Source organism: Meriones unguiculatus, assembly GCF_030254825.1.
Source record: "Meriones unguiculatus strain TT.TT164.6M chromosome 13 unlocalized genomic scaffold, Bangor_MerUng_6.1 Chr13_unordered_Scaffold_34, whole genome shotgun sequence".
NCBI lineage: Eukaryota > Metazoa > Chordata > Mammalia > Rodentia > Muridae > Meriones > Meriones unguiculatus.
The window spans coordinates 12577507-12707572 of NW_026843646.1; the positions used below are offsets into that span (position 1 = coordinate 12577507).

A 130066-nucleotide genomic window follows, 5' to 3' on the forward strand; every position below is an offset into this window, starting at 1 on the left:
TCCTTGGTTAGGGTTACTCCAAGGTACCTTATGTCATTTGTGGCTATTTTGAAGGGTGTTGTTTCCTTAATTTCTTTCTCAGCCCTTTTGTCCTTTGTATATAGGAGGGCTACTAATTTTTTTGAGTTAATTTTGTATCCTGCCACTTTGCTGAAGGTGTTTATCAGCTGTAGGAGTTCCCTGGTAGAGTTTTTGGGGTCACTCACGTATACTATCATATCATCTGCAAATAGTGATAATTTGACTTCTTCCTTTCCAATTTGTATCCCCTTGATCTCCTTCAACTGTCTTATTGCTCTAGCAAGGACTTCCAGCACTATGTTGAAGAGATATGGAGAGAGTGGGCAGCCTTGTCTTGTCCCTGATTTCAGGGGGATTGCTTTAAGTTTCTCTCCGTTCAGTTTGATGTTGGCTATAGGCTTGCAGTATATCGCCTTTACTATGTTTAGATATGTGCCTTGTATCCCTGATCTCTCCAATACTTTGAACATGAATGGATGTTGGATTTTGTCGAAGGCTTTTTCAGCATCTAGGAAGATTATCATGTGGTTTTTTTTCTTTCAGTTTGTTAATATGGTGGATCACATTGATGGATTTCCGTATATTGAACCACCCCTGCATACCTGGGATGAAGCCTACTTGGTCATAGTGGATAATATCTTTGATGTTTTCTTGGATTCAGTTTGCAAGTATTTTATTAAGTATTTTTGCATCAATGTTTATAAGGGAGATTGGCCGGAAATTCTCTTTCTTTGTTGAGTCTTTGTGAGGTTTAGGTACCAAGGTGACTGTGGCTTCATAGAATGAATTTGGTAATATTCCTTCTGTTTCTATTTTGTGGAATAGTTTGAAGAGAATTGGTGTTAGCTCTTCTTTGAAGGTCTGGTAGAATTCTGCGCTGAAGCCATCTGGTCCTGGGCTTTTTTTGGATGGGAGACTTTTGATGACCGCTTCTATTTCTTTGGGGGATATAGGTCTATTTAGTTGATTTACCTGGTCCTGGTTCAGCTTTGGTAAGTCAAATCGATCAAGAAAATTGTCCATTTCATTTAGATTTTCAAATTTTGTGGCATATAGACTTTTGAAGTAAGTCCTAATGATTGTTTGGATTTCCTCAGTGTCTGTAGTTATATCCCCCTTTTCATTTCTGATTTTGTTGATTTGGGTTGTGTCTCTCTGCCTTTTAGTTAGCCTGGCTAAGGGTTTGTCGATCTTGTTGATTTTCTCAAAGAACCAGCTCTTGGTTTCATTGATTCTTTGAATTGTTTTATTTGTTTCCAATTGATTGATTTCAGCCCTGAGTTTGATTATTTCCAGCCGTCTACTCCTTCTTGGTGTGTCTGCTTCTTCTTTTTCTAGGGTTTTTAAGTGAGCCATTAGGGTGCTTGAATGAGCTGTCTCAAATTTCTTCTTGAAGGCACTTAGTGCTATGAACTTTCCTCTTAGCACTGCTTTCATTGTATCCCTCAAGTTCAGGTATGTTGTGTCTTCATTTTCATTGATTTCTAGAAAGACTTTAATTTCTTTCTTTATTTCTTCCCTGACCCAGCTGTCATTTAGTAACAAGTTGTTCAGTTTCCATGTGTGTGTAGGCTCTTTGTTATTTCTGTTATTGTTGAGGTCCAGCTTCATTCCATGGTGATCAGACAAGATACATGGGATTATTTCAATCTTCTTGTATCTGTTGAGGCTTGCTTTGTGACCCACTATGTGGTCTATTTTGGAGAAGGTTCCATGAGGTGCTGAGAAGAAGGTAAATTCTTTTGTGTTTGGGTGTAAAGTTCTGTAAATGTCTGTTAGGTCCATTTGATTCATGACCTCTGTCAGAGACATTGTTTCTTTGTTTAATTTCTGTTTAGTTGACCTGTCCTTTGTTGAGAGTGGGGTGTTGAAGTCTCCCACTATTAATGTGTGTGGATCTATATGTGCTTTAAATTTTATCAATGTTTCTTTCACAAATGTGGGTGCCCTTGTATTTGGGGCATAGATGTTCAGGATTGTGATGTCTTCCTGGTGGAATTTTCCCTTGATGAGTATGAAGTGTCCTTCTCCATCTCTTTTGATTAATTTTGGTTGAAAGTCTATTTTATCAGATATTAGAATGGCTACTCCTGCTTGCTTCTTGGGTCCGTTTGCTTGGAAAGTCGTCTTCCAACCCTTTACCCTCAGGTAATGTCTATCTTTGTGTCTTAAGTGTGTTTCTTTTATGCAACAGATTGCTGGGTTTTGTTTATGTATCCATTCTGTTAATCTGTGTCTTTTTATTGGAGAGTTGAGTCCATTGATGTTGAGAGAGATTAATGACCAGTGGCTGTTAGATCTCTTGATTTTGATGTTGGCTGTGGTCATCAGGTTGTGTGCTTGGTTGCTTTTTGTTTTACTGAAGTGAGGTTATTTATTTCCTGTGTTTTCTTGAATGTAGCTAGCTTTCTTGGGTTGTATTTTCCCTTCCAGTGTCTTCTGTAATGCTGGATTTGTTTGTAGATATTGTTGAAATTTGTTTTTGTCATTGAATATCTTGTTTTCTCCATTTATGAGGACTGAGAGTTTTGCTGGGTATAGTAGCCTGGGCTGACATCTGTGTTCTCTTAGGGTCTGCATGATATCAGTCCAGGCCCTTCTGGCTTTCATAGTCTCTGTTGAAAAGTCAGGTGTGATTCTAATGGGTTTGCCATTATATGTTACTTGGCCTTTTTCCCTTGCAGCTTTTAGTATTTTTTCTTTGTTCTGTATACTTATGGTTTTGATTATTATGTGGCGGGAGGATTTTCTTTTCTGGTCAAATTTGTTGGGTGTTCTGTAGGCCTCATGTATTCTAATTGGCCTCTCCTTTAGCTTGGGGAAATTTTCTTCAATGATTTTGTTGAAAATATTTTCTGGGCCTTGGAGAAGTGAGTCTTCTTTTTCCTCTATACCTATTATTCTTAGGTTTTGTCTTTTCATATTGTCTTGCATTTCTTGGACGGTCTGTGTCAGGAATTTTTCGGATTTAACATTTTCTTTGACAGATACATCGATTTCTTCCATTGTATCTTCTACACCTGAGATTCTTTCTTCCATCTCTTGTAGTCTGTTGGTTATGCTTACCTCTGTAGTTCCTGTTTTCTTCCCTAGATTCTTCCTTTCCTTATTTCTTCCATTTGTGTTTTCTTTAATTTTTCCAATTCTATCTTCAGGTCTTGAGTTGTTTTGTTTACTTCCTTCACCTGTCTGATTGTACTTTCCTGTTTTTCTTTTAGTTCCTTCAACTCTGTTTCTATCATTTCATTCAGTGTTTTAAGCATTTCCTTTCTAAAGGCCATAAACTGTTTGGCTGCAGCTTCCTCTATTTCTTTATGGATGGCAATATTCTGTTTGAGTTTATCTTCCTCTATGTCTTTACGAATCTTATTTGTTTCCTCTGTTATCATTTTCATGAGCATACTTGTTAGGTCATCTTCTTGGATTTCAGTTATGGTGGGGTGTCCAGGGCTACTTGCCCCTGGGTAACTGGGTTCTGGAGATGCCATATTGCTCTGTCTTTTGTTGCTTGAGCTTTTATGCTGGCTTCTACCCATTGTGTTATCTTAGGTGTTTGGGGTTATTTTCTGGTGGTTCCTGGGGATCCTGTGGTGGAGAGAATCCCCTTTGCAGAAAGCTGGGTTTTCCTGAAGGATGTCTTCTCAGCTTTTTGGGTATAGTCCCTGGATGGCTGGTGCTTTTTCAGGAGTTGCTCACCTCAGGGATATAGACCTGAGTGGTAACTGTGGTCTTTGTTAGTCAAGAGGGTTCTCCTCTTACCCAGGGAAGTCCTGAGGGCAGCTGCCCTGTTTCTGGGTTTCTTGTTGCAAATTTAATGATCAGCTGCTGTGACCCAGTTGGACATCAGGCGCGCCTCAACTGTTTGTGCTTATGTCTGGAGCACAGCTGAATGCTGGCGCCTCGGCCCCACTAGACTGCTAGACTTTTTCTAGGGAAGGATTGGGTGATTTAGATCAGTACAGTTTCCTTCCTTCCCCGTGGATTCTCTGGAGACACGGACTCCTAGTGTCTTTTTTTGCGCTGGTGCACACTGCTCAGTGTCCGCCAGCTGGCTGGCCGCAGAAATTGCCTGTGCCTGGAGCACAGCTGTGTGATGGCGGCTCAGTCTCTGCCAGCTGTCTGGTGTGCAAAAACTGCCTGTGTCTGCCTTTGCGGCTTTTGGGAACCTGAGTGGCTCCCTAAGCTGGGTAATTTTTCGGGGACCTTTTCAGGTTGGGGGTGAGCTGAGTGCTCTGAGATCAGACCCGCCGTTTCTATCTCCGGCAGCGAATCAGGCGCGCAGGCAGGCAGGGCTCTGTGCCGGAACCTGGGTTCCCGGCTCTGGCTCCGGGCTGGCTCTTGGGGTGCCCGTGGAACCCGCCCGCCCGAGTCTTTTCCAGGGGATGTCTGGGTGACCTAAGGCTGGTCTCAATCGTTTCCTGTACCCTGGGGTTATCTCTCGACTGAAAATTCCAGTCTCTGATAGTGTGGTGCCCAGGGTTCAGTCTGGGACTGTGACCAGAGACACTGGCTTGTGGCTTTGGGATGGGGCTGGCGCTGGCGGCCAGCAGCCAAGCGTCTGGCGGAACCGGGATCTCTTCCGCGGTTTAGCCAGGTGAGTTAAAAGCTGATTGAATCCCCCACCATGGGGTATCCTCTCACCTGGGAAACACAATGACTGTGTTTTATGGCTGAGAGTTCTGATTGCTGGTCACTGTGCTGATCCTGCTGTGCTGCTGCTCAGAATGAGAGTCCTCCCGGCTCTGCCATCTTGCCCCTCGAGCGCTAACTTGTTCTTAACAGGAAAAATTTTCCAAAGAAAGAACATAAACACAAAGCACTACTTTGTAAACTAAATCACATGTGTGGTGCTCGCTCAATTAGGAATAAAGGAAAACTGAAAAGTGATATATCGCACTGTACAGCACAGGAACAAGTTTCCATCGAAAGAACAGAAACTCAAAACACAACTTTGTAAACTAATTCACATACGTGTCGCCTGTTCTATTATTATAACAGGTGAACTGCAAAGTGATATTACCCTAACCCTAACCCTAACCCTAAACCTACTCTAACCCTAACCCTAACCCTAACCCTAACCCTAACCCTAACCCTAACCCTAACCCTAACCCTAACTTGTTCCTAACAGGAAAAAGTTTCCAACGAAAGAACATAAACATAAAGCACTACTTTGTAAACTAAATCACATGTGTGTTGCTCGCTCAATTAGGAATAAAGGAAAACTGAAAAGTGATATATCGCACTGTACAGCACAGGAACAAGTTTCCAACGAAAGAACAGAAAAGCAAAGCACTACTTTGTAAACTAATTCACATACGTGTCGCCTGTTCAATTATTATAACAGGAAAACTGAAAAGTGATATAACCCTAACCCTAACTCTACCCTAACCCTAACCCTAACCCAAAACCCTAACCCTAACCCTAACCCTAACCCTACCCTAACCATAACCAAACACTAACCCTTACCCTAACCCTAAATTGTTCCTACCCAGAACAAGTTTCCCACAAAAGAACAGAAACGCAAAGCACAACTTTGTAAACTAATGAACATACGTGTCGCCTTTTTAAATATTATAACAGGAAAACTGAAAAGTGATATAATCCTAACCCTAACCCTAACCCTAACCCTACCCTAACCCTAACCCTAACCCTAACCCTAACCCTAACTTGATCCTAACAGGAAAAAGTTTCCAATGAAAGAACATAAACGCAAAGCACTACATTGTACACTAAATCACATGTGTGTCCCTCGCTCAATTAGGAATACAGGAAAACTGAAATGTGATATATCGCACTGTACTGCACAGGAACAAGTTTTGAACGAAAGAACAGAAAAGCAAAGCACTACTTTGAAAATTAATTCACATACATGTCGCCTGTTCAATTATTATAACAGGAAAACTGAAAAGTGATATAACCCTAACCCTAACCCTAACACTAACCCTACCCTAATCTTAACCGTAACCCTAACCCTAACCCTAACCCTAACTTGTTCCTAACAGGAACAAGTGTCCAACGAAAGAACATAAACGCAAAGCACTACTTTGTAAACGGAATCACATGTGTGTTGCTCGCTCAATTAGGAATACAGGAAAACTGAAAAGTGTTATCTCCCACTGTAGGTCACAGAAACAAGTTTTCATTGAAAGAACAGAAACGCGGTAGCCAAGATGGCGACTAGTACACACATTTTCTGAGTGGTGGGATACCTGATCTTCTGATTTGGAGAATGGAAGGACCCCCAACCCAGGAAAACCACAGCGAGACTTTCTGAACACCAGGGAACATCGCAGGAGGTGAAAACTTTGGCCTCTGGTCACCCGGAGACTTGCTTGGGGAAGAAGAGAAACAATCCTTTGTTCTTGCGGCACTCCCTTCCCCCAGACCTCCTTCCTCCTCGGCAGAGTGGCACAGCAGACTCATCTTTCTCAGCGCAGACCTAACTGCCTGGGTATACAGCCGCTGAGACGGAGCCCCAAGCACTTTAGCGGCAGACAAAAGCCAACAGTACGTGCCCTGGAGTCCCAGATTCGTGCAGCGGCTGCACCATCCTCCCAGGGCGCGAATCTGCTAGACACCATACTAGCTCTGCAGGATTGCCATCACTGACGGTACGGCCCGCCCAATCCCACAGTGACAGAGAATACACTATATACTCACCAAAACCAGGCAGAAACGTCATACAACCTGGACACACCAGGCACTGGGCCTCCCAAGCTTGGAGAGCACAACGAAGAGATCCCAGAACTTCCCAGAAAGCATTGGGACTAGCAACCCAGTCTCGAGTTACAGCGGGACGTGGAGGCTGAGCAGCACTGAACTGGTGGGGCACCACAGCCCTCCAGTTTAAGACTAACCAGGGCCAAACCAGAGAACAGAGAGCCTGGTTACCCCATCCCTGCTGAAATGACCACCCTGAAATCTCCAGCTGCAGCAAGACATCAGAACCTGGCAGTGACAGCAGCACAGAACTGGCGGAACACATCAAAGAAGCAGGGCCAAACCAGAGAGCAGAGAGCCCAGGATACCACGATCTCTGCCAAGAGACCTGCCTGTAAGACCACCCTTGAGAATCTGCAGTTCCCCAGATCCTGGGTCCTTCTAAATCAGAAGCCAGGCATCGAACCCCCCCTCCCACCCACATACCCACTTTGGGAAACAGAGGGGCACTAGGGACATTGAAGTTCCTGCCCTGTGGGCCTGACTGAGGAGTTAAGACAATTAATGCCAGAAATTGCACTGCGATCATCATTAGTGCCTGCAACATATACAGTGCAGAGCCCCTCCCACACACTCAAGGGTTCAACATTAGCCATCACTCAGTCCCTCGAGAAACTCATCCACCCACACTTACGCACACAGACACACACACGCGTGCGCACACACGCTTGCATTTGCCCCGTTTGCGCCTGCGTACTTTCCTCCCACAGGTACAGCTAGTCCTCAGCACACGCTGAGAGTGCTCAGCTTCCTGAAGAACTCTCCAGACACCAGAGAGAGACAGCACCAGTCTGATCTTCAGAATCCAAAAACAAACAGGGAAGGTTTCAGATAAGCCAATGGCCAGGGGTAGGCGAAAGAACACTTCCAACATAAATCAGGACATCATGACTTCACCAGCAAACCCCAAAATCGATGGATACTCCAATTCAGCAGAAGCACAGGAAAATGATTTTAAAGCCATGCTTGCCCAATTATTTGAGGCTCATAAGGAGGAAATGAACAAGTCTTTCAAAGAGATGACCAATCAATTGGAGGCAAAGAAAGAAGAAATAGACAATATCCTTAAAGAAACACAGGCAAACATAGCCAAACAAATAGATACACAAGTAGAGGAAAAATTAGTGGCATATAAGAAGGAAATGAAAAAAGAAATAGAGGCCATCGTAGAGAGTCAGGAATCCAAATTCAAACACATGAAAGAAATGGTGCAAGGCATAAAAACAGAATTAGAATCAATAAAGAAAACACAAAATGAGAAAACCCTTGAGCTGGAGAACTTGGAGAAAAGATCAGGAACCACAAAAGTAAGCATCACCAACAGAATACAAGAGATGGAAGAGAGAATCTCTGGAGCTGAAGACACACTTGCAGAAATGGATACTTCTCTCAAAGAAAAAGTAAAATCAGAAAAGTTCCAATCACAAAATATCCAAGAAATCAAGGATGCTATGAAAAGACAAAATCTAAGAATAATAGGAATTCACGAAAAAGAAGACTCCAGACTCCAAGGACCAGAAAATATTTTCAAGAAAATCATAGAAGAAAATTTTCCCAACTTAAAGAAAGAGATGTCCATAAATATACAAGAGGCCTACAGAACTCCAAATAGACTAGACCAGAAAAGAAACACACCACGTCACATCATAGTCAAAACACTAAATCTAGAGAACAAAGAAAAGATATTAAAAGCAGCAAGGGAAAAAGGTCAAGTAACATATGAAAGTAGACCTATCAGAATCACACCGGACTTCTCATCAGAAACTATGAAAGCCAGAAGGGCCTGGGCAAGTATCATGGAGACTCTAAGAGATCACAAATGTCAACCCAGACTATTATACCCTACAAAGCTTTCAATCAACATAGATGGAGAAAACAAAATATTCCATGACAAAACTAAATTTACACAATATCTACACAGCAAACCATCCCTACAGAAGATACTAGAAGGAAAACTCCAATCCAATGAAAACAAATTCACCCAAGAAAACAGGGCATACAGATTATGTCCCAACAAAAATGAAAAGAAAACAAGCAATGAAACAGGGTTAGATCATCGACTCCATTACAAAAGGAACTAACATGCATTGGTCACTATTATCTATCAATATCAATGGACTCAACTCACCAATAAAAAGACACAGGCTAACAGAATGGTTAAGGAAACAGGATCCAACATTCTGTTGCATCCAAGAAACACACCTATGCAACAAAGACAAACACTACCTCAGAGTAAAGGGCTGGAAAACTGTTTTTCAAGCAAATGGTTCCAGAAAACAAGCTGGAGTAGCCATCCTAATATCTACTAAAATAGACTTTCAACCCAAGTTAATCAAAAAAGATAAGGAGGGCCACTATATTCTCATCAAAGGAAAAATCCACCAAGAGGACATCACAATCTTGAATATCTATGCCCCAAATACAAGAGCACCGACATTCATAAATGAAACATTATTAAAGCTTAAATCATACATTGATCCTAATACCTTAATAGTGGGAGACTTCAACACTCCACTCTCACCAAGGGACAGATCAACTAGACAGACACCAAATAGGGAAATAAAAGCACTCACAGAATCCCTAAATCAAATGGACCTAATAGACGTCTACAGATCGTTTCACCCAAACTCAAAAGAGTACACCTTCTTTTCAGCACCGCATGGAACCTTTTCCAAAATAGACCATATAGTGGGTCACAAAGCAAGCCTCAACAGATACAAAAGGATCGAAATAATCCCTTGTATACTATCTGACCACCAAGGACTAAAGCTAGACATCAACAACAACAGAAACAACAAAAAGCCGACATGCACATGGAAACTGAACAACTTACTACTCAATGACAGCTGGATTAAGGAAGAAATAAAGAAAGAAATTAAAGACTTCCTAGAATTCAATAAAAAGGAAGGCACAACATACCCAAATTTATGGGACACATTGAAAGCAGTGCTCAGAGGAAAATTTATAGCACTAAGTGCCTGCAAGAAGAAATTCGTAACATCACATACAAAAAATTTAATGGCCCAACTGAAAACCCTGGAAAAAAAAGAAGCAGATACACCCAAGAGGAGCAGACGGCTGGAAATAATCAAACTAAGGGCTGAAATCAATCAACTAGAAACAAATAAAACTATCCAAAGAATCAATGAAACAAAAAGCTGGTTCTTTGAGAAAATCAACAAGATAGACAAACCCTTAGCCAAACTAACTAAAAAGCAGAGAGAAACTATCCAGATCAGCAAAATCAGAAATGAAAAGGGGGACATAACCACAGACATTGAGGAAATCCAAACAATTATTAGGTCATACTACAAAAGCCTATATGCCACAAAATTTGAGAATCTAAATGAAATGGATAATTTTCTTGATAGATTCCATCTACCAAAACTAAGTCAAGATCAGGTAGAAAGACTGAATAGCCCTATATCTCCCAAGGAAATCGAAGCAGTCATTAAGAGTCTCCCCTCCAAAGAAAGCCCTGGACCAGATGCCTTCAGCGCAGAATTCTACAAGACTTTCAAAGAAGTGCTAACTCCAATTCTCCTCAAGCTATTCCACAAAATAGAAACAGAAGGAACAGTACCAAACTCATTCTATGAAGCCACAGTCACCTTAATACCTAAACCACACAAAGACCCAACAAAAAAAGAGAACTTCAGGCCTATCTCTCTTATGAACATTGACGCAAAAATACTCAATAAAATACTTGCAAACCGAATCCAAGAACACATCAAAGATATCATCCACCATGATCAAGTAGGCTTCATCCCAGGCATGCAAGGGTGGTTCAACATACGGAAATCCATCAATGTAATCCACTACATAAACAAACTGAAGGAGAAAAACCACATGATCATCTCCTTAGATGCCGAAAAAGCATTTGACAAAGTCCAACACCCATTCATGTTTAAAGTCTTGGAGAGATCAGGGATACAAGCACATACCTAAACATAGTAAAGGCAATATATAGCAAGCCTATAGCTAACATCAAACTCAATGGAGAGAAACTTAAATCAATCCCACTGAAATCAGGGACAAGACAAGGCTGTCCATTGTCCCCATATCTCTTCAACATAGTACTTGAAGTCCTACCCAGAGCAATAAGACAACTAAAGGAGATCAAGGGGATACAAATCAGAAAGGAAGAGGTCAAAGTGTCACTATTTGCAGATGATATGATAGTATACATGAGCGACCCCAAAAATTCAACCAGAGAACTCCTTCAGCTGATAAACACCTTTAGCAAAGTGGCAGGATACAAAATCAACTCAAAAAATCAAAAGCCCTCCTATATACCAAAGACAAAAAGGCTGAGAAAGAAATTAGGGAAACAACACCCTTCACAATAGCCACTAATAACATAAAGTACCTTGGTGTGACTCTAACCAAGCAAGTGAAAGACCTGTTTGAGAAAAACTTCAAGTCTCTGAAGAAAGAAATCGAAGAAGATATCAGAAGATGGAAAGATCTCCCGTGCTCATGGATTGGTAGGATTAACATTGTGAAAATGGCCATACTGCCAAAAGCAATCTACAGATTCAATGCAATTCCCATCAAAATACCAATTCAATTCTTTACAGACCTCGAAAAAAAGATTCTCAGCTTCATATGGAGAAACAAAAAACCCAGAATCTCCAAAACGATCCTGTACAACAACAGATCATCTGGAGGTATCTCCATTCCTGATCTCAAGCTGTACTACAGGGCAACAGTAATAAAAACTGCATGGTATTGGCATAGAAACAGAAAGGAGGATCAATGGAACCACATAGAAGACCCAGAAATAAATCCACACACCTATGAATACTCGATATTTGACAAAGAAGCCAAATCCATTCAATGGAAAAAAGACAGCATCTTCAACAAATGGTGCTGGACCAACTAGATGTCTACATGCAGAAAAATGAAAATAGATCCATATTTATCACCCTGCACAAAACTAAAGTCAAAGTGGATCAAGGACCTCAACATAAAACCAGATACCCTCAGTCAATTGGAAAAAAAAGTGGGGAACAGCCTAGAACTCATTGGCACAGGAGACAACTTCCTGAACAGAACACCAACAGCACAGGCTCTAAGAGCAACAATCAATAAATGGGACCTCATGAAACTGAAAAGTTTCTGTAAAGCAAAGGATACCGTCATCAAAACAAAACGACTGCCTACAGATTGGGAAAGAATCTTCACTAACCCTTTATCTGACAGAGGACTAATATCCAGTATATACAAAGAACTAAAGAAGCTGAAAAGCAGCAATCCAAGTAATCCAATTAAAAAATGGGGAACAGAGCTAAACAGAGAATTCTCCACAGAGGAATATCGAATGGCAGAAAAACACTTAAAGAAATGCTCATCCTCATTAGCCATCAGGGAAATGCAAATCAAAATGACCCTGAGATATCACCTTACACCCATCAGAATGGCCAAGATGAAAAACTCAAGCGATAACACATGCTGGAGAGGTTGTGGAGAAAGGGGAACCCTCCTCCACTGCTGGTGGGAATGTAAACTTGTACAACCACTCTGGAAAGCTATCTGGCGCTTTCTAAGACAAATAGGAATAGTGCTTCCTCCAGACCCAGCTATACCACTGCTAGGTATATACCCAAAGTTTGTTCAAGTACACAAAAAGGACACTTGCTCAACCATGTTTATAGCAGCTCTATTTGTAACAGCCAGAACCTGGAAACAACCCAGATGTCCATCAACGGTGGAATGAGTACAGAAATTGTGGTATTTTTATACAATGGAATACTACTCAGCAATCAAAAATCATGAAATTTGCAGGCAAATGGTAGGATCTAGAAAAGATCATTCTGAGTGAAATATCCCAGAAGGAGAAAGACAAACATGGGATATACTCACATATATAGACCTATAAGATATGATAAACATAATGAAATCTATACACCTAAAAAAGATAATCAATTGAGCGGACATGGGATAAGATGATCAATCCTCGTTTAGAAAGACAGATGGGATGTGCATTGAACGTATGACAGGAGTCTACTGAGCGCATCTGAAAGACTCTAACTAGCAGTGTTTTCAAAGCAAAGACTCATGACCAAACTTTTGGCAGAGTACAGGGAATCATAAGAAAGAAGGGGAGTTAGTCTGATGGGGAAAGGATAGGAGCTCCACAAGGACCAAATATATCTGGGCACAGGGTCTTTTCTGAGACTGACATTCAACCAAGGACCATGTACGGATATAACCTAGAACCTCCGCTCAGATGTAGCCTGTGGTAGCTCAGTAACCAATTGGTTTCCCAAAGTGAGGGGAACAGGGAATATTTCTAACAGGAACTCAATGACTGGCTCTTTGGTCTCCCCACCCCCAAAGGGAGGAGCAGTCCTGTTAGGCCACAGAGGAGGGCTTTGCAGCCAGTCCTGAAGATACCTGATAAAACAGGATCAGGGGAGGAGGTCCCCCCTATCAGTGGACTTGGAAAGGGGCACGGTGGAGATGAGGGAGGGAGGGAGGGACTGGAAGGGAATGAGGGATCGGGACACGGCTGGGATACAGAGTTAATAAAATGTAACTGATAAAAAAAATTAAAAAAAATAAAAAAATTAAAAAAAGAAATATAACTTGCAAGAAATGAGTAAAGAAAGCGAATATGTGGGCATACTCATCATTTTCCACAGCACCAGTGCCTTTGGTTTTCTTAGATGGGCTAGCTTGACCTTCTCACTCAGCCTTCTCATGCTAGCAAGTTCTAAAAATATTTTCTTGTTGAAGAAAACATTTCAGCATTCCCTGCCAAAGTACCCTATTCCTGCCTTCCTTTGTAAGTAACTTCCCACAGTCCCCAAATGCCCAGTTTCCTTTCCTCCTTCACCATACATTCCCTCAGCACCTCATAAAGCAGTTGCCATTGAAGTATGTGCTTCAATATCTGCTGATGATTTATGTTTGAAATTGCAGTTAAAAATGCGGCTGTTGGTATCAGACAGAACTGAATTCAAATCATAGTTAATTAGTTATCAGAATTTTTGACTTCCATAAACAGTTTGGCTTCTCCCTATGAGAAAACATGCTGATTGCTACCTCAGGAATTATTCCAAAAACAGACCTCATCATTGGCACAAGGCCTGTCCAGCATGAACATGTATGTTCTTAACTAGACCACAGTTATCATTCCAGGAGTCTTTGGGTCTGACTGCCAAGAGATGAGAGTGGTTTTATCAGAAAGAAACAATATCTTTGAGTCCACTCTAGGTACAAGGATAGACCTCTTGGAGTGAGTCTAAGTGTTCCTGGTTAGAGAAGTCCTCCGCCATTGTATAGCCTTGTGTCTGTTCATCAAGAAAAAAAGTTTGTTTTTTTTTTGTTTTTTGTTTTTTGTTTTTTTTGGTGGGGAAGAATAGACCATTACATGGACCTCATAAATAAAGACTAATGTATATATATTTTTTTCTTTTTACTTTTTCCCAAACAGGGTTTTTCTGTGTATCGTTGGCTGTCCTGGACTCTTTGTAGACCAGGCTGGGCTTGATCGCCTAGAGATCCACCTGCTTCTGTCTCCCTGAGTGCTGGGATTATAGGCGTGCACCACCAACTAATGTGCTTTCTAAGATCATGGTGGTGAAAACCAGAAGTACCCAAAAGATCCATTCCATTTTACAACAGAGTCAAGACTTCTCAAATGTAGGAACCCCACCAGCCCCACATGAGAGTTGGCAGAAATGTAGTATTGGCTTCACTCCATGCTCATGACTGAGAATATCTGGCACTGGCCTATGTCTCACCAAAGCCCTATGCTGGCCTCCAACATTTGAAAATGTGCTTCTCAGATAGTCTTTAAACCCCGAGAATCCATGAATTACCATACTGCTCTGGGGCATCCTGACACACCCTGGATGATGTCTGTGGCTGTGTATTTCCATACTACTTGGCCTGACTTGGAAGTTCAGGACATGATAACCTCAGACTGGAGATGTGGCTTTATGGCTGGCACCATGGCATCAATGGGATCAGTTTCATTAGAATTACTCCTCCCCGTGATTCCACTTATTTCAACATGACTTACTAGCTGAGCATTTAGTGATTGTCCTTTTGAGTGTAAATTATCATAATTAATAAGAACTGCCTTCATCCTATTTTTCTGTTTTTGTTGGGTAAGAAACAGAGAAAAGAACATTCAAGACTTCTTTGAAAAATCAGGCAGATTTAGAATAATTATCTTGTTTGTTTATGTTTATGTATTTAGTTGTGTTCTATTTTCTATATTGCAAGAGCTATAAGACTAGGGGCCTACTGAGGACATTTCCTGGCACAGAATGAGCATTTTGGTTGCCATATTTATTGGTTGAGTGCCATATTAGAAGACTCTGGTGTGTTTCTATATGACAAGTGGTATGAAATTCTTTTTCTTTTTTTCAGCCCTTTTTGGGGGAAATTAAAACTGGAAAAATGAAGCCTTGTGATGTAGGACTCCACAGTGTCCATCTAAGCACCTTTCTTGTCTTAACTTCTAGATGTGACATTTCTTCTTCACAGCTGATCTTACCTGCTCTTCACTCAAACAGCTATAAGATTATCTTGCAAGGGATTAGTGAAGAATCATGGAATTCAAATTTAAATTTGGCTTTCTTCTCTCTCTCATAGAGGAAGCCTGCAGAAAGCACAGGTGTGCATTCATGATCGTCCCAAACATAAAGCCTTTTTAGAAACTGTAAGGGGTAATGTTCTTTTCTTTTGATTTTCCCCCTCATTTACCTTTGAGTATTTATTTTAAAATCATGACTACCCTAAGAGAAAAGTGGATCAAGAATAAAATTAGAAAAGCCAAAATAAATGAATGAACTTACAAAAATAAAAATAATAAGAAGAAATGCAAATAGCCAGAGAACAAGAATGACTATTCAACGCCTTTAGCAATCAAGGAATTTCAGATTAAAATAACGTTTTGAATATTAGTTTGGAAAAAAGACAATCTGAGAAGAAAAGACATAATTGCCCTAAGTGTAAATTGTTCCTCCCTGGACCAGTGTGGCAATATTAATCAGCCTTAAAATTATAGCTGGGTCTAGTGGCTCAGATCCCTAACCTCAGCACTTGAGAGGTAGCAGCAGGCAATCTCTGTGAGTTCCAGGCTAGCCAGGAATACACAGTGAGACCTTGTTTCAACAGAACAAAACAAAGTAAGAAACAAAAAAACTTATTTCTGGAAATATGCTTTTTTAAAATGTCTTTTGTTTTAATGCTAGCTGTTGAACCCAACTTCTCCTAGCCCTTGCTCTACCAGCAAGCTATACTTCTGCCCCTGAGAATTTACTTTAATAAAATATAATTAAATTTAAATGAAATTTAGCTGTACAAAGAAGTGAAACACTGGGGTAGGGCAGCAGACTGTCAGCTGTCAGCTGAGTGACCAATAAGAATAAAGCCATGACACATGGTCTGATACAATCGTATAATTTTACAGAAGGTTTTACATATGGAAGACACCAGAGATGAGCCAAGCAAAACAATATAGCAATGAAAAAGATGTTTATTAATCACGGTATAAAAATATCTACATGTTTGGAGAAAAGGAGCTAGATGAGAGATAAGAGCACATAGATAAAGTTTAAAGGCAGTTAATTGTGGGTTAGTAGACTGTGGTTGTCCTTAAATTTTTTTATTTATTCATGGTCTCTGACTTTCCTATGTTGAATATACATACTTTTATGCTAAAAGTTTATGTGCTTTGTTTAAAATATAAAGGTTTGGAGTTGGATATGACAGCTCAAACCTGTAATCTCAGCATTCAGGACAAGTTTAACCAGCTTGGGTTATACTTGTGGAACTGTGTCTCAAGGCACAGAGAAACAAAACAATGCCAAAAAAGAAAAGAAACATTATCTTGCTTTGAGGTTTCTCTAGGCAAGACCACTGGAGTGAGTGAAAAGGAAATAAGTTAGCACTCTCCACAAGAAGAGTCTAGGCTGGCTAGGTGCATATGGGCAGATATTTGCATGTAGGGTAGATGAAATGAAGACACAGCATTCAGCAAACTGCTTTGAACTCCTCAGGGATCATAGAAAGCAGAGGTGATCCGAGAAAGAGGGGGAAATAGAATTCAGCCTGAGGCTAGACCAGCCAGCCTATCCCAGGGAGTCTGGAGAGCATGAGGTGGGTTTTCCTGCACCATTCTGCTCCCAGCAATAAGGAATCTTCCTGCAGTGCTGAGGTACCAGTTTCATCATTGGAGATAAGCAAATTGGGCTTTTCTGTGTAGCCCAACATGCCCATAACAGTACACAGCACCCATGCTGATCTCTATTGACTCCATGGGGAGTCTAATGGGATGACAGGGAATAGCTACATACCATAAGGAAATAGATACCTACTCTGTAAGGGAATCACTACATACTGTATGAGGGAATAGACGCATACTATAAGGGAATAGATAACATATTGTGTAAGGAGTGACCATAGGACAGAGCCCAAAGTGGTCAGGTGATGACAGCCGAGTGAGATTAATGCAATGCTCTGGAGTACTAAGATAAGTTTTAGAAATGTCCTTCTTTGGCATGGGGGTGCCTCAGTGTAGTGTGTGCTTAGTGTGTGTTTGATCTCTATCACCATCACTGCTCATGGAAAGCCTTCACTCTACTGCAGTTCCTTTAGTGACATCGCCTGACTGGCAGAATATTTTGCTTCTAAAAATTGTCCCTGTGTGTGTATGGGGGAGGCGGGGGATGGCTGTCAAAAAAGTGGGAAGTAGGAAGGTGAACAGAAAAAAAGACCTAATAATCAAATCAGATAAAGACATGGTTCACATAGATTTACTCTTAATAAAAAGACGTGAGTAAATTTTTTTTCAGCCGTAGAATTCTGTAAGCAGAAATATGTAGCTTGTCACATTGCAAAATAGGCAAATTCAAAACTTTACCATTAACAAATAATGTGTCATCGAGGGACTCTTACTTTAGTGTACAATCATGTGTGCGTGCATGGGTGCATATGTATGTGTGTGGCGTGTGAGTGTTTTGAGCCAGGGTCTCATGTACTGGCCAAGGCTGGTCTCTGTTACAAGGATGACCCGGAACTCTAGATCCTCTTGTCTTTACCTCCCAAGTGCAGGGATTAGAGGCCTGTGCCTCTCCTCTTGGCTACCACCCTGCTAAGCCCTTTTTCTCTTTCACTGTCATAGCTGACTACAAGGAGAGCTTCAACACCATTGGAAACATTGAAGAGATCGCGTACAATGCTGTTTCCTTCACCTGGGATGTGAATGAAGAGGCAAAGGTTAGTGAAACCTACCATGACTCTTAATGAATGAAGACTCTTGTTCAAAACCCTGTGTAGTGTTTTCCTAGAAACTTGAGTCAAAAAGAAGAAAATGAGCGTGGTCCCTTTCTTATTTTATTTATTTATTTAGTTATTTGTTTATCTATCATCTCTGTATCTATCTATGTATCTGTATGCATGTATGTATCTGTCTGTCTATTTTGGTTTTTAAAGACTGAGTTTCTTTGTGTAACAGCCTTGGTTCTCCTGGAACTCTCTTTGTAGACCAGGCCAGCCTTGAATTCACAAAGATTCAACTGCCTCTTCCTCCCAAGCACTGGGGCGCTGCTATATTCCCTTTTAGAGGATTCATGCCTTTCTCCTTTTGTTGTGGGGTGTGAGCTTCTGCTCTGAAAAAATGTGATGAGCCGCCATGTTGCCCCTCCTCAGTTCTTCAGGCCACATGTTCCAGTCTAGAACTTGCATCTAACACTTGGAGTCTTGTAAGCCCCCCAGCTTCTCTATGCCACCACCAGGAAGCTTGTATCTTCACAGTGAGCGACATACAGCTTCAGTAGGTGAAGGAGCAGAGCTCCAGAAGTAGGGCTTCCAATCACCTTCACCACGATGACTTTGAAACACTTCTTTGTTGGCTGACCCTCTTCTGTTTCTTTGGGTGTAAGTGTAGCTGAGACGTGCAGGGGTAAGTAATGTCTCTGACAAACAGGCATCAAGGACAGATGCCTGCCCTACCTTGGTTTGGATAAGGAAGTGTTTCCACAGATAGCCCTGTTTGCTCACAGGTCTGTTTTGAAGGCCCCAAAGCTCATTCTGGGTCTCAGTGTCTTATTCTTCAGCCTCATTTTGCACTTAAAGGATGTTTCAGATAAAACCTAAGCTTGTTTTCTGCTTCAGTTGTGTACCTGTGTACCGGCTGGAGAGTGTTAGAAGACTTTGTCTTTCATCTCAGGAGGAGGTCAATGTAAACAAGGCTGTCAATGCTTCATTGTCCTCAGCGGGAAGGCTGGGTGAGAGAGGAAACTGGCTGGGAGTTTGCAAGCAGGCTTTCCAGAAGAAAATGAATTGCTCAGTGTCTCATTCCACTCATGTATAAAACAATGTAGGTGAAACTGGCTTTAGGCCCAAGAAAGCTGACCCAAATGGGCATTCAGTGACAAGTCAGCAGTGCAGCCTGGAGAATGTTCCAGAGAAGGGAACAGGCCCTACTACAAGATGCTTCACACAGAACTTCAGGCAAAATGTGTCTCTAGCATGCCTGCACACAGCATGTGCTCTTGGTTGCCTGAGACCTCTCCAACTCTCTCCTCACTCCTGAGACTGTCACAGCTTACTGAGGTTGTCTGCGCCATTCCACAGCTCCTGCCGCCTATCTTTCTTTAGCCTGTGCTGGCCCCTGCTCTTTCTGTTTCTCTTTGAGGCTAGACTATTGCACAAAGGGGGTTTGTGTTAGGGCACAGTACTGGGATGTGCTGGAATCTCTGGCAGTCAAAACAAATGTCTCTACAGGCATCTTACTAGGCTTTGGGGGATATCGATCCAGCAAGGGATCCAGTAACCAATCAGCAGTGTGACCAGGGGGAGGCCATATCCACTTCATGGTTACTGAGAAGAAAAATGGGATTTTGCCACAGAAGATGTCCTAGAGTGTTAAAGCTAGCTCTAAACATGCACCACAGTCCTCTCTGTATTTTCAGTATTACAGTCTGCTATAATGGATGGTAGAGACAAGTGAGTTAAGGGCTGTTTCATTAGGGACCTTTGAAAGAGAAGTGGACATCCCAAGAGACAGGTTCCATGGAAGCTGATGGAATAGTTGATTTGGGGCTACACTAGCTGATCTTGCAGCCAGTTCATTCTACACCACTCACTTGCCATATACAAGTGCTCACTTTATGTATGCATGGATGGATACATGTATGTCTGTGTGCATGAGTGTGCACATGTGTGCCTGTCTGTATGTGAGTTTGCACATATGTGCACAGGTATACTTCTAGGCACACATACTGGTTTTCTGTACACATTGGCAAATGGTCTTGGGCAATATTTTATGATACTTCCTGCAGCAGTGTTTGTTTTATTTCCTTAATACCTATTTTTAGTGAATGTCTTTTGTTTTAAGTGATAAGTAAGCTTTTTAATGTTACAAATGGTTATTACTGATTTTATAGTAAGTAGACTGCAAAAGAAACACTAGGATAGCAGTTGTGGGAAAGACTGTCAGCTAAACAGGGAGGATTGGTGATATCATACAGAAAATGTTTTCTTTTCGGGGGTTGCTGTTACGTTTATACCCAACAGATATCTGCAGGCTTCAGGAGGGGGTCTCAGCAGCTCAGTCTATATCACAGGATGTTTGGGATTTTTTTTTTGGTGGCCAGAAAACACAGACCAATGGTCCACAAAGCACATGTGTTAATATTGTGCATTTATGAATTATTCTAAATTTTAACATTTTCACCCATGTTTAAAAATAAAGAGTTTTTAGTTTGTTTGTAGCATTTTTTTTGGAGATAGGGTCTCCCTGTGCTGCCTTCTGGGGTGTGGGATTATAGGCCTAAACTATAATACCAGGCTTCATCATTATCATCATCATCACTATTGTTGTTGTTATCACTATTGTTGTTGTTGTTATTATTATTATTATTATTATTATTATTATTATTAGATGCAGGTTTTTTAATTATTTTGATAATTAAGAATTCTAGAGGCACTGGGCCTAAGTTTTCAAGGTTGTAAGTGGCTTTCATGATCAGTGACATTATCCTAGTGCTACTCTGTTCTGGAACTTTCTCTGCCCAGCCCTGGGTATACATTTGAATTTTTATGCACTATGGCATCCACCCGAGGTTCAGGTCTTTGCTAGCTTCCACTGTTGGGAGGTAGCAACACAATGAGATTTAAAATGTTTCTCATGTGTATGTGCCAAGTACTTTACCCACTGGGCCTTCTCCTTAGCCCCTCTTCTAATGTTGTGTTTATTGTTTGTGTGTGCGCACACTCCTGTGTGGTCCTTAAAATTGACCCCAGAACTTCCCATGTGCTAGGCAAGTGCTCTGCTTCTGAGGACCTTACGCAGCCCTGCCTCTTAGCCCTGCATCTGTCTTTCCTCTGGAGCAAGCAGGAGAAAGGAGAGGACACCAACACTGAGTCATTTAGCTTCCTTTAGTAATGGGAACAACATTTGGCCAGGAATGTGCTCAAGTTCTGTGGTGGTCCCAGGCTCTGGCCATGATCCCAAGCTGGCTGCCTGCTTCAGGCCTAGTGGCTGCAAGGTTCCACCTCTCAGAGCCGGTTTTTCTGGTTGTGCCACAGTGGCTTTCTGGTAGGTGACTCAAGCAGGCTAAACAGTCTTGGACAGGACCTGTTCCCTTCGGGGTCTGTGCAGTCTGGAGGACCATGCACTGTGCATTGTCTCAGGTTCTTGGTGTGTAGATGGTGGAGTTCTGAGTGTCCCCACTGTCCCCACAGGTGGGCATGGGTCCTGGCCAGTGCAGCAGAAGGCACCTGCAGTGAGGTACAGCTGTGGCCTAGACCTGGCACCAGAGTTTCCAGCATTTGTGTTTATTTTTTCTGGGGACAGGGGTGGTTTTTAAGCCAAGCTGTGTGGCCCAGACTGGCTCAGAACTCACAGCAATCCTCTTGTCTCAGCCTTCCAAATGCTGGTATTACAGGCATTGCCGGCTTCCAGCATCTCATGTCCCCTTCCTCAGTTTTATTTGCCGAGCTGTGGAATGGTGGGGAGTCAGGGTAAACACTCCACAGATGCCTGAGGTCCCACCCAGAGGGTTATGATGGGACAGCTTCTGAGCCTTACTTTCTCACATGACTCTCACCTGCAGGGCATTCCGATTTTAAGTTTTAAGTCAAACACTGGTACTAGAAAGCAGGTTTGCCAAGCACAAATCTCCAAGATGGTGATTTTTCACACAAGACTGTTGAGTCATTCAAGAGTAGTGAGCTTGGAGTACTGGTTCAGAGCATCTCTGCGACGGTGACATCACCCACACGGTGCAGCCCTAACTGCAGCTCTTTCTCAGGTTTCCAGGGAGAGTTCAAATGCCCCCTGCCTCTTCAGTGTTGCTCTCTCTTCCATACTGATTCCAAGGTTAACCTAGTCCCTGAGTGCTAGGATGTCTGTCATGGAGACCATACAGGAGACCAGCGTGAGCGTTAGAGTGCTGCAGAATTCCTTGCACTCTTTGCCTTGTTACCATATTAGGAGACCAGCACACTACACCCTTTGTTTTGTGTTTGCGCCTTCCTACTCTAGCAAATGCTAGGATGAGGGAGGTCACCCCTTCCCCAGTCTTTAAAAAAAAATCCCTCTGCAGCCAATATTTTGGAAGAATCTTAATTCAGTAAAAATATTTCTCAATAGGGATCGAGCATAGCAAAAGTCCTCCCTCTTGATTAGTTTCTTTAGGTGTACAGATTTTAGTAGGTTTATCCTATATTATATGTCTATATGAGTGCAATCCCTATCCAGAAAAGCAAAGAGGATGAACATCAGAAGAAGGAGAAAAAGAGACCTCTGAAAGGCTCTGCCCTGTACACTATCAAAGCAGATACTGAGACTTATTGCCAACCTTTGGGCAGAGTGCAGGGAATCTTATGAAGGAAGTGGGAGACAGTAAGATCTGGAGAGGACAGGAGCTCCACAAGGAGAGCAACATAACCAAAAAATCTGAGCACAGAGGTCTTTCCTGAGATATACTCCAACCAAGGACCATGCATGGAGATAACCTAAGACCCCTACACAGATAATACCCCATGGCAGTTCAGTGTCCAAGTGGGGTTCCATAGTAATAGGAACAGGGACTGTCTCTGACATGAACTGATTGGCCTGCTCTTTGATCATCTCCTCCTGAGTGGGGAGCAGCCTTACCAGGCCACAGAAGAAGACAATGCAGTCACTCCTGATGAGACCTAATAGAATAGGATCAGAAGGAAGGAAAAGAAGACCTCCCCTAAGAGTGGACTTGGGGAGGGGCATGCATGCAGAGGGGGGAGGAAGGGAGGGATTGGGACGGGAGGAGGGAGGGAACCACAGGAAGGATACAAAATAAATAAAGTGTAATTAATAAAGAATTAAAAAATATTTCTCCTTCACCACCACTAAAGACGAGTCTATTACATCTTTCTTTAGAAAAATTTTTGTTTACTGTCTATTATTATTATTAATGTGTCTCTCTGTGTGAGCCTGGGTGCACAGGAGTGAGGACATGCATGTAGAGCTTAGAGGACACTTTCCCAGAGTTGTATCTCTCTTTGTACCTTGTTCTGAGTCAGGGTCTCTTGTCTCTGTCACCCTCCACAGTCCAGGCAGGAGGACATAAACTTCCTGTCTCTGCATCCCATCTCTCAGGAGGACTGTGGGATTACAGACACACCAGCATCCCTAACTCCCTATCTAGGTTGTGGGAACAGGTCTCAGATTGCCAAGCTTGTGTGGCAAGTACTTTTGCCCACTAAGACATCTTGTTGGCCTTTCTTTTGACAAGTTTTAAAGAAAAACCTGCCAGGCTGTGGTGGTACATGCCTTTAATCCCAGTACTGGGGAGGTAGAGGCAGACTGATGTATTTATGAGTTTGAGGACATCCTGGTTTACAGAGCTAGTTCCAGGAGAGCCAGGGCTAAATGGTGAAACCCCATCTTGAAACAAACAAACAAAAGCAACCTAAAATAATTCAGTAATATTAAGCTGGCATAGTAGGGTATTCTTTGCTGCCTTTGGATTTAGCGTCTCTGCCTGTCAGGGTAGAACAAGGCTTCCTGTTTGATGCTGTCTGTCCTGTTTGCCTGAATACCTTCCACTAGCTGCACTTAAGGACTTGATGTGTCCCACTCATCCCTTTATTATTAGATTACCAGTGAATGTTCTTCCAGTCTCAGGAAGAGAGTTTCAGAAACACGTCTGTATCAACAGATGTTTAGGATGCAACTGGATGTACAGGGCTAAGAGATGTCATGGAGGACATTTCTTTGCATCTCAACTTCCAATTTGCATCCCAGTCCTGCAAGATTAGGTAGATGGAAGGGTGGATGCTACCCTCAGGCTCCTGTCCTACCCATCTTCATGGAAGCAAATCATCCATTACAATGAGACCAAAAAAAAGTGCTATAATTTTCCTTTTCCAATAATTGCAGAGTGCAACTTACATGGGCCCAGGAGGGAAGATGGACATCAGGTTCACCTCCTCAGCAAAGCGGATTAAATGACTCTTCCTGCTTGGCCACAGGCCCCATGTTTAACATCCTCAGCCCCACAGCAGCCGGCCCCCAGAAAAGCTGGTGTGCTGTTTTAACACTTCAGAGCCCAGAGCTTTCCTTATCCTTATGCCCTGGAGCATTACTTGTTTGTATCATAAAAACCATTGTTAATCCCATCACTCAGGAGGCAGAGGCCAGGTGGATCTCTGTGGTTTGAGTCCAGCCTGGTCCACATAGTGAGTTTCAGGATAGCCAGGACTACACAGAGAAACCCTGTCTTGAAAAACCAAAAAGAACTACCACCACCAACAATAACAAAAGCCCAAACCATTGACCAGAATGGACGTAGCTACTACTTCAGATATTTTGCTCTCTTCAGCTGAGTGCTTGTATGTGTGTAGACTAACTTGACATCAACAATCTCTGCTGAATGTGTGTGTACGTGCCCACTCACACATGCGTGCTCTGAATAGCCTAACACTAGTGGGTCTTTCTACTCTGTACATACTAAAGAGCAGCATTTCCCAAGACTGCAGTTCTGAGGTATTTAACTGGGTTCTTTCTACCTTTACACATTTATTCTCTATCTACTCACCTCTCTAGTTCTTTCTCTGGTATCCTGAAATTTATTTTCACATTTATGGGCTTGTGTTTTTCTTTTATACTTTTTTCCTGTCATGAATAGTAGAGACTTTTTGTTCTTTTCCTTTTGTTCAAAACCATGCAAGAGGCCCAGCATCTAACACACAAACAAAACTAAGATGGAGATTATTTTCAGAGAAGATGAAGGTATGTGCAACTTAAGCAATCAAATAAGCAAACACACTGCAAGTTGTTCTGACCTTCACACACACCCCACAGGAGAGAGAGGAGGAGGAGGAATGGAGAGAGAGAGGATTTAGAATAAAAAGTTGTCTGTAAGCTTGTACCTGTAGAAACCCATCAGGTGATTGTGGCCATGGCGTGCTGACATTTCCCCTGAGCCCTGCTTCCTTATTAGTCTACTTCTAATTAATGTTAAGTATCTGAGTTTGCTCTAATATTTAAAAGATGTCATCTAAAGCTGAGGCTGTTTTTTGAGGAGTGGTTGTTGAGATGGCTGGCTGATGACAACTGAAGATAAGAGGTCTCCATCCATCTGTAAATCTGTCTCTGAGGAAGACAAAAGCCAATGGGAAGCAGTGCCTAGCAGCACCTGTACTATAGGGCAAGTAGGCAGAGTCAGTGTGTAGAGATCTGAGGACCTGTGTCCTGTAGAGCAACTTCCCTTGTCTCTCCTCCTGTGTGTTGGTTTCTTCCTTCAGGTGCTCCTCTCTCAAGGTGCAGCTAGTGGTGAGCAAGCCCCACCCAGTCCCTGCATGTGAGCCAGGAGTGGACAGTACAGTCCCTCTGAGTTTAAGAGACAGCTTGTTAACAGAGCAGGTCTGTGATGGCAGTGACATTTCACTACAAGAAAGCAGTGAAATGGGGAGAACAGAATTTTTTAATCTTGTACAACTTTATAGTTACTTTAGGTGAGTGAGATTATGCTAATTAAAAGCTATCCTTAAACTCAGTACCTATCATGTCTCAGGTTTGCTATTTCTTTTCTTCCTCCTCCTCTTTCATTTTTTCATTTTAATTTTTATTTGGGTGTGTGTGTGTTTGTATGCATTTCCCGTAGAGGCCAAAAGAGGCTGTCAGATTCCCCTTGAACTGGAGTTATAGGCAGTTGTAAACTTCCAAATGAAAGACTCCCAGGAGCCTATCTAGACGGGGAGACCCCGCTTCCCAAGGAACAGCGAGACCAGCCTTCGGATGCAAGCCGCAAGAGGTTTATTTTGATACACGGGTACCCGGGGTGACCAAGCCTATCGGAGGACTTGCGCGCCTCTCGGTTGGGGTGACGGGTTTTTATAGGGCTCGGGAGCAGGAGGCGCGGTTACAGAAGCGAGAAGCATAGTTACAGGGGTCTGATTGGGTGGTTTGAACAAAGCCGTAGTTAAGTCACGTACCCAGAACAGGGAAGGCGGGAAGGCAGATTGTGAGCCGAGTCACGTACCCACCCGGAACCGGGAAGGTGGGAAAGAATGCAGCGAGGTAGCTCTTCCCTCAGGGAACTTACTGCTATACCGCACCTACTCTACATAGTGTTAACAATCGCTGCTTATCTTTTGGTCTCTCATTTCCCCCTTTCCTACGATCATTTGAAGACCCAATCTTGGGTCTTCCAGATATGACCCCTTGTATCTTATAGATTATTTTTTATAATGGGATCTGGGGTCCCTTCAGGGTGGATATAGGGGTAGTAAGCCAAGGAGAACTATTACAGGATCTCTCTAGGCTTTTAGCCCAGTTGCTGCAATATTAGTGTCCATTTCAGCTAAGCAGATGTCCAAGACAATAGCTAATGCCAGGGAGCCCCTTTTGACTTAGCATTTCAGCCTGCTAGGGGGAATTTGGGCGTAGATCCGTCTTCTGGAGCTTCTTCGAGCTGACCGTTGGACCGTAGGCATCAGGGGCTAGGAAGGCTGAAATGCCAGTCAAAGGCTGGGCAATGGGGAAGTCCCAAGCATCTGGTTCATTGATCCACCCGAAGAGGCAGGGAGCAATCATGTCAGTTTCCAGGAAGTCCAGATCTCAGCTTGCAGTCCACAGCTGATCCCGGACAGAGTTAAACAGGTGAAGATCTGCTGAGACAAATTCAGACTGGAGAGAGAAGTTAAAATTTGTCTATTAAATGGGAAAGATCAGGGAAAATCTCATCTGCGATCCTTTTGAGCTATGCCAGATCCAGGTCACATCCTGAAACTCACATGAAATTTTAGTACACAAAAGGAAATATACATAATTTTAAATACTCAGAAAAGTAACATCTCAGCAAATCAAACATTTTGAGAGTAACAGGTAAAACTGCATCCCACTGAATGAGTATCAGTTAGCTGTTTGTTTTATAACCTTTATACACAACCTAAGTGTGTCCACAGTAACATTTTTTTTTTGTGGGCATAGCTGTTTGTAATTAGTCACGAATGAAGCTTGGCCATTCTTATACACTCAGCATATACTTTTAGTTTTCACTTTTACTTTTATGTTTACACTGGAAAGTTAGGCAGAAATACATTACTGGCTTTTAGTGCTAAACCCTGGATGCTTGGACTTTCCTTAACAAAGCAACTAGAAGGAATAGGTTTAGGATATTTCTGTGTCAAAATCTACCCCAGAAATGGCAGATATTAAGAATACCATACTAAAAGCTATGACTTTTGGGTCAGATACACACATTAAACAGATGTTTTTAAAATAACAAGAAGCACCTTTAGTCTATCTTCAGAAGCCAACAAAGGAAATTAAAATCTTAACCTGGTGACTGAATAATAAGCAGTTATTGCTCCATCAACTTATCAGAACTCTATTGATCAATGTCAACACTCTGAACTTTTAAAATTTTATAACATAAGCACAACAGTAGCAAAGGGGGGAGAAATTTAAAATATTTCCCATTTTTAATCTGCTTTAATTATATCTTAAAAAAACTACTTAGACTCTCCAATCTTTTGAATTTATCAACCCTGAAACATTTTTTTAAACTAAATAATAACACTCTAGATTTTTACAACCTAAACTCCTATATTCTCAGACTCTATATAAGCTCCACTTATTTATCATAAGACATGAGTCCTGTGAGCAAGGCAAACCTGTCTTTTTTTCTAAATAAGGTATCTAGTACTCTGTGGTTCTAGCTAATGAGTTGATCAATGAGCTAACAGTCGATCTAATTGTCTTTTCTCTAGCTGCAAAGCTACCGTAAGCTTAGCATAGCCGTCAAGGTGTTCAGAGACCTGAGAAGGATAAATTATAAGCTAAATAAATACCAATCCACGTGCCAATCAAAATGACAGGGATGACTAGTTAGCCCATTACCTAGGCAGTGTCCCTGGCTCCTGTGTTTCAGCATCCTGAACAGACGCAGTTCTGCCAGGCACATAAGATGAGAGACTGTTTCTGTGGAGAAAGAAACGAGAGAATGGCCTCACCTCGCCCTTAGCAATGTGAAACATTGACTCCAGGTGTCCACAGTTTTGGCTGGGCCCTAACAGTAGGCCAGTTGAGGCAGTATTGCCCAGTGGTTAGCATACCACAATCCAGAGTAGCATTCATCTGTCGTTGTGCCCAAATCTTCTCAGAGACCTTGGGGGACCTACTGCCAGGATTGTGGGACTTCCTGTCACAATAAGCTTACACATGTTAAAATGCCTAATTCAGATTTCTGACAAGCTTGAGGGCCAGCATATCCGAGTTACTCTGTTTTTATCATCTGCTCTAAACTGTGTCCTATAAAACAGAATGCTATGATCTCAAATTCTAGCATATTTTCGAGATGCATGTCCTAGAAGTATATATTTTAAGACAAATAGACAAGAGACTAGGTAAGGCTCAACTGCAGTATTTAGCATGACTTTAAATCTGTTCTTTCTGAACTAAAATCAAAGCAAACCTTTTAATCGGATACAGTTTATAGAGAGGCTAGCTAATCTTGATGCTCCTACCACTTGCATTAAAATTGAACATTAAAAAGCTTTGCATTTAGCACTAATGACTAAACATATCTCCGGACCAGCATGGCGGCTGGCCACGTGTAACCGAACTGAGCTGGAATCCTTAAACAAACATGGCAGCCAAACTACAGCTTTACGAGCTCTCCATTGCTGAACCATCATGGCGGCTGGCCATGTGCTAGCATTAGCACAGGCTGTGACTGACAATACCAAACATGGCCATTAGGTGCTGATGATACAGCAAACACTTCGGAGCTTCCATAATCCCCCACAACCAAAAGTTCCCAGTAATCGAACAAGCTTTAGAACCAACTACATAACAGAACAATTTTAAACTGTAATTATTTTAGCCATACCAAACCTATCAGCTAAAATTTTTTCCTTAAAAGAGCATAAAAAAAACATTTTGTAATGAGGAATCACCAGCCTTTTAAATGAAGTATAACATTTTAAAATACAGTTTTTCTTTAAATCATATTAACTCTCTGGCTTTTTATAACACATCCACTAACCTTCTGCAACATGCTATATACATTTAGATTTCTAGCTTTTCTTTTCTGGCTTAACCAGACATGCTTACTTTTTTGCTCTCTTTCTTGCTTTTTAGACAACATAAAAACTCTCACTAAAATCCTTTCCATTCTGACATGATCCTGCCGAAGCCCAGAGTCTACGTACGATTTGCTTTTTATAGGCAAAGCAAAAGCAAGTTACATTACTATAAAGAGGAGTTCTGAAACTGCCAATTTTTTTTTTAAATAACTTTCCTGCATCTGATAACATAAAGGTAACAACCAAACTCTAAGGAACTTAGAACAAGCTTTAAGGAACTTGGTGAAAATTCCCCTTTTCTTTGTCTCAAGATAAAGAACAGGGTGTAAACATGTTTTTTTTATAAACAAAGCAGCTTATCAAACAAACAGCTCTCCATAAGATACATTTCAAAAACTGCAATTTTCTCAGTCATAGTCATACCCAAATGTCTGATAAACTTTAAACAATTTTTTAAAACCCGTTTTTGCAATATTAAAACAAAGTGCCCCTTTTGTAGAAGTCACAAGGCATAAACATAATCTTTAAAATTAAAACCAGATTTTAAAACCAGAATTTACCAGTGCAAGCAATTTAATTTTTAAAACCAATACCAATTTAAAATAAGCTATCCTTTTAACCTAGAAGGAAATGAGAATTATTTGACCAAGGTTTTTCTTTTTTTTTTTTTATCCATACCAAGATGGTGGTTACATTATAAAATCACATGGTGAAGTCAAGATGGCGGCGAGACACTGAGACACTTTAGACCACGTGGCAGCCTATACAATATGCGCTTATGGATCTAATAAGGCGCATAGGCACACATTTTAAACAAATTTCGTGAGGCCTTTCAGAACAGAAAACAAAAGGTAGACAGACAAACAACACTCACTACACTTATGACAAAAATCAGGCAGACAGAAGACAACACAAACTGCGCGGTACGAGATCGGTGCCAAAGCGAACACAAAAATTCAGATGGAGACCTTGTCGGAGGTCCGGTTCCTCCGTCTCCCAGATGAAGCACGTAGCCTTCTCTCAGGGGCGTCGCCCCAAAGAGTCCCACTCGGCTCGTGTTTCCAGACAGGAGGGAACCCAAGAAGGGTTACCTTTCAGACGGGGAAGCAAATGATTCCCCTACCAGGCACTCCTGAGACGTCTCCCAGGAGGCACGGAAAAGAAGTCCAAGCCCATCGGCTCCTTCTAGTTTCCGTCTGATACAGATGACCTGGCCAAGTCCAGACCACAGGGGGACTCGAACCCCCTGGAAATGAACTCACACAAAGACAGACCGTTCTGTGAGACACAAGACTCACAGAACAAGAAGCCGGCAGGTCTTACCTCCTGACGCTGGGTCGGTGGTCCCTGGGCGGGGGTCTCAGATCTCGGTGGGACCTCCAAATGAAAGACTCCCAGGAGCCTATCTAGACGGGGAGACCCCGCTTCCCAAGGAACAGCGAGACCAGCCTTCGGATGCAAGCCGCAAGAGGTTTATTTTGATACACGGGTACCCGGGGTGACCAAGCCTATCGGAGGACTTGCGCGCCTCTCGGTTGGGGTGACGGGTTTTTATAGGGCTCGGGAGCAGGAGGCGCGGTTACAGAAGCGAGAAGCATAGTTACAGGGGTCTGATTGGGTGGTTTGAACAAAGCCGTAGTTAAGTCACGTACCCAGAACAGGGAAGGCGGGAAGGCAGATTGTGAGTCGAGTCACGTACCCGGAACAGGGAAGGCGGGAAGGCAGATTGTGAGCCGAGTCACGTACCCACCCGGAACCGGGAAGGTGGGAAAGAATGCAGCGAGGTAGCTCTTCCCTCAGGGAACTTACTGCTATACCGCGCCTACTCTACATAGTGTTAACAATCGCTGCTTATCTTTTGGTCTCTCACAAACATGGGTGCTAGGAACCAAGTTTGGATCCTCTGGAAGAGCACTGAATGCACTTAATTGCTGAATCATTTTTCCAGCCTCATCTAGCTGTCTCTTTTCCAGTATTTCTTTTTTCATCTGAGATGTCTAACAGGTGCTGTTGTTGAGTCAAGCTTTCATGTAGCAGAGGCTGGCTGTGATCTCTTGATAATCCTGCCACCATTGCCCAGTGCTGGAATTACAGGCTTGTGCAATCACACCCTGCTTTATTGGTGCTCTGTGCCAAGTACAGGGCTCTTAGAAAGCTAAACTTCTGAGTCTGGAGATGACTTAGTGGTTAAGAGCACTAGTCTTGTAGAGGACCCAAGTTCTATTTCCAGCACTCACATGGTGGCTCACAACCATCTGTGACTCCAGCTTTGAAGGGTCTGATGCTTCTAAACTCATAGAGCCTGGGCCATGCAAATGGTATACATACATACATACATACATACACACACACACCACATACACACACCACGCACACACACGCAAAACACTTCTGTTCATAGAATAAAATGCATAAATCTGAAAAGTAATTTACAAAAATCTAAATTTGGTAGTCATGGTGTACCTTCCTAGGGCATGCTTCTAAATGGACTCTCCCTTGAACTCTTCCTTGAACTCCTGGACACCAGAGGAGGGGACAAGATGTGCAAATATTGGTTTTCAGAATGCACAGAGAGAGAGAATGGACTGCCTAAAGGATGCCATAGTTCCGGGTGAGCAAGGTTCATAACTTTGCTGGTTCCCTACCCCACAGCATCAACAGGAAGTTGATGCCTTTTCTTAGGGAGCTTCTATGGCAGTTAAAAGATAAAGCCGTTTGTGCAGAAGTTACCATTCACTTAGACTAAGTTAGTATTTTGCTTAACTTAGGCCGATTTTAAGCAGGTTATCTGATAGAGAATATTATAGGGCATCCCATGGTCTCAAAAGTAAAGAGAGCACTGGGAGAGGCTCCTGGGAGAGGTCTCAGAAGGATTGAGTTACACACAGCCGAGCAGGGCAAATGGCGTTTTTATGGGTTTGCTGGGGCGTGGTGTGGGCGGAGGGAGCTTTAAAAGGGAAAGACAAACATTTGCTGGAATCTGTGGTATTGAACTTAAACAAAGCCTTGCCTTTGTTCCTCTTTTATAAGGTAAGGGCTGACAGGAAAACTGGAGCTAATGCTTGTGAACAAGGAGTAATCTTTGGATGGCATCTCACCGAAGATATCAGTTGATCTTTTGTTAGTGTGGAGCAGCCATGGTCTCTGCCCTGCATTCTACTTACAGCTCTGAACTTCACAGCTATAAACTATTGTGTTGTGCAGAGAATTGGATTACACACTTGGATTTCATGACATAATGGTGTGTGCCTGTGTGCACAATGACTAATATTTATTCAGCAATTACTATATATCAGGCACCCTGCTAGGCCTTTATACGTATTATCCAATTATTCGTGATTCTAACCAGGTGACAGCTTTCATCTGAGGAGTGAGTTGAAGTTAGTAGCTTACCTCAGTAACACAGCAAATTCACAACAGAGCCAAGCAAGTCTAGGCTGAGCACAGTCCTTCCATAGTGCTGGTCTATGTTGGGAGGACTGTGAAGGGACATCTCCACTCTCATGGCCAGGGAGACAAGGGTGTATTTGAGGCAGCAGATGAGATACCAGTTTTGAGAGATGGGATTCCTGGCCAGGCACAGGTCCTGCTCTCAGAGAAGCTAAGACAGGCCTGGAACTAAGGTGAACTTCCAAGACTCTTGCCTCCACCTCCCAGCACTGGTATCACAGGCAGGAACCACTGAGGCATGGCTTTTTCTTCTCCACTTTCAGCTGGAGAAAACAACTTAAGCAGCAAATTTATGTTCCTGTGTACAGTTGTATACAAAAACCACACAGACATTCACACTGGCATTGGTTATAAACTAAAAGCTGGAAACAGCCTAATTGGGGGGGGGGGATTTCTCATGCTATATGTAAGCATTTTTAAAGAGACACAGCTATCAGATTTCATCATTATGTGGGAAAAGTGAGAATTGGGAATATGTGTTCTCTTCTGCCCTTTGAGAATAGGACAGAACTCACATTTGCATAGTACACTGAGGTACTTGACTGGGGAGCAAGGGCGGGAGAGTGTTTGCAGTTTTGCTTTTGGTGCCTTTTGAGTTTTGTATTGGATTGGAGCATTACAAAGTTTTTAGATCTGGGGATGTGGCTAAGTTGCTAGGTTGCTCACCTGGTATGTGCAAAGCCCAGGTTTTGATCACCAGCCACACACATACCAGGGATATATGAGGCCCTATCCAGAGAGGGTGTGATAGAGAGAAAGAGAGGACAAGAAAGCAAAACCACCAAAAAGTTGACTGAATTTACACTTAAATTCCCACAACAGGGAGCTTGTCAATGTGTGAAGCAGTCACTGTTAGGCAGTGTCCAAGGCCCTCCTCATCCTAGTATGCTGCTGTGTAAGATCCAATGGGGTGGCAGAGCTGAACAGTGAAAATTGGAGATGAATGGAGTCTCTGGCCTAGACATCCCTCCTGCTAAGTTCTGTGGAGAAGTAGACTTAATGATTTTTTTTTGAGACAGGGTTTCTCTGTGTTGTTCTGGCTGTCTTGGAATTCACTATTTAGACTGGGATGTCCTTGAACTAAAAATCCCACCTTCCTCTGCGTCCCAGTGCTGGGATTAAAGGCATGCACCACCAGTCAGCCGATTTGATATTTTAAAAATAAATTTACCTTGATTTAATGTTTGTTTAATCATTGAGGCTTATAAACTGGAGTCATCTGAGGTTGGCTTTACAAACTCCCTGAGGAAAAATCTGGCCAGGATAGGGTAGTGTCCCCCTGAAAGAGCAGGGTTGGGGGCCCCTGTGGTGCAGTAGAGCTACCTGAGCAGTGCACAGGGGTGGCCTGCTTGACTGCTCTGGCTCTGAGGAAGAACAGTTACAAAGATGAGCATCATGGAGGTTGGCTGTGGGCTGTGTGGTGGGTGGCGAGGTTGGGGAAGCTCCTTACTTTTGCTTGCATGGCTCCTTTCCGGTTGAAAAGTATGGCCTCATTTAAATACCATAGCACCAAAGTGGGGATTATTAGAGCTTCTCAAAAGACAGGGTCTGCAAGAAGGAGGGCTGGCTGAAGGAGCTTCCTTCTGCTCCTTCCTTCCTTCCTTCCTTCCTTCCCTCCCTCTCCCCTTCTCTTTCTTTCTTTTTTCATTCTTTCGTTCTCTCTCTCTCTGTTTTTGTTCAAGACTTTCACCCTGCTCTCAGCTGTAGAGAAAGCTGGCATCTTCTAACCCCCTCACTGCAGGTGACACCACTTACCACTTGCTTTGGAGGCTGTAGCCGAAGCCTCTGGCTCCCTGGGGAGCCCTGTGCCCTTTCACTACCAGCCTGCCTGGCCCAGGTTTGTCTTACATTTTTAATGTTTCACCTACTCTGGAAGGGTGTGAACCCTGCCACTCCGGAGCCCCACTGCTTTTCTCAGGTCTCACTGGGCCTCTTACTGGGTACTGTGGCCCACACCTACTTGTCCCACTTGACCCATGACACACGGGCCCCAGGGCAGCTTCGGCGCTGATTCCAGGGATCTCCGCATCCTGCAGCCTTTGTTCTCACCCCTGATTCCTACAGGGAGCCTTCCCAGTTAAGCTCTTTACTTCTTTGCAAGTTCTCATAGCAAGTATGGTTTGTATTGTTCAACTAATTATGCTTGTTCCACAACACTGACTAGAACTGGGCATGAGCAGTGCTCTTGTCCCGGGAGCAGGGCCTGCTGTTAGAGAGCCTCTGTGCTTCTCATCTGTAGCCCTTCCAAGGGTGTGAGCATGTGTGGATAGGGAGGTGGTTTGCTGGACGGACAGACAGACAATCATGCTGAGTATGTTGTTGGTCTTATCGTAGCTATACTGCTACCTCAGTCACTAGGTAGGTAAATGGGCACGCAGACGCGCTGTCAGGTAGCTTCAGAGGGTATATCCGGTCAGCAGTGACCCACTGTGTGGTCTTGACAACTTCAGCTACTCTGTCAGTCTCAGCTTCTAGGTACTATTATGAAAGCACGATTGTGCATAAAGGAAAAATGCATATTTGGAAAAAAAATTATGTATCTTAACTCATTGAGTAAATACTTGATGAGGAACCTAAGCCTGGCAGAATGAAGCTGACCTGAGACAGAGAAATGGCCTTTTGGGCTTTTGCCCTCATGGAACAGGTAACTAAACACATTAAATTCAAATACTTCTTCAGTGTATGAAGAAAACAGAAAAGAGAAATGCAGTCAAGTATGCCTCTGGATGGGAAGGAGAGAAAAGTAACTCTGGCTTGTGTGTCTGAAGAGTTAGTATTGAACTGAAGTCTCAAAGGGGGCGGGGTAGTCGTCCAGTCGTCCAGTGTGGATCTGCAGAGACAGCAGACCAAAGTGCCCTGAAATGGACCAGATTTGACGTGCTCTGAAAACAACAACAGAAAACACACTGGTGGTGGAAAAACAGAAAAACCATGGCAGGGTAGAATGTGAGAGCAACTCAAATGTTCATCTGTGTATTCAGACGCACTTGTAGCATGTGTAAAAAATAAAATACATTGTAAGAATGAAAGATAAAACAAACAAAAAAAAAGAAATACAGTAATCATATCTACAAGTGCTGTATAATCGGAGGCTTCAGGAAATCCTGAACAAAACAGCAAAGGGGCCTGAGAGCAGGTGTGGGGGCTGGTATTGCCTTGCTATCCTCACCTCTGAGCACACTGCCAGCACAGGAGGATGCTTGTCACTGCTGGGTGAGTCACAGCGTGAAGTGAGCGATAGCTCACATTTTATTATGTTCTTGCTTGGCTAGAGTTTACTCTTACTTTTTTGCCTGTTTCATTTGTCATTCCATCTGCACTCATGTGGAAGAAAAATGACAAAATGTAAGGAAACTATCTAAAGGTCTTTAATAAGAACCAAGAACTAATCCCAGCACCTGGGAGGCAGAGGCAGAGGCAGAGGAAGAGGCAGGAGGATCTCTGAGTTCAGGACAGAGAACTATCTATCTAGTGTGTTCCAGGACAGCTAGAGCCACATAGTGAGATCCTGCCTAAGGAAGGAGAAGGGGAGAGAAGAAGGAGGAGGGGTGGGAGAAGGAGAGAGGGAGAAAGGGAAAGAAGGAGGGGGAGGAGAGGGAGGAAGAAGAAAAAAGAGGAGAGAAATTGGCACCAACACACTTACTTATTTATATAATATTCATGAAGGGAGAATGGGTTCTAGTGTTAAACTTATTTCTGGGTGCACACCCTACCTGTGGTTATTGCAATAAACCTGTGTGATTCTTTAGATGAGTTCTTTAGGATCCTGAGTATTAGGAAATACATTAATATATAAATAGCCTTTAGCCAGAAAGATAGTACAAGTACAAAATTCAATTTGTATGAAGTCAAATAAATCCATGACACTGAATCATGGTTGTGAGGATTTAGTTTTAAATCTTAAATTGCTTTCTAAATTAAATCAATTAAAGATAGGGTTGACTGTTTCTATTGGAAAGCCCAAGAAACAGTGGAAATTAATAATGAGATCATGGGATCAATGGAACCGAACAGAGGACCCAGAAATAAACCCACACACTTATGGACACCTGATCTTTGACAAAGACGCCAAAACCATACAATGGAAAAAAGATAGCATCTTCAACAAATGGTGCTGGTCTAACTGGATGTCTACATGTAGAAAAATGAAAATAGATCCATACTTGTCACCCTGCACAAAACTGAAGTCCAAGTGGATCAAAGACCTCAACATAAAACCAGACACATTAAATGAGCTTGAAAAAAAAGTGGGAAATACCCTAGAACTCATTGGTACAGGGGAAAACTTCCTGAACAGAACACCAACAGCACAGGCTCTAAGAGCAACAACCAATAAATGGGACCTCATGAAACTGAAAATCTTCTGTAAAGCAAAGGACACCGTCATCAAAACAAAGCGACCACCTACAGATTGGGAAAGAATCTTCACCAACCCTTTATCTGACAGAGGACTCATATCCAGTATATATAAAGAACTAAAGAAGCTGAAAAGCAGCAAACCAAGTAATCCACTTAAAAAATGGGGAACAGAGCTAAACAGAGAATTCTCTGTAGAGGAATACCGAATGGCAGAGAAGCACTTAAAGAAATGCTCAACCTCATTAGCCATTAGGGAAATGCAAATCAAAACAACCCTGAGATTTCACCTTACACCCATGAGATTGGCCAAGATCAAAAACTCAAGTGACAACACATGCTGGAGAGGTTGTGGAGAAAGGGGAACCCTTCTCCACTGCTGGTGGGAATGTAAACTTGTACAACCACTCTGGAAATCAATCTGGCGCTTTCTCAGACAACTAGGAATAGCGCTTCCTCAAGATCCAGCCATACCACTACTGGGCATATATCCAAAAGAGGCTCAAGTACACAAAAAGGACACTTGCTCAACCATGTTTGTAGCAGCTTTATTTGTAATAGCCAGAAGCTGGAAACAACCCAGATGCCCCTCAACTGAAGAATGGATGCAGAAATTGTGGTACATCTACACAATAGAATATTACTCAGCAATGAAAAATAAGGAAATTATGAAATTTGCAGGTAAATGGTGGGATCTGGAAAGGATCATCCTGAGTGAGTTGTCTCAGAAGCAAAAAGACACACATGGTATATACTCACTCATATAGACATACAACATAGGACAAACCCACTAAAACCTGTGCATCTAAAGAAACTAAGCAAGAGAGAGGACCCTAACTAAAACGTCCAAACCCCATCCAGAAAGGCAAAGAGGATGGACATCAGAAGAAGAAGAAAACAGGAAACAACTTAGGAACCTACCAAAGAGGGCCTCTGAAAACCTCTGCCCTTCGGACTATCAAAGCAGATGCTGAGCCTGATGGGCAACTGTTGAGCAGAGTGAACGGAATTTTATGTAAGAACTGGGAAATAGTAAGAGCTGGAGAGGACAGGGTCTCCACAAGGAGAGCAACAGAACAAGAAAATTTGAACACAGGGAACTTCCCAGAGACTCATACTCCAACCAAGGACTATTCATGGAGATAACCTAGAACCCCTGCACAGATGTAGCCCAGGGCAGTTCAGAGTCCAATTGGGTTACATAGTAATGTGAAGAGGGACTGCCTCTGACATAATCTGATTGGCCTGCTCTTTGATCACCTCCCTCTGGGGGGGGAGCAGCCTTACCAGGCCACAGTAGAGGACAATACAGCCACTTTTGATGTGAACTGACAGACTAAGATCAGAAAGGAGAGGAGAACCTCCCCTATTAGTGGACTTGGGGAGTGGCATGCAAGCAGAGGGAGGAGGGAGGGTGGGATTGAAATGGGAGGAGGGAGGGGCTTATGGGGGGATGCAGAATGAATAAAGTGTAATTGATGAAAAATTTAAGAAAAAAGGGAAAAAATAATTTAAGAACCTTAAATGACTTTCAAAATTGGAGGAAAACATGGAGTTAGTCAATTGGCATGGAGTACATCTCGCCCCTGGGGGCAATGGTCTCCTGAACCTACTCAGACCTCAGACACCACCACTGCTAGTTCTAGAACTGACACAGGATGTTCCAACGAGGGGTTAAGGCTTCTCATAATATTTCCTATAAGCCCACACCTGTTTGTCTATATCCCCCATTTTTATTCATTATTAGCCAGATAGAGCCAAGTAATTGTGGTAATCATACTTGCTTTTTTGCCCAATGCTGGAATGCTAGGAAAGTTAGGTATGCCCTGGTTACTCACATGCCTCACTGGGTGCCTATGCCCATTGATGCCCCTCACGCTATGACTCTCTTCAGACAGAAAAGGGATCTTGGAACTACAGCCACCATTGTTACTACCATCTCATTGACGGCTGTTGGAGCTACCACCAGGGCATTAGCCATGAGTCATACTGGACAGACTGCTCAGACCCTGAATACTCATTTAGCCAATGTAGCTCATGCCTTAGTTGTACATAAAGGAATTAATGCTCAACTAAAAGGAAGCTTGATGGTGTTCAATCAGAGGATTGACCTCTTGCAGGAGCAAATTGATACCCTATGGCAAATCGCTCAACCTGGCTGTCAATGAAAGTATGCTGGACTTTGTGTCACTAGCATACAACATGAGAATTTTTCCTGCGCTGCAAATCTGTCTAAACAATTGTCGAGCTATATTTTAGGTAATTGGACTGGAGAATTCGATACTACGATGGAGCAGCTGAGAGTGGCCATTGTCACAGTAAATTCTACCGGAGTGGACGCAGGACTAGCCACAGGATTATCAACATGGATTGCTGCAGCCATGAATCATCTGAAGGAATGGGCGGGCATGGGAGTGTTAGCAGGCCTTCTGGTGTTGGTCTCCTTGGTTTGCCTGTGGTATATATGCAAGATTAGAGTCTCACAACAGTGTGATGCAGCCATGATCATTCAGGCCTTTACAGCCATTGAAGCAGGACATTCTCCCCAAGCATGGTTGGATACCATAAAAAGCTAAAATGATACGCTCAGGATGCGAGGCTAAGCACTGTACTCAGGGTCAGCCGCTTCGGACCCAGAGAAGAGCATGTCTGATTGCATGCGGGTTGATGCCCCAGGTCCCGCCTCTGAGAAAAAGGTATCGGACGGTCTGATGCTCTTTGGGTGGATGACACCTAAATGAACATCTGTACAAAGTCCCAATTTATTTCTAATATCAGAGATCAGACCTCTACTCTTGCCTGATGCGTCTAAAACAAAAAGGGGGAACTGTAGAGAGCTGCGGAATGCTATGCCTTAAAGATGGAGCTGGTTTCCGCCTTCCACCTTCCCGATGGTGAGTGCTCTCTGTCACGAACAACTCCACATTTGGCTAAGGTCGAGGATCTGGCTTGCTTCCATGTATGTGGACCTATCTGCATTGCCCCCATGGCACGCCTGGGTTGGCTACCCAGAGGCTATTTAAGCTGTGGGCTGGCTTTCCCCGGGGTCCGAGGATTGTTCAATGTTCCTGAATAAACTGCATTGAAAAAAAAATAATGAGATCATGGGTTGGCTCTGAAGCTCCCTGCTGTGTTTATTTTAATAAACTGTCTTATTTGCCTGGTGTGCAGCTGGGGTTGAGACCTCAGCAAAGTCACTTTTATGTTCGAAGCCACAAAAGGGGAATTGTCACTCACATGTAACAAGTGATTTTATTTTTAAAAAAGTCACATGCTTTAGACTGCTTTTTCTGGGGAAGGTGTCTAAAAAATTATCTGCTTCACTCTGAACATGTGAGGAAATTGAAATGGTGTCTATTATTTGCCTGACTGCACAAGATTTAATTAGTCTTCCTGAAGAAGGAAAAGTGTGCTTCTAGAATTAGAGGAATCCACCTGAGGTTTGGGAAGGATGTAAGCAGAGGCCGCACAATTGTGTGTAACTCAGGGACATGTCAACTGTGTACCGGGTCCTTCTGCTCTTTGCATAGCCTGAGCTCCTGTTGAAGCTAGAAATAACTTTCTGTGCTTGACATTTAGATGAACATTCAGGGGGTGAATCATGCTTTGTCTTCAGCTCTGCAACACATTTACGTTGGGTTCTTTGTAGGTCAACTTAGGGGAAAGTTGCTCTTGTGTTTGCCTGCTGCTGGTGGAGCTGTGGGACATGGTTGGGTTTGCCAAAAGAAGCAAATGCTTATCAGCTCCTCGGCCAAGGTTTCAGTTAACAGCCTTCTGTGCAGCCCCACCCCCACTTCCGTTAAAGTTCAACCATTTGGATTTTGAGTGTGGCACAGCCAGGCTGTGATTGATGCCATCAGACCCTGAAACTGCTTTCCAGGAGGTGGCCAGGAGAAGGAAGCGCTGCTGAGCCCAGCACAGCACCCTGCATGCTGGGCTGACCCGAGAGATGCCAGCACAGAAGGCAGGCTCCTGAGGTTTACCTTTTATGGGATCAGGCTGCCTTGAGTCTGAGCCACTCTGGGCCTTCTGTGGCGACCTTTCTCTTTTAAGAGCATTAAATCTAAATATCTCCCTGTTGAACTCTATTGGCTCTTAAGGACCTTGTGTAAAGGGTGATTGACTTTTATGCCTTCTCCAAGGATGACTGAGTCTATTTATTGCCAGTGAGCATCCGTTATCTCATTGGCTCTAGATGACTAGGCTACTTAAGTGGTCCTTGTAAATAGTCATGATCTGTTGCTCTAGCTCTCTTAGGTCAGACTTGGAGATGACAGACCATAATTAGCTTTTCTTCCTAGCTATCATTGACCCTCAGTGAATGACATGCAAATTAGCAAGCCAGTCATGTAGGAAATATCCACCGGAACATTGTCTTCTCTTCTACTAGGCAGACCTATAGATGGAGTCTGGAGTGATGGTGGATTACATCAGGGAGATCTTTGTGAAATGCAGGGCCAGAATTAGGGACAACCACTAATTCAGCAGAGTGAGCATTTTGTTTGCTGATACAAAACTGCATTCTGGCCTAGATCATCCCATTGGCAGCAATAGAACAAGTCAAGTGTGCCTAGAAAAGGATGCCTCCTTCCTGACCATCACATCAGTGGTCACGTTGCTACTGTAATCTTTAAGACACCAGCACGTATCTCTCACCCCATCTCACCCCTGCCTTCTGTGGTTGCAGGGCACAGAGCTTGCATATTTGTGTTGCTGCAGCCTCAGGAAACTTAAGATATTTGAAAACATTTGCTGCTTAAGTGAATGTTAAATAAAATTTCTCTGTCATTTAGGGACTCTCCAAGGTAGCATTTTCTGTTACTGTGACTGTTATGGACAGAATATTTCTACCCTGGAAGTTTGGAAGATGCATCCTGCCTGCCATAGTCTTCATTACTCAGGCATTTGCATCTTCAGTGGATCTCACCCCCCTGCCCCCAGGCTTCTTTAGATTCTGTGAGGCCCCTGCTCAAATCTAGAGTATCTGTGGCTTATGTTTCACTAGTTTCCTCCAGGCTGAGGACTTTGTTCTGCGGGACCTCTGCTCACACCTCTCTTGTACTCGACCACGGTATGATGGTCATTGCTGAGCACTGGTTGCATTCTCCTCGAATTGTTAGCTTCTGTCTCTTTCTAAGATCCTACACCATTTAATGCATTGTGTGCTTCACTGTGTGCTTCCATGGATACTTATAGACTGAATAAATGAATGAAAAGAATGAATGAGTGAAATGAATGTATATATTTAAAAGTATCTTTTCTTTATTTTTATAATATATAACATGATATTACAGGGTATATAAAGAGCAAAGTAGGGAAATTAAACTATGTATTATACAGTTATTCTTTCCCTTCCTGTGCGCACGCACCTATGCCTGTGTCTGTGTACAAAGCCGCTAAAATTTATTGTACACCATGCCTGTAATTCCAGCTCTAGAGAGCCTTCATCAGGAGGATCACCACAAGTTTAATACTAGCCTGGGCTAAAGAGGGAGCTTCAAGTTTCAGGTGACCTTGAGCTGCCAAGGGGACCCTGTCTCAAAGACAAACAGATGGGAAAACATTTCTTTAACACAAATCCAATGTCTCTCAGAGTACCCACACATTAGATCTCTAGACGTACAGTGAGACAGAGTACCTTTAGTATTTGTTTTCCGGTTTTGGCTAGAAAGGTGGGAGCTAGTGGCACAGCTGGCAAAGTTGTTGTAATTAGCACATCATTGAAACTTGTCAAATGTCCTTAGACACCCCTGATGGGCATAAGGAGGAGCTCACAGGTAAAAGGATGTGTGAAGAGGTGAAGCACTGACAATTAGATGCCTGGTGGTGTAAATTACTAAAAGTCTACAGGGTATCAAACAGATCAGCCCTGTACCTAGGAAGAACTCTGTGGCCTTCATTTTCCTTCAGGGCAACTCTAGGCACTTTCACAGAGGCACAAAGGTTTTGACATCCATCAAAAGCCCACTTTTGATGGGATAACACTTTTGAAACTGTGTTACACATAATAATATATGTCCCGGTCCACCCCTGTCCCTGCTACCCTTCCTCCTAGTTCTTGTCAGTGTTCTTTGCTCATTCCAATAAAAATTGCTATTACATAGTGTCTATATTAGTTTGTGTCACAATGACCAGAGCACCTGTTAGAAACAGCTTAGTGGAAGAAAGGTGTTTTGTTTTTCTTTCTTTTCCCAGAGTTTCAGAAGGTCCCAGTGCATTGTGGGTGGGAGGCATCATGGTAGGAGTGTGTGGCAGAGGCTGTTCAGATCAAGGTGGACCAGAAGGCAGAGAGCATGCCAAGAGCCAGGGGCTGGCTATATAACATAGGACCCAGAGACAGAGTTCCCAGCCAGGCCACTTCCTAAAGCTTTCATAGCCTCTAACAGCACTCATCTCTGGGGGAATTGTAGATGCAAACTATGAAAATGCCATCTTTTGGCTGTGACCCACCATTATGTAGAACAGGGTCATTTTTAGCTCATTTACACTCATCCTCTGTCTTTACCAATCCTTTACAGTGAAACTTGTTTTTTATTCTGTTAATCAAATAGAACTCTCAAAAACTGATTAGAGTTTCTGTCCTGTTGGCATCATGTCATTTCTATTGTATATTTTTTGTTTGTTTGTTTGTTTTTTAGCTTGAAGGTTTTAAAAGTTTTTCTATTGCATTTCCTGATGCCACATGTTATAAGATGAGGATTTAGTTTGTTCAGAATCTTGCTATAATTCCGAGGATGCACTGGTCCTCATGATCCTCCTGACTCAGCTCCCTGACTGCTGGATTACAGGTGTGTGCCACCACTTCCTGTTAACAGGAGGAGGTTTATGCTGTTATTTAATCCCTCCTGTTTCGTTTCTTGCCTTTGCCAGCTCCTCTTCTTCACTAACGTGGAGTAGGTTAGCATTTAGATTTTCTTTTTCAGGGAGAGGGCTTGCAGGCACTTTAACGGGACCATTGAACATGGCAAGTATTGAGTGACATGTATGAGGCCCCTTAGCTGGTTAATGCTACCAGAGGCTGAAGTCGGGGCTTTTGCCTTGCAATCTAGTGGGATTCCTGTAAGTTCAGTTATCTAATGCTTAGTGAGTTCTTTTCTAGGCATTGTATTAGGTGCCAGGTCATATTAAATAATAAGAAATTATTCCAGACAGACCTCACGCTCCACAGTCAAGGAAGGAAGTTTTACAAAACATAACTGGGTTTCAATGCTATTCTATTAAAAAAGAATAGTTATCTCATTATTATTATTTTTTATCCTGCAGGTCAGAGGTTAGGGAAAGTTATAACTAGAAGTGTCAACTTCTTAGATTAATTGACTAATTTAGTATGTGGGTGTGCCTGAGTGTATGTATGTGTGCCACGTGCATCCAGGAGCATAGAGAAGCCAGAAGACGGTGTCAGATCCCCTGGAACTGGAGTTACAACAGTTGTGCACCACCGTGTGGGTCCTGGAAATCAAACCCTAGTCCTCTGCAAGAGTAGCAAGTGCTCTTAACTGCTGACACATTTCTGTAGCCCCAGAAGTGGCGATTTTAATATACCAAGAAAATAACATAGTTAACTCATTTATAGTGATGTTCTTTCTAGACAGTCATTTAAATTGTCTATTTCAAGTTCAAATATCAAAGCAAATTGTTTAGAAGTTTACAGCCATATAATGTTTTGTGCATCTGGCAGGATTCTATGGGAGAGTATTGAACAGTTATCAGTTGTCCTTATAGGTTTGTGTAGGATTTTCACTTCACATGCCTGCCTGCCTCCCTCTTTGAAGGTCCTCTGCATGGCAGTTTGTGAATTTTCTTCTTTTGCTGCCTCCTTCAGCTTTTCATCACAGTGAATTGCTTGAGTACAGATTTCTCCTCCCAGAAGGGCGTGAAAGGACTTCCTTTGATGATTCAGATTGACACATACAGTTACAATAACCGCAGCAATAAACCCGTCCACAGAGCGTACCACCAGATCAAGGTCTTCTGTGACAAGGTGGTAAAGACAAATTTGTCAGAAAGGTTCTGTTATGGCTAGATGTTCTTTTTAATGACATTTCTCCCTTGTCGCTGTTCTCGGCCAACCACAGAGACATGGCAGTCTTTTATTCTCAAGTCCTGTTAGATATTTAGGGAGTCACCAATCCATCCACTGTCCTTTGTCTTGGCTCTTGCTGTTTTCAGTATTTTTACCATTAATTTAATGACTGGCATTGCCCTGGGGCTTAGTTCTCTCAGGCTGATAAAACAAAATACCCGAGGCTAGGTGGTGTGAGCAATAGAAATGTACTCTCTACGGAAACCTCAGCGCTATGAGTTCTGTCCCTGTGAGCGACTTCCTGGCTGCCGGTAGGCATGTTATTTCCTTGTGCTCACATGGAAGAAAAAGAGAAGAGCTCTCCTGTGTCTTTTCACGGGACACTGTCACATCAGGGATTAGCCTCATCACCTCACCAGCGTTAAGGGCTTCGCTTCAGCACATGGCGGGTGAAGTGTGGGAACCTTCAGTTTGTAGCATACTGTGCTTTGGTCCGAGCGTGCAGCTGAGATGACAGATCTGGAATATCCGCTGGGTGTAGACACTACTGTAGAACACACATTGCAATCTTGGCCATTTGTTGAGTTGCATGGGGCCTCACCTAGAACTTTCAGGACTAGAAACCTTGCCTACAAAATAAGTTCATCATTTTTACACAGCACACAGTGCTTTCGTCTCCATAATTGCTACTATAAACTTTAACAGAATAGTTAGAATAAGAAAGCTTCAACCCTGAAGGTCAGGTACAAGAGATGGTCACAGGTGTGAGCACGTGTACTGATCATTTGACAGCCTGTGTGAGGTCAGCCTCTGTGAGGGCAAGTAACGGAGCCTAAGGCACTCGTTGGAAAGCACCAAGGGGCCTTCTGAGGACAGGGTGTGAGGTGGGCTGGGGGAAAAAATTCTAAAGACCCTAGCTGGCTGGTGTGTGCAAAGGGACTGATATTGCTATGTTGTTTTTCATGAGAAGTTACAATGTAAAGCCCTGATCTAGGGGGAAAACCCTGTTCTGGGCAAAACTGGTAAGAGTAAAATCAGCTGCTGGAATTGGCAAACAGGTGGCCAGGAAAGAAAAGCACAAAAGAAAATTAAGATAGGAAGGGACACTCTCCTGGTTAGTTTTTGCCACACAGCTGGAGAGTTTTCTCGTAAGAGAAGGGCCACCGAGAAAATTCCTCTAGCAGATTGGCATGTGTGTAAGTCTATGGAGCATTTTCTTGATTGATGGGTGATGTGGAAGGGCTTAGCTTACTAAGGGCTTAGCTTGCTAGCCCTGGGCAGGAGATCCTGGGTATATAAGAAAGCAAACTGAGCAAATCTTGAAGAACAAGCCAGTACGAGACATTTCTTCACGGTCTCTGATTCTGTTCCTGCCTCCAGGTTCCTGCCTTGAGTTTTTCTCCCTCAGTGATGGCCTGCACCTGTAAGAAGAAGTAAGCCCTTTGCTCTCCAGGTTGCTTTTGCCGTGGTCTTTATTGTAACAATAGAAAGCACACAGAAATATCTTTATTTTCTCCTGATATAGTATTACTGTTGAAATTTTTGATGATAAAAATATCCCTATTCACTTCTAATTATTTATTTTCCTTTAATTAAATGCCCAAAGAATAGTTTTCATCTTTTCAAAGTCTATACTCTGTATTTATATACAGAGTAGGCCACCTTATAAAACAAAAGACTAGGGGCTGGCTCAGTCCTAAAGAACACTTGCTGCTCTTGAAAAGGACTCAGATTCAGTTTCCAGTAACTGACAGCTTTACAGCCATTGGCAACTCCAGTTCCAAGGGATCTGGTACCCTCTTCTGGCCTCTGTGGGCACCAGGCACTCATGTGGTGCATGTACACACATGCAAACAAAACACTCCCCAAAATAAAATGAATACACCTTAAAGCAACAATAACAGTGCGCTTCTTTGTATTACTGTGTGAACATTTAAGAAGAGGGATTGTAGGTTACAAGCCTCAGGGGAGAACTGTCCTAGCTTCTCATGTTGCCCAACGTGACTCAGAAAATAGCCCCCCCCCAAAAAAAAAACCGCATTTCATTAAAAACAAGATTAAGGTCAGACCAACTTCCTTATGAACAGTGAATGAACATCATGAAGCTACTACCACCCAGCAGATGAAAAATAGCCCAATATCTCAAAGTGAGCCAATGAATCTCGCTAACAGGAAGCTTGAAAACCATGTATATGAAGAATAGACCTATGCTTGAGGTCAGGCAAGAACTTGCAATAGAAGCAGAAGTATTCCATAATGTACGAGAAGCAGCTAGCGGCTAGGCCAGTGACAGGTCATAAGGAGGTGCAGGTGGGAAAACAGCGCAGAATAGAAGGAAATTATGAAAGAGAGGAGTGAACATACCACAGACAAGAGCTAGAGATGGCCGAATATTTGTAGAACGGTGGTCATTGAGAAGAACAAACCAAGAAAAAAAACAACAAACTCCCAAGCAACAGAATACAACAAATGCAAAAATGGTACATCAGAACCATGGGAGAGTGTTTATACCGTGCTGGGGGAACTGGCTCAGGAAAACAATATGAAGCAACAGCTATCAGATGGGCAGAGTGGCACACACCTTTTAACCCAGCACTAGGGAGGCAGAGGCAGGTGTGTGTCTGTAAGTTTGACCAGCCGTGTCTATGTAGTGTGTTCCAAGACAGCCAGTGAGACTCTGTCTCAGGGGGTTAAAAAAAGAAAGCATAGCTATCAGACTTTGAAAAGATGAAAACTATTCTTTGGGCATTTAATTAAAGGAAAATACATAATTAGAAGTGAATAGGGATATTTTTATCATCAAAAATTTCAACAGTAATACTATATCAGGAGAAAATAGTTATCTGAATAGAATAAAGTAAACCAAGGACTTTTTTTCGACCCAATTAACTCCAATGTAAAGAATATAGAAAAACAGAAACTTCAAATAAAACCTAAACGACAATATAACATCCCAATTCTGGTGAATATTGCTTCTCCGTAAATCTAGTAGAGAATAAACTCTAGACATGGAATGTGAAAGCACAGGTGATATGCTGATGGAGGGCACACAGTTATCTGTAAATTGGTGAGTGATGGGGGAGAGTGCAGACATGTAGCCATCAGTGTGGCCATAGGATGACTACTGAAAAGCTCAATAAACTGCAGGGAAATGGCTCAGTGGATAAGAGTACTTTTCATGTAAGCACAAGGCCCTAAATTTGAATCCTTACCACTAGTATAAAAATCTGGGTGTATTGCATGTTCCTGTAACATTGGGATTGTTTCTGAGGCATGTGGGTGTCCAGCCACTCACTGTAGCTTAAATGGCAAACTTTAGGTTCAATAAGAGACCTGTCTCAAGGCAATAAGTCAGGGCATAATAGAGGAGGACATTCCAAATGCTTCTCTGGCCTCAGAACACACTGAAGGACACTTGCACACAACACACATACAAGTGTGGTAACAAGTGAGGTAACAAAGACAGTGTAATCTCACTGGCTGCTTATAGGTATGCACTGGTGACTACTTCAGATTAGATGATGGAGAAGAGAAATGAAAAGAGGCCCGTAGCTAATTCCATGCTACCCTTCATTCTTAATGCTACATCAGTCTGTTTTAAATTGCCTGTTATAGCAATGAAATAGCACAGGGATGAATGCATCCCTGTGAGCCGAGAGAAGTGACAGCAGAGAGGAAATGGTTAAGAGAAGATAATAAAAGCCACTGGAATTGCACTGTAGGCACAGCTGTATAGCCCTTATAGAACCGAGGGACAGTTAGGTAGCCTCCAGAGCCCAGAGACCATTTGACGCAACACTCAGTGAGTACATACACATGGGTCAAAGGCACTTGGCTGGACTCACGCAGCAGAGGAGCTGGGTCCAGACATAGATCTGTCTCAGTTCAGACTCCTTGAATCAATAACTAACTTTATACACTGAATGTGAGAGTGACTACTGATCATTCAAAAAACCCAAAACTAAACAAACACACACACAAAACCCCAAACTTGTAGGGAGGAGAGTATTGCACTGTGGCTGTGAGCCTATGTCCTAGAGGAAAAGAGGCTTTAAGGGATAAAATGGGCTCATTATACCAGTTGTTTGCCAATTGAAAAAAAAAAAAAACAAACCTATTTTCATTCAGTTATTTTTCCTTTCAGTGAGAAAGGATGAGAAGGGGAATGTGTACGTTCCCTACCTGCCCCAAAGCTTTGTTGTTGAAGTCACATGGCGGGGCCTTAGGCTAGGAAAAGGTGGTTGGAAAAACCATTTACTTGTATGGCTATGATTTTAAACATTGAAAACCCAGAATGGATCACTCTCGTGTACGCTTTGCCAATAAGAAAGGTCACATTCCTAATAGTTCCTGTTTTAAATGCCCTAATGAAGCATGATGGATTGGCATTTTTTTCAAGCAGTGAGTGATGACATAGGTTTCTGTATATTGCAGTGTTAAGGAGTGGGGAATGTCAAGAAACTCACATGAAGAAGAGTCTTAGGACCTTGCGGATGGGTTAACTGTAATTGCATCAGCTGCATCAAATTTGCCCTCTTAAATGAAATGGACTTCTTCCCTAAGTGTAGAAGTAATGTTTTCTGGAAGTTTTGGCGACAAGTACTCCTAGGAAATAAAGTGATGCAAGATCTTGGTGGAGGCAGATCTGTCTGTACTGAATGTGTAGTGCTTTTTTGGGTCTTACTGAAATCACAGCTTTATTTAGAAATGAGAATGACAGTTCCCCAAGAGTGTATAATGTGTTTCTAGTTCCTGAAAACTATACTGCACATATATAATTTTTTTCCAAAAATACGCTTAATTCATTTTATGATCTTGTATAAAACCCCATATGTGGTAGCCACAGCTGGAGCCTAGGTCCTCTGAACTCTGGTGAGGGTTTTCTCAAGGTGGTCCATGAATTCCTGATGAGGTTATTTGATGAACACAGTCTTTCCCAGAGGTTCCAGGATCAAGAAGCTGTAGGACTTGGAGATGGCATGAAAGGTGGCCTTGATGGAGTTGCCCAGGGTGGCAGTGCAGCCCTGTCTGATGTTGGCGGTCATTAATACTGGCCATACTTAGCAGCTTTCTGGACACAGGAGCAGAGATGATGCTAGTGCCTCTCGGTTGGGGGGGACTCAGCAGTGTGGAACCACAGCTTCCTGTCACTCTGCATGGAACAATGTGGGGCTTGCCAATCTTGTTCCCCAACTAGCCTTTCCATACAGAAAGAGTGGAAAGCTTGGCCAAGATGATAGCCCCTCGGGTTTTGATTGGCTATATCCTTGGACCACTTAATACCAGGGCCAACATAACTATTCTAGTCCCCAATAGCAACTAAAGCCTTGAACTGGGTCCTCATTGCAGCATCTACCCTGGCACGATCTTCAGAATCTCATCTTTTGGGGATGCTCTCAGGAAAAAGCTGATGGTCTAGGATTCCTTAATGGGTGGGGAGAAGAGGTAAATTGTCTCCAGGAACTCGATTTTCAAGTCCTTGACCAGGTGGCCCAGCTTGGTGACAGGGATCCACTCCTTGTCTTTGGCTTTACCTCCAGAAGCCTCACAGCATCTATTATAACCTCAGTCCCCAAGGCTACTGCCAAGTCCTCTGCAGAAGCTGTTGTGGCCTTCCAAGCCTGGACCAGAGGTATTCTGCACCATCCGCTGTTTGCTGTTTTCCTGAAGAGGAGGATGATATAGATAATTCTTAAACAATTCTTTCTTGGCTATTCTCAGAAATAGCACAAATAAAACCATTCTTTAAAAGTAAAATTTCTTGGGCTGTACCCATTTTTATTGGTTACTTTTCTCGTGCTAAGATAAAATGCCATATGGGTCCAGAGGGTTGAGTTTATCATGGCAGGTGAGGCATAGCAGTGTGAAAGTGAGCATGAAAGTAGGAGCAGGAAGATGAGATGCAGGCATAGTGCAGAGAGAGAAAGTGGAGTGAGGTTTTAAACTCTCTTAAGCCCACCCCCAGTGATGCACTTTCTCCAATGAGCCTGCCACCTTCCCAGGCATCACCACCAACTGGGGACCAAGTGTTTGCATACCAGGCTCTGGAGAATGTTCTCATTCAGGTCATTGCACTATCTGTCTGAGTTAGCCGTCTAGCACTGGGATAAAGCCCATGACCAAAAGCAGCAGGTGGGAGAGTGGGCTTGTTTCGTCTTATTCTTCCAGGGCACATCACAGAGTGAAGGCAGGGAAGGAGCTCACAGCAGGAACCTGGAGGCAGGAACTGAGGCAGTGGTTATGGAGGAGAGCTGCTTACTGACTTGCCCTGCTCCTGCACACCCCCTCTCCCCGGCATGCTCAGCTTGCTTTCTTAGATCCAGGAGCCTGTGCCACGGCCAACACCACTGCCAGCAGGCTGGGCCTTTTCTCATCCATCAAGAAAATGCTCCACAGGCATTTTCTCAGTTGAGATTCTCTCCTATGACCTTAGCTTGTGTCAAGTTGATCAACAAACAAATAAAACAAAACAAAAACACAACAAACTAACCAGGGCAATATTCAGCATGATGAGTGTTTTTCACATAACACTAATACTTAAAAAGAACACAAAATTTGACAATGAAAAAATAATTTGTATAATTTGGGATGTGTCTTGAGTGAACTATAATTTATAGGGGTAGATAATACATATTTGTATGGAATACTGAATTACACATAGCTTCCAACACATGGCAAAGTGCTCTGTATGCATCTAAGAAAAAATGTTGCCATTTCCCACTCCAAACTTGAAGTTGGTTTGAGCAAGGTGTTATTGGGGGCATTTAGAATTGATTTCTCTTTGTTTAAACACAAAGGCTCTACAAAAATCTGGGTTATTTTGATGAGTTTTTTTGTAGCCGGTGTATCTATATTTCTCTATGTTGTCCCTCTTGCTGTGGATTTCCATGACCTGTAAGTATCAATGACACCTCAAAATTTAATGTAAAATAGCATAAGAACTGCTAGTTCTTTGGTAGTTTTTGGTATGAAAGGTGCATTGTGATTGTCTGAGTCTCATCTATGGAAAACAGCAGTGGCCCATCCTTCAAGAACTCCCTCCAAAGCCATGGTGCTCTTGCTGAACCCAAGTCCCCACTGTATCCTAGTCTTGTCTGGCTTTCTGCTCTGAGTCAGTAAGACCAGTAAGAGTCAGTGTGACCAAAAGTGTATTTGGTTTGTCTGAAGGGTGCAGGTTACTGGGTGCTTTATGTGGTGTGTGTCACTGTTTCCTAAACAGACTGTTAACATGGACCTAGGAAGCAGGTTTGGCTTGGTGTCCTGTGAATGTCACCTGTGTAGGGCATTGTGAATTCATGGTCTACTTGAATTCTGCTGAAGCCAGAATGGAGGAAGCTGTGCTGGATGCCTTTCTGGGATCAGGAGAGGAAAATAGGTTAAGAAATGGCCCAAAAGAAATATGAACAGCAAATGATGCTGACACCAGGGGCAGCTGATCAGGTAGTGGAGCAGGAGAAGGCCTTGAATTTGGCTAATAAGAAGTCAAATTACAAAGAACAGGAGCACAGAAGTGAGTGAATGCATGTTTCTCCTACGTGGTAGAGTGAGCACCATCTCCAAGCATACAGGGAAATACGATAATTTCATGTGCAGAGTGATCCCACATCTTTGTGTGGCTACAAAAACGCCCCCTTTATTTCTTCCTGTGATGATTTTTTGAAAAAATTCATAACCATAGGCAGAGGAAAACTTGCCCTGGGAAGTGGCACTTGCCTGAAAGCTGTCTGTGCCTAGGAGCGGACGCCATGGGCCAGTGCTTAGGCTGTTCTATTAATAGCACTGAGCTACCCAGCAGGTGACACTGGGCCAGAGAACTCAGCCTGTTCTTTCCCCATGGATTCAAAAGCCAAGTTCATGGAGTAGGCATGAGACAGGAAGAGGCAGCAATCCGATGAGCTGGCCTTACAGGTCAGAATGTAGCATGAAGATCTGTGAGTGTTCTCATTTCGCTGAGGCAGGAGGCTTCCTGGCTTCCTCTTCCCATCTTCACGCTGTGTGTGAGAGAGAGAAAGAAAATGAGAATATTCTTTTATGCTCTGAAAACATACCTTGCTTGGTCTCTGTTTTCCCCATCAGGGAGCAGAAAGAAAAATCCGAGATGAAGAGAGAAAGCAGAATAGGAAGAAAGGGAAGGGCCAGGCCTCCCAAACCCAGTGCAACAACTGTAAGTCAACCCCTCCCCAATGCTGATGGTAGCCAGCAGGGTCCTTTGAAGAGACAGAAGAAGCTGGCTACAGGGGAAGGTACGAAGGCTCCAGGTGTGGCCTGCTTTGCCCCTACAGTGCAGACAGGGGCAGCGTTGATATGGAAAGCAAACAGAAGTCCTCCGCGGTACACACAGGACAGCTGGAAGTGGAGGAGCCTTCCACCCTCATTGTACTTCCCAGAATCCCATGCTCTTTTTGTTTATTTGGGCCTGGGGAAGGGCATTTGAAGCATAATCTAGGCTGCTGGGAAAGCTTTGGGGGAGGATCATGGACTTGGCTGACAGTGTTCATGTGTGCATAGCCCTGTTCTGTGGTTGTTGTGGTTTCGTGCAGCCTCTGACGGGAAGCTGGCTGCCATACCTTTACAGAAGAAAAGTGACATCACGTACTTCAAAACCATGCCTGACCTGCACTCGCAGCCCGTGCTCTTCATACCAGATGTTCACTTTGCCAACCTGCAGAGGACTGGACAGGTACTACTTTTGCTCACAGCCTCCTACTGCCCTCCTCAGGGTGTGCTGGTGTGTACGCAGAACAGGCCACAAAAATAAACTCAAGCAGCAGGGGAATGGCAACACAAAAAGTAGGTTTTTACAGAAAACATTGTCTTGGGAGGAAAGACTGGCATGCTAAGGCAAAGAAAGGTGTGAGCTGTTATTAGAACATTGTTGACAACAGGACAGGAGAAAGCTCCTCATCTGCCTGTTCAAGTTGTGGTGTCTGTGAAGCAGACTCCGTCAGTGCACATATCGCCACCTAGTGGTGAGAGGTAAAACTGTTTCATACATTTCATACATACATTTGCCCAGAGGAGAGAAATTAAGATCTTGTCAACAATTTTTTCCTTAGCAAATTAGTAGTTCTCATTGAGTGGATAAATCATTAGTCATCTGAAGGAAAAAGAGTGTTAGATCTTCCTTCAAAAACACAATAGCCAAGTCCTATGGTTATATCTACAAATGAAATGAAGGATTGGAAATCAAATAAATATTCAATAATTAAATCATTATGACAGCTTAGTTTTGTGGAAGATTATGCAGACACTGAAATTTCATGATGAAAACTATGCATCCACAGGAGAATTAATTATGATTTTGTTCAATAAAAACTAAAAGTAGGGTACTGGTGTGCTGGGTCTAGCACTCCAGTGCTGACGGAGCTGAACTGGACCTTGCTCACGGTTTTTCCTGTGCTAACTGAAGACCGGTCCTCTATAAGGGAAGGTTTCCAGAGTTCTCAGGTGATGCTGATGTTATTTCCTTTACTCTTTAAGGTTACTTCTCCCAAGGGAGAAATGAAAACTGGAGAAGAAAGAGAAGATGTTTCTTAGCATCAGCCCGAGTTTGTTTTGGCCATACTAATTGGGACTTTAATTTTGCCTCGTTTTGTTTTCTTTTGAATCCAGAATCCTTAGCTGAAAGGATTGTTTTGAGAAATAGGAGCATTATGACAAACTCAAGTCCCCTCGCATTCTAAGTGCTGGGACTTGACATCAGCCTGATTTCTCAATCTTGCAGCTTCTCCTTTTTCTGGAGAATGTTTTATATAGTGACAAGGCAGCTGTACAACCAGAGGATCATGGTGGGGGGGGGGGTTGCATGTGTGCATATGCATGAGTGTGTGTGTTTATTTGTTTCTCGGTTCATGATATAATATGATAATAAATATATTCATACTTTTTGCATGGAGTACATTTCTACTAAAATTCATTTTAACATTTCTATCTTGTCTTATTACATAGGAACCAATATATAAGAGGAAAGAATATGAATATTGTATCTTGTCCAGAAAAGACAGCCAGCAAGGCTGTGTGTGTGAGAGAGAGATGGTTGCCTGCATGTGCCACCACTGTCTGGCACTGTCTGCAGGATGCTTCAGTTTCTCTAATTCTGATTGTGCTTGCCACTGCTCGTTCCTAATGACACTTGTCCTTGGAGAGCTTCCTTTTGCCACATGACCTTTAGAGCATGAAGAGAGTTAATGAATGAAAAACTGAAATAAAAAGAGGAGGATGTGGCTACCCTTAAAGTGTGGAGATTTTTATTGTATATGTAAAGGACAAAGCAGGCAGAGGGAGGAGTCCAGGCTGAACACGGCCAGCTGACTAAACGGGTGAGGAGAGAGAAGTAAGAGAGAAGCCAAGAGCTGCCACCAGGTTCAAGAGGCAAAGAAAGCCAAAATGGCTGAGTTACATGCTGTTGGAACAGGAAGTCCAGCCAAGAGAGGAGTGTAGAGGAGGGGTTGGGGTGAGGTATGCTGAGAGGAGCCACAAGTCCTGAGGGATGCTGGCCCTATTTGATATGTGAAATAGGCATCCCAGTTAAATATTTGTCCACCAGTTTCTTTGCTGACAGTTTACCCTTACATTTCTGTGGTGATGGGAAACCAGGGTAAGCCTGCTTTGATGAACAAACACGCGGGAGCCAGCACAGCCTTTCTAAAGAATGTGTTTAGATCTTACCAACAGATTTTCTTATTGTCAGGAGCAGCATTTGGCAGAGAGCCAGAGTAACCTGATCAGATCAGACCAGCTTAAGCTAGAAATAGTCACATTTCTGAATTTACTTTATAAAATCTAACACACACACCATTGCTAATCAAATGTATCTTTTTTCCTCTTCACAGATAGTTTGTACAGTCAGACAACTCATTCAGATTTCTGTTTTATGCTGTCTGACATGAGCCTCTTGTTTTCCCCACAGGTGTATTACAACACAGATGACGAACGAGAAGGGTAAGAGCAGTCCTTCATTCTAAGCACATAATGTTTGTTTGTGGGGTGGCAATGCACCTTCCCAGCCTGGGCCGCCCTGGGCAGGAGATGGGACCTTCCCGTGTGCTGTGACCTAGAATGGAGAGAGGGGCAACAGGTGGTCACCTTTTCCTGCAAGCCCATCTTCTGTACCTTCCCTTTCTCCCTGTGATCTGCCTTTGACTAAATGGTAATTTTGCAAATGTGGCCCATCCCTTCTAGTGCACTGTTTGTTGAAATCTTTCTGATAGCTCTTGCTTCCCATCGTTTCATCTCAGCACAAGATCTGGTTGAGAGTGTAAAAGCCTTTCCTGCTTTTAAAACTGCCCGAGACACAAACAGCTCCTGAAGCCTTACTCAAGGTGTTGAATGGGGCCTGAGTAGGTTGAGAACCTGTTCACTGCCCTGTGGGTTTGGGGTAGGAAGTTGTCTTCTGTATCTTCCAGATGTGTCTCTCTGGCCCCATCTTTGCAGAGAATATATGCCCACCTATAAATGTTTAGGGGCAGCTAACTCTTCAGTGTAGTTTCTTTCCTTAACTCATTTTATATACTCAGAAGCTTGCAGGTATGAAAGGGCTGTTTTAAGGTCACGAGATGACTCTTCTAGGACACAGTGACGTTGGTAGCACATTCTCACAGGGTAGGTGTTGAGCTAGCTGCCTTCTATTTGAATATTGCCAGTGACGAATGCTCTCTGCATATGAGGAAGCTCATTATATTATTTCTAAGAGCTGGGTGGTTTCAGCTTTTAGAGTTTAAAGGAGGAAAACTGTACTTTGGCTTATTCTTTTGGAACAACATAGGGCAGAGGCAGGGGCAGACGCCAGAGCTGTTCCTCTGTGGCCTCTGCCAGTTAGAGAATGTCATTTAGGCTTCCAGTCTCTTGAATGACACTGCCTATGTTTAGTATGATCTTCTCTGGTTAATTAATTCTTTTTGGAAACATCCTGACAAACATACCCAAGAGTGTGTTTTACAAATCTTCTTAGGGTCTCTCATTTCATATTGGTTAACAGTTGAGATTATCATAGCACGTTCTCTCTGATAACAGTGTTCAACTTCTGTCCATTCACTCCTGCTCTGCTCTCTGGATAAGCCTTTTCCACCCTCAACATTCAAACTTCTGTTCTTTCCTGAAACTGTTCTTAGTTACAATATAATTTTATCTTTTAATATCTTAATTTCTCTCATGGGAGACTACTAAATTTATACAACAACAGCAAAAAAAAAAAGAGCATTTTGCCTCTGTGTGGGTTTGTGTACCAGTTACATGCCTATTGCCCATGAAGGCCAGAAAATGGCATTGAATCCCTGGAACTGGAGTTACAGGTGATTATGAACTGTGCTATGGATGCTGGGAATTAAACCCAGGTCCTCTGGAAGAGCAGCCAGTGCTTTTAACCTCATAGTTCTCCAGCCTGACCACTAAGTTGGTTTTGTTTTGTTTTTATTTGCTTTTGTTTTCTGAATACATGTGTTTAGAACCTCCTGAATTGCAGATTATGTTGGGAACTCTCTTATAAGCTCAATGCTATATTTTTCTCTTAAAGCAGGCTAAAACCACATTCATTCCTTAATACGTATTTTATGCTTATTGTTTGCATTAGTTGTGTATACCTAACATCCCAAGATAAATTTCCTACAAACCATAGTCAAACTTTTCCATTCCTATGTAAGACACTTCATAATTGGTGAAGGAAGTATAGCTGATATTGCTGGCTTTATTCCTGAAGCAGAAGTTTTCAAGTGACAGACCAAGGGCCAGATCTTCTTTTGGTGGTGGTGGGGGTGGGCAGGGTCTCAGTCTGTAGCCCTAGCTGCCTGGAACACAGCATGTAGGCCAGGCTGGCCTTGAGCTCACAGAGATCTTCCTCCTGAGTGCTGGGATTAAAGGTGTGTACGCCACACAGCCTCAATCACCCATTTTGAATGGTCTACAGACTAAGATAGTTTCAATAGTTTAAAAACCTCCAGTGAAGACTGGCATTACATGATCGGTGATATGAAGTACACCTGAGCCTCTGCAAGGAATGTTTTTCTGGAACACAGCTGTATTAGTTCCTTCATGTGTTCTCTATGGTTTCTTTGGTGATACAGCAGCAGAATTGAGTGTTACAGTAAGAATCTGAAAAACCTTTGCTGCTGGGCCCTTTTCAGACAAACTTTGCCACCTTCTGTCTCAGAGGAAGACACTCTCAAAGGAATTAAATTAAATAACCCTCAGGCTGCTTAGGACTGGAACTTGTCCAGGACCAAATCTCTAAAATCAGTTGTAAATCCTTTAAGTATTGATTAGAAAGACAAGCATAGTGGCTCATGCCTTTAGTCCCAGAAATCAGGGATCTGAGGCAGGAGGATCAAACGTTTTGGCTAGCCCAGTCTGTCTAGAAAATAAAAACTCCCATTTCAAAAACAGAAATGGGTAGTTTGTTCTTTTTATCCTGGGACAGAAATAATCAGATTTCAGTTGGTTGGAACAAACAAGTGATTAGATCTATGAATTCTAATCTTTAAATCACATATTTTATAAAGAGACAGCATGGCGTCATGAAAAGAATGTTGGCTTGAGCTCAGGAAGCCAAGTCCACCCTCTGGACTGTTGTTTATCCACATGAAGCCTCATCCAGCCTTCCTGTCCCTAACCTCCATGTCCTCAGGTCTATACTGAGGGTGCTGTAGAAGGCTCTCTCTCTTACATCCCCAGCATTTGGCATTTTGCTTAGTGGTATTCCTGAGATAAAGTTCACAGGGAGTGTTATAAAGGGGAACTTTAGGAGAGTGTGAAGTGATTGTGCAGACCCATCAGCCTGTCTTTTGCAAGCTAAGTGGCCAGTGACCTACCTGTAACTCCACTGGTCTCTCCATAAGAATTGCCTGTGTTGTTGCGTAGTCATCCATTCCAAGGACAGCCATGTCCTGTACTTCCATACATCTCTGATTGAGCAATGTGGACAGGTTAGTGCCTCTGTGTTAATGCATGCTGGGTCCTTGGCTATTGCTATATGTTAAAGTAATAGCACTCCCTGGATACCTTGGCTAGGTTCTGAATGCTTTTATGTGTATTCTTTTCATAATAGGAAATCTGGGAGATTTCCTGTTATCTCCCAGATTTCCTATTATCTGCCATTAACAGTGAGGAAAAAGGCCTTGAGAAATTTGGAAACTTCTTCAAAGTTGTCTAGCTGGTACATGATAGAAGCACAGGTTGAGCCAGTGCTTACCCATAATTCCCAGCACTCACCAATGTGCCTCCATTGCCCTGTTTCCTCAATTCTAGACCCATGGCTGAGGGGAAGGCACAGGGGTGGGGGCTGGGCATATCCTATTGTGTAAGCTTTCTGGTCTTTACCAAGGCCTAACCTTGTTTCATCTCATGAGCTCTCCTGGCAGGGCAGACAGATCTCTGAGCTCTGAGGACACCGTGTGTGCTCATCTAGCCCTGAGGAGGTACTGACTTCAGTGGCATTGTCACAGCAGCCATCAGGACGATGGATCAGGCCAAGCTTGTGATTTTGAGTTAGCTTCACTGTTTGCGGTAGTTAAAGAGGCTGGAGAATACCCCGCAGAGCGTGTCTGTGCCTTGTGCTCTCCAGAAGTTTCACCACAAGTCCTGGTAGCTTTGTAGCTCTTGCATCAGACCTAACATTTCTCAGGATTTTTTGGATGAATCTTAATATTGTTTGTTGCTTCCAAGGGTCTTGTTTTCCTTGTGATTAACCCCACAAGCCTATGGCTGAGTGTGCTGCTGGCCCTGGGTTTTTCTAACTGATGGCCTCGTGATGGAGATGATGTCAGGGAAAGCTCTGCTCTGTTGCTCTCTGATCCTTTGCAAATGATTATATAGTGTCACTGAGCTGGGCACAAAAAGGCCTTCGGCCTGCATTCTTCTCATTAGAATGCGGGCAAGTCATAGCTGCCTTGTTTGGTTTTGCTTTGAAAAATAAATGAAACTACTGGATTCATAACATAGAAAACTTACTGACTCCTACTTGGTTTATAGATTTGAAAGTGTTTGGCCTCCCAAGAGAAATGTGGTTTATCTGAGATACTATTTTAATGACAAAGCCTGCTGTGGCTTGGATTAAGTTGTTCTCAAAAGTCAACTGAACTGGAAAAATATAAATGAATCTTGCTTTGTGAAGCAGCTTGACTCACACAGCACGAGAAGGTATCTGATAACATTTCAGGCAATTTACCAGTTATTAACCTAATGGTGCCTGGCTGCTATGTGTATGGATTTTTTTTTTTAATCTTCTAGTTCTAAGTTCATGGTCACTAGTTCATGGTCACTACTATTACAGTTCTAAGTTCTTGGTCAGTTCCAAGAGGAGACAGTATCATGCCTGCTTTTATGACAAAGCAGCAAGGGCAAGGCAGAGGCAGCAGTGTCCTAAAAGTTCTTTACTGCCTTCAGGTGAGACCTGAGTCATAGTTTTTTCCTTAGCTGTTTCTACTGTTTGACATAGAGGAAATAAAATAAGATGGCTCTTGATAGGCTATCCTCAAAAGCATCTCAGATGCTTCTTGGGTAGCTCTTTCATGAGATGGTTCCCTTGAAGGTGGCACATGCGAATAGCCTTTTTTCCTATTAGCTGGATCACAGTGTGGAAGGCTGATAACACATTTGAGCATTCTGTCATTGTGGACACAAGGGCTAAGATTGTTCTTATCCAGCTGCCTCAGAGTGCTCGGGACGTAAGTGAGCAAGGTGGAGATGTGTGTTAAGAAACTCAGTTGGCTGATGCTCCCTTTGGAGGTAAATTAAGTACCGTTGGTTTTAGTGATATACGCTTCCAACATGGATAGGAATGTTTTCAGACTGTCCCAGGTAGTGTGCATGTGCTTTTATAAGCTGGGTCCCTACCAACCCGACTTGAGAAGTGTTGAATGGCTCTCTGGTGGCAGGAAGCTCACTCAGGCAGGAGTCACAGTTTTGTGTTACCCGCAGGACTGGGGTTAATTACTGTGTCCATCTCCTATGTGAGACCAGGAGGTAGTGAGCTGTTTGCTCTGGGTGGAAAATCTAGTCTTCTCTGTTCTTGCCCTCAGCCTGTGATCATCGGCATCTTCATTGTCTTCATCTAGCACTTTGGTGGTGCTTCCCCTCAGTCCCCGACACTCATGGAATTCTCCTGGGAGCCTCCTGTAGAGAGCCTCCTGTAAATTTAGCATTTTTATTATTTTTTAAACCATGTGTGCATTGCATGTGGGTATGTACACGCATGTGCAGGTGTTAGTGGAGGTCAGATGCATTGGATCCCTCGGAGCTGGAGGACAGAAAGCTTAGGCCCCTGCCATGGTGCTAGGAACCTAACTCTGGTCCTCTGCAAGAGCAGTGTACAGCCTTTATTGCTGAACCGCCTCCCCAGCCTCCTTTTAAATTGTATTAAAGTAATTAATTTTTATTTGCACATAATATTTGTACTTATTTATCTGGTGTGGTACGATCACTTGACAGTGTAAATAGTGTATACTGATCAATTTGGTGTAATTAATACTTCTAGTTCCTCAAATATTATCATTTCTAAGTCAACAGCCTCCTTTTAGGAGACTGAGGAGCAGGGAAGTTGAGCAACATGCCAAATTTGTACAGTAATAAACTACAAAGCAGGGATTTAAAATCCATCGAGGTGGTCTGACTGCTGAAGTCCTGTCCTAACCATTCTGCTAAGTGATTGCTAGACACTGCCTCATGGGCTAGTCTCCAGAGAAATGATCATTTTCTACAAGTCTGCATCTACGCCTGAGACTAAAGAATTGAAAATCTCCACTTTTCTGATTTCTCTTCTAATTCCCTTAGTCTGTCTGAAAAGCATAAGAACTTTGAAAGCAAACGCAGAACTGACTCCAGAGAGAATGTTCTGGTCTCAGTGGAGTGGGTTGAACCTTCACTGTGGCAACCAGGAAAGGGAGAACTGTAGGAAGCCAGGACAGTCTTCAAGAGAGGTCTGTTGAAGTGGCCTGTGTTGTCTCCTGTCGGGAGCTCACCGTGGATGTGAGAGGCTGCTGCAACTTGGGTGCCATCAGCTTTTCCGTGGCCCTGACCTTCTGAACAGAAAAGGAGAGGCAGGCTCAGCAACCTCCCTTTTGTGGCTCCATCTTTCTCCCTCAGTGGGGATGGTGGTGTAGAGCCTGCAGAGGAGGACAGGTCAGTACCCTCTGATGTATTTAACCATTTCTGCCTGTCTTCTCCAGCAGCAGCGTCCTTGTTAAACGGATGTTCAGGCCCATGGAAGAGGAGTTTGGTCCGACACCGTCTAAGCAGATTAAAGAAGAAAACGTAAAGCGAGGTATCTCTCCTTCCTGTGTGCCACTGGTGTGAAGGTTAGGGAGTGTCTTGTCAAGAACTCACTCCCTGAGACTGAACCATTCCCAATCCTGGTGGGGTTTCCCTCATATGGGAGGTTACAGGCTTTTCCATTACAGGCCTTGGAGGAACGGTTATGTGGCTCCCAACTCCTCCAGCAGGGAAATACATAGTTCAGAGGACATTGGCTCTGTGAGTGCGTCTCATGAACCAGTGATTCAGAGATATTCAATAGATGAAACAATTAACAACAACAGGTTGGGCACGCCCATATGAGATGGTGGCTCCCAGTTCACCATCACTTGTTTTCACCTCCATTCCTTGGTGTCTTTTCCTCCCTGACTTTACTTAGGAATAGGGCAGAGTCATAGGGAAACCAGGAGTCACACTGGTGTGTGGAATTATATTTACAGCCTGGTAGCTGGTCCAATAAACTATTTTTCAAAGCTTGTGAAACTGCCACCAAAATTGCCACTACAAATTGTATTGGCCTATAAGTAAAAGTTAAGGTATGGCTTCTGAAACTTTGAATTCAGACACAGAGGGCGCTGTAACCTACCAGTGGTAAGAACCACCTCCCCGCTACCTCCAAGAGCTTCTCTTTGGAGAAGGATGGAGACATCACTGGGCCCCTTGCTCTGAGCAGGTGCTTGGCTCGGGTATTGAGGGTTAGTGGCAGCTCCTACTTGTCAGAAGTCGCTCAAGAAGAATGGTGACAGTTAACAGCAAAGCCATCGTTACAGGTTGTTTTTCCTTTGCAGCCACTTGTCAGGGTAACTGGGTCAGAGTCATTTTGGGGCTCCACAAGAGGCTGCCTGCCTTTGGCTGTGTGATGTCTGGGATGTTCAGTGCTGGTTCCTGTTGTGGTTGGCAGGATTGTTGCCATTGGTACACCCCAGAATAAATCTAATGAAAACTGGCTCTGTGGGCAAGCCCTCTAACGGTCTGGAGCCCAGTATGGCCTCTAGGCTAGCTGTCAGCAAGCCTGACAGGGGAAGGCTGAGACTGCCCCACCTGCTCAACAAAACAGAACAAAATGAAGCACCTGAGCTCTTACCAGCCACCCCTGAGCAACAGGAAAAGCAATGGTTTAAGCTGAGGCTATATATTAGTAGTGCTAATTGTAATAGAATGTAAGCTCTCTAGGGTCATCCTGATGGAAGTTGCTCTTTCCCTCTCTTTCTGTTGTTGAGAGCTTCAAGAAGTTACAGAATTTCCATCAAGTAATAGCTGCCAGTATGTCTTCCTCTTGGGTTTACTCTTCCTTATCTGGATGTAGCCAGGGTCCGCATTCTAAGTATTTTTCTCACACTGTTCACATTGCCTCCTTTTCTGATAGCCTTTGGGTTCTAGGCAGCTTAACTGACATGGAAGTGATGCAGGATTGCTTCAAGGGACTAAAGTTGTAAACTTGTAGGAAATGCAGTCAGTCTGCATATTTACTCGGCACTTCTGTTTTGATGTTTGATAAAGAAGGCACCAGTGCCCAAGTCTGCCTCTCTCCTTCCTCTGCCTCTCCTCCCGTTACCACAGTCACCACAATCTACCTGAACATTCACAGGCCACAGAAGGGAGTTTGGGCAGAACCCCTGTCAATGTGGCCTTTATATGCACAGCTTTAAGAAAGCCTTTGGGATGGAGGGGGAGGGGAGACATGGAGTTTGGATTTGGCTGATTTCATTTCCCAGTCCTGCCTTTGTTTTTCTGCTGATGGTGATGGTAGCTAGGTGGATTTAAGATGATAGTTGAGATGTAGGCTCACCAGTGTTTTGCTGTTATTGTTTTTGCCTGGGGCAGTTTTCCCTAGTGTGGACAGATGAGGGGTTTCAGCTTTTTCTTCCCTTGGGTGAGAAGTTACGCTGCTGCCAGAGGATAAAAAGAGTAGCCCTCTGGGATGCTGGACTGCACCTGAATGACAGTGGCCAGTTTTTTGTTTGTTTGTTTGGTTGGTTGGTTTGTTTTTGTTTTCTGGGAGCTGACCTTTCAGCATGATTGCTGGAGTGGTGGGCACAGGAGGAGGACTCAGTGGTCAGGGGAAGCAGAAGCAAGGGTGACCATGTTTGTGGGACCCCACAGGTGCATCTTAGCCTCCCGAGGTCCATTTACATTGCTGAGATCGGCAGTGCCTGCCCATCTTAGCCTGCACACTCCCCAGTTCAGAGCTCTTACAGAGAAGTGAAAGGAAAAGCTATGCCCTCGCGTGAGGGCACAGGGACCACACCTACTTCCTGGTTGCTTCTGTAGGTTGAAGACTGAGCCTCTCTGTGTGCTGGGCCTAGATGAAGCCTACCACAAGGACCTTATTTCCCAGAACTGGCAGCAGGCACCTATGTGCTGGATGCTAGTGTCCTACTTCACAGATTATCCAGACAGGGAAAGATTAAGTCATTAGGGTCACAGCAGGGGCTGAGCTGGACTTGCACCCAAATCTGTGATTCTCTGCATCCTAAGTTCTTCCTGGACTGTCCTAGGTGCTACCCTGGTACCCTTCCAAGCCTGTGCAGGAGAATGTCTGCCTGACCTGCTCTTCTCCTGGTGTCATTCCTTTCTAGATTTGGTGCTTCTATGCTCTTCACAACTCAGAGATACTTGAGTATCTTAGCCTTCTCCCTCACCTCACCATGGTAGGAGCTGTCTGGAAAGCATCCTCTTTTTGGCTCTTTCTTTATGACTCTCACAATGGTGTCTAGGTCATCTGGTACCTGCCTGTCTCTCCTAATGGACCATAAACTCCCTAAAGGCAGAGAATGGGGTCTATTAGCTCTCTGCCTCAACCTCAGCTCTTGGTATATACAGCCTATGGCACCCAGGAGCCTTCAGTGGTATTCACTGAATGAGCACAGGGAACAGTAGTCATGAGGAGACTGTGTGCCTTTCTTGAGAAACTAAAGTGTGGATCTAGGTGTCAGAGCTGGTACATCCCAGTAGTCATTGGCCTGTTGGCAGAGCAGGTGGTGTCAGCTTGAGACTCCCATGTGACAGGAGTCACGCTGGCTGTCCCCTTCTCTTGCAGTGCTTTTGTACGTGCGGAAGGAGAGTGATGACGTGTTCGACGCCCTGATGCTGAGATCGCCCACAGTGAAGGGCCTGATGGAAGCGGTAAGCCACAGCCCCCTCAGCCTCCAGAGTCCCTGCCCTGCCACCTGGGCAGAACTTAGGTGGCTCCATGGTGCCTTGTTGGCTTGGCTAGCGTATTCCAAAGTGGAGAGAGGACATGTTGGTTATGGGGAATGATCTGCTGCAGAACTGCAGTGGTTTGAGATGATTCTCCCCTTCTCTCCACTGCCCTAGGCCAGGGTTAGCAGCACGACCTAGGGAAAGCTGTGTTTTATTCACACGCTGTTCACCCAGCTTTGACTGTGCCTCAGTATGAGCAGTTTCAGAGACAGCTGTGCAGTAGGGAATAGGCTGTGACAGTGATGGGGACCAGCGCTGCCTCTCACCTCTCCTGGGGGCTGCTGGTCTGAGAAATGCATCGGATGGGATATTTGGGCTTATGGCTGAACACTGCAGTACGTGAGGAAGTTCCTATGTGTAGACCACACAACGCAGTGGCCTGAGATCACTTTCATTTGTACTTTTCCCTGGTGTGTGTCCATGCTAGAACATGCTACAAACCAGCGCTTCCTTCTCTTTACTGGCAGAGTAATCATTCACTGTATGAACACAACATACTTCATTTTTTTTTCATTCATTCAGCTAACAGGTCCATGTGCTTTTCCTTCTTGGGGTGCTCCTGAGAATGCCCTGCTGTGAATGTTCACGGGCTACTTTCTGTTTGGACATCTGTTTCCAATTCTTTAGGAGTATATACAGAGTAAAACTGGCAGGAAGACACAAAATGTCCTCTATTACACGATTCAATTTATCAGTAATGTCCAGAATCAATGACTTCTGGGAGAGAGAAAGCAGGCAAGTTTGCCATGGGTTGGGGAGCAGAAGGAAGATCTACACTAGTGCATTTCCTGTGGAAGTGATGAGAAAGTTTTGGAACTTGAGAGAACAGCTGTGTGATATTGTGAATGTATTGTGAGTGTCTATCTACAGTTCTGAGTAGTAATCAGAAAAAAATTAGAAGAATGTGGCCACGGTGGGTTTCATACTGCTCCCACTCTGGCATTTCATGACCCTGGTCATTCTGAGCAGAGCAGCACTGTCACTCTCCAGAAAGCGCAGGAGGAGGCTTGGCAGCTTTTTGTTTGTCGTGACTTGTGGGGACTATTGATTTCTATTCTACTCAGAGCAGAAACAAATCCAGAAGCAAATGCAAGAAAGACTATGGAACTTCTAATGAACTATGATTTTTGTTGTTGTTTGTTTTGTTTTGAGACAGGGTCTTACTGTGTAGCCCCAGCTGACCTGCAATTCACTGACTGTATAAGCAAGGCTGGCCTATATAATTCAGAGATCCACCTGCTTCTGCCCCGGTAGTGCCAGGACTAAAGGCTGTGTCACCACCATCATGGGCTCTGAATTTTAAACTGATTAGAAAGAACAGATACTGCAAAAGGCCTAGAAGGGATGAACCAAGATTTTTTTTTAATGACCTTGAAATTGCTGAAGGATGGATAAATGGTCTACAAAATAATGTAAAATAGTCAGATTTCTCTGAACATCATTGTCCACTTCCATACTTTAGTCTGGTTTTTAAGAGCAGATAAAATAAGTATTTATAGGAGTATCTAGAGGTTATTTCAATGCACATTCTTAGTCCTTCCTGCTGAAGAGGCAATGTTGCTGAAGATTCAGGCTGACCTGGATTCTTGCCTCACCTTTCTGAGCACAGGGATTATGGGACTGTAAGCATATACCACGAGGCCTTGTAGGAATCCATATTTAACCAACTCCTAGAACAGCCTGAGGGATGGATGCCACAGATCTAGAACAGGTTTGAACTGCTGTGCTATTCTGGGATCCTGCTTTGGTCCTTGATGTCTTTTTTTCCTTCTGTAACCTCTGTCTACTTTCATAAGTACCCTGAAGATGTGTTCATACTGGACCACTGTGGAACAAAAGGTCACTTCACCTACTCAACAGCAACTTTTCTAACTTTTCAGCCTCCCTTCAACTCCTGTGTTGTTTTGGTAGATGGTAAATGGGGGTGAGGCAGGGGAATGGGTAGAGAGAGCTGCAAGCCTTGGAAACTTCAGGTTCCCTCCATGGCTTTAGTCATAGTCTTCAGGCAATTCTGGCTTCATCTTCCTTTCAACTCTGGAACAAAAAGTTTCCTTAACGTTTAACACAAACTACCTGCTTGCTTCTGGAGTGTTACAAGTGGGAAAGGTGGTCAAGAAGAGCCTTTTCAGGGTCCACAAACTACAAACCAAGTTCATTGACCTTAGGGGTGTCAAGACCACAGGCTCTGTCGAAGGGGACCATCAGCGTGTGATGGAGATGGTGTCTTTTGAAGAACACTAGAGCTTACTGATGTAGTTCTCTTTTTAAAAATGATTTATTTGTTTTATGTGAATTGGTGTTTTGCCTGCATATATGTCTGTGTAAGTGTGTCAAGTCACTTGGAGCTGGATTACAGTCAGTTGTAAACTGCCATGTGGGTGTTGGGAATTGAACTCAGGTCCTCTGGAAGAACAGGCAGTGCTCTTAACCACTGAGCCATTTCTCCAGCTAATGTAATTCTATCCTGAGTTGATTTGTGTCTCTGTGTGAGGTAGGAAAACACTGACCGGAATGTGGATCCGCCGAGAACCAGGATATTTTATTATACTCACATTTACCAGTACATGTTTGTATGTTATAATAAATATGTACATGGGTATATAATATGCATGTGTAATGTATGTGTATTCCTATATATTGTAATATGTATGCATAAAATTAATACATAAATTTATACATCATCTCTCCATATCTAGAATTTGTTTCACAACTTTCCATAATACTAAACTTCATGAGTACTCAAGTCCATGTGTTTTATATAAAATAGCATATTCCTATGCAACTTCGGCAATCCTCCATCTGCTTTAAACCATCCCTAGTTACACTACCTGATGAATGTAAAAGCTATGTAAATAGCATTGTTTAAGAAGTAATGACAAAAAATGTCTATACATATTCAGCACAAGCACAACTTTTATAAAATACTTTTGATCTTTAGTCACTTAACCCTGTGGGTGCTGCCTGCAGTTATCGAGGGCAGACTGTATAGATGTCCGTATTGTTAGTGGCATAAATATGGGTGATATGTGCTTGTGTGAAATGAATCCACATATGTAAACGTGTCAAGAGTACAGTGGAGTGGTCAGTATTCCTGTCTTCAGCCATGACTCTGTTACTTGGATATATGTTCCCTCTTACTTATTTTATTGCAGTTTTGTCATTAGCATACAAGACATTAGATTAAAACATTTTTGAACGAAGTGAGTTTTAGTACACTCTCCTCCCTCAGTCTTCCCACCTCTTGTCCCCAACCTCTGGCAACCTCCTTCAGTCTCTTTTCTTCTTTCATGTCATACGTGCCCTCGTTTTTTCTGGTTTTGTTTTTAAAGTAGTCTTTTACTTTTTAAAAAAAGAAAATAATTATTGACAGTGATGAAATGTGACTCTGTCACCTAAAAAAAATACAACTGTGTTCCCACCCTTCCTTCAGGTGTGAACTGGTATTTGAATCAGAAGGTACCATATCAGACAGATTCATGAACAGTTCCGAGGTGGTGACTTTCTGTAGCCCACATGGATGTCCTACAGCCTGTGAGCCAGGCCACATGATGAGTGCAGTAGCTCGGTTAGCTAGAAGGTGGTATGCTCACTTTAAAAAAACTGGTGTTTGTGTGTATGTGTGTGCACATGTATTTTCATCAGTGAGCATGGGCTGTGTCATGTGTGGAGGTCAGAGGACAACACTGAGGTCACTTCAGCTTCCCCCTGATTGAGACAGGCTCAGTCTCTGCTGTAGCACCTGCTGCAAGTCCATGGGAGCTCGGCCATCACAGGTGTGCACTGCAGCATCTGGCTAAACGTGCAGTTTGGACATCCAGACTCAGGTCCCCATGCTGTGTGGCAGGCACTTTAACCACTTAACCACTGATGTGTGTGGGCTTGCTATTTCTTGAGACTGTTTCAGAGCTTGCCTGGCTCTTACCACAAGCATACACAGCAGCAAGCAAAAGATCATACCTCCTAACTGTGCTACTTCCTGTGGGCCAAGCATTCACACACACTAGTCTAGGGGGGCCGTTCCTGAAACCACCACACAGTAACCTTACGAAGAGTGAACTTTGACCATGGAACCTGGGAGCTTGTTCTGGAGGTCAGTGAAGCCACTCAGACCTCAGGGCTCTTGCACATGCTGTCCCCTCTGACAGGATGCTCTTCTTTCATATCACGATGTTGGGGCTGCTCACCCCCAGCTCGTGGGGCCTGTCAGACCACTCACATAAATAACACCTCTTCTCTGTGTGCCTCCACCTGCTTTATTTTATTTCAACCTGGTGTCTTGATCAGTTTTTATTGTCAACTTGACATGACCTAGAGTCACCTAGGACAAGGGACCCTCAGTTGAAGAATTGCCTGAGACAGACTGGCTTTTGGCCATTTCTGTGAAAAATTGTCTTGACTGATGAATGATATGGGAAGACCCAGCCTGCTGAGTCAGCACTGTCTCTAGACGGCTGAGCAAGAGCCAGTCAGAAAACCAGTAAGCAGCTTTCCTTTCTGCCTTTCTGCTTTACTTCCTGCTTGAGTTTTTTAGCTTCTCAGTAACAGACTGGTATTTGAGGTATAAGAGGAAATAAACTTTGTCCTCAAGTTGCTGATGGTCAGAATGTTTTGCTACTGCAAGAGGAAAGAAGCCAGACCACCTGGCATACCTAATATTGGTTGGGTGTTCCTTCCTTCTTTTCTCCAGTAGAATATGCAGTCCCGAGGGGTTTGTCTTTTGCTGTCAGTTGCATATCCTCAGGCCTTGGGCACAATGTTTGTTGCAAATGTTTGCTATTCGCAGAGTATGTCCCACCATGCTGAGTGCTACAGGCTCCTTTTAATTATTGTCATACTCCTATGAACATGGCATGGAAATAGCATCATCACCATTTTACAGATAGGGAAAATGAGGCTGGAAGACATAGGTGCCTCTTTTACCTAGCTCTACCCCAAATGGTGGCACCACCCTAAGCTCTCCATCAACTCAAGTCTAGGTAGGCAGATGTCCATATGTTTACATAAAAGAAGAATAAACAATGCCAGTCACACAAAGAGTAAAGGGAAAGCAAGAATCGATAATAAGCATCCGGGAAAGAGGCGGGATAGACAGTTGATTGATCAGCCCTTTGCCGAGTACATGCTTTGGAGAGTGGAGAGCCTAATTACTGAAAAGAGGAGCCAGGAATGGATTCCTTTTTCTTTTAGAAAAGGGCAAATGAACAGACATGAGACTACTGCTGTTGAGTAAGCAAACTTTTTCACTTGAAAATTAAAAAGAAATTGCAAGTGACACTAACCAAAGCCAAATCTTAGAAGGCAACTGAGTGAGAATAATTAGGTGAAAATACTGGGGACTCCATCCTCCCCCTCCCCCTCCCCCTACCCCCAGCACATGTACACATGCAGCAAGCACTATGCACAGAAAGGAATGCTATCCAGGGCTTCCTACTTTTTTGTGCCATGGGTGCCTTTTGCAATTTCAAATCCATTGACTCTTTGAGAGTGCTTTTAAGTATCTAAAATAAAACAGAATTACAAAGAAAAGAAATGGCATTATGAAAGGCAGTCACCAAGATGGTAGAAAGTGTCTGTGATGTAGGATAGTGCATCAGATATGATGTAGGGATAAGATGAGTAGCACCCAGTGGGGTGGGTGAGTGCAGCCCATACTGTGAAATGCATACGGAAATTTTTAAAGATTCATTATTTTGTGTGTATGTCTGTGCACATCTGTTCCTACTGATGAGGAAGTAGTGAACATCCTTGTGGAAATAGAACCCGAGTCCTTTGCAAGAAGAACAAGTGCTCTTGGCCGCTGAGCCAGCTTTCCACCCTGCAGGCCGAATGCTAATGCACCACAAAATATCCGTGATCCCCACCACCAAAAAACAAGCTAGTTGCTGTGTGGGAAAGGCATAGAAAGGTTCTGGTTTGAGGCTAATTTAAGTATGGGTGTATGTATGTTGTCCTATCTGAGTTCTGTGCATCGTCTTGCTGTGGCTCTGGCCAGCTATGCTGAGGAAGTAATCAAGAAATAATGTGGAAGCAGGGTGCTCTCAAGGAGTTTCTGAGAACTAGTTCTGTTCACTGAGTGGTTCTAGATCCCCAGGGAATGAGTAAGGAAGTGAGGTCACTCTTGAGAGCCTTGCCATTTCAGCAAGAACTGAATTCAGTTCAGAGCTCAAAAGACAGAGCTAGTTCACCATACTGGGTTCCTCTCTCTCTCCCTCCTCCCTCTCCCTTCTTCCATCTCTTTCTGGGTCTCATGTGTCCCAGGCTGCCTTCAAAACTTGCTATGCAGGGGAGGTTGACCTTGAACATATGCTCCACCTGCAGTGCTGAGATTGTACAGATACCCTTCACACCCAGTTTATGTGGTCTTGGGGCTCAAACCTAGCCTTGTGTATACTAGGAAAGCACTCTTATCAATCTGTCTAAAATGGAAGTGGCTTCCTTTTATTTGCATATGCAAATAGGACACCAAGGGGCTTGCCAAATAGTGTAGGGGCCTCAATGGGAGGAAGAGAGAAGAGAGTAGAGGCAATGTAAAGTATTCCTGAGAGGCTTAACATTTTTTATTAACTTCTCAACTTTTTATTTCTCATTTTATTGAATTATGGTTCAATTGTCTTTGTTACACATTATATGACAGAGTATCTTTGGGAAATTCAGTATGTATGTGTATATGCATTTACTATTTTATAAACTAGATCAACCGTGTCATTGTAATTTATCTGCTAAATTTCTCCAATTCTGAATTAAGTCTTCCACCATGCGTGTGTGTTTTTGAGACTTCCTGTGTCCATTCATTTCCCTTAGCTTTTGCCTCTCCAGCTGCTACTCATCTGCTTCTCATTTTATCTGCCTATTTGTTTGTTTACATTTTCTGCAAACAGGCCCTTCTAACACAAGGCCTGTTTTCTTTGCTGCCTCCAGGCTCTTGTGAGAAATGTTGCCTTTTCTATTTATTTGCACATTCATTTGGAAGTCAGTAAACAACTTGCAAGTGTCAAGGTTCTTGCCTTCCACCTTGTGTTTCTGGAGTTGAACTCACCTGGCCAGCCTTGGTGGTGAGGGCCTTTACCCACTGAGCCATCCCACTGGCCAACAAGTATGTTGTTTTGTTTTGTTAACTTTTGTTCATTGGGCCTTATTGTGGCTGTGGGGAAACCTCATCAGGACCACCAGTGATGTGCCCCACGCAGGCAAGAGGATACTTGTCTAGTCTGTCTTTATCACCCTGCCTCTCTGTCTTGCTTCTGAGTGTACATATGGTGAAGAGGTCTTTCTGCCCTGTGGTAGGGATGGAAAGGCAGGAACCTAGGGTTCTCTGGAACAAACTTTTCTCAGGATCTCAGCTCTCCCCTAGGGTTCTGCAGCCCTTTTCTAGCCTGTGCTGCACTTCCTAAGTCTGGGTCCCAACCTTACCTGTGAGCCACTAGCGAGGGCATGGCACATATTTGGAGTAGATCTTTCTCGAATACATCTTGCCACTTTGTACTTACAAAAATGACACAATCATAAAAATAAGCACTGTGGAATTATACAAAGTAAAAGGGAGCTTGAATCTGACCATTTATCAATGTAGCTATCATTAATAGATTGCTATGTCATTTAAATATTTTATATACATTTAAATATATGTAAACGTGAAAAATTCAGACAAGATTATATTATATTGACAAATTTTCACTTATTTTCCCCTCTAATATGCTAGCAATTTTTAAAGTGTAAGTGAAGAAAATGTCAAGATATTTAATGCATATTTGTTATGACTTTCCTCTGTTATGAACAGGTATGTCCCAAACATGTTTGAGCATGAGAGTATTTCTGTATGTCCGATTACTAGACATGATGTCAATGGCTCATATTCACTTTTAAAAACTATGCTTCTGTCAAACTTCTTTTCCAGGAGGCTGAGGGTCACTATTCCTTATATAGAATCTGAACACTGCTGTTTCCTCATGCTCTGACCAACATTAGATTATGACTTCAGTTTTGTTTCGTTTTAGATTTTTTAGATTTATTTTTAATGTGTCATTTGTCTGCCGTGTGTGCAGGTACATATGGAGGCCAAAAGAGGGCATCAGATCCATCAGAGCTGTAAACCAAAAGCAGAAAATGTTTAAACCTGCTGGATCTCTCATTCCCCTCCTTCCCCCCCCCCACCCTGCTTGGTTTTCCAAGACAGGATTTCTGTCCTGGACTCACTTTGTAGACCAGGCTGGCCTCCAACTCACAGATCCACCTGCCTCTGCCTTCCAGAGTGCTGGGATTATAGGGGTGTGCCATGGCCCCTGGCTCATTTGCATTTTTGATAGTTAAATTAAAAGTACTATCCTATCATTATTTTCATTTGAAATTTTTAAATAAAAGTTCAGTGCAGTTTTCATATGCTTATTGCCTGATTATATTCTTCTTGTATATAATTTTTCTGTTTTTTTTTTTCTTTCTTCTCTGCCCTGTTCCCCATCGAGTTCTTTTTAACAAAGCAGTTTGCTCTGTATATATTGTTTGTATTTTAAAATGCTTCCCAGCACATTATTTTTCTTTGTGGTATGTTTGAGCTACTGATATTTCAGAATTCCACAGTTATTACTATTCAGGCCTGTTTTGCAGGTGTCATGTCTCCCAGAAAAACTGTACTTAGGATGATGGCTATCTGAAGAATGAACTCATGTTTATCTTTTCCTGTGCTTTCATGGTCTCAGTGGTCTCATCTTTCATATATAAATCTTTTATCCACCTGAACTTTTTCTCTCACTACCTCTTGAGGTTGGTCTGGAGAGCATTCCATCGCTCATGCTGACCTCAGGGCTGGGCTCACAGGGGTGAGCCACTGCAAGTGGCTCAGTTGAAATGTGTTTTGATGCATGGCTACCTATTTAATCCAACATTGTGAGTAGATTTTTTTTCCAAGGGATCGGAAATGCCACTTTTATCAAGATTGTTTTGCTGACTGATTTAAGATCTATCCAAAGGGAGAATCAAAATTGGGATGACACTAGACATGGGCTCTGACACACTGCGAAGCATGAGCTGCATTTCTCTTCCTTCTAAGGGCAGAGGAAATAATGACTTGGTGAAACTAGTCAGGGCCATAGTTAGTGAGCTGTGACTCTGTGGCTGCTAAAGTGGATTGGGGCTCCATTCACTTCTCTACGCCTCATTTTGCTAATCTATAAAGCCAGTGGCTTGGGCTGAATGGTCTCAGCAGTTAGTGCAGGGAAAGTGTTCATCATGAGATTTCCTGACGTGTCTCATTAGGGGACTGTGCTGTGCTCAGATGTGAGGTCTGAGCTGGAATGTTGTGCTTCCCAGTGTGTCCCTGCTCTCTGCTGACCACTTTCCTGTTATTCATGTTTCAACTGTCTGAGAAGTAAGGGCTGCCAGTGGAGAAAATCACAAAGCTTTATAAGAAGAGCAAAAAGGGGTAAGAAAAAAGCTAACTCAGCTAGCTGCCCTGTCTGCAAGGTACATTTTTAATATAGCTTTACCTGTTGTCACATCCGTGGCCCACGATGCTAGCAGTTCAGGCAGGGAGACCCACGGTGCATTTCTAACATGTCACCCGAGGTGCTTTCATCTACTGACAGCCTCACAAGGGCGGGAGTGGTCTAGAGGTGGTAGGACATCAGGGAAAATGACGTTGCAGAACTACATGTAGCTCTTCACATTGGCTTCTGAGTGACACAGTACGGACCAAAATTAGCTGAGGCTAAAGGAAATTATTTCAAGGTAATCATTAATGAAATCTCAAATGGGCGTCAGGCTGCTCGCCCACATGGTAAGGAACAGTGAACAGTTAGTCCTTCCTGGTTGGGTGGTGAGGAGCCTCTGGGTTCCCTGATCCATTTCCTCCTCACAGGCTCACTGAGGAGGAATGAAGCCCAGGGCCTGCTTAAGTATTTGCCCCAGGTCTCACTTTCAGTAAACAGAAAGCATAGTCAATGCCTGCAGGGAGGTGGGCCGCTTCAATGGCCTCAAGGAGCAAGTGCTTCCCTCTCCTCTGCCCCTCTTAAGACCTTTCTAAGGCTTCCTCTTTGGGAGTAGGTACCATAAAACTCTTCTGGACCCTTTTCATAAAGAAAATGTGACCTGGGTTCTCAGGCTTTCTGATTTTGGAGTCTTTGGCTGACTGAGCATCAAACTTGAACTCCTGTTAGACACTCAGTGAATGTGTGCTGCAGTTCTTTCCAAGATCAGTGCAGTAGGCTGGGGATACCACTTTGAGTGAAGCCTCAAGTCTTGCTGGCTAGAGAGCTTCAGTGTGGACAAACACACTGCTGATAGCACTGCCTTTCAGCACTGGGCCTGTGAAGGCCTATGCATAAGGCTTTTATCCCAACATCAGCCCACTAAGCGTGGGTGCCTTTTAATTCTGTAAAAGAACAAACTGAAGGTATGGCAGCATCCCTGATGACACCACTATAAAGTGATTCAGGGAGTCATTCTTTCTCAAATGGAAATCTCTTTGGATAACAAGAGTGAGACAGGCTCAGGCACTTCTCAGTCACAGATAGAGGTGCTGGAAGGACACTTTACTGGTTAAGAGCGTGTGTGGCTCTTCCACAGGACCCTGGTTTCATTCTCAGCACCTACATGGCATCTCACAACTACCTGCAATTCTAGTCCAGGGGATTAAATTGGTCTTCAGAACTCTGAGGGTACCATGCACACATACCATACACAGAGATGCATTCAGGCAAAACACTCAAATATAAGACAAAAACAAAATTTATATTAAAAAAAAATCACAGATATAGACTCTGGAAGTTAGTTTTCTTGAAACCAAACCGCCATGGAGTAGGCAGCCAGGAAGAGGTGAAGTAGCTTGGGGTGAGGCAAAGCCAGCTTTAGACCCAGCTCAGGCGTTCATTGGCTGGAGAGCCATTGACCTTACTGAGTTGTTTCTTACTTGCAAAACGCTGCTGATAAAACTTGCCTTTATAGTTGCTGTAGAGTCATATGTAACTTTTACTGTACATGTGTGTTCAGCCAAGGGCAGTTGAGGTTTGTAATGAAAATACAGAGGGGCCTAAGAATGTGATTAGTCAGTAGCTTGAAAGCTGCTCTTGCATAAAGCCCTCTGTTCACTGGCTTTGTTTCTTACCCCACCCCATCTCACCCAATTTTGGCAGCATCCTGGTGAACATGGATGACAACATCATTGAACACTATTCAGATGAGGACACCTTCATCCTCAACATGGAGAGCATGGTGGAAGGCTTCAAGATCACACTTATGGAGATCTGAGCACTGGGCCCAAGTCCCCTTGACAGGAGCTTCCGGTGCACTCCTTCCTGGGAGAGGTGGGCTCGCTTCCCTACAACCTGGAGACCCATCTCACCCATCTCAAGTGACTGTTACAAGACTGCTTGGAAGGGGGCAGGGCCCAAGGCCCACCAACAGACCAACAGTCAACTCTTCTACTTGCTTGGAGCTGAAGCCTGTATCCCTCGGCTAAGTTCTTTAAGCCTGTCAGGCCCTTATTTATTGTCCATTTTTTCCCCAAGAGCCTGGAGTCCAGGCCCTCCAGGACTCTACAAGTTACTGATAGCTCCACCTGAGACCTCCAGAGTTCCCCCTTCAAGGGAAACACAGCTAGTCCATTCATCTCGAAGAGCCTGGGGAACTGGGATGCCTTTTTTCTTACCTCTCCACATTTCTTGAGTGGATAGACAAGATGAGCTGCTTCTTGGCACAGTCGTCATGGGTGGGGTAAAGAGGACACCCATTTTCTGGCCTGGAACCTTCAGGTTGCTCTGAGGAAGGTCATTTTGCTTAAATACCTCCAGGGAATCTCAGCAAATAGCCACTGGGCCTTGTTCAGGAAGACATTCCGCTACCATGTCAGTAATAAGGAGCACAAAGTATGACTGACAGCCATGTACATAATTTGTACATAATATTGCAATAATATATTTTACCTGTGGTGTGTGGGCATGTTTACTGCCGTTGCCCTGGAGGGGACATACCTGGAGACTCAGAGCATTCTGCTCTATCTGAGAGGAGGCTAGGAAAGAGGCCTTTAAGGTATCATGTGACTGGTGAATGCCAAGATGGACTCTCCACTGAGCCATGCTGAGGACTTGTTTCCCCAAATGGAGCCCTCTCCCCTCAGACATGACTCTCCCTTGAGGCCATCACATTTTGTCTCATGGTGATCTGTTGTCTAAGAGTGTCCTTTGAGCTGTTCAGGAAAGATCATGCTGTCAGCGCCTTCTTTAGCACTGGAGTGAGACACCTTGAAGCTTATGCAAAGTTTCCGCAAGGGTTTGCACTGGGGTCCTATCCCTGGGGCCTGCTGCAGAACTGCTTAGCTTACATGGGGATGGACACAGTAGTGCCTCATAGTTTACAAGCATGTCCTTCATCTCAAGTGGCCCCTTTGCAAACCCAGCTGCAGCTTTTCGAAGCGAGCCAGCAGCTCGGCTGGGCTGTGACCAGCAGACATTGCTTCCTCTGGCTTCTGAAGATGGGAAGAGGTGAGGCTGTCCACCCTGGCTGTGGAAAGCGTGGGATTTCTGGCACTTCTGAGACTGGCTTTGAGAGGCACACTGGAGAGCTAAGGCTGTTTCCTCCTCTCCTGGCCCTTGGGAGGGCAAGAGAAAACGGCTTTCCTGAACAGCATGCCCCATGGTGGGCCTCAGTTCTCTTTGAGAGGACAGGTTGGTAGCTTGGGGATTTTTTTGTTACACTGTGGGCTGAGCACTAGTTGGGATAGTCAGGCACATCCCACCCCAAAGCCTGGATAATGGGGCAGCTTCCATGGAAAGGTCCAAATTTGTCTATGAAGCACTTTGATGTCTTACCTGGAGGCTCTGTTCTCCAGCTCCTGCCTTCTTGCCCCACCTTCCCCTGAGAGCCCGGGCAGCCGAGGCTGACTCTAGCCTAGCTACCCAAAGCTGCAGAGGAATGGGCTGGAGAGTAGGTGCTATGACCAAGAGGATCCAAAGAATAGCAGGGGCACCTTTCTGAGAGCCCACTGGGCTCCGAATCCCTCGGTGTTGCCAAAGGTTTGTATCCTGGGCTCGGCTCTGCTTAGTCCTCTGCTCCACCCCACATCACTTGCTGAACCAGCAGCTTGGGGACCCTCTAGGGTACTAGCAGGGCTCTGATCTAAGGCAGACAAACTCAGTGTTGGAAATATATGCTCTATGCGCTTCCCATGCTACAGCACTTGGGGTTAGCTCCAAACATGAATGGCAGACCTTAGGGTGGCTCAGGATTCCAGGGAGACAGATCTGTAGTGATCTGACAGGCTCCCAGCTCTTCTCTCCGGTTTCTGGAAAACTGCCCATCTCCCCCGAGGCAGAGGACCAGCTGGAGATGGCTTTGCCTTTGTCCTGAGTCACTACAGTCCTTGTGGTAGCCAGAACAAGGGACATGAAGCCAGGACCACAAATAGGGGTACAGCGGCAGGTCCAGGAGTGTCTGTTGGTGGACTTCTCTGCATCCGTCCCTTGCTGCATTAGCAGAGCTTTGCTGCGCACCCAAACTTTTTTTTTTTTGTAATCCATGAAAGGTTGGGGAACACATGAAGCAGGTGTTTTCATTCTATGACCCCACTGAAACTTCCTCAGTGTTTAGAAATTGGAACCAACAACAACAAAAATACACAATGGGCTGCCATCTTGAAATCAGTTCCTAAAAGACTAAGGCATGTCCCAAAGCAGAAACCTGGGAAGCATGAAATGAGTTAAAACATTTATTTTTCATGCAACAGGAAAAGAGTGTTTGTGCCAAATTCTAAGAATGGCCCTTTCTGAAAGACAAACAAGGGGAGACTGATTTGTATACAATCTACTCCCACGTAAAAAAAGAGTAAATGTAACTTAATAGTTTTGTAAATGGGAGAGGGGAATCTATAAACTATAAATATGTTATTTTATTTTTTGTACATTTTTAAGAAGAAAAAAATAAATATTCACAATATGAGTCAAATAGCTGTGTCTGCTGCTTTCTGGGCAGTGGCTGCTGGTGTGGGGAAGAGTCACCAGCCTGGGGTCTTGGCTGTCCCTGCCCCTTCAGTCCTTCATACGGTGGAGACTTGCCTACCAGTGCTCTCCCTCCTCCTTACGCCAGGCTTGCAAAAGAAGAGGGCCAAAGGGCAACAAGAGGCCTCCAGGGTGGCTGCCAGCACAGCTGCCCTTGACTGGCCTCTCAGGTGGGTTCTTTCCACTCCCTTCTCTCTGGCACTTTGTGGTTATTTCTGCTTCATTAGATCTGTGCCAACCGCTACGGAGAGGCTGAAACCGCACGGCTCCTACTTCAGTTCCGTCTCCACACGCTCTGACCCTTGAAATCCCATACTGGGGCTCCTGTGCTAGCCACCTCATTATGCAGCATTCACACTGCTCTAGCTGGTATCGTCAATGATCTCCAGGAGCAGCCATTCCAAGAGGCAGAATGCTAGCATTTTCTACAGCACCCTTCTCTAAGGCACAGTACTAAAATCTTGCCTCAAAAAAGCCTTCCTTGGCCTCACCCCCAATGGGATCCCTGTCCTTTGTGCTCAGATCAGTGCTAGGGAAAAACAGGCCTGGGGTGGATTGAGAGTGTTTATTATGGAAAGTTCTGGAAAGATCATGTAATTAGAAATGGGCCATGGTCTTTTTTTATTGCTACCCATGTCCTTCCTCATCTTTGGGTCTGATTGTTCTTCATACCTGCCTGAATGGGTCGTTTGGGAGGATGTGAGTGTTATCACGTCTTCCTTTCCCTGTGGACATCAGTGAACTGTGCTTATCCCCTCCTCCCCCCTCCCCAAGCTCCCCAAACTGGGGGAGATTTTTGGTGACATATTCCATCTATTCCAAAGGGTTCTTCAGCTCTGTGCTCCTAAGCAACTCTAAATGGGTCCATGGTTAATACTGGGAAGTCAAGAATTTGAGGAAAGACGGTGGGGGCCTCTGATGAGCCAGAGGCAGAGAAGAGAAATGTGAAAAGACACCAAGGGTGAGCACCACCCATGTTCATTGGGCATCAGTATCCATCACGTGGTACTTGGGAAAGAACATTTCCCATTCGCCATGAAGTGTTTGTAGTGGTATTTGATCCTGAGTTAGGTATTCCCCTCCGGCCACCTCCTTTGCTAACAAGGCCTCTCTAGCTCACACATACACTTCCAAGCCTGCCACACTTATGCTGACTGGCAGCCCCATCAAACACTCAGTATGAGTCCAGCCAAATGATGAGATGTTGCTATTGAGGTTCAGCGAGAGGTCTGACTGGCCATTTGCCTGTCTTCCTGGGGGTGGTGTGTACTGGTGAGGATTTTTATTAGCATATACTAATTTAGATATTTACACACATGTCTGATTTGGTCATTTTCATACCTCATTACTCTGGTTTGTTCCCCTTCCACTCTTGTTGATCCCTTCATTTTTCCTAACCAGGCTCCTTTCACATGTATCCCACATTTCCATGTGCACCGTGTGTGTGTGTGTGTGTGTGTGTGTGTGTGTGTGTGTGTGTAGACTCAATGAGTTTAGAGTTGCTTATGTGAGCATGGGGAGAAAGTTATTTAGAGCATGGGCATGGGCAACTTAGTATCACTGTTACACCAAGTTACACCGCTAAGGAAAATATCTCCCCTTCCTCCTCAGGGAGGGGTGGAGTCTCTTCCCTGTCCCTACCCCCTACCCCAAACCCCACCCGTGTTAGAATGTCCATGGGCCCAATCTTGGGCATAGGAGGGAATATTTAACTAAGTGGGGTTGGCAAGTCCAGCTGCATTGTACCTTAGAGTGTTTTTACTGTTTGTCACAGAGAAATACTAAAATATCAAATATTCCCTGGAAATTCATAGAGCTAAGCCTTCCCATGGCCTGGGTGTTCCAAGCTACCCCCTAGTTAGCTCCTGATGGTCACTATCTCTGCACCCGAGGAAGGTCTGGAACTATGCACCCGACGTTAACACTCAGTACAGAAAGTCCTAGGCAACAGGCATATTGATGCTACAAAAGTGGGGAAATGGTTGAGTTGTTGGTATACAGGCTCCTCAGGGCTCTGGCCACATTCCCATCATCACCTCATCATCACGTGTTGTGTTTCAGATATTGCTTACACACAGAGACTAACTGTGGAGGAGGAAAAGAGTCTCCTCCACATCTGCACCCCAAAGGTCTAGCTGGCCTGTGAGGAGCCTATTGTACCTCCTAATCTAGGGAGCAAGTTAGTAGCTCTTGTTCATACAGCATTAGCCTTTGGGGCTGTAGTCAAGGCCAGTGATAGGAACAAGACGAGAAAAGCTTGATGTGATGGCTTTGGGGGAACATTTAGTTATCTCTCCCAATTACACTTTATTCATTCTGCATCCCCCCATAACCCCCTCCCTCCTCCCATCCCAATCCCACCCTCCCTCCTCCCTCTGCTTGCATGCCACTCCCCAAGTCCACTAATAGGGGAGGTTCTCCTCTCCTTTCTGATCTTAGTCTGTCAGTTCATATCAAAAGTGGCTGTATTGTCCTCTACTGTGGCCTGGTAAGGCTGCTCCCCCCCCCAGAGGGAGGTGATCAAAGAGCAGGCCAATCAGATTATGTCAGAGGCAGTCCCTCTTCACATTACTATGTAACCCAATTGGACTCTGAACTGCCCTGGGCTACATCTGTGCAGGGGTTCTAGGTTTTCTCCATGAATAGTCCTTGGTTGGAGTATGATGGAGCAGCTGAGAGTGGCCATTGTCACAGTAAATTCTACCAGAGTGGATGCAGGACTAGCCACAGGATTATCAACATGGATTGCTGCAGCCATGAATCATCTGAAGGAATGGGCGGGCATGGGAGGGTTAGCAGGCCTTCTGGTGTTGGTCTCCTTGGTTTGCCTGTGGTATATATGCAAGATTAGAGTCTCACAACAGTGTGATGCAGCCATGATCATTCAGGCCTTTACAGCCATTGAAGCAGGACATTCTCCCCAAGCATGGTTGGATACCATAAAAAGCTAAAATGATACGCTCAGGATGCGAGGCTAAGCACTGCACTCAGGGTCAGCCGCTTTGGACCCAGAGAAGAGCATGTCTGATTGCATGCGGGTTGATGCCCCAGGTCCCGCCTCTGAGAAAAAGGTATCGGACGGTCTGATGCTCTTTGGGTGGATGACACCTAAATGAACATCTGTACAAAGTCCCAATTTATTTCTAATATCAGAGATCAGACCTCTACTCTTGCCTGATGCGTCTAAAACAAAAAGGGGGAACTGTAGAGAGCTGTGGAATGCTATGCCTTAAAGATGGAGCTGGTTTCTGCCTTCCACCTTCCCGATGGTGAGTGCTCTCTGTCACGAACAACTCCACATTTGGCTAAGGCCGAGGATCTGGCTTGCTTCCATGTATGTGGACCTATCTGCATTGCCCCCGTGGCACGCCTGGGTTGGCTACCCAGAGGCTATTTAAGCTGTGGGCTGGCTTTCCCCGGGGTCCAAGGATTGTTCAATGTTCCTGAATAAACTGCATTGAAAAAAAAAAAAAAAAAAAAAAAAAAACAAGACACTGACATTCGTTGTAGTTGGCTTCACAATAAACTGCTAAAACAAGTCTTCTGTAGTAAGATTGCATTAGCGCTCACTAAACATGCATTTATAAGGCAAAACACTTAATTTGGTCTGCAATACCCAATATTTTATATACAGCAGTCTTTTTATGAATCACAAGTAGGTAGCAAGATGGGTCTGGTTTTAGAATGTTACCATCTGTGTTTGATTTTTCAAAGGACCTCATATTAGCTCACCTCTGTAAACCTGTGGGGTGGGAAAACCGCTGAGTCATCTTTCCCCATCTCTGTTAATTTACCTTGTAATGTTCACAGCTTGGAAACTACAGCCTGCTGGGGTGGAGGGGAATGTCCCAGCTGGCTTTAATAGCTTTACCCCAGGGGGTAACCTGCTGTTAGAAAACCTAGCCTCCGGGTGCCTGCCATAGCCCTGAGGGCATGCGTGACAACACACCCAGATTAGGAGTTTTGTCTTTCAAACAAAACCCCTCAAAGCTTGCTGAAGGATCTCAGGGGCAGAATGGAATTCTTTTCTCTGGCCCCACCAGTCTTGGGTTTTAAGACAGATACATTAGAATCAAAGGGGAAAAAGTAATAATGATTAAAAAGTCATCCAACAGGGAACACCACGAAGTCTGTTCATGCTCTCCACAAGCGCTCTGGGCATTCACGTCCACGACGAAAGAAGCAAGGGGCAAGGGTGTCACAGCAGAGCGCGTCTGACTGAAGAGGGGACAGCTTCACCATCAATATTGTTTGGCAAAAAAATACAAATAAAATAAGTTTAAAAGCCAACTGGGAGAGACCCAGGCAGCTGTAGCGTCCTTAGGGTGCGGGGCTCAGAACTGGCTGGCGCTGCTGGGGTCACACTGCAGGAGACGCACTATGGATGGATCTCTTTTGGCCCCTTGGATGAATTCTTCCAGGGAGAGTTTTCCTAGAAGGCAAGAGGACCAGTGAGTGACGGCCTGTGGTCCTTTGCACTGCACACGGGGCACAGCAGAAGCCCACAGCTTCACCCACCAGAAGCCAGGAGACCATGAGGCAGAGACCCCAATTCTCTGTTTACCATGGCATTCCCCCACCTCGCTCAGTGCACAGGGCCATTTAACAAGACCTCCAGGACAGGACCCAGGGCCTGGGGAGGGTACTGGCTTACCCTGACCTGAATCTTTGCCCTAGTGGCTCTTCTGCCTCTACCTATACCGGGGCCTCACCCCACTCCTCGAGCCCCTGTGCTCATGCTCAGCTTCTGAGGACTGAGTAGCCCTAGCTCATTTGCGTGTGCCAGGCTCAGGCCCTTCAGCCCCTGTGTACTGCTGTATTCCGGTTTGCAGAAGACTCCTCCCCCCACCCCGCTCCCAGTGGGCAGAGCAGGAGTGTAGGTTCTTTTTAACAACTTTTGAGGACAGCACCACCGTCATCCAAAGTCGGGAGGATAAAGGAGTGTGTTCTAGACAGAAGGTGATACACTTCTGTCAACCCAGGCGGCTTGAGAAGGAAGCCAAAAACCTGGATCTCTCACCAGACGGCTTTCTTTCTTCTTTTTTGATATGGACTCTACTGTGTAGCCCAAGCTTCCTTTTTTTACCTCAGGCTCCTCAATTTCCTGGATCTTCAGTATCCTTCCTCCTCAACTCTCTGCCAGTAAAGGTCTCTGTCACTATCACTTTGGAGAAATGGGGGTGGGGGTGGCTTTCCTCATTCCTGGCACTTCCATGGTGACCATTTGATTGAAGTGACTCATTGACTGATAGTTGGAAATAGAACTGTTGGGAGCCGTTACCTAACTACCTAACTTTGCCCTCTCACCTTCCCTGCAGACTTAGCCCCATCTGTTTTTCCAAAGACAGATACGAGGCTGCCAGGCTCCTCCAGGCCTGTGCACTTCAGTACCTCCTTAGCTGCTCTTCCATGCTACCTGCTCAGCCCCTGCAGGATGAGAATGAGGGGATGGGATTGGAAGCAGCATCTTCTAAACACTTTAAAGCTGCAGGCACAAGCACAGGCATCGGGCACCACAAGCTGTAGAGCATTTGGTACCCCATATGAACTCTGCCTCTTGCACAGACTCCCAGATTGACTTGCTTGTAGGTGCAGACTTTCCATGGCAGAGGCCAGCAGTGGGATGCAAAGACCCTTATCTAAGGAGACTCTGGTGGCAGCAGGCTTCACACCACGCCGGCTCTGCTCCAAGTGAGGAGGGACAGGAGGCTCATGCCCGAAGCACTGAAGCCAAGCCCTGAGCTGAAGCAGTGTGTTTTTCGGGTGCTCAGCAGTCCCTGCCCTCCTGCCCTCACTGCCTCCATCCCCATAGCTTTCCTTGTTTAAACAAATCTTTCCTTCTCAAAGCCCAGGGCAGTAGTACTCGGCTGTGCATTGGGCAAGGGCCCAGGCAGAGCTCTTTGATCCCATAGAAACAGTCCCAGTGGAGAGGCTCTGCCATTGCCTTGAGCCAGATATCCAGAAGTGTCTTTCCCCCCATCATTTAGTCCTCCTCTAAGGAAGAGGCTGGGTCTTAAAGCCATCATGTTCCCCAGATGACCAAAACCTGTGGTTCAATATCATAAAAACAATCCCATGTTTGTTTAAACTTGTGAAACAAACTATGTGCTGTGAATCAGGGCACATGAGGGAAAACAGCTCTCAGAGGATGTCAGGCAGCTTCATGGAGGCAACTTCTAGCAGTGAACAAGCTGGCTGTGCCACCAAACCAAGATTCTCAGGGAGCTGGCGCCCCACGTATGGGGGGAAAAGGAGGCTTATTCTATGCAGAACATGCTATCATACACACCACGAAGGACCTGGTATATTTGTACACAGCTCACTAGAATTATTAAACATCAGGTGTGAGGGTCTGGGGCTAGTGAGCTGTCTCAGTGAATAGAAGTATGTGATAGGTAAACCTGATGACCTGAATTTGATTCCTGGAAACTATGTAAAGGAAAGTGGGGGAAAACGAACTTCATAAACATGTCTTCTGCATGTGTGCACCATGGCACACTCATACATGTCATGTAATAATACTTGCAAAATTCTACACTGTAATATTAAAATGAGTTTTATGTTTTAAAAATGAGTTGGCTGGAGAGATGGCTCTGCAGTCAAGAGCAGAGGACCAGTTTGATTTCCAGCATTCATGTTGAGTAGATCACAACCACCTGCAGCTCCAGTTCCAGGGAACTGTATATCCTCTTATGCTCTCTGCAGATTTCTGCATGCGTGTGATGCATATAAACTCACACATGTGTGCAGGTACAAACATACATGCATGTAAATAATAAAGAAATACATGTTTGTTTAAAGAGCTGTGAAGCTTTTGGCAGCATTGGGTCATCAATGGTAGGCCTTGACTTAGCACTGTAAACTCAGGAACTATTTCTGAATAGCATTTCAAGATTTGGCAATAAAAATAATGATTCTAAAATAACTTTAAATTTCAGTTGAATAATGATCAATTACTTAGCATACGTATGCCCCAAATATTGCACAGAGAGAGATGCTATAAAGAAGTCATTATTTTTCAATTGCCTGGGGATCCTGTATCTTACTTGGTAGCCCAACATGCAGAAACCATATCTATTTATTTGATTTTGCAGATAGCTTCAGACTTGTGGTCCTCCTGTGTCACCAAGCGCTCTTTGGTTTGTGCACCTGCTGGCTGCATCCAGGCAGCACCCTCACCCAGTGGAACCAGCAGACCACTCCAACCTGCTTCCCACTACCTGAGCTTTCACTTGGACGCAGCATTGTAGAGTCTGCTCATAAGATCACTCAGGCAGGCTGGGATAAAAGCTGTTGGGGTCTTTAAGAAACAGCAGGCACATCCCCATACTCTGGCCTATTGGCCACAAGGATCCAGACTTCTAGAAAAGGCCCATCCTACCTCAGTGGCTTCTTGGGTCCTTTTATTTCTGCTCCACAGGACCCATTCTATTCTGGGGAAGGCTAACTTAGGAGAAAGCTAGAAGGGCCTAGAAAATAAGGCCTTTGCTCTAGACTGGGACCAGCTCCAGGGTCTACCCACTTCTATTCCTCCCCACCCAGCATAGGTGGTTGTCACATATCACTGTGCATAAGGTCCCTGTGGTTGACATTTGGTCCTTTTATAAAGCCACCCTGCCCGGACTCCACCAGAAGCTTGACCCAAGCAAAGTCCTTTAGCCTCTTACCATCTCTATTGGTGTCCATCTGGCAGAAGATCTTCTCTGTCCTTTTTTCTGGGGTTGATTCATCTTCAGGCATTTTCATGACAGAGGAAACCATTTTGTAGATAGCCTAGGGAAAGAAGCAGCCGGGTTGTGATATGGAAACAGTTCAAGCCAACAGTAGCTCTATCAAGAGTCAGATGCTGGAGTAAGGGGAAGGGCCCTTTGCTCTGCTGGAGCGCCGTCTGTCCCTGAGCCTTTTACAGGACAGAATGTGAAGTCTGTGGTAGAAGCCAGGCCCTCAAACTTGCTCTCCACCAACGACACCCTCGGTAGTGCCAACTGGCAGAAAAGCCCATCCTGCTGCCTCTGATGTGTTATACGTGTAAAGGAGCTCTCAGCAGTTGTGTCTCAGAGTCATTATTACAGGAACTGGGGTGAGGGTGGCCATGTGTATGTCATTATCTTTCCCCTGGCAGACCCTATCAGTCCTCTCAACCTGTGCAGCACTGTTTTCTCCACAGTGCGTGGCTATGGGCTCACTCATTCTCTGAAGATCCAAGTAGCTCTGAGAGGGAAGGCAGGTGCTGTTAGAGTTTTGGATTATAATAACTTTGCAATCTCAGGCTGAGATAGACTTCTGTGAAATATGATAGAAGAAAAAGAGATTTGACTGAAGGACTGAGTAAGTGGAAGTGAAGATGCACAGGAAAGGTTCGAGGGCCTCACTCATCAAAGGTACTTTGTATTTAGGAAGAGCAAGATGAAGTCATTGTTTAGATCATGACATTGTTAATCAATTTTACTTTGGGCACTTCAGCATGGTAAAAACGTTTAAAAAAATAGATTTTGTCAGAAAGTTCTGGAACTTTCTGGAGTTCTAGGTACATCAGTGTAACTGGGAAAAACAGGGAAATAAAGACAACTAAAGAGAAGAGGAAATGCCAGGCGAAGGTGATAGTAAGGGTTAAATTTCCCTGCCTTACATTCTTGTTTAGGATCAATCCTATCAGAAATACCTAAAATATTGTAGACATGTTCTAATCCCAGCCAACAAAATAAGAATGAAGGTAGATTCACCCAGTAGAGGTCCCCTTGGGCAGATACCATCCCTCAGAGACCCCTGCGGCAGACTTCCACGTCCCTTGCTGAACTCCAGGGACACCCCATGGTCAGTCACTCTAGGCCAGCACCGTGGCCCAGTTTAGAGTGATGGCCAACACTGGATAAACTCAGCCACATCCAGCTTTCCTGAAAAGTGCTTGCTAAAGAGTTCCTGCAGGCAAGAATAGGGCTGTAATTAGTTCTTGTCCCAGACCCTGTCGGCTGTTCTCGGCTGTTCTCGCAAGCCTCCATCTGTGTCTCCACCTGTGCTATGGGTTTAGAACCACAGGCCAACCTGTTGGCCATAGAGGTAGTGCTCTTTTTAAAAGTGGGAAAGCTTTCCTGCTAACTCCAGAACAAGGCAAGATGGGACCAGGCGACACACACACACACACACACACACACACACACACACACACACACACACTTTGAGCTTCTTTGTGTTCTGTGAGTTCATAATCTCAGGGATCTCAGAACAGCAACAGCAGTGCAGTGTCTGGACCCCACCGGTTCACCCCAGCACAGCCTCTGTCCAGGGCAAGCACTGCTCCGTCAGCATGCGTAGAGGTGTCAGCTGAGGAATATTTACAGACAACAGAGGCATTTATTTTTTGCCTCAAGACTTCAGCATACTGTGATTGTCTTTCCCCAATCTCTTTTGGACCCAGTTGTTTCTCTCCTGAGTCTTTTTGCCTCTTGGGGGCTCCTTCCTGGTTTGTGTTTGTGACTGTCTTGCAGTCAGGTGCTCTCCTGTTTTCCTAGATGAGTGGCTTCACTCGCACTCATTTCTTATCTGAGTGTTCACCTGCTCACCCCCAAGCCTGGCCCATGTACTAAGGATAAAAGAAAACGGGACCCTACCACAGGAAGCCACCTATGCCTTCCCTTCCTTCCTCTTCAGCGTGCACTCTCCCTTCCTCTGCACAAACAAATGGCTCTATTGCAACGTCTCTGGGAGCATTTCATTCCACTTACCCTCAATTATAGTTGGCCAGGACACCCTCCTTTTGTGACGGGCGATCATGCCTGGCTACTCATCAGGCTACTGGCAGTGGCTACTGCAAGGTCTTGTATAGCACCAGTGTAAAGAATTTGTTCCAGAGTGAGAGCCCCACCTCACTTGTCTTCTTTCATATATACATTTTTAAGATTTATTTATTTGTGTATTTTATGTATATGAGTACACCAGAAGAGGGTTCAGACAGGTGAAAGCTGCCATGTGGGTGCTGAGAACTGAACTCAGAACCTTTGGAAGAGCAGAGAGAATCTTTGCCACTGAGCCATCTCTCCAGCCCAGCTCTCATATTCTTCCTCTCTTCTCCTTTACTCTGCTTCTCTATATAAGGTTCCCTCTTTGTCTCACAGTTTTTGTTTCCCACCCTTTGTTTCCCACGTCTCTCTCCCTCTGTAAATGTGTATTTATACATAAAATCTAATTCTTGTAAGCTCCCTACACTCTCGGAGTCTGCCAACAGCTGCAGCTTCCCCCTTTGGCGCAAATGTTTGTGGATACATATCTATCACTGCAGACAACTATGCAGACCTGCGGATTTAGGAGCATATCCACCAACACCCCAACCCTGTAAGCCTCTGCTCCTGACTATCCCCTCCACAGGTCTCAGTTACCATTCATTTTCCCAACCCACTCATTCACCTGTCATTTTCTGTCTTGAGTCTGACACACCAGGATACTGCGCCCAGCCCTGCCTTTGTCCTGAGGGGTTTACCAGGAAGCAGGCAGAAGGATGAGATGCCCACTGTGGGATGGGCAAAGGGACTGTGTGGCATGATGACAAGAGGTGTGGGACTCTGGGTCTGAAAGGAGGCTAGGGCAGGCCGCCCTGAAGGCTGACTATGAAGCAAGACATGAAAAGAGCACAGACCTTCCAAAGAAAAGCAGTTGGCGGGGTTTGTCCTCTCACATCTCATCTGCCCTTTAGAAAGAGCTTGGATGCTACCACACTGAGAAAAGTATCCCACTTTCCAGAGACCACCCTTTAGATGGGCTTAGGCACACCGGCAACGCCTTAGTAGTTGTCATGAAAGCCTTCACTTCCGTTCTTCTCAGTCCCTAGTGCTCCCTTAGAAACCCACTGACCCTTTAAGAACCCTGGGCCTGGAAGGCTAGGGCTAAATGGAATCCTCCTTCTTGGGACTTTGATGACAACGAGCAGTAGCAGTATGGAGGTCAGTCCTTTAACACTTCTGCTAGAGTGGAGGCGTGAAAGCTGACACAAACACAGGGTGTAAGAGGAGACTACCTCTACAGCCAACAGGTTGGCCTGTGGTTCTAAACCACAGCACAGGTGATGACACAGATGGAGGCTTGTGAGAACAGCTGAGAACAGCCGACAGGGTCCTGAACTGTTACAAAGGAATAGAACTGGCTCAGAGAAATGAGGGCTCTACAAACAGCTCCCTCGCCACATCACCAGCCCACAAAGAACAGAGTCACTGAATCCTCCACAAGACGATGCATTAGTAGCAGTTGCAAACTGGGCACCTGGATGTCTGGATGGTTAGGTTTCCTTTAAGAGGCTGGTCTTTGGCCAAGCATAATGGCTTTGTTATGGCAATTAGATTAGATTTGTTCTTTGTGCATCAATTAGCCAATAGGATGAATGCAGTGATCCCCAAACCAAGTTTGTAATGTGGTTGGCCCCAGGGCAGAACAGACAGGGGTGGCTTCAGGCCCCAGGGCAGTGCACAGACAGTGGTGTGGGGGGACTTCAGGCCCCAGGACAGAGAAGATAGGGCAGGTGGGGCTTCAGGCCCCAGTGGTGTCAGTCTCACAAGCTTAGCTTGGAGGGATGATGGCTTCCTTCTGTTCCCCAGAGCAGGAACAACCAAAACTGACTACTGTTGAGCTTCAGTCTAGGGCTCTAGAGCCTCAAGAGAAAAGACACAGTCCCAACCAGTGCTCTGAGGCAAACCATGTCTTTTATTATCACCATTTCCCCCAAACTTAATGGGATTAAGCCATAGAGAAACCAAGCTGCTTCCGCATGTTAGTTTTAGCAATGTCAGTGAAGACCTGGCAGAGGTAGCCTATTTTTAAGTCCTGTTAGAAGGACGCTGTCCCTGGGTATATGTGTACCTTTGGGACACTCAGAAGCCCAGTAAGGTTGTTCCCTGTTAGGCTCACTGTGGCCTTCCTCTTTGTGGTCTTTCCTCACTCCTCCTTACTTTCCCTCCTTCCTCCCTCCCTCCATTCCTTCCATCCTGAAAGAACAAACTCTTAGAAACAGTCACATCTGGATTGACAGGGCTGTGGATCGACCAAGGCCAGGCACAATTTTAAGAATCAAGGCGTTTTCTCTGAAAGACACCAAAGCGACTCTTTTCACCAGAGAATTTAGACTCTTCCTATAAAGCACCAGACATTCAGTGCTCTCTGATGGCAGCGGAGGTTAGCTGAGCAGTGCTGTCTGTGGATTGCAGATAAGGAAAAGCATCCTACTTAGAAAGATTTCTACACCAGGATAAGAGACCCTGAAAACCTTTTCTGGTAATAATTTTAAACTGCAGTCGGTGTCTACATGCTGGAATGATATGTCATTCAGCTGGAAAGGTAAACTACATCAATGTCCATCACCATGTCCTGCTGAGGTATTTGAGTACCATTTCTGACAAGAGAACAGCATTCCCATCTCCTCTTTTATTTTATTATTTGAAACATTTTTTATTTATGTGCATGAGTGTTTGCCTGGTGACCACGAAGGCCAGAAGAGGGCATCAGATCCATTGGAAGTAGAGTTAGAGAATGCTGTGAGCTGCCATGTGGGCTGGGACTCCATCTCTACCCTCTGAAGAGCAGTGATCTTAACCAGTCAGTCATTTCTTCAGCCCCTCTTGCTCCCTCTCCATAAATGACATCTCATTCTTATACTACATTTCATGAAGGTTTTTACTTAGGAAAAAATAAACTATCAGTTTTTCCTGTTCAAAATAGGGTCTGTCCACTTTGCATATTTTTCCCCATACAAGCCTGAGAACTTTGAAGATCTTAAGTACAGATTTATAAACTGACTCTTCCTTCCTACACAACAGATTACTATTTAAAAGGCCAGCACGATGCCTTTTTATCATTTAAAGGTGATAGACATTAGATAATCTATAGAACCAAGTGTGTGGAAATTAAAGCTATACACACATAAGCGGGACAAACTCTGCGATACAGTGCTTTCACTAAAGTTTTTTGTTTTGTTTTGTTTTGTTTTTTCTTCTCTCCCAAGATTGTATTTCTCTGTGGATCCCTAGCTGTCCTGGAATCCTCTCTGTAAATCAGGCTGGCCTCAGACTCTGAGTTCTGCTTGCCTCTTCCCTCCAAGCCCTGGGATTAAGGTGTGAGCCAGTGCCAACGTGCCCCTACAGCTCTTTTTAAGAAATGTGTCTTTCAAGATGCCCTAAGACCACCATCACCCAAACAAGGTGAGAAACACTGGTTTATGCTGACTGAAATGTATTAGGACAGAGAGAATTAACTGGAAAATTACTGAGTGCTGGTGGTCCCTAGCACCACCCCAGGGGCTTCTGTGCCAGCACCCTTCGATGCACTGTGTGCTAGTTTTGACTGAGTCCGTAGCTCATATTTATCTTGAAATACTTCAATTCTACCTATCTGTAGCTTTTCAAATATAATAGCAGACAACACTGACTTTTAGTTCATGTAGAAAGTAGAGTACTTAGGGGCTCAAGTGCAGAGATAGGCTACCTTTCCACTTCTGATTACAGAGATTGAACAATGTATATTTCTTATACTTTAAATAAAATCAAGTTTTAATAGAAGAATAATGAGAAAGTCTCTGACTTGACCAGAGTCAATTTTTTTGTAAAATTAATATATTATAAAATGTGAACAAATGAATGAAATAGAAATGAAGAGAGATCTGTGAAAATGAAGCTTACAAGTATTAAAGAAGGGTAAGAATACCACAGCGCAAATGTTAAAAAGGCCCTTAGAATCTCTGCACTGAAGATGCCCACTAAGTTGAATCCAGCACTTCCCAAACTGGTTTGACCAATCCTTTTGTTACAAAGCATTGGTAAAATCAGCACCCCAAGGAGAGTCTCTCTGAGCCAAGACCAAGTCTGATGCTAACACCTTCTCCTGGAATCCTCTGTTCTTTTCCCTCTTCTTCTTGGCAGAACTAATGATCCAAGACCCATGATGCTTCTCCATGAGTTTTCTCTTCCCAGTGGAATCTACATTGCTTCATAGGATGTTTATTCATCTGTGTATGTTTTGTGGCTTAGTATTTGCTTTGGTTGATGAATGCATGCTGGCTTTGTGATAAGCACAGGGACCATACAATATCTTTCAGATTTAGAAAAGGAAAGCATGGTCCAGGTCAAGAAACTCACAGGGGGCAGAGAGACAGGCATTCAGACTGAATGTGAAAATGGAAACAGAGAAGGTTACTTCCAACCAGGATTCTCAGGGACTGGACTACCCTCCGAGTTAAAGCCATCACCAACAGAAACCAAACATGTTCCATAGATGGCACTGGTTAAAGCCAACGGGTCACAAAGCAAAAAAACCATGAAAATGGGAAAACAACTTACATGGGGGGAGGGTAGGTATGAGGACAGGAAGGAGGTAATAGAGATCGAGGTGTGAGTAATCAGAATGGATCATCTACACACAAGAAATGGTTGAAGAATATTTTGATTTGACAAAGACCAAATACATCGAACCTGATGTATAAGCTTATAAGATCTGTAAATTAGGCAGCCAATGACAGTGATTCCTGAGAAACTAGAACCAGAAGAAGTAAGCCCTGGACATCTCCACTGTGATGCTGTGACAGTGACTGACTCACCCCTATGGAAGGAGCTTTATAGACTCACTGGCGGGTGGACAGACCAAGGTGTTTAGTCATTCAAAGACAGTGTAAAGGAGAAAACCACACAGGCAGGAGTCCAGAGCACTGTTGAGGCTCCCCATGTGTGTCTGGCTGAGTTCCTGTGCAGAGGAATGAGAACTAGCAAAAAACAGGGTTGAAAGAATCAAATGGGAAGATGGATGAGGAGAGCCTGACCGTCAGCTGTGGTCAGGAAGAATGTCACCATCCATGGAAAACCTCCTGATTTGTGGGGTCTGTCTACTGGGAAATAGTTAGTCCCGGTGATCCCTGCTCAAATTTTAAAACCAAGATCTGGAAAGTTCGAGCCATTTCCTAGAAACTTAACTACTTCTCCGAACAAAGCATAAGGACATTAAAAAGCTGGACAGAATTTATATTTACAAAATATACCTCTCAACGGGTAAAATTCACAATGTCTTGTGCCCTCCCACCCAAAGCTATCAGTCTCCTAAGGAAGCAGTATCATCCACACAGAAGGAGGAGTAACTCCATCCAGTGGCCCAGAACTGCCACAGATGTTATAATTAGCAGAAAGCCATTTAAACCCATACAAAAATGTGCTCCATCTTTCCCCAAAAGAGATGGGAGAAGACATTACAAAGAACCCAACTTGAATTTTTAGCAATGAATTCTACAATGTTTGAGGTGGAAAATGCACAGAGTGAGATTGATGGCAAATCAGATCTACTAGTAAAACAAGTACTCATGTAGACATGAGGCTAAGTTACCCAAGATCAAAGGGAGAACAGTTAGCATCTGCAATGCTGGTGGATTGTGTGTGGGCTTCAGGCTGTACAGTATGTCCATAATTAAAGACTGAAGGAGGGAAGAAAGAGAGCCAAAAGCATAATTACTAAAAACATTCCAAATCTGATAAAAACCATAAGTCTACAGATCAAAACTTTGATAGACAAAAACATAGCATCCAGAAGGAACTAGATGGTTTGTGCATTCCACTAGTCAAGAAAGTAGACTCATGGTTAAATTTCTTCTTAAGGGACCTGCAAGGAGCACATAATAGATGCAAAAGGAGGATAGGGGAACCTGAAGTTTTAAAAAGAAGGGGACATTGGCCTGCTTTCCTCAAGATGCCTAGCCATCATCTTTACTTTGGGTAAAGGTGGCTGTTGCCTGCACTTGTTTGTTGCTCACGTTGAGTTATGAGGCTGACGCCTGTCCCTGTAACCAATGACAGTCCTGCCGTCACATCGGCCTTGCTCAGTGACTACTTGCAAACAGACGGGAGGCAAGCGTCACTCCATCTCTTACACTGGATGCTGTATTCCCATCCCAGCTTCTGTCTCTGACAGCTCCAGGAAGTTCTAGGCCACAGGAGAACTGGTGATGTCTTTCAGGTATCACTTGGCCCTTTCCATAGACTCAGCCTGTGCCATGGCGGGTGTGTGGGCATTTAGACTGCCCCCAAGCAGGGCAGGGAGCTGGAACTATGAGAGGAAGAAAGGAATTTCCTTCCTCATAAAGTGACAGGCAGCTGTTCCCATGGAGAGCAGAGAATCCAGAGTATGGTGGGGAAAGGTCCCCGTTTCAGCCTGCTTTAAGCTGCAGGAAGTGCTTCTGTACAATACTAAAAACCAGCCTAAATCAGGATCCTAAATTTGTAACTAACAGGAAATCAGACACATAACTGTAAAAAAGAAGTGTTCATTTAAGGTTCTAAACCAAATTCACAGATGTTTTAATTTATTCATCCAGATGATGGTACATCAAAAAATAGTGAAAATAAATAGTTTTCTTTAAAAAGAGCCACAACTGTCCTCCAGCATATGTGGTAGACTGAGTAATGAACCCCCCCACCCCCTGTGGATGTCTGTGTCCTGACGCTTGAAGCCTGGAGCTGTCTTACCTTACATAGCAAAGAGACTTCTCAAAACTGGATGAATCAATCACAGATCTGGAGATGGGAGGGTACACCTGGATTCCACACATGGCCCCGGAAAACACAGGAACCAATGATTAACATTCATAACTACACAAATGCATGCATGAACGGAAGAGACGATCAGGGTTGCAGTCCCAGGGAGCCAGCATCTGTGCAGCTGTATTTGAAGGTGAATGAGCAGGCCTGGGAATGTAAACTTCTTCTAAGAACTGGGGCAGATGAGAAATCTTTTCTCCAAATAGCTCCAGAAGGGGACACAACCATAAGCACACTTTAATTTTAGTCCAGTGAAACTGAGGTCAGACTTTCAGAACTATAAGATAATATATTTGTGGGCTTGTAAGCCATGAGCTTTGGGGCTCCTTGCTGTAGCAGCCATAAAGACTAATTCAGCTGGCTTCAGCACAGAATTCATGGTAGTGTGGTAAATTCTAGTCTTTCATACCAATATCCGGAAATGAATTCTAGCCTTTTTGTCACTAATGCTATTCCAAAACTAAGTCGAGGGAAAGATCTAAGTACAACAAATGGATGATTTCTGAACAGCGTACGTCCCTCCATCTCTATGCAAAGCCTAATTAAAGACTCACTTTCATCCTGGTCTACGCCCTGACCCTGTCAGCATTTGTAGGTAAATGATCATAAATTTTCCTCCCCTCATTCCCCATTAAATGGCTTGAATTGCTGAGTCTTGAAGGGATGGTGATTCAGCTAGGAAGTTGCTTTCAGAGATTGTTATTAAGCTACAAGTGTTCCTTCAACAATGAGACCCTCAGTCCGCTTATGGTGCTCCCTAGCATAGCTGGCCCCGCCTCCCTGCTTCCAAACAGCTGTTTGCCCAGCTTACCACAGACACTCAGCAGACAGTGACTGCTTTGAAGTAAATCAATGTTTTCCTAAGTGGTGCAGACCAGCTAGGACAAAGACAAGAATATTTCCACAAATAGCTTCCTGTGACAGGGCTTAGAGAGTGTAGGCTTTCAAAAAGGGAAGGAATAAAAGATTAAAAAACAAAAAACAGAAATAAAAACAAAACCAGACCGTGGAGTTCAGTGAGGTACACTGAATTCCAGTTCATCCCAAATAACTGATGATAGGGATCAGCCTAAGAATGTGATGGACTGTGTGGACTGTCAGCTTGCAAAATAGCCCTGGGTATGAAAATGGTTTGAGATTTAATTTAATCTCTTCGATGATCTAAAGTCACTTCAGGTGCTTGTGGTGTTCGCAGCCATGAGTATTAACCATCAAAGGCATGGGGGTGTCCAACGGTTGAAGAATTTGAGTCTTCTATTGACAGGCTTCTTAAGAACCTCAGCCTTACACACACATGTCTGAAGTTCAGGTCTGGACACTTATGAGGGCCTGGGAGTGGCCTAGGGCACTTTACAGTGAGGGGCAGGCCTCCATCAGGTTGAGCACACCTTCATGTTTCTCACCAGGCTTGAACATGGTGGAAGACCCTTCAGGGTCTGGGGTCTGCTGTCGTGTTCTGCATGTCCCAGCGTTCTTCTACCTGCTCTTCCAAGCCACATTCCAAAGCACGGGGCAATGTGACCTTCCTGAACACTGTTCCCCTTGCCAGAGCCTTTGCTGAGCTATGGATAGCAGATGAGTGCATAGCTGCATCTCCATTCTCGTAAGCTCCTTACAGTCTTGCTATCTACAGGTTCATCAACAATGGCTGCAAAAACCTCCAGGAAAATTGGGCAAAACCAAACCAAAACAAAAAACAAAACATTAGAAGATAACACCATGGCTCTTGGGCATTTTTGTTTCAGATTCCAGTTAGGAAGAAGTTTTGTCCAAAATGAGAATAGCCCTTTCCACTCTTCCAAGGGCAGAGCCCAGCGCTCTGAGATAGAAAGGCCTGGAATGCAGCAAAGTCCGTGCTGGGGTGTGTGGGAGTTTGCCTAGTACTCATGAAGCCCCTGGTTCTGTTCCCAGTACCAAATAGTAAAACAACACATAATAGCAAAAAAGCCTAGTTAGGATGAAAGCTACAACTGAATGTCATGTGTTCCCGAAGCTCTGCGCCTGAAGGTCTGGCCCTGCTGAGAAGTGGTAGACTCTCTAAGAGGGGGCCTGCTGGGCTCATCTTCAGGTAGTCCGAGTGAGTCTTCAAAGGAGACTGCAGCACCTCAGTCTTTTTCTCTTTCACTGCTTGCTGGCCGTGAAGTGAATGGTTTTTCTCTGCTTCACACTCCCGACCCTGATGTAATGTTTTGCCACAGGCCCAGACTCACAGAGGGGACGAAATCTACAAAACTGTAAGTCAAAACAAACCTCCTTGTAAGTCGATTGTTTCAGGCATTCATTATAGTTACAGAAATCAAACCTTGGAATTTTAATTTTTGTTTAACTATCAAAAAATAAGGGAAATCTAAGGTGCAAAATGATAAGCAGTTGTCCTACCTCCACTTGTGGGGGCATTAGAAAAACTACTTTGATAAGATGTATCAAGAGATCTTAGAAATATTGACCCAGCTTTTGGGATTCCATCCTAAGAATGGAAAGAAAAACTTTATATAGAAAAACTTTATATAGAAAGATTGACTTTTTTTTTAAGACATGATTTCTCTGTGTAGCCTTGGCTGTCCTGGACTCACTTTGTAGATCAGACTGGCCTGAAATGATCACAGGTATGCACCACTGTACCTGGCAGATTTACTTTATTTTTAAAGGATAAATCATTTATAATGAAAACTGGAGGTAACCTAAATATCCAACAGTAGAAAATTAAGTAATTTTAATATACTGTAGGATTATTATGCATTTTATTAAATATTTTTATAAGACATCATTATAAACACAGAAATACTTGTGTTACTCTGCAAGATGAAAATGGCAAGGTAGAAAATAACATATACCTTACAGAAGTAACTGAATATTTTTAATGCATGGTAAGAGGACCAGGAAATATATAATTTAAAAATCATCATATTAAAAATTATCAAGAAATATATCATTTAAGAAACTGTCCTACCCACAAAAAATTTTTAAAAATAAAAAAAATTGAGGGTAGGATGGAATAATGAATACTTTTCTCTTAATATTCTGCTTTATTGTACAATATGGGTGCTTTGGGTGCATGTATGTCTTGTGCTTGCAGTACCTGTGGACGCTAGAGGAGGACAGTGTATCTCCTGAGCCTGGGGTGACAGACTGTTGGGAACCACCATGCTGGGAATTGAACCCTGGTCCTCTGGAAGAGCAGTCAGTGGTCTTAGCCACTAAACTATCTCTCAAGCCCACCCCTTTATCTGTCCATCTTTTACATTAGCTGTCCCCCTCTGCAGAGGAGGGGAAATGCTTAAGATCTATATCACTGAGTGATTATTTTGGTATGGCCTGTTACCCTCTGGTGGAAGGAGAGCCACTGGTGGCCATTCAGAAGAGAGAAGTGCTTGGAGAGCGATTCCTGGGTGAGGCAGTGTCACCAGAAACCCTCATCTTGCATCTTCCTAACGTTTGTGCTGTAACTGCCCATGCAGGCTCCACCTGAACATGACTACTGTTCAGTCACAGCTCTATTGTAGTCTTTTCAGCTCTGTCCAGCTTGTCATGGTCCCTTGTCATGGTCCCCAACATTCTCCGCAAGCTAGCCATCCTTTATCCTAACCCCATTCCTACAGCAGCTGACTTCTTTCATCTCCTTGTTCCATCCCTTCCTACCCAACGCTACCATTTTCCCAGGGCAGCAGCTCTATCTCAATAGGACATTTGCCCAGAAGCCCTGCAATGAATGTGACCTCTGAGCTGAGCCCTCCAAGAATCCAAAACCCACGCCCTTGACCCACCTCCACCACGTGGTTCTCTACCGAGTTTCCCTCACCTACCTAGAGGTGAACGGCAGCCAGCTCCCGTGGTCTCTGTCATCATCTAGTTCTTAGTAATGGCGGTAGCAGAAGCTCTCCAAGTCTCTCCTGAGCCCTCAGTGAATCTCCTTAGCTTTGTCCCCAGACCCCACCCACTGCTCAGCAAGCTGCCATTACCACGAGCCTACCAGCACCACCTTCTCCTGTTTGCTTCAGTGAATTTACTCAAACTGAGTGGTTTGGGGAGGCCAAACTCAGCGTTTCTTAGTAAAATGAAGAAGCTCTCTGTATTTGCATCCTGGATAGGATAAAGAGTCCAGACCCTACAAAGCTGTAAATTAAGAACAGTGATCTTGACTATGTGTTTGGTCCTGGGCATTTGTGGTGGTTTGAATAAGAATGGCACCCATAGGTTCATATGTTTGAAATCTTGGTCCACAGTGGAACTGTTTAGAGAGGTTTAAGAGGTGTGGTCTTGTTGGGCTCTGAGGGTACAAAAGCCCACACCAGGTCCAGTCTCTCTCTCCCTGATGCCTATGGATCAGGATGCAAAGCTCTCAGCTACTGCTCTAGCGCCATGCCTGTCTGCTTGCTTCCTACTTTGATGATCACGGACTAACCTTCCAGAACTGTAAGCAAGTCCCCAATTAAATGCTTTCTTTTATGAGAGTTGTCTTGGTCACAGTATCTCTTCACAACAGAACGGTAACTAAGACAGCATTTCACATGGGGAGGTAAATCTAAACTTAAACGAGCCCCATGACAGGCAGTCCCACTTCACAGGTGAAGACACTGCTTGCGTTGACTGCTGATCAAAGCCACAGAGGTGGTCCCTGAAAAACGCAGGTGGGGACCCAAGCCAGGGCTTTGTTACTCACGCAACTTCAGAAGACGTGACCGTAAACTCTATGACTGAGCAGGACGTTATATTGACCAATGGGAAGACTATAACAAGGGTAGCCACCAGGGAGAGCCCTGGCTCTCTACAGTGTGGGAGTCACCCCAAAGCCCAGGTGACTGCTGACAGGAGAGCATGTGCAGGCAGCAGAGTTGAGCTCCTGGGTTTGCAGGAAATTCTGACCAGTGGAGATTTTTATGCCATTTTTGGGCATGCAAATTCAAACTTTTCAAAAGTTAACTGCCTCAGAAACACACCAGATTACACACTCAGTCCCAATTCTCCCGGTGCCTCTTGAGTCTTTCTTGTGACACATGCTTCTCCCTCTAACATACCAGGGCCCCTCCCTGCACGATCTCCAGCATTTCTGCCTTGCTGATGTAGCCGTTACCGTCCAGGTCGTACATGCTGAAGGCCCACTTCAGCTTCTGTTCCAGCTTGCCCCTCAGGTCACACTCAGGGCTATGATGAACTCTCTAAAGTCTATTGTCCCGTCTCCATTTGCATCAAAGGTACGAAAGACATGCTCTGCAAATTTGGAAGCATCCCCATAAGGGAAAAAGTTCCCATATATTTTCTTAAACTCTTCCATTGATAAGTGTCCACTGGGGCAGTCTCTCAAGAAGCCTTTGTACCACTCCTGGATCTCATGCTCCAGGAATTCCGTGATCTCCAGTAAGTCCTGCATGACTTCAGGGCACATCTTGCTGTTCTGCTTCCCCATTCTGGCCACGAAAATTCAACTGCAGAGAGAAAAGAAAATACACATCATAGTTTGTAGAGCTGTCCTACGTGATTATCAGGTGTTGTTCCTTGGGAAGAGTAAAAAGAGCATTTTCATGCAGCCTTCCCTGACTGTGTGTGGTGGGGCTGCATGTGTGTGTGTGTGTGTGTGTGTGTATGGCAGCATGTGTGTGTGAGGCAGCATGTGTGTGTGTGTGTGTGTGTATGTATGGCAGCATGTGTGTGTGAGGCAGCATGTGTGTGTGTGTGTGTGTGTGTGTGTGCGTGGCAGCATGTGTGTGTGTGTGTCTGTGTCTGTGTGTGTGCGGTGTGTGGCAGCCTGTGTGGTGCAAAGTGCGCACATGGCACCTCCGGAGCCAATGCTACAGTGGATTCCCATGACGCAACTCAAGCAAGCTTCACCAGGAACATCTCAGATTCACTATGTGTTTGATTTTGAGTTAATTGAAAACTATTTTTAGATTTACTTGTTTATGTGCTTGAGAGTTTAGTCTGCATAATGTGTTTGATTTCATCCTCCTGTGGTTAGTGCCTGAGGTTAGAAGAGGGATCCCCTAGAAGTGGAATTATGGATAGTTGTGAGCAGACTATCCAGGGAACTGAACTAGGGTCCTCTGGAAGAGCAGCAAGTACTCTTAAGCCCTGAGCCACCTCTCCAGACCTGGAATTAATATTGCCAATTGCTCACATCCTCCATATTCCCTGGTGGGATCTTCTGTGGAGTCCTGACCTACAGCAGAGAGCTTTGCCCTACAGTGGCCCGGGAGGCCGGGATGCTGGGCAGGTGAGATGTATTTGATGCATTTTCCACACAAATCACAGTCTCACAGCATGCATGGGTTTAGCAGGATTTATCTCCACTGTACATTAAGGAGTGTTTGTATTTTTAAATATTTTTTCATAGAAAAAGGTTTATTCACTTATGTGTACGTATATGTTTGAATATACGAAGGCCAAATGAGGGTATCACATGGTCTTTGCTGCTACCCTTCACCTATTTCTTTAAGAAAGGGTGGGGGCAGGTTTTTTTTAGGCTAGGCTGGAAACCAGCCAGCAAGTTCCAGCTGAACTGGAACCCATCTCTGCCTCTCCCAGAGATGGGGTTACAGATCTGTACTGTATGTCCACTGATTGCGTGGTGCTTGGATCTGAGCTGGGAACCTCATGGGTATACAGCAAGGGCTTAACTGCTGAGCTGCCTCCATAGCACCATGTTTCCATTTGTAAAGTAAAAGTATACACTCCCGTGTTACTCGTTCTTGGCACGGTGTGGGGGAGGAAGTGCCTTCCATGGGGGTGGAGGTGTCGCTCTCAGTACTGGCTTCCACTCACATATCCAGTTAGTGTTCATTCAGCCTTTCTCAGACTTCCAGAGATGTGGATGCCAAGAGTGAGATGTGACCTTTCCCTTAGGACACTCAGCCATTGGTACACAGGGGGTGGTGGTGGCAGTGAGGGGACCCATGGAGGCAGAAGACTGGGTCCGGTGCGGTGGTACATGGAAGAGGGACACTCTGGGGGAGGCTAGAAAGGGGCAGAGGTGCCATCACAGGACATTGCTCAGAGGGGGTAATGCCTGACTTGAGTCACGAGCTTTCGGACTGTTGTGTAGTGTTCTAGTTTCCTTTCTGTGAATGATAAAATTCTCTAACGAAAATCAGCTTAGTGGAAGAAGGGTTTGTTTCAGCTTGCAGGCCACACTCCTCCACTGAGGGAAGCCAGGGAAGGAACATAAGCAGGAACTTGAGGCAGGGACCGTGACAGACTGCTGCTTGCTGGCTTCCTTGAAGGCTCAAACCATCTTAGAGAATGGTGCTGCCCACAGTGGTGTAAGGCCTTCTATATCAATTAGCAATCAAGACAATTCTCCAAAAATATACCCATAAGCCAGTCTGCTCTAGGCAATTCCTCTCCCAATTGCCTCTAGGATGCTTGGGTGACAGGCAGTGCTCAGTAGGACTTGTAGTCTGTATATACCCCTTCACACAGAAGCGGCTCTGCCCTTTCACTTCAGACGACCTGAAGGACAACAACCTGACCTCTGATTTTTCGTTTTGGGATACTTGTCATTTGTATATGTCTCTCCTGCTGCTGTCTACTCTGCAGGCAGATCTTAATGGCTGTTAGGCTTTGCCTCTCCAAGGTCCATCACAAAACACACTGTGAACTAAAGGCACACAAACAAACAAACAAACAAACAAACAAAAAACAAAACTAAAGAACAAGTAGGAAAAGCATCATGGGTAATCAGAAGGATGACTAATTACTAGATGGACACAGATGCTAGACTTGGAAGACTTGTCTCCCGGAAGCAGGCTGGCTTTCTGGTGCTATTCATCGTGCTGGAAAGCACCAGGTGCTTGGAGTTACACCTTGGTCTCAGGGCCTCTGATACCAAACTGTTTCTGAGGCCCTCATTCACGAAATTCCTACCGGGCAGCATTTGTGTGGCTCACAGGGCTCAAATTTCGTTTGTAAAATCCATAGATCAGGAAATAGGGATCGTTATCAATCACCTGACTGGTTAGTTTTGACTTTAGGTACTTGTAACTGATACATAAAATTGAACATATGTGGCTTCCAATGTGAAGTTTTTATAGAGACATGCCTAATGTGATGATTAAATTGGGCATACGCATATTCAGCCTCGCAAACACTCACCATGTCATTGTGATGAGAGCATTCATCTTCCTTCCTAGCTATTTGAAAACACAATACATTAATGATACCCCCTACTTTGCAGAACACCGGAGCCTAAGCCCCCCATCGAGCTGTGGCACACCCTATCTCACTCCTTTCTAGGATCTGAGTTCTGCATTGAGGTGGGAACCTGACTCAGCTCACATACAGGCTACCTCTGAGGGGTAGGTTGAAGAGGGTGTTCCTTCAACCTACAACAGCTGCAAGGAGACCTCATCCAGGTCCCTACATTTATACAGAGACAAATTAACTTACAGATGAAGCCCAGATTGAATAACAATCCAATAATGTTCACTTTCCTCCTCTGGAAGTGAAAATCCTCCCAAATGAAGAGGGAGTGGTTTATGAGAATTTAAAAACCCTCATTTGGTTGTGACATTGGCAATTTGCCTGAGGCCAGAATTCAGAAACAAAAGTTGATACATAATGCATAGGTTTGAAGGGAACCAAAACACTTAATGAAATTTACAAGTGATTTCAAGTTCTTTCAGGATCTCTGTAGACCTCCCCTCTTGGTGGATGCCATGGCTTCCAATCAGATTGCCACTATCCAGTTTTGTTATATGCAAATCATCCGGTACCTGAGTTAGGAGGGGATTGCTATTTTAATATTTCAATCTACCTATTTAAATAAATCATTTCTTTTCCTGTAGAAACAAAGTTCTATTTCTTAAAAACCAACTTAATGTCCTTTTCCAACCTTTACAGAGTACTTCTCACTTATTAGCTGCTTTATACAAGGAACAAATTGCCTCAACATTTTGGCTAAGTCTCTCACAAGACTAATCTGTGTGCAGCTATTTTTCAGTAAACACTAATTAAAGCACATTAACAAACTCATTAACACAGAAAGACCGTAACACAAAGAAAAGAGCATAGCTTGGCTGTTTGGGAAGCAGGTGTTTGCAGCTTAGTCCAGTCTTCATCTCTGTAGTTGTCAACAAATACTTGACTGAGGACTGGTGTCTCAACCTGAGGAAGCCATCTACCCTTGCCTAGTTGGACACACGACAAAAGCCTGAGAGACCCATGACAGGCTTTCGTTCACTGGGTAGAGAGGCCTGAAGGTTGTTTGCTTGTGGGAAACAGGACTGTGTGCCTATTTGAATCCAAAGAAGGGCACAGAGAATACTGTCAGGGAAATACTACATTAAATAACAGTCGGGGAAAAAAACTGCAGAAGCAACAGTTTCACTTGGGTCAAATCCTCTTCATCTCTGCACACAGTCATTAACTGATTTTGAGCATAATGGGACAACTGCTCAGGACATAGAAGTGAAGTGCTTGTGTTCAGGGACTGGAGAGAGTTCATTAGGAAGAAGCACTCCCCTTTCAGAGGACGTGAGTTCCATTCCCACCACCCACAGTCCACATTAGGAAGCTCACAATTGCCTGTACCTCCATTCCTAGGATATCTGCCATGAACAACGGCACACACATGCACATATATAGACATAAACAAAATAAGATTCTTTTAAAAAGAAAACATTTAGGTTCAAAGGCTAGTTCTGTTGTTTAATGGTTGAACAAACCATTTAATTTGGGGGTGCATCTCAGTGAAATGAATTCAATACTGCAATTTCACTGACTTGATATGAGAATTCAACGAGGTGGTCACACATATAAAGTTATAGTATTGAATTAGGAATGGTTTTCATCATAACCATAAAGACTGGTGTGTTGCGAGTTTGGTCCCCAGTGGTACTGAAATGAAAGAGCTGTTAAAAGTGAGGTCCAGTAGAAGGTAGGTAGGTAATGGTATTCCTCCATCACAAATGATGTAATGCTCCTTTGAAGGAGAGAGGGTGAATCCCATGGATTACTTCCTGAGACAATGGGTTATTACAAAAGAGCTGGCCTGGCCTCTTTCCCAGATCCCGGTTTCTCACCTTGCCATGTGACCTCCCTCTCTGTCATATGTGTTTCTACCATGTTGTGATATGATCTGAAGGCTCTAACCAGAGGTCAAACAGACAGAATCTGAGAATCTGCCCAGGTGAAGTCCTCAACTCTAGACTTATAAAAGTCTCTGTGTCAATATTTACCATCTAATCGTAGTCTTCCAACCTCTAAAACTATGAAGTAAATGTCCTTTCTGTGTGAATACAGCCCCAGATATTTGTTTTTGCAAAATAAGAGACTAAGACAATGGTCCCTCACACATTACTCTGTAGCATCTTAGCCACCTGTGATAGGCAGGGCAGGCTTTCTCCATTTTATAGGCAAAGAGATCAAAACTCAGAAAAACTAATTGACATGACCTAGGTCAAACAGCTTGTGGAGAAGCCATGAGCCTAGACTGCTGTCCATTGGCTTTCACTCTGCCCTATATCCTATATGAACATGCAGAAATTACAACAGTTTAATAAAAAGTTAGAAGGAAGCAGATGAAAAGGAGCAGACAGTCTCCTGTTGTAACCCCTTTACACCACAAATAGGTACTGAGTATCTGTCGGGAGAGACACAAGACAGGGGACAGGTAGGCAAAGAGCCTTTTATGGAGTTTATAGTTGGCGGCAAGAGACATACAGAAAGAAAAAAACAGTAAGAGAAGTGTTGGGTGTACATGTGCAGTGGAGAAGGTAAAGAGTAGAGGGGGGAGTACCCGGAGGGTTAGAATTTCAAATGAGAAGTCAGAGAAGACCTCACTGAGAATGTGCCATGGCCAGAGCAGAGCAGTGAGAAGGTCACGTGGGTAGTGAGAGCAGCTAGCTAAATTGTTCTGAACAGGGTCTTAGCATGACCCAGAATGTGGCAGAGTGGAAACATGAGAATTGAGAACAGTGGGGCCATTGGGCCAGTGCTGTGGACATTGTGCTGAGACAGACTAAAAAGAGAAAAACCGAGGGGGGCCAGTGAGGAAGGCCCTGTGTTGGAGTAACCTTCCTTCACATTGTGTGAGGAAACGTCTCTGGACTGTTCTGACAGAGAACTCAGTGCTGGCAGGATACTGCTATTGTCAATTCTGTGTCCCACCACTGGGTGTTCTAGTTTGTGAATGTTTGACTTTCCTCATTTACCTAGAGGCACTCTAAAAGATGTTCAAGTGTTCTCTTACTGCTGTTTGGTTATAATAAAGAGCTAATGACCAATTTCTGGAGCAGGAAGTAGAGGACAGAGCTTCGAGAGAGAGAGAGAGGAAGTCTGGGATAAGAAGGCAAATATGAAGGTTTTGGAACAGACACAGAAGAGAGCAGAAGGGCAGAGCGGAGCAGAGGTCATAGGCAAGAATAGTTGGGTCAAGTCTAGATGGTAGATGAGAATCTGCCCAGGTAAAGTCCTCAACTTTAGACTTATAAAAGTCTCTGTGTCATTATTTACCGCTGGTGGGTTGGAGGAAGTCCTATAGCCCTTCAGTGACCTAGACACAGGCTGTGCTGGCTGGAAGGGTGGTTACAGCAGGAGAAGGGACATGTAGCTGGATTCCAGGCAGCGGCCTTGGGTTGTAAGGTAGAGAACAATAGCAACAAACAGAACTTCAGCTGGATGCTGAGTGTCTGGCCTCAGTAGCTCCAAGGATTGACACAAAGTTGGGGAAAATACAGAAACAGGGCTTTTCAGTGAGTCAGGGCACATGGTAATCCCTAGATGTCTACTAAAAGTGCAGCTGCAGAAGACGAGCTGCTGAGAGCCCAGAAGTCTGGAGTCAGGAGTCCATGGAGCCAGCAGCAGACAGAGCTTACAACACTCAGTCTCGGAAGCCAATTCTCCTGAAGACTGGGTCCTTATCACTGTGACATTCGGACCTTAAACAATGGGATGGAACTGGCAAAGGAGAGTGAGGAGGCAGAACTAGTGGGAACATACAAAGAGTCTGAGTCCTACCCCTCAGTGGGCATGCTTCACACCCAGTTCTGCCCATCAACCCTAGTTCAAGGCTGCCCTGAAAGCTCCTGGCTTCCTACTGAATCTTGTCAGCTTTCCCAGATTCCCATCTGCTCCATCTCAGTAAAGGCCTCCCCCCTGCCTCCAGTTGCTCACCCCAGGACTCAAGGATCGCCTGTGACTTTCACTTTAATTCCATTGGCATGGGACATTGATTTTCTAATCAAAATTTCAAATCCACCTTGCCTACCATCTTCATCACCACCCCAGTGAAGACGACAGTGGTCCTCATTGGTCCTCTAAGACCTTCCTTGCCTGAGCTCTTTTCATCTAATTTCCTTTCTTCTTATCCCAGTTCTCATCTATTTTCCACTCAGCGCCTACGATGACTTTCTAAAAACACAAGCCATACTATGTCATACCACTGCTACGTTCTCTCTCTTGCTTGCTTTGGATTTCAAGATAGGGTGTAGGAGCAGAAGTTGGCTTCAAATTTGAAATGTTCTCTGTGCCACATGCCTGTCTTCTCAAAATCCTACAGGGCTCCCCATTACCCTCAGATTGTGTGGTCTGTACTCCCTCTGCTTGCCCACAAGCTGTGCAGATCCTGAGTAGACTCCTGCAGTCTTTCCACTGCAGACGCCTGGCTCACTTAATGATCTTTGTTTCAGTTCCGCTTTTCCCCAGGTGGGTCCATGTCCCGCAGGTGCTTCATTAAACACTGACATCCTATTTTCAATAGTTTCCTCCAAGAAGGGTAGTGTGGAATTTCTTAACTTATTTTGGGCTACACCCAATCTTCCAGGGGGAAGAGAAAGAGATGAAGAAAGAAAGAAGGAAGGAAGGAAGGAGGGAGGGAGGGAGGGAGGAAGGAAGGGAGGGAAGGAAGAAGAAGAAAGAAAAAAGTGTAGAGTTTGGTCAGAGATGGAAAAGAAAAACATGTGAAGCCAGTTTTTCCATCAAAGAAGAAAAGAAATCACAACCCCAAACAAAATAAACAAAAACCCCACCCCTCCTCCACTAAAGGCAATGGTGACTAGCCGATGTTCTTTCAAGGGCAAGACCTCCCTTCTTCCCTTCTGCATCTGTGCAGGGAAGGAGGAAGCCTTGCACTTCTGTGATTCCCCAAAAGGTTTTGAAAACTCTGTAGCTTCATTCCTCAGCTCCCAGAATTAGATTTTCCAGGGAAAAGCCCATAACTTACCCTAGACAGCCTGGCTAACTTTGGAGGGGAAGTCTCAATGTAAGCTGCACTGTGGTCTCCTAAAATGGTATTTGTAAGGTGCTAGTGGCTGAAGTCAAGTCTGCTGCATCCAAAACAAAGAATCCCCAGAAAAGAGCAAGGTGATTAAAAATGTCTGTCCCCCGTGGAAGCTTCATCCTGTCCACTAAGCATGGTTTTGACTCTTCTGTTTCAACTACAAAAACACAACTAGAAAAATGTCAGGAAAATTATAAACGCTATGGATGAATGGAGAGGTGTGCTGTTTTTCATGAATTGTTTTAGATGCCATCTGACTGATGGTTAAAATCCTCAAATTCATTTCTAGGCTGTCTGTCTATGGTTCTCAGTGGAGAAAAGCATGACTGGGCAAGAAGCCGAGGGACCTCTGTTCCCTCAGAACTTCCCTTCAATAAACTCAGCGGAGTGTGACAGGAGGCCACCCAAACCAACACAAGGACACAGGCAGATTAGGAAATTAAACAGTGATGCCTCAAGGAAGAGGTGAGGTATGAAAGGAGGACTGGGGAGCTGTGTGATAGCCCTCGACCACATTTTTCTCCTCCAGCCTGTGGTATGGGCACAGGACTCGCAGCTTGCTGAAGAGGTTGGCGAGATGGCACCACAGTTAAATGAGCTTGCTGCTCTTGCAGAGGACCATTTCAGTTTTCACTGAAAAGTGGACCATTCAGTTTCCACACCCAAATGGCAGCTCACAGCTACAGTTTTAGGGGACCTCTTCTGGCCTCTTTGGACCCGTGCACACAGGTGATACACATAAATTCACACAGGCTGGCACACAAAAATGATAAAGAAAAAGAAAACTTATGTGGCTTGCTGAAGTCATTTGAACAAATGTACAAAGCCACTGCTTACAGTGAAGTCTCTTTCCCAGGAGAATGGCCCGTATGTCTTGAGTGATGTCACACGCCTGCGCCCACTTTCCCTGCAAAAGGACATCAGCTGAACTGGCACAGAAAATGCTCTTGCCCTGGAGGCTTGATTGATAGTTTTTTTTATGTCCCCTGAGGCATGAGATGAGGCCCAGGTTTGCTCTGGGTGAGCTCAGGGGTAACAGTTTCTAAGGCATTGGAGACCTTGCATTTTAGGCTAGGCAAGGATTGGCCTTTGGCTCTTTCCAAAGTTTTCTTTTTTACATTAATGTCAATAAAACATGTATTTTGATAAAAAAATCTAAATAAAGCATTGTCTAACAATATTCTAACCTCCTCTTAAAATATAGAAACATTACTTTTAACTAAGCTCATCACCAAAGACTGCATCATTTTGGTAGTTTCTTGCTATCTGCATGGGATACATTCTGAGATCCTGTGTGGATGCCTAAATCCAAAGAGAGTACCAATCCTATTCATAGCTATGCTGGTTTTCATATACATATATATCAATGATAAAGTTTAATTTATAAGTTGGAAACAAGAGATTAATAAAAACTTACAAGAAAATAAGGCAATTGTACTGCAATAAAGACCATTGAATTGTTTGTTGCTAGAGTTTTCCATGAAGCAGTTTTGGATGTAGGTGGACATAGGTAACAGACACTGCCAGCAGGTGAGGTGGAGGAACAATGTGACTGGCTGTAAAACATTTCACAACCTGTGCTTGGTGGCTCACGCCTTAACCAGCACTCAGGAGGTGTGTGTGGGGGGGAGAGGGCTCTGCAAGCTCAGACCAGCTTGGTCTACTAGTGCATTCTCGGCCAGCTGGAGTCATATGGTGAATAACTTTCTTTGAAAAAAAAATCTAAGGAATAAGAGGCTGTAAAAAATGAGAAACCAACTAGCCTGAAAGCACGTTAGAGAAAACAGCCAGCTTCTCAGGCATCCCTTCTGCCGTCAGCTGGTCATCCAGCTCATGTCTGGTTCTACCCTTCCTGCATAATCCATGGTCAGCATTTGGAGGCTCATTTACCCCGTCCATGTAAATGAGCCATGAGTTAGTGGACAGGCCCCATGAGATGGTCACTGTCCAGGCCTATTCGTACTATACAGCTGACCCAGCACAGAGACCGTGTGAGTGTCAGAAGTCAAGAGCTTTGGAGAAAGTCCCTATGTCCATGGCCACTTGACTGCTGTGGCAGACTTGACTACAGCCACATTATGGGGTAAGGCTGGGGGTACACTGTGGCCTCAATAGTCTCTCAGGGTTGCCGCAGTCCAACCAGATGGAGTTGCTTAGAATTCTGATCTCAAGCAATGTCTGCTCAGCTTAAGGCACTAAATATTCTTATTTTTAATCACAAACTATGGCTTAACAGTAATCACTGTGACAGCAGACAGGGCACGGAGCTTCCTAGACCAGGGGAGCAAACAGTTCATTTTCAGCCATCCAGGCCAATTTGCTTACCAGCAGCTGGAGAACCAGAGGCTCATGTCCCCAATTTTAGACTTCCTCTGGGGGCCACAAATGCATTTAGTAAATGGCTCCAGGCCCCATAGAGTCCAAGAATAGTTCATAATTTTTAAAATTTATTTGGCATATGGCTTCCGGGCTTAGAAGGGATAGTTCTATAAAAATACTCCTACATGGGGTAAGGAAGTAGCAAGAGTCTGTGGTTTGGGACATAGTTCATAGAAGTTTTATTAATATTTTTCTTTGAAAGTCTGTGATTTCACTCCAAGGATGAGAGTTATGAAGCAATGAACAGCCGTGACATGCAGCTGTGGTCCCAGGGGAGGGTGACCTATCTGCTCCCACCTCCACCCCTGCTGTTTCCCCTGGCTGGGAGGTTTCTGTTGTTTGAATGGCTGATTATGCTAAAATGTATTCTGGGATTCCTCATCCTGACTAGCATGGCAGGATATACTATCTATCTACAAAACACATACAACAGTTGTGTTTTGGATGTAGAGCACGAGACACCCATTGACCAGATAAGAGAAGTTATGGAGTGCCTTATGTGATGCTCCTGCAGGGTAGGTGACAACTAAATCAGAGTCACTATTGTAGCAGTGTATCATGTGGCCCTGGGGACACGTCTCCTCCTCTTAGTTACTATACAGTAATTAGGCACAATTGACACCTATGTCCTCATGCTGTCCAGAGGACTGAATGAGAGAAAGAGAACCTCCTGCTGCTGAGCAATGGAAAAAAAAATCAACATCATGCCTGGCTCCAGCAGATGTTCAATAAACACCATTAACCTAAGTAAGATAAGGGTACTGTCCCATTGGCATACTTATAGAAACAAGTGCTCCAAGGGTGTGAAGGAATTCTCCCTCTTGCCCAGTGTCCAGGAAGGTGATGCACAAAGAAAAAGAGCAGGAGCCATTTCTCTCTAGCCTGACTCCCATTTGGGTCATTACCTAGCTATGAAAAATCTTTGTGGGTCTGTAGTCCAGGAGGCTAGCCCCTAGGTCAATGTTTTCCATGTGGTGGTCATTATGACAACCAGAAATGAAGCGCACAGGTCCCCTGGGAGTTGTAGCTGATGAGAAGGGCTCTGGATTTCATCCTGCCTTCCTCTCTGGTTCTGGGGAGGCTATGGCTCTGTAGCAAGATACCATGGATGCTTGATGAGCGCCACAAAACAATGACTTTAGCCATGTGACTCTGGAGTTACAGAGCAAAAGTGGTGCTGAATACCTTCTGCAGGCAGAGCCTTTAGCTCCCTGACACCAGTGGTGCCCCCCACTGGCTTTCCTGGATGCTCCTGTTCCATCAGATCTCCTTTATATATGGTAGCCATGTTCTGTACCCCAAAAGGCTGCTCTTTCTACCTAGTCGCCTCCATTTTCTAAATGCCCACTGACCCAACTCACACATACTCAACCCAAATAGAACAGCTCTTTCTCCAGAGACCTCTGGTCATCCAGAGGGCTTCCTTTACACACTGCAGTCACATCTTGCATTTAGCTACATCTGGAATTAGTTATTTACATTTTGTTCCAGATCAGCTTCTCCAGCCAGATGTTAAACCAATTGCAGGAGAGTCTGTCTTGTTTTGTGTTTTCTTTCTCATACTGTGAGAGGAAGTAGTGAGGCAGGCATGATGAGCAGGAGGGAAGGGGTGTCATGTAGATAGGTCCTTTTTGTTGTTCAGTACATCCTGACTAGGCGGGCAGAGAATAACACACAAGGTAATCAGGGAAACTACTGTCTCCTGGTAGGTAAAATACTGCTTTGTGGCTTGACATCTTGAGGTGAAGTAGTTTTGTGCCACCATCTTAGAAATGGAAAGGATAGGGCACTTTCTTGTGGCCCACATAGGCCCACCAGAGAAGATCCCAACAACCAAGGGAGGAAAAGCCACAGTGAGCAACATCTTAGCTCCAGAGCATGCTGAGTGCAATGGGGTGAAATGAAGGTGGTACCCAAGAGGAAGAACTAAGCACTGATGTCAAAGGAGGTAGGGGCCTATAAGAAACTTCTTAAATGTCCACACTGGAGAACTCACTTGTGTAATTTGCTTTGCTTAAACCATGTGTCTCTCAGCTGAAGTCTTTCTTTGAAGAGACAAGAAGATGATGCCTGCTTAGGAGGTATCTGCTGTCACTGACAAGCTGATGACTGTTGTCATGGACAGGCATTTCTTCTGCTGTGGCTCCCTTATTCCACTCAAGGTTGGGCTCTTTGCCCACCTGGACAAAGGCATACAGTACTCTGTTCTTACATAGCTACGGAAAAAGAGATGCATTCCTTGAAGAACCCAGTCCACACTAACAAGGAACCAACACTGTACAGGCAGGACCACACCACAGCTCTTCTACTCACATGACAAGAAAAATACATAGTGTTTCTAATCTTATCCTTTATGGTCTTCTCCGAGAAGACTCAATATTGGCTACATGTCCCATCGTGAGTTTGCTCTCAGTTCAAAGCAGCTAGAAGAGAACCCATCTTCACTACCCATGCCTCGCCTCTTTCACGATAACCCCAATATCACCTTTCCAGCGGTGTTTCTCCTCAGATCCCTAGTTAAAATCGTAACGACAGGTCTTCCTTGAGTACTTTACTGTCTGCCTTAGTACTTTCAACCTCCAGCACACTAACAGCTTTATTATGTTTATTGCTTAGCTTTCTCTACTAAAATGGAGGCTTCATGAAGTCACAGATTTGGTTTTGTTTTGTTCACAGTCCCCACAATCCCAATACTGAGGGACAAGATTCAGAACAAACTAGTTACTCAATAAAAACCTATTGATTGACTTATAACTCAGTTTGCTCAGTTTTCATTTGATTTGTTCTTTCTTGCTTCTCAGCCTTCTGTTCAGCTTATAAAAATTCTTAGTAAAACAGAGAATACTACTTTTACAATCAAACCAGCTGATGTTTTAAATACACTCATTCTTACACCAACATTGACTGACTCAGAGCACATGCCTATCAGTGCCCTGCGTAACAAACTCAAGTGAAATATAGTACCTTCTTGTATAAATTTACAGAATGTTCACACTATTTTTTCAGTAGATCACTGAAATATTGTGTGAAAGAGAATCTCCATATTAAAGAATCAGAGTAAAGATTTAAGTATTAGCCTAAGGTTAGGTAGCCGAGGGTCAGTGGCAGAGGCAGAATGCTTTGCACTCTCCTTTGTCAGCACAGGGACTGGAAGAAATCAGAGTAGAGGCTTAGGGAGGATGGTGTGTGTGCGCGCGCGCGTGTGTGTGTGTGTGTGAACATTTTTTAAAGGACATTAACTTGAATGGTAGTGGGAACGGAATCTGGGAAGAGTTGGGAGTAAATATGATCAAACCTTAAATAACTGTTTTCAAAGAAAACCAAAGCTTCACATCAGGTAATTCAAAGTTCACTTGGGAATAACCGCAACATAACCAAGAAGTCTCTCTCCCCAGCTAACAGGCAGTTAGACTAGGCAGAACTTTCAGTGGATTTTCCTTCTCCCTGACTTTGTTTTTGGGTGCTGGGACTGAGCCCTGGGCTTAGGCATGCTTAGCCCAAGATCAGCCACATTCTATGGGTTGGCCCCTGCCCACAGGGTCTCGTCCTCAGCCCTGGTGCGTGGTTTAAAGCTTCTGCTGCTGAAGCTTGAGAACATCTTTCCATTCGGAACTTTGGGTAGGCCGGGCATCCTGATTTGATGTTAGTTTATCTGCCATGTGTCTTCACTGTCAAGGTCAAACTCAATCAGGAAACAGCCTATGAGAATGTCCGCTAACTTGTATCCCCACCGTGGGAGCAGGAAACAATCAGACTCACCCGGCATCCACAGCTAGGCCTCCTGCCTTTTTTATAGAGAGGAAAGGGGCTCTGTTTATGCAGTACCCTGCGGTAAGTGGAGGGGGTCGGGAGGGGCTTGAGAAAGCCAGGCCTTCCTGGCTGCCCAGGGAAACGGAGGGACACAGCTCACTCCCAGCTCACTAGGAGTCCTCACCAGCACGATGAGAAGACCTGACTAGAAGCAGCAAAAGAGGAAACAGCTCAGCAGTTGGTAGTGAGCAAACACCGCTCCTCGGAAGGACCCTCCTTTCCGAGCACCCAGATTGGTTGGATCATAACCCCATGTGACTAAGATCCAGGGGGTAATGACACCTGTGAGTCCCAGGGGACACCTGCACTCATGTGCACACACACTGTCACAGGCACATAATAAAAAATAAGAAAAATAAATCTGAAGAGGAGAAAATTTAGTAATTAAAAGAGGAGAAAATACCTCAAATTTATTATTCACGCTCCTCCATCAATTCAGAATAGTTTATGTTTTCTCTTTTGCATAAAGATGCACTTCACTATTTCAACCTGTCACCTTGGCCGTCCATGAGACCACATCTGGAATCAGCTCTGTGAGGGACATTCCTGAGGGATCATTTGAGGTGGGACTGCCGACCTAGGTCACACCTTCTGGTGACAGCCCACGTAAAGGACATGGAAAAAAGAAAGCTTTGCTTGTTTGCATGCTCATCCTACCCTCTGTGACGAGTTCATCTGCCTGTTGCTGAGGCAGGCACTCCTCCACTGTGTTAGAACCTAGCTCATCTGGGTTCCAGCAGAGACTGAAGACCCGCAACTCCTTAGGAATACTTGTAGGACTCCTCTAGGACTCCAGCACCAGACTGGACAAACAGCCTTGGGGACTGAACAACCCCTGTATTCTCAGCCTTCCTGTCAGGAGACAGCCATTATGGAACTAGCTGGGTCTTAGAGTTTAAGACACTCTAAGAAATTATATATATTAAAATGACCATATTCATTAAATATTAAGTTGAAATCATTTGTTAAATACTAAAATGAAAATACACATGTATATTCATTTTATCTCTACACACACATACACACATTTATTTTATTAGTTCTACTCCTTTAGAGAACCCTAATACACATCTCTTGCTTAAAATATACATAAGCCTTGACTGAAAAGGGCCCAGGCAGTTTCTGACGGTGTGGAAATGGGTACTGAAACGCAGCTGAGACTCAAGTGAGGAGAATCAGCCAACACTTTCTTTCCAACACAGTTTATACAAACTCTGCAAAGATTTTTTTAATACAAAATTAGGATTTGGGGAGATGGTCCCATCAGCCTTACAAGCTTGAGGACCAGAGTTCAATCCCCAGAACCTACACTAAAAAAAGCCAGGCACCATCAACTGCCCATCACAGATGTGGGGCGCTCACGAGGCCCCACTGCTCCCTGAATGGTTTTCTGAAGTTAATGGTTGCTGAAGGAGGGACAGTGATGTCTTCAGTGATGCAGACAGTGGTAAGTGCTCATAATCTAGTAAATAACCTTCACACGCCTATAAATAATCCCAAGAAGCTCAAGTGGGTCACAAACAAGAAGAGGACTGGTGTGCTGGGAGTATTGATGTGGAGGAAGGGGCTCCCCTTTTTTGAAGGGAAGGGAGAGGGGAAAGGGAAAGGAGGGAAGGTGGGGCTGGGAGGAGAGGAGGGATGGGCACCCTTGGGATGTAAATATACTGAAACCAAAAAAAAAGAAGAAGAAAGAAAGAGAGAGAGAGAGAAAGCAGAAGAAGACGTTTTGGGAGAAAGGGTCCACAGGAGTGGGAGGGGGATGAGGGCAGTGGGGAGTGGTACAGCCTATTCTTTCTTGGCTACCTGCCCTTACCAGCATGACCTGCTGTGCAATGCATCTCTATGACCCCAAGCCTAAGAGTCACTCTCGCTTCGTCACCTTTCAACGTCCTGGCAAATGCTAAATGTTTTCTGTACACTGTGTCATTTAATCTCCATGACAACCCTGCGGGGAAAGAATAGCACACCTCACTACACAGAAAGGGTACCAAGGCTTAGGGAAATGAGATAATTTCTTCAAGACTGGACAGAGTATGAGCTGAGGGCAGAGTTGAATTCCAGTCACAGGGAACTTGAAGTTCCTGCTTTGTTCACTATGGCACACCATGCCACATATAAGTGAAATGAATGGAACTCGAGAATCTTTGTAATCCTGTGCAATTTATCAAGAATCCCCACACCCACCTTTTAGCTAACCTCCCTGAGTCTGTGACCTACTTATCTCATGTTACAGCAAAGACACTGATGCTCAGAGAGGGAACATCATTGAGGAGGATTTTGGTTTCTGGTGAAAACACAGAATTCAGAAATACTAAGAGTCAAGAAGGGTGGTTGGTGGTGAGCAAAAGATATGGGTTTTGAGGTTAAAGGTGTAAGTTTTAATTCTTGTTCTTTATTTTTTTCTAATTAAATGTATTCATTTATTGTGTATATACAAGCCTGTGGAGGTCAGAGACAATTTGTGGGAGCTGTTTCTCTCCCGTCATGTGAATCCTGGGGGTCAAGCTCAGGTCATCAGGTGTAGTGGTCCCTCTTCTGTCATATACTCACTTGATCCCCTGAGCATGTCATTTAGCTGGTTGGGCCACAAATTCACGTATGTAAAACAATACCTTATGCAGTATGGGTCAGATGAGGTGTGTGGTGAGGCTGAAAACTACCCCAAACACGATCAAGCAACAGCACTGACAATGACAGTTATGGTCCAAGGATCTGTGTCTTTATTTCACGTCCACTTCAGACCTCACAGGGTGCAAGCCACAGAGGCAGGCACAGAGCAGCTCATGCTGACTCAGTCTGGTGATGAGATTAGAGTTTCAAGTCTTTCAGTGCAAAGCAAACTGCTTTCCCTCACTTTTGCTGGCTGGACTTCTGAGTTATTTTTCCTTCTACTCACCTATGTCACCCACATGGTTACCACATACCTCTTAAACATAGTTACTGGCATATAATGATATAACTTTTAATTGACTAATCCTTGAAGAACATGACTTTGTAGCTAGCTAAAGACTCACTTTTCTTGTAAAACTCTACCAGGAAGACTCCATGACAGCTAAATGGTGTGCGATCTAGATGATCCTCTTCATTTCCGGTGCTAGGAGAAAGCTGACTGAAGACAACATGAACAGCTGAGGAACCGACAGGCGTTCTCTCAATAGGTCTAGTACTGACACTACACCCCAGAGATTGAACTGTACCCTGTTCAGTCACAGTGACTCGACCAGGAAACCCAGTCCAAATACCCACTGCCTCTGAAAGTCGACGCAGCACACACCAAATGCACACCCAACAGCGATTTCCCTGTTCACACTGACATCCGCAGAACTCTGACATCATCTTGTTGTCTTCTCTCATGATGCAGAGAAGTTGTAATGGGGCTCAGCCAGTGCTGAGGACTGTGTCTCCCTTGCCAGGAACTGGGGTGGGGAAGGTAGGAGCCCCAGTCTGGGCAGTAAATCACAAAAAGAAGACTACAAGAAGCCAAGAGAGATGTTCTCATTGCTAATCAAAACAGGCAACAAAGGATTGTATTTAAGAGCTATGCAGGAGACCTGTGAATTTGCCACAGCCAGTGTGGGATGCAGAGCTCACTTCCAGCATGACATCTTAGTAAGACCCTGACTCCCCCTGGTCCCCAAAAGGTCTGGATGTGTAGCTCGGTGGTAAGGTGGTGACCTAATGAGTGGGAGTCCCTGCATTTAATCCCCGGTAGTAGGGAAAAAAAGAGACCAAATAAATAAAAACGAGAAATAATGAAAGAGAAACAAAAGAATGAAGGAAATAAAGATACATTCATATTTTTTCAGTCTTTATATTTCTTCTCAAAAATCATCCAAGGATCTTTGTTTCCAACAGAGTCCATTCATTTAATCTCATTTTTCTCAATAAAATGGTATTCTGACACTTCTTTTTGTCATACTTAAATTTTTAAAAGATAAGAAATACTTGGTGCATCCTAGACCTTTTATTCATAAACTACTAAATTGAATTTTTCAAGTTCCCAGTAATTTTCAGATTTTCATCCAAGAAAAGCAGACAATGCTCACAAACAGAGATGATCTGGTGGCCACAGGTCTGGTTTGCATTGCCACTGAGCACATGACAAGAGAGACAGGAGGGAGCCAGAGAGATGGCTGAGTGGTTAAGGGTGTTTGTTGCTCTTCCAGAGGACCTGGGTTCGATTCCCAGCACTCACATAGCTACTCACAACTGTCAATAACTTTAGTTCCAGAGGATCTGGAGCCCTCATACAGACATACATGCATGCAAAACATCACTGCACATAAAAGTAAATCTTTAAAGAGAGAGAGAGAGACAGGAGAACGGCTGCTGACATTAAGGTGCCCGCAGGTTCCTCCCACAGCTTCAGTGGTGTGAAAGAACTCAATGGTGCAGGCCAGGGGTGCAGTTTTTGAGGCTTGTGCTTGAAAACATTCCAACAAGGGAATCATGGCAACTGCCATGGTTCCCCAGCCATGCAGCCCATCCCTCCCCTCAGCTTACCAGAGTTGCTCTTCTGTGCAGAGCCCTGGAGAATGACAGTTCCATGTGCGGAGAGTGCCTCTCTGAGCCACTTGCCACCACCCACTCACCCCTTCCCGCCATGACTACACAAGCTTTGCTTACTTTAGAAAACATCCCAAAGGCTTGAGCTCAAGGGGAGCCTGGCTACCACATTGTTGGCTTATTTTTAAAAAAGTGAAAAAAAGTCAGATGTATAAAAATTATAAGTATGGGGAGCCAAGATGGCAGCGCCGGGAGAGCACCGCGTTTGAGAAGCAGGACAGCACTCACCATGCAGAGACCAGGAGACTGAACTCTGGGCCCTGAAACTGCATCAATCCTGTTTCCCAGGTGAGGGGAGGCTCCCACGGTGTGGGAATCGGTCGGGTCCACTCACGGCTACCCAGCCAGAACCTGGAAGAAATCCCGGGTAACACAGGCTTTGTGTCTCCGGGCTGGAGCTGCAAGTGTCCCTGCCGCAATCACTTTCTCAGGCTGATCTGTGAGCACAAGGGTGCCTGAGGCTGGGAGTCCCAGCCTCAGGGGGACCCCACTGGGAAGCAATCTTGCCAGACTGATCACGGGTCACCCAGTCTATCCCCGGAAGGTCGCTAGGACGGCGGGTACCCACCGCCAACACAACTGAGCTCCTGCCTCGCAGAGAGCTGCACGCTCAGCTCAGCAGTACAGACAAGCTGCGCGCCCCAGTACAACAGGGACTGGGAACCCCTGTCCAGAGAGGACCCCACAGGGAAGGAAGAAACCGTGCTGCTGGGGTCACCTAGGGAAAGTCTAGCAGCCTGCAGATCGCAGACAGGTGAGTACTCCCAGCCATCACAGATCTGGGCCCAAACAGGGAGCACAGAGTGATCAGAAACTCAGCTTCCACAGACTAGCAGGCAGGCGCACACTCCACCAGCCCAGAGGCCTGCATTGTACCAAATACACCTTACAGGCAGAACTGTGCACCCCAAGACACCAGAGCAGTACTCACCCGCCACAGATTACCTCTTGGGTTCTGGGGCACAGAGCCCCAACCTCAGACCTACAAAAGACTGGGAACCCTGAGATCAACCCCCCAGATACTGCTCCAAGGGGCAACCAGTTATCCCTAACAAAACCGACCAAACCACGGGACACACAGGTTACAGCAGTTGATCACTCAATTTACAGCAAGAAACCCAGAAGGAGGGCAACTGTCTCCAGGACTTCTCCCAGTGAGAGGAGAGCCCGCTCAACTAATAAGGACCACAGTTACTACCCAGGTCTCTAGGCCTGAGGTGAGCTGTAGCAACTCCTGAAAAACACCAGACATCCAGTGACTATACCCAAAAAGTTGGAAAGGCTTCCTTCGGGAAAAACCATCTTCCTGCCAAAGGGATTCTCTCTACTACAAGAGTCCAGGAACAACCAGAAACTAAATTCAAACAACTAAGATAGCCCAATGGGTAGAGGACAGCGTAAAAGTCCAACCAACAAAAGCCAGAGCAATATGGCATCTCCAGAACCCAGTTATCCAGGGGCAAATAGCCCTAGACACCCCAGCATAAATGAAATTCAAGGAGATGACCTAACATCTATGCTCATGAAGAAGATAACAGAGGAAACAAATAAAATACGAAAAGAATTAGAGGAAGATAAAAACAAACAGATCATGGCTATCCGTAAAGAAATGGAGGAAATTAAAGACAAGGAGATTATGGCCATCCGTGAAGAAATACGGGAAGCTGCAGCCAAACAGTCTGTGGCCTTTAGAGAGGAAATGCTTAAATCACTGAATGAAATAAAAGAAACAGTGGATTGTTCAAACAAACAGCCGAAGGAATTGACGGAAAAACATGAAAATGCAGTCAGACAGGGGAAGGAAACCAACTCAAGACCTGAAGATAGAATTGGAAAAATTAAAAAAAACACAAATGGAAGAAATTGTGGAGAGAAAGAACTTAGGGAAGTAAGCAGGAACTACAGAGGTTAGCATAACCAATAGGATACAAGAAATGGAAGAAAGAATCTCAGGTGTGGAAGATATAATGGAAGAAATAGATGTATCTGTCAAAGAAAATGTTAAATCTAAAAAATTCCTGACACAGACCATCCAAGAAATTCAAGACAACATAAAAAGACAAAACCTAAGAAGAATAGGAATAGAAGAAAAAGAAGATTCCCTGCACCAAGGCCCAGAAAAGATTTTCAACAAAATCATTGAAGAAAATTTCCCCAACTTAAAGGAGAGACCAATAAGAATACAAGAGGCCTATAGAACACCCAATAAATTACACCAGAAAAGAAAATCCTCCCGCCACATAATAATCAAAACCGTAAGTATACAGAACAAAGAAAAAATACTAAAAGCTGCAAGAGAAAAAGGCCAAGTAACATATAATGGCAAACCCATTAGAATCACACCTGACTTTTCAACAGAGACTATGAAAGCCAGAAGGGCCTGGACTGATATCATGCAGACCCTAAGAGAACACAGATGTCAGCCCAGGCTACTATACCCTGCAAAACTCTCAGTCCTCATAGACGGAGAAAACAAGATATTCAATGACAAAAACAAATTTCAACAATACCTACAAACAAATCCAGCATTACAGAAGACACTGGAAGGGAAAATACAACCCAAGAAAGCTAGCTACATTCAAGAAAACACAGAAAATAAATAACCCCACTACAGTAAAACAAAAAGCAACCAAGCACACAACCGTATGACCACAGCCAACGTCAAACTCAAAGGATCTAACAGCCACTGGTCATTAATCTCTCTCAATATCAATGGACTTAATTCTCCAATAAAAAGACACAGACTAACAGAATGGATGTGTAAACAAAACCCAGCAATCTGTTGTATACAAGAAACACACCTAAGATAGACATTACCTGAGGGTAAAGGGATGGAAGACGGCTTTTCAAGCAAATGGACACAAGAAGCAAGCAGGAGTAGCCATTCTAATATCTGATAAAATAGTCTTTCAACCAAAATTAATCAAAAGAGATGGGGAAGGACACTTCATACTCATCAAGGAAAAATTCCACCAAGAAGACATCACAATCCTGAACATCTATGCCCCAAATACAAGGGCACCCAGATTTGTGAAAGAAACATTGATAAAATTTAAACCACACATAGATCCCCACACACTAATAGTGGGAGACTTCAACACCCCACTCTCAACAAAGGACACGTCAACTAAACAGAAATTAAACAAAGAAACAATATCTCTAACAGAGGTCATGAATCAAATGGACCTAACAGACATTTACAGAACCTTACACCCAAACACAAAAGAATTTACCTTCTTCTCAGCACCTCATGGAACCTTCTCCAAAATAGACCACATAGTTGGTCACAAAGCAAGCCTCAACAGATACAAGAAGATTGAAATAATCCCTTGTATCCTGTCTGATCACCATGGAATAAAGCTGGACCTCAGTAACAACAAAAATAGCAAAAAGCCTACACATACATGGAAACTGAACAACTTGCTACTAAAAGACAGCTGGGTCAGGGAAGAAATAAGGAAAGAAATTAAAATCTTCCTAGAACTCAATGAAAATGAAGACACAACATACCCAAACTTGTGGGACACAATGAAAGCAGTGCTAAGAGGAAAGTTCATAGCACTAAGTGCCTTCAAGAAGAAATTTGAGGCAGCGCATTCAAGCAACTTAATGGCTCACTTAAAAACCCTAGAAAAAGAAGAAGCAGACACACCAAGAAGGAGCAGACGGCTGGAAATAATCAAACTCAGGGCTGAAATCAATCAATTAGAAAGAAATAAAACAATTCAAAGAATCAATGAAACCAAGAGCTGGTTCTTTGAGAAAATCAACAAGATATACAAACCCTTAGCCAAGCTAACTAAAAGGCAGTGTGAGACACCATCCAAATCAACAAAATCAGAAATGAAAAGGGGGACATAACTACAGACACTGAGGAAATCCAAGCAATTATTAGGACTTACTTCAAAAGTCTATATGCAACAAAATTTGAAAATTTAAATGAAATGGACAATTTTCTTGATCGATTCCACTTACCAAAGCTAAATCAGGACCAGGTAAATCAATTAAATAGTCCTAAGGAAATAGAAGCAGTCATCGAAAGTCTCCCATCCAAAAAAAGCCCAGGACCTGATGGTTTCAGCCCAGAATTCTACCAAACATTCAAAAAAGAGCTAACTCAGTTCTCTTCAAACTATTCCACAAAATCGAAACAGAAGCAACATTACCAAACTCATTCTATGAAGCCACAGTCACCTTGGTACCTAAACCTCACAAAGACCCAACCAAAAAAGAGAACTTCAGGCCAATCTCCCTTATGAACATTGATGCAAAAATACTCAACAAAATACTCGCAAACCGAATACAAGAACACATCAAAGATATCATCCACCATGACCAAGTAGGCTTCATCCCAGGTATGCAGGGGTGGTTCAATATATGGAAATCCATGAATGTGATCCACCATATTAACAAACTGAAAGAAAAAAACCACATGATAATCTCCCTAGATGCTGAAAAAGCATTTGACAAAATTCAACATCCATTCATGTTTAAAGTATTGGAGAGATCAGGGATACAAGGCACATATCTAAACATAGTAAAGGTGATATACAGCAAACCTATAGCCAACATCAAACTGAATGGAGAAAAACTTAAAGCAATCCCACTGAAATCAGGGACAAGATAAGGTTGCCCACTCTCTCCATATCTCTTCAACATAGTGCTGGAAGTCCTTGCTAGAGCAATAAGACAGTTGAAGGAGATCAAGGGGATACAAATTGAAAAGGAAGAAGTCAAATTATCACTATTTGCAGATGATATGATAGTATAAGTGAGTGACCCCAAAAACTGTACCAGGGAACTCCTACAGCTGATAAACACCTTCAGCAAAGTGGCCGGATACAAAATTAACTCAAAAAAATCAGTAGCCCTCCTATATACAAAAGACAAAAGGGCTGAGAAAGAAATTAAGGAAACAACACCCTTCACAATAGCCACAAATGACATAAGGTACCTCGGAGTAACCCTAACCAAGGAAGTCAAAGACTTGTATGAAAAATATTTCAAGTCTCTGAAGAAAGAATTAGAAGAAGATAAGAGAAGATGGAAAGATCTCCCATGTTCATGACTTGGTAGGATTAACATAGTAAAAATGGCCATTTTACCAAAAGCAATCTACAGATTCAATGCAATTCCCATCAAATTACCAACACAATTCTTTACAGACCAGGAAAGAAAAATTCTCAACTTCATCTGGAATAACAAGAAACCCAGAATTGCTAAAACAATCCTCTACAATAAAAGATCTTCTGGAGGTATCTCCATCCCTGATCTTAAGTTGTACTATAGAGCAACAGTTTTAAAAACTGCATGGTACAGGCATAATAACAAAATAGTGGATCAATGGAACCGAACAGAGGCCCCAGAAATAAACCCACACACTTATGGACACCTGATCTTTGACAAAGGCGCCAAAACCATACAATGGAAAAAGGATAGCATCTTCAACAAATGGTGCTGGTCCAACTGGATGTCTACATGTAGAAAAATCAAAATAGATCCATACTTATCACCCTGCACAAAACTGAAGTCCAAGTGGATCAAAGACCTCAACATAAAACCTGACACATTAAATCAGCTTGAAAAAAAAAGTGGGGAATACCCTAGAACTCATTGGTACAGGAGAAAACTTCCTGAACAGAACACCAACAGCACAGGCTCTAAGAGCAACAATCAATAAATGGGACCTCATGAAACTGAAAAGCTTCTGCAAAGCAAAGGAGACCATCACCAAAACAAAGTGACTGCCTACAGATTGGGAAAGAATCTTCACCAACCCTTTATCTGACAGAGGACTCATATCCAGTATATATAAAGAACTAAAGAAGCTGAAAAGCAGCAAACCAAGTAATCCACTTAAAAAATGGGGAACAGAGCTAAACAGAGAATTCTCTATAGAGGAATACTGAATGGCAGAGAAGCACTTAAAGAAATGCTCAACCTCACTAGCCATTAGGGAAATGCAAATCAAAACAACCCTGAGATTTCACCTTACACCCATGAGAATGGCCAAGATCAAAAACTCAAGTGACAACACATGCTGGAGAGGTTGTGGAGAAAGGGAAACCCTTCTCCACTGCTGGTGGGAATGTAAACTTGTACAACCACTCTGGAAATCAATCTGGCGCTTTCTCAGACAACTAGGAATAGTGCTTCCCCGTGATCCAGCCATACCACTCCTAGGCATATATCCAAAAGAGGCTCAAGTACACAAAAAGGACATTTGCTCAACCATGTTTGTAGCAGCTTTATTTGTAATAGCCAGAAGCTGGAAACAACCCAGATGCCCCTCAACTGAAGAATGGATGCAGAAATTGTGGTACATCTACACAATGGAATATTACTCAGCAATGAAAAATAAGGAAATCATGAAATTTGCAGGTAAATGGTGGGATCTGGAAAGGATCATCCTGAGTGAGTTGTCCCAGAAGCAAAAAGACACACATGGTATATACTCACTCATATAGACATACAACGTAGGACAAACCCACTATAACCTGTGCATCTAAAGAAACTAAGCAAGAGAGAGGACCCTAACTAAAATGTCCAATCCCCATCCGGAAAGGCAAAGAGGATGGACATCAGAAGAAGAAGAAAACAGGAAACAACCTAGGAACCTACCACAGAGGGCCTCTGAAACCCTCTGCCCTACAGACTATCAAAGCAGATGCTGAGCCTGATGGGCAACTGTTGGGCAGAGTGAATGGAATTTTATGTAAGAACTGGGAAATAGTAAGAGCTAGAGAGGACAGGGTCTCCACAAGGAGAGCAACAGAACCAGAAAATTTGAACACAGGGAACTTCCCAGAGACTCATACTCCAACCAAGGTCTATTCTTGGAGATAACCCAGAACCCCTGCACAGATGTAGCCCAGGGCAGTTCAGAGTCCAATTGGGTTACATAGTAATGTGAAGAGGGACTGCCTCTGACATAATCTGATTGGCCTGCTCTTTGATCACCTCCCCCTGCAGGGGAGCAGCCTTACCAGGCCATAGTAGAGGACAATGCAGCCACTTTTGATGTGAACTGATGGACTAAGATCAGAAAGGAGAGGAGAACCTCCCCTATCAGTGGACTTGGGGAGTGGCATGCATGCAGAGGGAGGCGGGAGGGTGAGTTTGGGAGGGGAGGAGGGGGGGGCTTATGGGGGGATGCAAAAAAAAGAAAAAAAAAGAAACATGTGAAGACTACACTGACAGAAATCACCGAAACAATGTAACTATAACTTTGGAGATGTTACCAGGAGAAGGCTTGTATAGTAATGATACATGTAATGACACATTACATATCCAGAGGCTTATGGGCAAATAAATGCTTTGGCACTGCATGCATGTTGTAAGTTAATAGATTCTGAAAGAAAGACAGAGCGTTCTAAAATTAGACAGGGGTCTGATGAGCCAAATCAAGAGTCTTTTTTTCTCATCTTTTGTAGGCTCTCAGTCACCTAATGGTTGATGGACAGAGAGCAGTAATTATTTTCAAGCAACTGATGTATTAGAATTTTAATTAAGACAGTCAGCCATGTGTCCCTTTGGAAATAAAGAAGGTATTAATGATTATATTGTCTCTGTACTAATATAGGGCCTTTATATACTCAAGGCTGAATATATTTCTTACTGTAGCCCTCTTGGGGGAAACAGTAATGTAATATGGGCAGTCAAACAACAGGAAGAAAAATCAGTCATGACAGTGGCTGTATTTTAAAAACACATCAGGCTTCAGAGGATACTCTCCACACAAAGTAGTATTTGTAGATGTCACCAAAGATGATTCACTGATTTTTTTTTCATATAAGTGCTTCTGTACAACAAATGGAATTACACATGATTGCATTGCCTTAAAATATTACCTTCAACCTCCCAACTTATATTCTGACACACAGTACCAGTGATGGCAGTGCAGCATCTAGAATAAGGGTGGATTTCTTCACCGGGCACCTCCACTCATGATTTAGTAAAATTGATTCAACAGAAATTAAGAACACAGGAATGTCCAGTTTTTTTTATTGTCATATAAGATCACATTCTAATCTTTCAGGACTTTCATCAGTGAGAAATGCAAAGGAATATTCCCTTTTGACACTGCCTGTTTTCCTAGGAAGTAACAAACCACAGGGAGCACAAGAATCCCAGGAATAATTTCATCAGAATGTTTCAGGATTGAAATATCACTTTTCACTAACTAAAGTGCAGGCTCCCTTGATTGTGAACAAATGTCCTTTATGTGTAAGAGTTAATATAAAACTTCTACCTTCTTGTGATGTAAACTCCCAGAGGATTACTGCCAAATCATATGTGTGGAGATGTTAATTTTGTCCCCAGTTTGTGGAAATTAAAATATGCTCATGAATGGGGTAATGGAGTCATGGAGCCCTGAAAAACAGTCTTTCTACCAACTTCTCAGATGTAGAAACTAGTGACTGAAGGAAGATAGTTGGTGAAATCTAAGGCTGAAGGGTGTGACTGATAAATTGCTGTTTTTTGCTATATTGTCTCTTTTGAATAAGTTACTGATGATCATATGGTTTCGTTGGCAGAGATGGTCACACGACAACATTGATGTTCATGCTTGGGTGATAAAATATTAGCTATTCAACACTGAAATTTAGATGAATCACCCTCCTTTATTGCTGGGCAAAAACTAGCAAAAACTTTTGTTCATTATTTTTTCTGATTCTAGTTGGACTTCTAAAATGTGGTGCACAGCAATGTCTCTGGAAATTTTTTTTTGTTGATTATGCTGGACAACATTATAGCCTTGAGGTTGATTGGCTACTCCATGCTTGCTTTGAAGTTTGAATTCCATACTTTGAAATTAAAAAATAAAAAAAGAGATAACTCTGGGGAATCATGGAGTTGGTCTGATCTAGATGCCTTGAGAAGCATGTGCCATGGGATTTTCAGTTTATAGTCAGGAGCTCCTAAGACACTGTCCATTTCAGTTCCCAAGACCTGAAGCACTCCCTCAGGCTTTGAAGCATTCAGGACACCTGTGTATCTGTGCATCTCCTAGAAGTCAGAAAAGCATATTGAAGCTTGAAAGAACTTTTAGTCTTATATACTAATCCTGTGTGCCCTGTATAGTTTGCAAATGTCAGCAACTATGACTGTATTCTTCAGGGGAGCTGCAATTACATTCTGTTTCTGATAAATATGTAAAAATCTGATTTCATGCAATAAATTTGTCAATCATCAATCTTACTTTGACTGCACTAACCTTTGCTAGATAGACAATGTTCCCTCTGACCTAATTCAGGTAACCCTGGATTGGCACATAAGTACATCAAGCCAAGTACCTTCTACAAAGGTTGGCTGAAATCTGATTCTACATTGAAACCCCAGCCTCTTCACATTCACTGCCCTTGCCTAAATCAGTCATCCATTCCAACATGCATTATGGTAGTCAGGACAAGACAATTTCCAAATATATAATAGATAACATGTCCCAGGAAGACAGAAATGTCTGAGGAGGTAGAGACTAGCATGAAGGCATCTGAATCTATATTTAAATCTGCATCTGTACCAAAAAAACCCCTACATAAACTCTATGTGAATCCATCCCTGTTCAAAAATACCCCTTTTCCCACTGAAAAATGTCTTATCTCTGTTATTAAAAACAAACAACCACTTCTGCTGAGGGAAGACTAGTCACTTTCTGTAGTCTCACTTACTAAATTGCCTCAGATTCTTGAAGTTAAAACTATCTAACAAACCTCTGAAAACTTACCTCTAAATCATACCACAAAGATAACAAAGCTTCAAACAGAAAACCTGTAAGGGATTTCACATGTCCAAATGCTTCAGCTACTGTTCATTCATATTTTCGGCATCAAGGATGTTACCAACATAAGAGACTCTAACACCCCTGTTTTTAGAGACATGAGTTTTCTTCAGATATTTTGAATATCCAAATGTGGTTTCTATGATCATATTCAAAGAGGTCATTTAAAATGATATTCCCATTTCCATTGCCCATTATCCACAACTTCTACTCCTCTAAGAAAGACGTTTA

General features: G+C 43.9%; 2 pseudogenes; one reads left to right on the top strand and one right to left on the bottom strand.

Moving 5' to 3' along the window:
- The first annotated feature begins 17429 nt into the window (after positions 1-17429).
- LOC132650923 (grainyhead-like protein 2 homolog) lies at positions 17430-76795 on the top strand (annotated as a pseudogene).
- A 7078-nt stretch (positions 76796-83873) lies between these two features.
- LOC132650863 (neurocalcin-delta-like) lies at positions 83874-101502 on the bottom strand (annotated as a pseudogene).
- Positions 101503-130066: the final 28564 nt, after the last annotated feature.